Source organism: Aplidium turbinatum, chromosome 17, assembly GCF_918807975.1.
Source record: "Aplidium turbinatum chromosome 17, kaAplTurb1.1, whole genome shotgun sequence".
NCBI lineage: Eukaryota > Metazoa > Chordata > Ascidiacea > Aplousobranchia > Polyclinidae > Aplidium > Aplidium turbinatum.
This window is the reverse complement of record NC_137488.1, coordinates 20,789,703-20,933,881: the sequence shown is the minus strand read 5'-3', so window position 1 is coordinate 20,933,881 and position 144,179 is coordinate 20,789,703. Positions and strand designations below refer to the sequence as shown.

General features: G+C 38.3%; 6 protein-coding genes and 2 pseudogenes across 7 annotated transcripts in view; 4 read left to right on the top strand and 4 right to left on the bottom strand.

Annotated features, from left to right (window-relative positions):
- LOC145786702 (uncharacterized) overlaps window positions 1–1,899 on the bottom strand; it is a 5,312-nt gene extending 3,413 nt beyond the window's left edge. Inside the window, exons 1-4 of the mRNA XM_082598420.1 lie at window positions 1,688–1,899; window positions 1,320–1,410; window positions 698–773; window positions 431–565 (exon numbers count right to left, since the gene is read on the bottom strand). Coding sequence (XP_082454546.1) covers window positions 431–565; window positions 698–773; window positions 1,320–1,410; window positions 1,688–1,847 — 462 coding nt within the window. The 5' untranslated portion in view covers window positions 1,848–1,899. The remainder of the gene's footprint in view (window positions 1–430; window positions 566–697; window positions 774–1,319; window positions 1,411–1,687) is intronic.
- Window positions 1,900–17,127: 15,228 nt separating this feature from the next.
- On the bottom strand, window positions 17,128–32,697 carry LOC145786612 (uncharacterized). Of its 2 annotated transcripts, none has more exons than XM_082598299.1 (32): window positions 32,563–32,697; window positions 31,645–31,795; window positions 31,199–31,313; window positions 30,594–30,748; window positions 30,231–30,333; window positions 29,895–30,034; window positions 29,368–29,527; window positions 28,732–28,878; window positions 28,007–28,110; window positions 27,276–27,453; window positions 26,890–27,093; window positions 26,476–26,652; window positions 25,999–26,188; window positions 25,167–25,303; window positions 24,540–24,651; window positions 24,189–24,313; window positions 23,685–23,811; window positions 23,412–23,542; window positions 23,167–23,329; window positions 22,496–22,574; window positions 22,294–22,396; window positions 21,650–21,923; window positions 21,271–21,460; window positions 20,755–20,833; window positions 20,317–20,479; window positions 19,851–19,976; window positions 19,583–19,746; window positions 19,135–19,213; window positions 18,931–19,069; window positions 18,353–18,467; window positions 18,034–18,102; window positions 17,128–17,801 (listed from the first exon to the last, which is right to left on the bottom strand). In XM_082598299.1, exons 1-32 carry the CDS (start codon window positions 32,591–32,593, stop codon window positions 17,646–17,648), a joined length of 4,386 nt encoding a protein of 1,461 aa, XP_082454425.1. In that variant the 5' UTR covers window positions 32,594–32,697; the 3' UTR covers window positions 17,128–17,645. The 2 variants fall into 2 exon arrangements, with proteins under 2 accessions (XP_082454425.1, XP_082454426.1); XM_082598300.1 differs by having other exon boundaries at window positions 26,476–26,643.
- A 42,022-nt stretch (window positions 32,698–74,719) lies between these two features.
- LOC145786303 (zinc finger MYM-type protein 1-like) lies at window positions 74,720–110,184 on the bottom strand (annotated as a pseudogene).
- Window positions 110,185–114,110: 3,926 nt separating this feature from the next.
- LOC145786111 (uncharacterized) lies at window positions 114,111–115,948 on the top strand. The gene is made up of 2 exons (XM_082597758.1): window positions 114,111–114,605; window positions 115,623–115,948. Exons 1-2 carry the CDS (start codon window positions 114,164–114,166, stop codon window positions 115,856–115,858), a joined length of 678 nt encoding a protein of 225 aa, XP_082453884.1. The 5' UTR covers window positions 114,111–114,163; the 3' UTR covers window positions 115,859–115,948.
- Window positions 115,949–118,269: 2,321 nt separating this feature from the next.
- Window positions 118,270–119,257, bottom strand: LOC145786084 (uncharacterized). The gene is made up of 2 exons (XM_082597728.1): window positions 118,797–119,257; window positions 118,270–118,652 (listed from the first exon to the last, which is right to left on the bottom strand). The coding sequence occupies exons 1-2, from the start codon at window positions 119,224–119,226 to the stop codon at window positions 118,435–118,437; spliced, it is 648 nt and encodes a 215-aa protein (XP_082453854.1). The 5' UTR covers window positions 119,227–119,257; the 3' UTR covers window positions 118,270–118,434.
- Window positions 119,258–124,704: 5,447 nt separating this feature from the next.
- Window positions 124,705–125,716, top strand: LOC145786081 (uncharacterized). Its single transcript, XM_082597725.1, has 2 exons — window positions 124,705–125,091; window positions 125,330–125,716. Exons 1-2 carry the CDS (start codon window positions 124,728–124,730, stop codon window positions 125,578–125,580), a joined length of 615 nt encoding a protein of 204 aa, XP_082453851.1. The 5' UTR covers window positions 124,705–124,727; the 3' UTR covers window positions 125,581–125,716.
- A 3,661-nt stretch (window positions 125,717–129,377) lies between these two features.
- LOC145787040 (U6 spliceosomal RNA) lies at window positions 129,378–129,476 on the top strand (annotated as a pseudogene).
- Window positions 129,477–139,026: 9,550 nt separating this feature from the next.
- On the top strand, window positions 139,027–143,560 carry LOC145786138 (uncharacterized). Its single transcript, XM_082597792.1, has 2 exons — window positions 139,027–139,306; window positions 143,202–143,560. Exons 1-2 carry the CDS (start codon window positions 139,117–139,119, stop codon window positions 143,474–143,476), a joined length of 465 nt encoding a protein of 154 aa, XP_082453918.1. The 5' UTR covers window positions 139,027–139,116; the 3' UTR covers window positions 143,477–143,560.
- Window positions 143,561–144,179: the final 619 nt, after the last annotated feature.

Here is a 144,179-nt window from a genome sequence, read left to right as displayed (position 1 = left end):
TTAGGGTCTTATTTTAACGTTTAGCGACGTTAAAACGATGTAAAAGCGGCAATGATAATTAGGCTACGGTACCAGATAATTAAAAAAAAAAAATTAAAAAAATCGCGTAATAGGGAACTCGCCGAAAAGGGCTCTCGCCAAATAGGGCACTCGCCGATTCGGACTAGCCAAATTGGATTCGCCGAATCGTAGCAGACCCAGTTAGCACAAAACCAAAAAACAAACAGCAAAAAATAAAACAAAGATAAGCACACAGTCGTGTAGCAATAAATGACAGCTTAATGAAAAGTGTTGTGGATTGAATTTGCAGTTCCAATATTGCTACGGATGAGCTGTCATTTGCTTCACAAGCACGAAATTAATAGGTTGTAGACTTAAAAATACGCATTGCATCATGTACATACAGCTTGATTTGTAAATATAAACTCACCCAGCCATTTTGATTTTGAACAAATTCTTTGGTGTATTTCCGTAAACATCGCACTCCTACGTCGATCACTCTGTCTAACTTCGAAACACCTTGCGCGCAGTACATTTTATAAACTAAGTGGAGTAAGAGAGCGACCTAAAAACAAAACGTAAAGTACAGTAACACCATGATGCTCCAGAAGTACTAAAACCACCTTATGAACACACAATGATGACATTGTGTTTGTGACAAGCAGGCTACACATGCAACGATTTGCAGCATCCGAACCTGATTCCAACTCTCCACCGACAAACCGGCCAATAAATTCTCTGCAGCTTCTTCGAATGTCTGCTGAGTTAAGTCTCTGGAACAAAAAGGAACAATTAAGTGTATTTTTAGCGTTTGGCAGACCACAAATGTAAGGATCTGAAGAATCCAGAAGTCAGTAGTCGTTATAAACAGAGACCACAAACACAACTGTTACAATCAGTGATTCTATGCGGATGTCAAATGACAGAGACTTCCTATTATTTCGAATCGACTTCAAAAACGTAAATACTAAATTTAGTTAAAAACATCTTGCAACACTGACAATGGCCATGGGTATTTAGAGGTACGGTACCCAAAAAATTTAAGTATTAAGCACAAAGCAGTTTGTTTGAAAAAGATGCATGAAAGCTTATAAGCTTTATTAGCTGGAAAGTGGAAAGAGCTTTGTTTTTCATTGTCCAGATAACCTAAAATCTTTCAACATTAAGAGGAGTCAGTTTTGCAAAATATAAAGTAATAATCTGGCAACACCTAAAGTTAAACAATCATCTGAAAACACTAATCACATACTTCATTCCAAAAACTGTGGAGAAAATATCACTGGCTGCAAAGCAAAATATTAAAGCTAGCTCAAACATACTCGGTTTCAAGTGTTTTGGTCAAATCCACAATTGCAGACTTTTCAAGATTTAATGACAGCTTTGCCAAAGATTGTGCAGCGGTGATGTAATCTGAAAATAAATGCCCAGAGTTTTATTTTTACCTTCAAAATAATATCAAATAGCCAACAAAAGCATTATAAAATATTAAATGTCCTTATTCAAATAGAATCTATTTTATATATAATACATATTTTGTATTAATATATTCTATTTGAAAAAGAACCTTCTGATGACCTGAAAAATATGAATACATTGTACATACATAGCATAAATCTAACTACTTCATTATAAAAAATCATTAACAAAATTAATATTATAATGATGATGTAAAATGCTCAGTGCTCACGTTTTATCTCAAAATCAAATACTTCCATTTCGCTTTGTATTGTGTGGCATGATGACCTTGTAACTTCATCATCACTGGATTCTGCTTTGGTGCATTCAATTAAATAATTCAAACAAATCACACGACATTGATCGGAAAAAGATTCTTTCTGAGCAGCCATTTCCAAGTCAAAATTAATACGAAAAAATATGACTGTTTTGTTAAATACCCAACTCTCTAAATAAACATGTGAAATTATCATTGAAGTTAGGCAGTGGCTATTTGACCGGCTCCGGTCTTTGAATCTGAAACACTATTTGACCGGTCATGACGTCATTACATAAGTACTCTTTTCTTTTTCTCTCTCAAAGCATAAGACGTGAAGCGCCGATATAAAGCTCTAAATTCAACACGTTTTCTTCAACTCAGTCCGTGGCGCATACGTTGCGTCTCGGGTTGCCATTCTAGAGGGGATGAGTTCGATGCTATCCGGAAGCATTGACTTTTTTTTCATTTTTTTTTTATCTAAACTTTGAACCGAAGCGCATTTTTGTGATCAATTTTTAATTTGAGTAGCCTACAGCCCATTTTTTTATGTCTTTTCAAATGTGAGTAATAAAGTTAGAGTTTTTTTAATTTGCTGGAATTTGAGAATTTCTCTGGGTAATTTTCCGATCGTCATAAGTGACCGTGTTTGCTGAACGACCCTACATTTTTGCTCTCAAGTTAGTTATATTTTTTAAAGAAGTATTGTATAGGCTATAACTAACTTGAGAGCAAAAATGTAATTTTCTTTTAAAAAAAATGGACGATTGGAAAATTGGACCACTTATCACGATCGGAAAATTACCAAGAGAAATTCTCAAATTCCAGCAAATTAAAAAAACTCTAACTTTATTTCTCACATTTGAAAAGACATAAAAAAATGGGCTGTAGGCTACTCAAATTAAAAATTGATCACAAAAATGCGCTTCGGTTCAAAGTTTAAATAAAAAAAAATGAAAAAAAAGTCAATGCTTCCGGATAGTATCGAACTCATCCCCTCTAGAATGGCAACCCGAGACGCAACGTATGCGCCACGGACTTAGTTAAAGAGAGCGTGTTGAATTTAGAACTTTATATCGGCGCTTCACGTCTTTTGCTTTGAAAGAGAAAAAGAAAAAAGTACTTATGTAATGACGTCATGACCGGTCAAATAGTGTTTCAGATTCAAAGACCGGAGCCGGTCAAATAGCCACTGCCTTGAAGTTAATCAATGTCATACAACAGTGTTACTCAAACTATGAGTCCTGCAGAGACTATCTACTGTAAGCCTGCCAAAATGGGGGTGTTGTAAATTGATTTATAAATAAACTTTGTTTTTCTTCTATGAATTTGCTTTAACCCTAACATCGAGGGGATGACTGCATCATGCAAAATACGCATATGATTACGTCGTATATGCATTTCTTTGACTTTTCTATCAAAATCAAATATTGCTTTATTAGCAGTTTTGCTAGTCATTCAAGTCAGCACCTTTACTAAATCACGGCAATTGTGAACTATATGTAGGCCTACTGAAAGTTCACAATTCAAGGTTTCTGAACTATTTATTAAAAATTTGGAGTACATTTTTATCTGAGATCCTAGTGCTGTGACACCGCAATGTGAGCTGTGCTATGAAATGTTGTTGAATGAAGTTAAAGACACACATGACGAGTTGAAGACAAAGCATGCGGAAAATGAGCATATTTTTTCAAGCATCAAGAAGCGACATTAAAGCTAAGCCAGTTTGACTCAGTAACGAATCCAGCGCTTTTGCTTAGTGTTTAAGCAAGTTTGGTTACCTGTGCAATAGAAATATAGCAATGAAGTATAGCCTACCGTAGCGTACTAGAACTACGGTATGCAAGTATTCATTTTTTTCTGGGTCACACTAGAAATTATGGTAGCCTAATTATATAATTTTGCCAATATTACTTTAATTGCCAACAACGACTCTTGAAATGCATTTCTAGAAATTATTACATTGGTTCCGTTGCTTTTTATGTGTAATTCAACAACCTACCATACCGTACTAAAATGTGAATTATATATTATAGCCGAGATGCTATTTAAATGCGTCAATCTTTTTTCAATCTATTTTGTATCCGCAATTAGTAAATGGAAAGACATACTAATAGGTTTGATCAGCTGCGATTTCGTAGCCAAGCTGACTTCTTTGCTTTTCCAAATGTTTTCTTTTCAACCCAATGCAAAACTTTCACCACCTTCAGATTCACCACCGTCATTCTGGCAGAATAGTTTTTCCGCTTTCCGCCTAAAAAAGTCATCCGTGAATAAGTGCGAGGCATAAAATGCGACCTGACATACCTTCGAAAAACCTTAAATAAAACAATAACTTGCAACACGTGCCACTTAAATTTTACATGCATCGGATTCAGTATTAAATTACCTTTCCAGGGATGTGCATCAATAGGTGGGCATTTGGAAGGAACTCCCAGCAGAACGGTCCAAAGATGGAGGATATATTTACGATAAACATTAAAATAATACGATTTTTGCATAATAGACACCACTTCAAACATCTTCGAATAGAACTATAATCCGCAACACGTGCCACTTAAATTTTGCATGCATCGGATTCAGTATTAAATCACCTTTCCAGGGATGTGCATCAATAGGTGGGCATTTGAAAGGAAATCCCAGCAGAACACTCCAAAGATGGAGGATATATTTACGATAAACATTAAAATAATACGATTTTTGCATAATAGACACCACTTCAAACATCTTCGAATAGAACTATAATCCGCAACACGTGCCACTTAAATTTTACATGCATCGGATTCAGTATTAAATTACCTTTCCAGGGATGTGCACCAATAGGTGGGCATTTGGAAGGAACTCCCAGCAGAACGCTTCAAAGATGGAGGATATATTTACGATAAACATTAAAATAATACGATTTTTGCATAATAGACACCACTTCAAACATCTTCAAATAGAACTATAATCCGCAACACGTGCCACTTAAATTTTACATGCATCGGATTCAGTATTAAATTACCTTTCCAGGGATGTGCATCAATAGGTGGGCATTTGGAAGGAACTCCCAGCAGAACGCTCCAAAGATGGAGGATATATTTACGATAAACATTAAAATAATACGATTTTTGCATGATAGACACCACTTCAAACATCTTCAAATAGAACTATAATCCGCAACACGTGCCACTTAAATTTTACATGCATCGGATTCAGTATTAAATTACCTTTCCAGGGATGTGCATCAATAGGTGGGCATTTGGAAGGAACTCCCAGCAGAACGCTCCAAAGATGGAGGATATATTTACGATAAATATTAAAATAATACGATTTTTGCATGATAGATACCACTTCAAACATCTTCAAATAGAACTATAATCCGCAATACGTGCCACTTAAATTTTACATGCATCGGATTCAGTATTAAATTACCTTTCCAGGGATGTGCACCAATAGGTGGGCATTTAGAAGGAACTGCCAGCAGAACGCTTCAAAGATGGAGGATATATTTACGATAAACATTAAAATAATACGATTTTTGCATAATAGACACCACTTCAAACATCTTCGAATAGAACTATAATCCGCAACACGTGCCACTTAAATTTTAATGCATCGGATTCAGTATTAAATTACCTTTCCAGGGATGTGCACCAATAGGTGGGCATTTGGAAGGAACTCCCAGCAAAACGCTTCAAAGATGGAGGATATATTTACGATAAATATTAAAATATTATGATTTTTGCATAATTGACACCTCTTCAAACATCTTCGAATAGATGTATAATCCGCAACACGTGCAACGTAAATTTTACATGCATCGGATTCAGTATTAAATTACCTTTCCAGAGATGTGCACCAATAGGTGGGCATTTGGAAGGAACTCCCAGCAGAACGCTCCAAAGATGGAGGATATATTTACGATAAACATTAAAATAATACGATTTTTGAATAATAGACACCACTTCAAACATCTTCAAATAGAACTCTAATCCGCAACACGTACCACTTAAATTTTACATGCATCGGATTCAGTATTAAATTACCTTTCCAGGGATGTGCACCAATAGGTGGGCATTTGGAAGGAACTTCCAGCAGAACGCTTCAAAGATGGAGGAAATATTTACGATAAACATTAAAATAATATGATTTTTGCATAATAGACACCACTTCAAACATCTTCGAATAGAACTATAATCCGCAACACGTGCCACTTAAATTTTACATGCATCGGATTCAGTATTAAATTACCTTTCCAGGGATGTGCACCAATAGGTGGGCATTTGGAAGGAACTCCCAGCAGAACGCTTCAAAGATGCAAGATATATTTACGATAAACATTAAAATAATATGATTTTTGCATAATAGACACCACTTCAAACATTTTCGAATAAAACTATAATCCGCAACACGTGCCACTTAAATTTTACATGCATCGGATTCAGTATTAAATTACCTTTCCAGGGATGTGCACCAATAGGTGGGCATTTGGAAGGAACTCCCAGCAGAACGCTTCAAAGATGTAAGATATATTTAAAATAAACATTAAAATAATATGATTTTTGCATAACTGACACCTCTTGAAACATCTTCGAATAGATGTATAATCCGCAACACGTGCCACTTAAATTTTACATGCATCGGATTCAGTATTAAATTACCTTTCCAGGGATGTGCATCAATAAGTGGGCATTTGGAAGGAACTCCCAGCAGAACGCTTCAAAGATGGAGAATATATTTACGATAAACATTAAAATATTAAGATTTTTGCATAATTGACACCACTTCAAACATCTTCGAATAGAACTATAATCCGCAACACGTGCCACTTAAATTTTACATGCATCGGATTCAGTATTAAATTACCTTTCCAGGGATGTGCACCAATAGGTGGGCATTTAGAAGAAACTGCCAGCAGAACGCTTCAAAGATGGAAGATATATTTACGATAAACATTAAAATAATACGATTTTTGCATAATAGACACCACTTCAAACATCTTCGAATAGAACTATAATCCGCAACACGTGCCACTTAAATTTTACATGCATCGGATTCAGTATTAAATTACCTTTCCAGGGATGTGCACCAATAGGTGGGCATTTGGAAGGAACTCCCAGCAGAACGCTTCAAAGATGGAGGATATATTTACGATAAACATTAAAATAACACGATTTTTGCATAATAGACACCACTTCAAACATCTTCGAATAGAACTATAATCCGCAACACGTGCCACTTAAATTTTACATGCATCGGATTCAGTATTAAATTACCTTTCCAGGGATGTGCACCAATAGGTGGGCATTTGGAAGGAACTCCCAGCAGAACGCTTCAAAGATGGAGGATATATTTACGATAAACATTAAAATAATACGATTTTTGCATAATAGACACCACTTCAAACATCTTCAAATAGAACTAAAATCCGCAACACGTACCACTTAAATTTTACATGCATCGGATTCAGTATTAAATTACCTTTCCAGGGATGTGCACCAATAGGTGGGCATTTAGAAGGAACTCCCAGCAGAACGCTTCAAAGATGGAGGATATATTTACGATAAACATTAAAATAATACGATTTTTGCATAATAGACACCACTTCAAACATCTTCGAATAGAACTATAATCCGCAACACGTGCCACTTAAATTTTACATGCATCGGATTCAGTATTAAATTACCTTTCCAGGGATGTGCACCAATAGGTGGGCATTTGGAAGGAACTCCCAGCAGAACGCTCCAAAGATGGAGGATATATTTACGATAAACATTAAAATAATACGATTTTTGAATAATAGACACCACTTCAAACATCTTCGAATAGAACTATAATCCGCAACACGTGCAACGTAAATTTTACATGCATCGGATTCAGTATTAAATTACCTTTCCAGGGATGTGCACCAATAGGTGGGCATTTGGAAGGAACTCCCAGCAGAACGCTCCAAAGATGGAGGATATATTTACGATAAACATTAAAATAATACGATTTTTGAATAATAGACACCACTTCAAACATCTTCAAATAGAACTATAATCCGCAACACGTGCCACTTAAATTTTACATGCATCGGATTCAGTATTAAATTACCTTTCCAGGGATGTGCACCAATAGGTGGGCATTTGGAAGGAACTTCCAGCAGAACGCTTCAAACATGGAGGATATATTTACGATAAACATTAAAATAATATGATTTTTGCATAATAGACACCACTTCAAACATCTTCGAATAGAACTATAATCCGCAACACGTGCCACTTAAATTTTACATGCATCGGATTCAGTATTAAATTACCTTTCCAGGGATGTGCACCAATAGGTGGGCATTTGGAAGGAACTCTCAGCAGAACGCTTCAAAATGCAAGATATATTTACGATAAACATTAAAATAATATGATTTTTGCATAATAGACACCACTTCAAACATTTTCGAATAAAACTATAATCCGCAACACGTGCCACTTAAATTTTACATGCATCGGATTCAGTATTAAATTACCTTTCCAGGGATGTGCACCAATAGGTGGGCATTTGGAAGGAACTCCCAGCAGAACGCTTCAAAGATGTAAGATATATTTAAAATAAACATTAAAATAATATGATTTTTGCATAACTGACACCTCTTGAAACATCTTCGAATAGATGTATAATCCGCAACACGTGCCACTTAAATTTTACATGCATCGGATTCAGTATTAAATTACCTTTCCAGGGATGTGCATCAATAAGTGGGCATTTGGAAGGAACTCCCAGCAGAACGCTTCAAAGATGGAGAATATATTTACGATAAACATTAAAATATTAAGATTTTTGCATAATTAACACCACTTCAAACATCTTCGAATAGAACAATAATCCGCAACACGTGCCACTTAAATTTTACATGCATCGGATTCAGTATTAAATTACCTTTCCAGGGATGTGCACCAATAGGTGGGCATTTAGAAGGAACTGCCAGCAGAACGCTTCAAAGATGGAAGATATATTTACGATAAACATTAAAATAATACGATTTTTGCATAGTAGACACCACTTCAAACATCTTCGAATAGAACTATAATCCGCAACACGTGCCACTTAAATTTTACATGCATCGGATTCAGTATTAAATTACCTTTCCAGGGATGTGCACCAATAGGTGGGCATTTGGAAGGAACTCCCAGCAGAACGCTTCAAAGATGGAGGATATATTTACGATAAACATTAAAATAACACGATTTTTGCATAATAGACACCACTTCAAACATCTTCGAATAGAACTATAATCCGCAACACGTGCCACTTAAATTTTACATGCATCGGATTCAGTATTAAATTACCTTTCCAGGGATGTGCACCAATAGGTGGGCATTTGGAAGGAACTCCCAGCAGAACGCTTCAAAGATGGAGGATATATTTACGATAAACATTAAAATAATATGATTTTTGCATAATAGACACCACTTCAAACATCTTCGAATAGAACTATAATCCGCAACACGTGCCACTTAAATTTTACATGCATCGGATTCAGTATTAAATCACCTTTCCAGGGATGTGCACCAATAGGTGGGCATTTGGAAGGAACTCCCAGCAGAACGCTTCAAAGATGGAAGATATATTTACGATAAACATTAAAATAATATGATTTTTGCATAATAGACACCACTTCAAACATTTTCGAATAAAACTATAATCCGCAATACGTGCCACTTAAATTTTACATGCATCGGATTCAGTATTAAATTACCTTTCCAGGGATGTGCACCAATAGGTGGGCATTTGGAAGGAACTCCCAGCAGAACGCTTCAAAAATGTAAGATATATTTAAAATAAACATTAAAATAATATGATTTTTGCATAACTGACACCTCTTCAAACATCTTCGAATAGATGTATAATCCGCAACACGTGCCACTTAAGTTTTGCATGCATCGGATTCAGTATTAAATTACCTTTCCAGGGATGTGCACCAATAGGTGGGCATTTGGAAGGAACTCCCAGCATAACGCTCCAAAGATGGAGGATATATTTACGATAAACATTAAAATAAGACGATTTTTGCATAATAGACACCACTTCAAACATCTTCGAATAGAAATATAATCGGCAACACGTGCCACTTAAATTTTACATGCATCGGATTCAGTATTAAATTACCTTTCCAGGGATGTGCACCAATAAGTGGGCATTTAGAAGGAACTCCCAGCAGAACGCTTCAAAGATGGAGGATATATTTACGATAAACATTAAATAATATGATTTTTGCATAATTGACACCTCTTCAAACATCTTGAAATAAAACTTTAATCCGCAACACGTGCCACTTAAATTTTACATGCATCAGATTCAGTATTAAGTTACCTTTCCAGGGATGTGCACCAATAAGTGGGCATTTGGAAGGAACTCCCAGCAGAACGCTTCAAAGATGGAGGATATATTTACGATAAACATTAAATAATATGATTTTTGCATAATTAACACCTCTTCAAACATCTTGAAATAAAACTTTAATCCGCAACACGTGCCACTTAAATTTTACATGCATCGGATTTTAATGTTTATCGTAAATATATCCTCCATCTTTGAAGCGTTTTGCTGGGAGTTCCTTCCAAATGCCCACCTATTGGTACACATCCCTGGAAAGGTGATTTAATACTGAATCCGATCCATGCAAAATTTAAGTGGCACGTGTTGCGGATTATAGTTCTATTCGAAGATGTTTGAAGTGGTGTCTATTATGCAAAAATCGTATTATTTTAATGTTTATCGTAAATATTTCCTCCAGCATTTTTGAACCGTTCTGCTGGAAGTTCCTTCCAAATGCCCACCTATTGATGCACATCCCTGGAAAGGTAATTTAATACTGAATCCGATGCATGCAAAACTTAAGTGGCACGTGTTGCGGATTATACTTCGATTCGAAGATGTTTGAAGAGGTGTCAATTATGCAAAAGTCATATTATTTTAATGTTTATTGTAAATATATCTTCCATCTTTGAAGCGTTCTGCTGGGAGTTCCTTCCAAATGCCCACCTATTGGTGCACATCTCTGGAAAGGTAATTTAATACTGAATCCGATGCATGTAAAATTTAAGTGGCACGTGTTGCGGATTATACATCTATTCGAAGATGTTTGAAGTGGTGTCTATTATGCAAAAATCGTATTATATTAATGTTTATTGTAAATATATCCTCCATCTTTGAAGCGTTCTGCTGGGAGTTCCTTCCAAATGCCCACTTATTGGTGCACATCCCTGGTAAGGTGATTTAATACCAAATCCGATGCATGCAAAATTTAAGTGGCACGTGTTGCGGATTAAAGTTTTATTTCAAGATGTTTGAAGTGGTGTCAATTATGCAAAAATCTTAATATTTTAATGTTTATCGTAAATATATTCTCCATCTTTGAAGCGTTCTGCTGGGAGTTCCTTCCAAATGCCCACTTATTGATGCACATCCCTGGAAAGGTAATTTAATACTGAATCCGATGCATGTAAAATTTAAGTGGCACGTGTTGCGGATTATAGTTCTATTCGAAGATGTTTGAAGTGGTGTCTATTATGCAAAAATCTTATTATTTTAATGTTTATCATAAATATATCCTCCATCTTTGGAGCGTTCTGCTGGGAGTTCCTTCCAAATGCCCACCTATTGGTGCACATCTCTGGAAAGGTAATTTAATACTGAATCCGATGCATGTAAAATTTAAGTGGCACGTGTTGCGGATTAAAGTTCTATTTGAAGATGTTTGAAGTGGTGTCTATTATGCAAAAATCTTATTATTTTAATGTTTATCGTAAATATATCCTCCATCTTTAAAGCATTCTGCTGGGAGTTCCTTCCAAATGCCCACCTATTGGTGCACATCCCTGTAAAGGTAATTTAATACTGAATCCGATGCATGTAAAATTTAAGTGGTACGTGTTGCGGATTATAGTTTTATTCGAAGATGTTTGAAGTGGTGTCTACTATGCAAAAATCGTATTATTTTAATGTTTATTTTAAATATATCCTCCATCTTTGAAGCGTTCTGCTGAAAGTTCCTTCGAAATGCCCACCTATTGGTGCACATCCCTGGAAAGGTAATTTAATACTGAATCCGATGCATGCAAAATTTAAGTGGCACGTGTTGCGGATTAAAGTTATATTTCAAGATGTTTGAAGAGGTGTCAATTATGCAAAAATCATATTATTTTAATGTTTATCGTAAACATATCCTCCATCTTTGGAGCGTTCTGCTGGGAGTTCCTTCCAAATGCCCACCTATTGATGCACATCTCTGGAAAGGTAATTTAATACTGAATCCGATGCATGCAAAATTTAAGTGGCACGTGTTGCGAATTAAAGTGATATTTCAAGATGTTTGAAGTGGTGTCTATTATCCAAAAATCGTATTATTTTAATGTTTATCATAAATATATACTCCATCTTTGGAGCGTTCTGCTGGGAGTTCCTTCCAAATGCCCACCTATTGATGCACATCCCTGGAAAGGTAATTTAATACTGAATCCGATGCATGCAAAATTTAAGTGGTACGTATTGCGGATTATAGTTCTATTCGAAGATGTTTGAAGTGGTGTCTATTATGCAAAAATCGTATTATTTTAATGTTTATTTTAAATATATCTTACATCTTTGAAGCGTTCTGCTGGGAGTTCCTTTCAAATGCCCACCTATTGGTGCACATCCCTGGAAAGGGAATATAATACTGAATCCGATGCATGCAAAACTTAAGTGGCACGTGTTGCGGATTATAGTTCTATGTCAAGATGTTTGAAGAGGTGTCAATTATTCAAAAATCATATTATTTTAATGTTTATCGTAAATATATCCTCCATCTTTGAAGCGTTCTGCTGGGAGTTCCTTCCAAATGCCCACCTATTGGTGCACATCCCTGGAAAGGTGATTTAATACTGAATCCGATGCATGCAAAATTTAAGTGGCACGTGTTGCGGATTATAGTTCTATTCGAAGATGTTTGAAGTGGTGTCTATTATGCAAAAATCTTATTATTTTAATGTTTATCGTAAATATATCCTCCATCTTTGGAGCGTTCTGCTGGGAGTTCCTTCCAAATGCCCACCTATTGATGCACATCCCTGGAAAGGTAATTTAATACTGAATCCGATGCATGTAAAATTTAAGTGGCACGTGTTGCGAGTTATTGTTTTTTTTAAGGTATTTCGAAGGTATGTCAGGTCGCATTTTATGCCTCGCACTTATTCACGGATGACTTTTTTGGCGGAAAGCGGAAAAACTATTCTGCCAGAATGACGGTGGTTTCAGATTCCACTATTGTTCTTCAATCCTCATTCCTCACTATCGCTTTGCCGTTAAAATTTTTCCGCAAAACAATTGAAATGATCCGCTGAAACGGAAAGTCTAGAGGCAAAAGGATGGGATTTCGGTCAGCAATTTTTTTTATATTATTCACCATTTTGTTTCAATTGTACACCTCCAGTTGCTTTACGTGGCCTATGTAAAGCCGACTGTTTTTTTAAGCCATTCATTTGCTCACTTATACTCTTGGTTTGGGCAGGGCTGTTATGAGAATAGTTTGGGCCCGGTACGAGTGAGATTTTTATCCTCCAAATCAAGATACTTTTAAGGAAAACGCACTACATCTCATGAATACGCGATGACTTCTTCAAGTTCTTGTCTCCTTGGAAAAGTTTCGGGCCCGGGTCCAAAAGCAGGCCACCGGCTGGACTTTTCTGTCAACGCTACTGGGTTTGATGGCCGTGCGTAGCCTAATTTACTTTCATTTAGGCTACATCTTATCCACGTCTAAAACTTTTAGGGTTTTGCTTCCTTGTGCTTCTGTAGGCTAGGCTACTCTATTTTAAACATCATCATGAGTGTTGCATTCAGAATCAACCTTCATAGACCTCAAGCCTAGAAGAACTTCCAAGCAACTGCCCTTGGACCAACCGCTGCTCACTTTGTCTGCCCAGATAGCTCATTACTTTAAGTTCTCAGCTTTGCAAACCAACAAAATTACAACAAGATCAAATGGCATTGATTTTACTCTCGGCCGTCTCAAGGTGTGCACTTGAGCAACGCACTTTATGGACTAGACATTTAATGTTGTTTCTCTGGGCAAGGAACTTTACGATAATTGCCTCTACCCAGTGATCGATTTCGAGTAATGGGTACCGGTAGTACCAAATTTAAGTCATAAGTAGAGTAAACAACCGGAAACAGACATTGCAGTCGGCTGCAACGTGGGTCAGGTGTACGTCGGAAGGCGTACACCGATGCATAGCGCTCAAGTCCGCTTTCCCGCAATGCAGGATAAAGATAATAAAACAAACAAACAAAAAACAAACAGTCTTCCATTCAGCGGCACTTAGTAAAAAAAATACATCAAAGACAACAAGTGGAAACTTTACTTTGTTAATTTCAGTCACCATGCCGCTTCCGCAGTTCAAACTTGTAGACCTCTAGGCCTACAAATATGCACCGATACAGGGACTGGGAAACGGTCCCGAATGAGTTTAATGAGATTTTATGTGTCCGAATAGGTCTTACCTTAAGCTTGGTGTCATCTGATGATTCAAAATAGCAAATGTTTGAATGCAGTCTCTCTTTTAATGACCCAGATTTTTTGTTTACTCAAGTTTTGGATTAAGTCTTGTCCATTTGTAGGCTACTTAATTGCTCTTTGGCATATCCTATCTTCATTTGCTTTTCAGTGTTACCCTACAAATCAACAAGCCGAGGCAAGAAGCACTACCAGAATTTACGGTTCTAATCAGTGCTTCATGGACAAAAACACGCGAATTTTTAAATGCTTCAATGGACAGTTTAAAGTAGCCTAATGCACAATTAAATACAAAAGCGACGTATGAAATATTTGACCAAGTTGAAAATGCGCTCAGGTCATAAGCTACTATAGTAGTTTATTGTACAAACAAAAGAACTTTCTCCTCATCGAGACGTTGATGCTTGTGATCGTCCAGCGCAGTCTACAAGTTTCCAGTAACAAACTGAACAATGACATCAGCGACCATGCAAAAGCAAGTGAAAACAAGCAAAATTAAACCAGTGATATGGAATCCAAACAACATCAGAACTCCCGCTAGAGTCGCCATGGGAAGAGTCCATATCTTGTATGCCCGCCAAAGATAAACAAACGTGTGGTTGCCTGAACAAATAAAGATTAAGAGTGGAATGCACCAACACGCAATCAATCGATTTGGAAGTTTAGTTTGTGGACTACCAGGTCAGTGGCCGAGTGGTTTCGCTTTCAGCTCTGCTAGATTTGAGAACGGTTCCAGATCGGGTCGAAATAAGTCATCTATGGTCAAACCAAAGACTTTAAAAATAGTAGGCCTACTGATTGTGTTCTTTCTTGCATAACGCAGTGAGAATAATCGCGTAATAATTGGATGACATCGTAGGCCTAAACCGAATGGCAAAATTAAAAATGAGTCCTATCGACAAGCGGTGGGATGGCGCAACGGATAAGGCGTTGGTTTTCCAATTATGCAAACCTGGTTCGACTCCCGGCTTCAGCTGGTGGTTGAAAACACCGCTCACCTCTACCCAGGGTGTAATAAATTGGGTGGGCGTAGTTGCTGAAGTAAAGGCGGCCGAGAGAAAGGAACTGGCCACCCTACTCTCCTTAGTGCCGAAGGCTTAGTACAATGAGAACCTTATCTTCTCATACCCGACACTTGAATCAAGTATGGGACCCCCTTTACCTATCGATAAAAGACCTTAGCTGTTGTAGAGCGACAATAAATAAAACTATAACATTACGGTATGTTAGTTTGTAGCCTGATTTTTTCTTCGATTCATTTCAGTTGCAATTTTAGTTCAGTTTTCAATAGACTATAGGCATGTCTGCTGAACATATGAATCTAGTTTAGACTGTGTGGCGTGTGCCTTACATTCGCATTGACCAAACCCTTTGCTTCTTTGATAACCAAGACCAAGTCTAAAGAAAACGAACACTCGTTTACTTGCAATAAAACCTATAGCTAAATATATTCAATCACCATCTCCGCTTGCAGCTGATTGCGCATCAACATGAGATCTGTTTCCATGAGTCATGGATGTCAGCTAGCTCACCCAGTGTCGTCAAGTTGAGTTCGGTCCATGCCATCGCTTTGGTGGCCTGCCTCTTTCCGTAAATTTTCCATGCAGAATTTGCTGACTCCGTATTTTGATCTTTAAGTTAGTGTGACCAACCATTTCTAGAATATTTAATTTTATTATTGCTGCAATTGGTTGTAGCTTCGTTATAGTCAATATAGGTCTCCTTTTTTCATGTGGTCAAGTAGCCTTTTGTTAGTTATGCTTCTCATGGTGTGATTTTGGAACGTTGTGAGTTTTTCATTGATACGGTCGGAGATCCAATTTAAGTAAGTTAGCCTATTCTAGAATAGACTGTTACTTAAAGCACGACCAGTAAAACTTAGGCTACGTGTTGAATTTTTTTGGTTTTAATTAGTTGTAGATAGGCCTAGGTCTACTAATTTGCAGACTACCTAATTAAATATGTCACTTACAGTGATTCGGCCCCCTTTGAGAAGGAACATACTTTGCAGTGTTTCCATCGCTCTTTTTCAACTGTTGACATTTAGAAACAGATTGTTTCCTGTTCTCTTCTCGACCTTCCCCCTCCAGAAGTGGCTGGTGAAGTTTTGCATGATCTTCAAAATCCGAAGCATTTCCTGTTTTTGTTGATTTTAATGTTTGCATCACACAGAAGTCCTCGGTCATGTTGGTCCGTAACAAATCGAATTGCGATAATTTCTTTCGGTGAGAATTTGCACAAATCTACGAAAGACCAATGTCCGTTGCAAATCCAGACAATTTACTTCTTGAATACAAAAAATAATTTAAAAAACCTCACTTTGAAAAATTTCTCGCTTGTTGAAAGTTCGACCTGACCATCGAAACCTACAGACAATCTGTGAACTGCATCGCGAATAGAAAACAACATCGACAAGCACACTTGGTGACCTTGCATATGTTACTACGTCATAATAGCTAGATTGCAATCAATAACAAAAAATCGATGCGGCGAGTGTGGATGGACGCGATGCAACTCCGCACGCGTCACTTCCCATCAGTTACTTCAATACTAGGGGGACGAGGCTGGATTTTGTCCCAGCCAGTTTGGAGTTCCTTCGGTTTGGTTTTTGAATGTTTATCTTCGGACTGACAAAGCCTTGATAGGCTTTTCCTGGTTCATTTTCCGTCGGATGAGACAAGAGAGGGAGCAACTAATCACTGAGGTTTGATATCGCTTTAAAGATAAGCTAATTGTGAGCAAAAGCACGCACCACCACTCGGCTGTTAGAACAGGACCAGACCATGCCCACAACCCCGTCCAGACGAAGGCTGCCTCGTAGCTTCCCGCCTACCAACCACAAAAGGTCATCTTTCAATAGTTTACTTCACAAGGTAGATTTAAACGATCTGTCTTAGCCTGATGCTGCGAGTTTGCTGTGGCAATAGTAAGTTGCGCTAGCTTTCGGAACACAGTTCCCTAGTCATGTGCTATGATGAATAGTGTTGAAGTCAGTGAGTGGTTCTTAAGTGTGGTTCTTTTGTTTAGCTTGAGGCTGCTGGTTGTTGAGTTTCTGTGTTGTTAGGCGTTTTTTGTTGCAAAATTTGTTTTCAGTTGATTAGTAGATTAGATGACGTAGTTCTTCCCTTTCGGCACGGTTGTTGATTTTAGGATTTTGTCTGCTGATGAATATGGCCTCTTTGAAACGTAATTTTACCGCGTCATTTTCTCGGGCAATTATAGTAAATTCAAAGTCGGTGTGGCATTGTTGTTGATGATTGTAAAAGCGAAACTCAATCAATTGCATTTCAATAGTTTATTGGCAGGAGTTTGCAACGAAATGACGTCACAAACGAATCGATGAACAAGCCAGCGCGTGTTTGCCAGAACGAAGCTTTGTGTCGTCATAGAGGTTAATTTGCTCTCTGCCGCTGCGAGGTGTCATACAACGCCACGATATTGGAAATATTTTCGGTAATCTTCGTAAAAGTTTCGGAAAACATCGCGCACACCAGGTGGCAGTGTTGTCTTAAGCATCGCCACATCATTGTCCAAGGTGAGTGAAGCGATCGAGTAGAAAGCGGAATGGAGGATTTCCTGCAAAGAACAAAACTCGCATAGAGTCTTACTACGTCACTGCTAATAACATAGGTTGTGACGTCACATACAAGGATATTATCTACGTCACCGTTTAAAATATTTTTTTTGTATGTTTAAAAGATTTCCTACAAATTTCAAGTCCTAAAGGGTAACCTGTAAATGTGAACAATTCGAAACGATGTGTTGCTTTTGCACACCAAGCCAGCAATATAGCGGTACAAGCACTAACCTTCACTGACGGATGGAGGGTATCTTTGGTTAGTCCATGTGAGTAATCCGCGAGTAAGTATGCGGCAGTCTGCGAATATACAAACAGTAGGTATGCAACATGGAGATGTTCGCGCATGTATATGCAGAGCAGACAGCAGCAACCGCGAGATCAGTGAGATTCATTAAACGACAAGTAAAAAACACCGAGCCATAGCGCGATTGCAAATAATAGCACAACGGGATTGCAGCGGAATTAAAGAATTTGTAAAAAATTGTCGATTGAAGCGCAACCACGCGCGCGATGGTTCGGTTCATGAACATTGATGAGTATGACTCACATTCCTGAAGAAAGACTGATAGTTCGAGGCGAGGAAAGATGCAATTCTCCCGATGACGCGCGCGCAGTTGACGGCCGTCTCCAGCCTGTCGCGGTCCGAATCGATGTAGGATTGGCTGGAAATTAAAATGCTTTCAAGATCTTGTTTTGTTTTAAACAAACGAGGAAACACGTATATTTGTGCAACGAGACCTCATGCTAGGCCCCCATTGTGACCGCCACGTTACTGCCTGTCAATGTTGTCTCATACGACACAAAATACGCCATCTTGGCTTAGCCAATCCTTGAGATTATTGTGGAACCGGTGGGTTGTTGTGTGCTTAGGCTACCTGTTTTAAATGGGTTACCGGGCACTTAGGTGGTCTATATCTGGACCATTTTGACAATTGAGTTGTTTGCCGTTTCCATCGGTGGAGGTCGTTTGTTTCTGTGCAACTTACAATGGATCATAGCTTTCAGATAGCTGAGTTTGTTGATTAATTGTTATCGCGTTTTTCAACAATCAATAAGACATCGACACATCGGTTTGCCAACAGCGTTGATGTTGCGCAGTCATCGGATTCAACACCAACCGCTCACCTTCCGACGCGCATTGTGACGTCAGTCATCTTGCGGCACTGCGACATGATCAGTGGAATCCATCCGTTCATCGCCATCTTGTGGTGGGATATCACCGCAAAAAATACTTTTTCAAAAGCAGAAAATAGAAGTGAAAACCCTGGAAAGTAGCAGAGAAATTAGAAAGAGCTCCCGCCGATATGTGACGTCACCAGTCCCACTGACCTGGCTTGCCGAGGTAGCTGTGCAGGGGAACACGAACGAGGATGAGGAAGACGATGGACGCCTGCCGGGGTTTGATCAGCTGTGGATAAAGTGAACAATGTCAATGAGCGACAAGAGCGAGATTTCAAAACTATGACAACGGGACCGAAATGTAGGAACGGTACATTACGGGACGCGCAACTCCGTTGTTCCTTCAACATTAGAAGGGTCAATTGCCAATTACACATTTTTTTTACGCTTTGCTGCTGGCTTGTTTTCAACTAAAAACCTTAAATTACTTTAAAACCAACTTCACTCTTCTTATATAACCCATAAAAAGTAAAATATTTTGTAAATTAGAAATAAAAACGTAACCCTTCTAGTGTTGCGGAAAAGCCAAAAGCGGATGAAGTTTCGCATCCCTATGATCTACAATCCCTACCGAAATGACGTACAAGCGTGCACCTACCGCGCTCAGCTCGACTAGTTTTGACGTTGTTGTCAAAATATCCGCCAGCAAGCTCGCTTCTGATTGGTCGGTTGATGATGAAACGACATAATCAACTAGCTTAACAGCGCCCTCAAGCGAGCGGTGAAGGTACTGGACCTGGACGGCGATGAATTCGGCGTCGTCTGCGTCATAATGTGGTAAGTTGCAGATAATAGCCAGATAGTTGTAAGTTTTTCCAGAATGAAAAAAAATCATCCAACGTACCGTTTCCATGGCAACAACCTACCTTTCCCATCGTCAGGTCGGACGCTGCACAATTGTCTTCGTTTGACGTCATAGCATGACGCTAACATCCGGGCCACTTCCAGTTTCATCATGACGTCAGGATGTAGATTGATACGCATGAACAGCTCTGCAGGAACACAACGCGAAATGAGCATAGGGCGACCAACAGAACATTGAGACAACCCACGCATCGCAACACAAGTAGAAGATTTACACACAACATAATCTTTCGCGTCCGTCTATGGAACGATGGCAACTCAAGATACAGTTACCAAGGTGGAGAGTCGAACCTGCGCGCTTCAGACCTATGAAGAGCTACTGATGTCACTCATCCAGGGTATCAATGTGTCTCAAGAAAATAAATTTCAACACCAGCTCAAGTTCTGCATTTCACTTGTGAGGTGAAGGGGCACACACTGCAGAAAGCAACGGTTATCATTAGAGCATATGAAAACGAATGGCCTTACCTTGGCACTGGTCCACCGATGGTGCCAGGAGCAGGGAAGCCACCACGCATCTCTCCAGCAACATCCGACACAGACGATGCTTCTTTATCATCGCTGATGTGAAACCTTCAACCAAGATCATCAATACGTCGCTCCACGATGACGTCATACCAGTGCTTTTCCACTGCAACACGTCATCACAACGTCATTCACACTGCACGGTGCATACTTGCAATTATTTAAACAATCTTATCTGGTTCTTCCACCTAATCCGCTGCACAACCAAGCAGTGCAAGCCCCGGTAAGACGTTCGAAAGGACGCCGGTTCGACACCGCTCAAGAGCAAGCAGTTGTGTTTTAGGCACATAGTTGCATGGTTGGTGGCGGACAAGTTGATTGGCTCCCTTCCATCTCGTTGATTGGCTCCCTACAAACCTGGATGCGACACAAGTTGCTCACCTCCGTAGTTGCGTCATTAACCATCAGTTCCAGGTAAGTCAGTACCAGCTGCAGCTTCCTCATCGCGATCGCGGCATCGCTGAAAAGCAAATGGCGATTGTCACGTCACTGAGCTTTAACGAACGATCTTCTCTTTCAAGGTTGTTTCAATTAGTTCTTGTTAATCAACAAGTTGGATAGTTCCTATCGGCATACCACAAGTCAAGGCATACCATGTGCCTAACTGCCTATATCGAGTCTAATTGAACTTTCGAAAGACTTCCCTCCTTTATAGAAAAAAAAAAACATCAACTGATGATTCCAGGAACGTAAGAGAGAGTCATCCTCACACTGAAAAAGCGTTTCTAAAAGAGCAAGCGACGGAAGTTTTGTGGCAAAGCAGCTTGCACACTATTCCAATCACTGGGTATCGCAAATGGATATTTGTCCCTAGATTTGAAGCTAATTCCTCTGTTATTGCAACTGATGACCAGGTCCGAGCTACTCCTCATCAAAGATGAGAATCGGCTGACTCACCTTTCAGATTTCACTTCAACCACAAGTCGATTGACCCATTTACTGATATTAACATCTTCCATGAACGACCTCTGATGAGATCCTTTCTTTGAGCAGGAGGAGCTGTCCAGCGAGTGAGAGGCAAGAAGACAGAGCTTGGCAAGATCACAATCGGATGCTGCTTGATTGCTCCTCAAGTAATCCTTAGAAACTGAATGAAACAATTTCAAGTCTTTCAACTCAATAGTCATTGAATATATTGACTGATAACTTCCAACCCTGCTCGCACATCACAACCATCCTTGCGACAAGAGAGGAAGACAGAGGAATCGTGACCTCCTCGTCACCTGATCAACTATGAAAACATTACAAAATCTCATTTCAGGCCACAATGACTTACGTGACAACAATCCTTGCATTATGAGGTCACACTTCTGCAATACGGCAGCAGTGATGTCATCAATAATGACGCCTTTGCGCGGGGGGAGGATGACGTTTCTGAGGTGGAGATTGTCGGTGAAATACTGTTCTCTGACGTCATGCTGACGCAGGAACACGTAGCGGCTGACGTGTCCTCCTCCCCGGTGTCGGTGGACCAGAGTGAAAAGCGGCTCCATCAGGATGACGACAGAGAGGATCGAGGATTCGTCATCAGAGCTGATGGACTTGCGCACCTAAGCAAAATGATGTCATCAATGACCGGCTTGCGATCTCTCGTGGTCAACAAAGTAAGTTGGAATTGAAACAATAATTGTTTGCACGAAGAAGTCCCCACAGGCGTTAACATAAGTGGTGGTATTTGTACTTTCCTCATGAGCCACCCTTCGATGAAGCAACTACATTTCATCGGGAAATACAAGTAAAACTACAACCCTCCAACTTTGAATCCATGATTTCAGTGGCTTCGATAAATTCCTGCAACCCAGAAATTAAATTATTAACAACACCTGAGTCCACCAAGACGAATGAAGCCTCTTGCTCTGGCTAAACTACAATACAGTATGCTGTTTTGAATATTGACCTTTGAAGACCCTCCCCACTCACCAGGGTATTGAAGGAGTGTCGCGTTGGGTCGCGCGAGTGCAGCTCCAGCCTTATGAGATCATGCAGGACGCGGTGGGCGCGGCTCAGGCACTCGGAGGTAAACCTGACAAACAACATAAAGGAACAAGAAATAAATAATTGGCCTGACGCTCATCGGTCCAAATGACGTAAGAATTGGACAACTCAAAACTGCATGACGTACTTGTGGAGGTGTGACGTCACAAATGGCATAGCGACACGAAGCGGAAGTATTGAAGCAAAGTCTTCGCATTTTTTGGAACCTGTAACACAAAAATGTTTTTATTATTCATGTTATTATTATTTTACAAAAATTATGAACATAACATAATTTTTGTAAAAAGAAATAATACAAAATTATGTTCATTTAGTTTCGCAGCATTTAGCGAGGTCTCTGTTAGAAGCAGTTCTGTGACAACTTTCGCAGCTTTGTAACTGTTAAAGTTGTTGTTGTTTTAATTTATTTTCTTAGTAGATCTCATTGGCAAAGTAATTTTAAATTGTTATGTTTTCATTTACTTGAGTTTTTCTAGATACTAGAGAAGTCGCCTTTTCGGTGGCGAACGCTTTATCAATAAATTATACAAGTTTCCGAACTTGACTGATTTTGTTTACTTATTATAAAGAATCGCGGTGTGTGGTGCTGAGATGACAGTGACAAACTAACTCAGCGGGCAAGTTGCTCTTTTATAAACAAATTAATACGCGAATCAACCAACAATCACAAAAATAGTAAAAACGAAACAAAATAATCAGTCGGGATATAATCAAAACCAAACAGGAGATGATGCATAGACGTGGCCCATCGCGAGGTAACATCTGGTGAAAATCTATCAAAAAGTAAACTTTGCCCACCTATGATCTCATCGGCCACTGTGACGCAATCTTCAACGTCATCCAACGTCACGAGGGCACACACGACTAAAGCCAGCCAAGCGTGTTTTTCATGCATCGGAAAACATTGGTAAGGAATGTGACGTAATAATGCTATGATACGGTTGAATGCGTCTTTCATGACCTGGAAAAGATGTCATAGTGACGTAAAAAGGGTTTTTAAAGCTCGTTGACTTAAAAACAAGAATTTCCGAAGTCCTGCAAACCTGATGCTCGCATCGTTGTAAAAACATGGCTATGACGTCATCTCTGACGTTCACCTCATCGGTTGGTGACGTCAAACGTTTCTGAGCGAAGTTCAGAACTGCAGCAACTGCTGGACGATCGAGTTTCGATTCTGAAAAGTTCAAATACTAAATTTCAGTTGCACTTGCTCACATGACCAGAACCAAAAGTTGAACAGATGAACACAACAACGCAACGCTAGCTCGTTACAAGCAACATGGGCCAGTACAATATGCACTATGCAGCCTACTTACCTTTCAACGACCTTTCTGCTAACTCAATACAGCTCTCCAGCAATGACGTATGCAAGTGACGATTCTCAATGAAGCCGTGTGACGTCATCAAGTCACGAATGGGTGACACCATCGTGATGTCATCACCCTGAAAACAAAGGGCAAAATAATCTTGTGGTGAGGTGTCCCTGTGCCAGGTCGGCCGCGCCAACATGCTGTGTCCACTTTCTTTTGCTTCACAAACACAAGAATAATAGGCTCACACTGGGGGATTACCCGGCGACTTTGACTAAATGAGTGCGATCAACTTTATTAATAAATTAATCACCATGCGATGTGCTCAGTGTGGAATATTAGCAAGCTGCAAGTCAGCCACATATCTCTCCCAAATGACTACAAGCCTTTAACGCGATGAGAATATTAAACGAAAAGCTACAAAGTGGTATGGAAAATTAAGATAGGTAGTTGAAAAGTTCTTCCAAGATCCACTTCCAACCAAGTAAGCAATGCATCATATGAAGTCACCTTCGTCTGACAATCACAGTGGCAAGCTACTATCAGGTTGGACATCGCCTTCACAGGAGGAACCACCACAAAGATGGTGTGGAAGGAATTCTTCACCAGCCTCACGGTGGCGATGCTCAGTGTGTCTGCAGATGGAAAGCATAAGAGTTGACGGGCGCAGTTCATCGCAATATTGCCGCGTACCTTTAATGAGTCATCCGAACCACTGGAGGACACGCGAGGGCTTGGTTTTGTTGGCAACCGTTTGAACTGCCTCATAATGTCAAAAGTGATAGACAGGCGGCTTTTCATTTCCGATGTTTCGTCAGAGAGCACGATCGACACCTTTGATTGTAGCAGCATAGAACTCACCTTTGTCACGTATAGCTTCCTCTCTTCCATTCCACGTCGAGCCAGGGGTGGGGTGTACGAAGCCCAGCAGAAGTGTGACAGCATCCTTTAATTCATTTTCTGTAGCATTGTTCTACAGAGACAATGAAGAACGAATCAATGGTGAGTCATCAATTGATCGCTTTGCACTTTTCGCTCGAAGCTGATCACGTGATCTCAACTCAACATTGTTGGTTGTCAGTGCAGGAGCGTGTCTACCTCACGTTCTCAAGGACAATAGTTTGACGCCCACCGCGAGCAAGAGATGCATCTTGCACGACAATTATTGGCATTGCAGGAGAAGATTGGCTTCCTTACCTTCCCATCTATCTAACTCAAACCATCTACCACAGGCGGGACCCGCACGCGTTGCAAATCACAACAGAACAAACCACGACCTGACTCTACCAGAAGATACATCTCTTCTGGTGACGACACCGCACTGTTTGTGTACGTCACAATGCTCATTGAAGATGACGTGAATTGTGGAGCCGATCGGAAAGGTCGCGTTATTTGAAACAGCGCTACAGGCAGGAGTCGAACCAGCGACGTTCTGGATGGCGCTAATCATGTCGTTGGAGCAACTGAGTCATGTTGGGAGCCACTCACATCGGGTTGTTGCTGGAGACGGTAGGAGAGCCAATCTATCTTGAAGCACATCCACTTATTGAAGCTGAACAGCTGGCGAGGGTTTAACTTGTCAGGACCCACTTCAATATCGCGCAGGGAATCCATGCTCAGAAAGCCTAAAGCAACAAAAGTCGATGCGTTCAATTGTTCAATACAAGAGCAGCGGACACTTTCAAACTTCACAATCACAATGAACAACGGGACCTGGTGGGAGAACATTACCACGAGCTCAGTTACCAGCAAGATGGTCGTTAAATTAATGTCAGTTTCGTTGAGAACAGTTTGACAAAGCGAGTTTAGAATGAGGTAATGACGGGAAAAATGAGAAGAGGAAGACCAATGGATGGGAAGACACCGCGAAGGAAGACCTGACAAAATAAATTTGAAAATTGAAGTCGACAATGATAGAGATCAATGGAGGAGCCATGACAAGCCATGCCATGACATGCCATAGCATGGTCGATCTGTACTATATATCTATTGGTAGATCCTAATGTTTCGGGATAAAAACCAGGCCTCTTTGAAGCAAAATCGAGAGAGTTGATGCTAAATCTGAACGTTTGTAAAGGGAAACATGAACGTTACCGGGAATGGATTCTCGCAAAAATTGAATCCTATGTTGATCAGGAAACGAATAGTTCATATCTCTCCCCAGCAGCATAGATGAGCCCGAAAAACACATCACACTGGAAAGTCACGTTTACTGACGTTTTATGACATGTGGCTAGCTTGAGCGCATGATGACTGAGGGCTAGGCAATAGGCATGGTACTACAGACTTACACGTCATATCCAGAAACGCGATGACGTACCTGTGATACCATCGGGGGTGTTCGCGTCACCATATCGCGTCATCAGCGCATGGACTCTCCCGACAGCAACAACTAATTCCAAGTATTGAGCAATTACGTCACTGTGGTGAACAACAATGCCGGTCCGAATGTCAAAAATCAAAGTTCGAAGGTCACCCAGAAGCTGACTGAATCTCTTCCGCACCGGCAACTGTGGAAGGAAATACAATATTCGGAACTGTGAGAAGCAGAACATTGAAGTTTGTGATCAAAATGAAGGTAAATATTCTGGCAAAAAAATCACACAGAGATAACTATTTTGAATCAAATCCAAAAACACTTCACAATCTAGGACCCAGTCAATACAGCACTCGATAAGAATGAAGTTGCAAGTTCACACAAGAATAACCTCAATGTAACTCTCTCACTCACGAGCCTCTCACTCTTGAGTTGCGATCTACCCCCAGACTTCTGCACGATTTGCAACCACCGACTCACCTGCAGCTGAAGTTGCATCACATCCGCCACTGACAGGAGGCGGGCCAGGACCACTAGGTAGCACCGGAGGATGGTGGGGTCGTACTTGGTCCGCTTCGATGCGCCACCTTGTGGAATCTTGCGCTTATCACCAACGCTCGGGGATTCCCCAGTCGAGCAATTCTCTTCCTGTAGCGACTGAGTGACGTCATAAAGAAAACAAACATCAACAAGTTCAACAACATTACGATGTTGCCAGGTGCAACCTGCTATCAGACTATCTTCAAACGCAGCTAAGGATTTCAACGTTTTCACCCATTATTGCGTCAAGAAAATCACCTATTGTTACGTACTTTCAATGACATACGATTCTAACAAGGAAGTAAATCGCCAAACTTCGGACAAACTTATTGAGGAAAATTCAAACCATCTCACCTCCTTCCATGGGATGACTGAGGACGACACCTCACGGAGAACCGCATCCCAGATGTCCAACACGACATTTCCTGGTGGCAGCATTGAGCACTGTGATGATAGAGCGTCACCTAACGCCGTACTCATGGATATGCAACTCGTGACGTCACCGAGCACGTTGTGATGACGTAACCTCTGGGAAAATGTGTCGAGCACCAGGAGAGGCTGAAACAATAAGCAGTCGCTGCAGCATGATGATGTCATCACGAGATAGAAAGGGGCACGGAAACAGGCATGTCCAAAAGCGTTGCTGGTAACCACTTTGCCCACCACGAGAGCTTGTTCATCATCAGCAAACAAATCACCCGACGATGAAGCTACTCAGTTAACATGAACACAATACCTACCCTTCGCATTTTGTTGAAAACTTCAAACAGCTGGCTCAACATCTCTTCCATCCACGTCACTGTGACGTCATCATCAGCGGACAGTAACTTGTCCATGACGCAAGACAGTTTGGCGTCGACAGCATCGCAGTCTATCTCAGCTATCGTGCCGAGGCATCTCCCCCAGTGAGGACCGGGCCTGGAAACAGACAAGGTCAAGTGGTTACCCTGACGTCATCAGTTGATGACGAAGCTTCATTATCATCAGGGAGTGTAATGCAAAATCTTTCATTTATAAGCGTTAGCAGGGTGTTTAGAGACGCAATTTGTACAGATACATCTCGAATTGTCCAATTCGTACCCGAAAACCAAGGTCGGGTCTGTGAGCTGTGTCGGTATTTCGCAACTTTTAAAAGGTGCATTGCTCAACTACTAAGACTTAACTCTAAACCTGTTTTTAGATATAAATCAACTTTATCGCTTTCCAATCATACGATTCTGGTTTGGCTCCCGGCTTAAGCAGGTTGTTAATAAACACCGGTCACCGTTGTCGCCCAGGGTGTAATCAAATGGGTGGATTGGGTGGGCCACGGGTGTGCTTATAAAATAAAAGGCGACCGAGAAAAAGAACTGGCCAGTGGCCACCCTACTTTCGTTCGATAGCCTACTAGCGTGATCAGAACTTTATCTTCTCATTCCCTGATGCTAGGTATCAAGCATGCAACCACTTTTATGTTTACATATCCACCCACTTCAACTGAAGAAGTTGTTGAACCAGGTCGTTGTAACAATTGTGCTGCAATCCCGCGAAGTCTTCATCCACCTTCGGTTGATACAAGTTGGCTTCCAAGTTCAACTGCACAGAACAAATCGCGTTAACATTGCCATGCGAAGATAAGAAGCAAGCAGAAGACTCGGAGGTAGCTCGCCATATGTAAAGAATCAAGAATACAAAATAAGAAGCTTGCACCGTCTGCCAGAGAAACTACTTGACCGTGTTCATCTGGTCAAGTTACATTACGGGAATTTCAAATTATTACGTCAGACCCAACTGTGCATTCGCCCCAGACATTGCTGCGATAAACATTATTCCCAGTGACAATTTGTCTTCAAAGTCAGCGCACGACATAAGCTACGGTGTTACGCTCTCTTTGACATCGCTTAACTTTGAGCAAAGTATCAAAGCCTAGGCAGGATATGGAACCAAGGCAACAATTTCGCACAAAATTACGAAATTTTATCTTAATACAAATAATTCTTATAAAGAGCAAAGCAAACAAATCAATACTTTTTTTCTAAAGTCTAAACATTAAAATCAATTGGCCAGGCTATCACTCACAACAGTATTCCAACAAAATTTATGTTGCAGAAATGCATAAAGAACAAACGTCCGATTGAATTGCTACACCTCCCCCTTCCACGGAGACAACATGCACGGTGGCAAGCCATCCATGTTTTCACCATAACAAAGCAATACCTTGAGCAAGGAATCCAGTGTTTCCAGGTGCCTCTCCTCTCTCTTGACGTCCAGTAGGTTGACGACATTAGTGAAGAAGGTGAATGACTTCCTCCCAGCAGCGGCACGGACGCACATTCTGTATAATGACGTCACACCGGCAGCCATCTGTGGAGGTGAAGTGTGTCAACCTGGTCTTGCATTGACAGAAACAATTTAACAGGTGACACAAATTTAACCCACCATCATCGGTTGTAATCTCACTAAAGGGGTTGGGGGTGACCGATTCTTTCCTTGCAGTGAAGGTCATTATTTTTTTCCATTCAAGTTAAGCAAAATAGAAATCACTAGAAATATACCGCGAGTTTACAAACAAAAATGGCATTACACGACGATGTGAGGCCGCATTCAACAAAATGCTTCTCTGTGAAAAATCTCAAATGAACAAGGCGAGTGGAGATTTTTGAATACGTATTACGTTGGTCATTGGATAATTATTTATATTCGTTTTGTCGCAGTCTGGCTAATGCTCAGTTGGTGGAGATGGGAAAGCAAGGAAGACAATATTTATGTCACTTGCACAAAGTCTAGAACACTAATAACAATATTACAGTAACCTGCAACCACATTGCAAAGCTTATTCAAACAAGGCCATACCTCTCTGACGGGCTTCAAACTGGAGACTTTCCGCCAGAAATGGTAAGATTGGTCGTTCAGCTTCTTGGTATTGATTTGATCGGTTTCTTCAGAGGTCTCTTCCAGTCGCCATTCTTCAAACTCACTCGTCATAATCCTCGTGAAGTAAATCAGAGAATCCCTACAACAATAAGCTCGATTCACATCCGCGAGTTAGCAGCTGGATACCTCAAAAGGGGGAGTGGTAAAAATGCTTCAGAAGACAAAACAATCGTTTATAAGTTCACACGTGTTAGTCGCATGATCACAAAACTATGTTGAAAAAAATCCCTTTAGAAGCAACCTTATCATCACTGCACTGATGAGACCCATCGTCCCCATCAATGTACTGATGAGACCCAGGGTCATCACTGCACTGATGAGACTCAGGGCGTGGTGACAGAACTACACTTTTGTTTTCGAAAGTTTTAAATGGTTTACTTGGGGAGTTGGGGGTCACTTTATAGCTACTACCTTATAAATAACCAACTAGTTTAGTGGAAGCTTACTTTGCAAACAAGCTTTGCTCCAAAACATCTTCCACAAGAAGAGCAACTGTAGGATCTAAAGAAGAATTGGAATCGACAGCTAATTTTCTATGAAGTTTGAGCAAAGGGATGAGACAGTGCTCCACCATGTTGTAGAAGCCCTAAAATATGGTAGTGAATGAAATGGTTTCATTTCATAGAATTGCAATTATAGTTAGTTGAAGAACTGAGCAAAAAAAAGGTGATAAAGTACTTAAAATAATATTTCAGACGTCTCTGTTTAAATGAAACAGACAGCTTTCCGAATCCACAGCCATACTGTCCACAAACAACGCTGGTAATCATCACAATTCTTACTCTTTTAATGTTTTGTTCTTGAAGAACCGAATGAACCCTTCTCATCAACGAAGTCACAAACTCCACTATGTCCTTATGCAGCGGAGAGGACACATCAGATAATCTGTAGACAACTTAGATATTAACTCACGATAATGCTCAATTACTAAATCTGATGTATATAGACGTTGTTTCTACCACATCTCGCTACACAGCTTAACTTCAGGCAAAGAGTTGTGCCTGAGATAATATAAAATTTAAACTCCTCACCAAGCAAAATATAAATCTGATACAAGGAACAAATGAATTGGTGTTTTGAAATAAATTATGACTAATTTAACAGAAAAGTTTGTGTTTGCTATGAAATTGACAATCTCATCTCACCTATCAAGAGCAAGGAGCCAGGATCCTAAAAGCCTTGTGACCGTTTGAAACTTTAACTTGTATTGGCTCTTCACATTCTTGCGAAAAACTAAAACCTTCGCAACGTCCAAAAGAGGGAGCAATTCCGTACTTCGCTGAAGAGTATCAACGTAAACCTGAGAATTCATACAAAACAAAGTTGAATGCTTTCTTACAATTGTTCCAGCATTGTTTGAGCTGTTCCAGAAATTGAGAAAGAGAAGGCGGGAAAGGTTTCAGACCATGGGTTCATTTGTCAGCTATGAAGAGGATCATGAAATTTCTGAAAAAATTTAAAATTTGTTCTACACTTCCACACTTCACTGGCAAAGCAAAACAGAAGTGGCATACAACAGCTTGCTCAGCCAACATACTCACATAGACAACAACGGATGTCAAAGATTAAACAGTGACTGAGATTTCAGCCATAAGTTTGCAATACAATACATGTACGGAAACATTTCATTTAAAATTGAAAGATTTGAAGGTTGTTTCAAAAGCCAAGAAATTGGCAAGAAAGTAAAACATAAGAATGAGAGGCATTTAATTTTATGTTTATCAACAGATTTTGCATGTCACCCATGAACCTCAACAGGGGGATCCACTTCAATTGTGTTGGTAGTTCCTTGGAGGAAGTTGTTGAGAGACTGGCTAGTGAGAAACTCAGAGAGTGTTTGCCACAAACTGCTTGTTTCTTCAGCCCTGAAACAATATATTAATACATGATAATAATAATAACAATGGCAGAGAAATAGATCTAGTAAAAAAACATAACGGGAATTCAACACGGAAAACAAAACTGTGTGCACAAAACAAGATATAATACAATTTATGTCAAATAGTCTCACTGTGAGATATTCCAGCAACAGGTCGGCTACAACAGAATGTCCTGATAGTGATATATCCCCCTTTTTCATAGCCCAGCATCCAGCCGCATAGCACATTACTCTGTGATATATCACTCTTATTTTAAAATCAAACATAGCATGAAATGCTGCTTGTGGGCTAGTGCAGCAAATATCAAACATCTTACGACAATGTTGCTTTGGACTTCAGAATGGAGACAATCGATGACAATATCGTCTCTTCCTTGTTGCTCTGACGTGAGAACTTCCACAAACCTCTCGCTATTTGAATCCGGTCACAAACAGGAAGGGAGTCAGATGCAAGAGAGATGAATGCCCCTGAAAAGAGTACGACCATGCAGTATTGCACACATAAAGCTTTAAAACAACTGAATATGGCTACAAGAAGATGACAACCAACCAACCAAACTTCTAAATACAGCAAACCTAATCCTCTAGGAACAAAAATGTATTCAACTTAGACTTAACTTATTAAAAACCTACAAGTTTACTGTTGCCATAATAATACATATCACAACATCACACATCAACAGCTATATGTAATGCCAGAAACATAATATAATGATACTAATCAAATATAACCATGACCAAAATGAGCTAGAAAAAGTACTTTTATTCTTTAAAGAATTAAAAGCAAAGTAGAATTAGCCGATTAGCTAAAGTAATAAAAAAAAGGTAATTTTGATTGCACAAAAAAAAATAATTATGCATCATCATCTCAGGATATTTCAGCTGATATATAGTATTGCTGCGTATAGGATAGGGTTTCGCAATCAGGTTCATGCATACACATACACAATCGTCGAGTATGCGCTATGTAGTCGTACAATTGCATGGTTCATGCAAAGTTTTGTTGCTAGATCCTTTATTTGATAATATAAAATCAACCGACCACTGGTGGTAACAAGCTATGTATGTGATCTCATCACACAACCATAATATGCTTAAGCATGCCTACTTAGCACCTTGCTTGAACAACATTAAAACTATAGGCTATTATAATAAAGTGACTAAACCTATAAGTAAAACAAGATGAATAAATCAGATGAATGAATCAATACTGTGCATAAGATACGGTATGCTACCTGGTGGTATATATGGCCCATGATGATCCATTTTGTATTTGTGGCCTAAGATGTTCCAATTCTAAAAATTTCTGGCATAGAAAACTATCCCTACAACGTCACATTAAGCAAATTTGAAAAATAACAAACAATCTGGAACATAAATTATGATACTACCGTGAAATTTGTTTATCTTTGAAATAACTTTTGCAAAGAAACCTAATTAACAGGGCTCCTTCTTGTGGTACCACCGTACCATGCCAGTAGCCAGCCTTCAAATCAGGGGTCTCATTCTTGTTCAGCTTTCATACATGTTGATTGCAAAACGTGTCTTCCAAAAACTGTATATACATCACAGGTTGAAACATCTACTGATATGTACAAGTATGTGAAACCTTCAAGATGAAGCTATAGGAAATCTTATCTTAGTACCCTATGAGGATAAAGACTAATCAAGAAAGTTTGGTTTTGAACAATTCAAGAGAGAATAATTTTAAAATAGGAAGTGGCTATTTTTCCACACTTAATTCCATGGTTACAATCAGGTGTTGCCAGAGTTAGGATTAAAGTTAGGAAGGGTTAAGGTAAGGGTTAGAGTTAGGAACAAGATTAGGGTTTTGATCTTTGCCCAAGACCAAACAAAAATTTCCAAAATACAAGTTTTGTTTTCAACAGCTTTAAATTTTTCTCAAATTAGGGCAGAATTCCTTATCTGGCAACACTATTGAGGCTACTATTACACTATATAGAGCAGGGGTGGGCAAAGTTGTTCAAAGAAAGAGCCGATTGCGGATAAACCCTAAACACCGGCGAGCCGCAAAATCAGTTGACACAAAATAGCATAACAGCAATTAAACACAATGATTGAATTGTTTATCCATATCAGTTTTGTACTTGACTCGCTAATATCTGAAAATTTGGACGATAAGTTGTTAATGCTGTGCGAATTAATTCTTCCAAGTGTTTATTTGTCAAGATTGCAGGATATTTTGATTTTACAAAGTTATAAAATCTTATAAAAATGAATAAGTAAATTCTGGTGCTACTACTAAGCTTCAACTAATAGTACTAATCGCTGCTTAGCGACTTCCCAATTGTTGTTGACTGAACGCAAAATGAACCAGGAGCACAATGTTGCTTTTGCAACGTCAAAATTCTATTGTTTAACAGTGGCTACAGTAAAAAAGAGACTGCTTTGTTGATCTGTGCATCAAATTAGATTTTGAAGAACGTGAAAGTAACAAATTTTAATTTTTACTAACCGATTTTCGAGCCTCTATCAATGTGGCGCCCATGGCTCGAGCTATGACTGCCATAACTTAGGTACGCCACTGCTTGGTTGAATTCACATATGATAACATATTTATAAAGTATACAATCCTAATTTTTTTGTAATATTACGATTCAATACAAGAGCCACAAAATTTATGTTGACGAGCCGCATGCGGCTCGAGAGCCACAGTTTGCCCACCGTTGATATAGAGTGAATACAGCCACAGCCTTTAAAATAATATAGTCTACCAGCCTTGGTACAGTAGAATACAACAGCACCATACAATTCAGATACAACAAGCAGTGAACTTCTCTCTGTCAATCCCGACGACTGGCCTGTAACGTCAGTGGTTTAAAGCCTTTGCAATTATGCAAAACTGCCAGGATTAAGCTTTAAAGACTTTTTTAGCCTGCAGATAAACATTCTCTCAAATCAATTTATGCTGAGTAAGAAACTCACTATGTGCAACAGCATATTTTTTAAGTATCAGTTAATTCGCAGGCTTATTGATTGGTAAAGAACCGTCCTCTGAACACAGACTCCACAGCAAACCAAACCAGAGACAGGAATCCAGGATGAATAACAAACAGGGGTAGAGTCAGAGAAATTTTGACATGGCAGGACTCCGGAGTTGGTCAGTAATAAACCGGAAAGTTGGAGTCATATATTTTTGAGTTTCCTACAGCTACCGCAAAATGACTTCGGACCCTTTTACCAAAATTTACGCCAGGTTTGTAGCAGTGCGTTTTACATCATGTCATACCACTAACAATAAGCATTGTGACTAACAATAGGAAGATTGTGAAAAATGTGAAGAAGGTTATAATAATGCAAAATGACAAATTATTACCGTAAGAAAGGTCGATAGCTTTTTATTAAAAAATTTCATTGACATACAAAATGCTTGTTTTTCTTGAAAATTTAGAAAGGTCTGAAGTCATTTTGCGGTAGCTGTAAAACTCAGCACATTGCAGTTGAGCAAGTGACAACTGAGCAAGCTGGTTAATGATGAACCGAACCTAAGCAAGTAAAACTGACCATGCCGATACCTGGCATGTAAAAAGTCAGCCAAATCAGTTAAGCAAATCCGATGCAAGTTTCATTTGCTGTGTTGGACAGTGGCTGAAATGTTCTTGCTGAGTTATCCCATGCGGAGTGGTCCCACTAATATTTTCACCTGACTCCACAGTCCACACACCAGGGTTGCCAGATACTCAAGCTATAGTAAGGCCAAATCCATTATAAAATAAGGCCAAAAAAAGGCCAAATTTTTTATTTACTTCTAAGGCTAAATAAACGCTAACAACTTAATTGAAATAATTTTTTGAAAATGCCATTTTACGATTAAATATGACAGATAATAATTTAGCACTGTCAGAGCATAATGACCGGTTCGTTTGCATAATTTGATTAATGAAAAATTACTGTAGTAGAAACCACTATTACTTCAATTCATGAACAGTGCTATTCGGAACATCTAGCTAAGCAATAAGCATGAATTTGTCTTATTGAGTATATGTACCAGGGATGTCTACAACTACAGGATTGAAAACTATTTTCAGGGCTATATATGACTACAGAAGAATTGGTAAAATAAAACACTGTTTGTATCAACTAAAGAATGTATAAAATTCAATAACAATATAAAATATAGCCTTCACTCACATCAAAACTTATTTGCTGGGTTTTTTTTTTGGTCATTTATCGGTCATTGACCGATTTTTTAGCAAAATGTCCGAAAAAAATGTAGTCAATTCGGTCAAAATGTCCGAAAAAATATATAGTCAATTGACTATTAATGACCAAAAATGACTAAAAATGATCGAAATAAATAAAAAATGACCGAATTTTTTCAAGTCATTTCGAACAAATGACCGAAAAGTCTCAGCAAAAAAAACCCAGCTTTATTTGATGTATAGAAGTTTAAAACCACGAATCTAAAAAATCAAAAATAAACGAATGCAAAGATTTCCTGTCGTTCTGTAGCATTTTGCGTATTGCAAACCGGATCAGAAGTAAACGTGGAGTGTTCAAAAATCAGTGAAATGTGTTGTCGTAGGCTTTTATAATAAACTTATTCACAGACCAACCCAGTACGAAATCAATACGTTTAAGATGTCATAAGAACTAAAACTAATACTCGGTTTTAAAATTATTTAGCAGCAAACAAAATACGACAAAATTGCACAAATGGAATGCAAACACATCACATTAACAAACAAGGCAAGTGTATACTTTACGGTTTACGGCAGGTGCAACTTAATAGAACCACCCTGTCCACCGCTAACACATTCTCTACTCTCTACCAATGTCTCTACTCACTAATTAAAATTAAAACGAATATAGGTCAGGCTCTAAGTGATGATAAGTGATACTTTTATATTACAATTGAAATTGAATTTCCTTACAATAATACTCTCTAAACCGGTCAAAACTTGCAGCCATAAAAAGGGCCAAATAAGGCCAGTTTGCATCAATTTTTGTAGGCCAACTGCAATTTAAAAAGGCCAGTTTTCTGGAATTTGGCCTAAAAAAAGGCCATCTGGCAACCCTGCCACACACCACACTACAGCCCTGATAAATAGTCACGCTTGGCTGATTCGCACGCAAGATCTGAGTGATGTTGCCAATTGAAAAACAAAAACTCTTGTTAGTTCGCAGTTATGATTGATTGTGGAAACGTTGGTCCTCTGAATGAGAAAGCTTCGTTGAGAGCTCAATTCTGGCAGTGTCGGATACGTGTAGAGGTTTTGGACCATTGGTGCAGGCTAAGTCACAGAAATTGAAAAGGTAAAATTGCTTTTTGAAGTACTGTTGTCAGTGAGTGAGGCATGTCATTTACTTTCTCTCTTTGGGTGTCATAGCTGAATAGGTTGTCCGCCCCGTTAGCTCAGTGGTAACGAGCCCGGGTCAAGATCACGTGGCGCAAGTTCGACTCTCGGGGTGTGCGCTTGAGCAACGCACCTTAAGGACTGCTCTTTATTCAGCGGCACCTAGTGAGTGGAATAATTCCCCGGCAACAAGACTTCAACAATCTGAAAACTTCACTCTGCCAATCTCGGTAACCGGCCATGCGTCAAAAGCAAGGATATCTAAAGAAGGGTATACGAAGGCTTTTAATACGTCTGACAACAGAAGGGTTTCTGTTTATCGTAAATAATTTCTGTTTATCGTAAAATGACAATTGGCACGGGTAGTAGTTTAATAACTCTAGTTATGATAACTATAACTTGCATTGAGCTATTAGCATCAGGCCTAGATACTCACTGCATGCTTGTATGGTTATATACTTGTTAATTCAACTACCCGTATACTAGGGTTGCCATACCGTCCGGAAAATTCCGGACATGTCCGGAATTTAGGGTTAAATTTTGCGTCCGGGAGGAATTTAAAAAAATGCTCAAATGTCCGGAATTTTATGATGGGCGTTTTGGGGGAATTAAAATTGCCGGAATAATCCTGTAAGTTAGGGATGTCCTAGAAAATTCGCTCAGCCAGCTCATTTTACTGCATCTGCAATCGTACTGTGCACACTGCCAATCTAGAACATTGTTGTTTCGTACCGTGTGCATTTTTTTTACTTCGAGGTTGTACGGAATTATGGTGTAACAGAGCGTTTTCCTTATCAATGATGTTTACCACTTAGAAGTTAGTGTTACCATTTTAGTCTTTTTAAAACCAAATCTGGTTTATTTTGCAACCGTTTAGTTTATTTTTTTTTGTATTCAATACAAGAGACTTCTCTCTCATAACAAGACTCGCTGGCTCTCCTTGTTTCCTGGAATTTCAAGATTGTTAGAAATGCTTTCACCTCTGAAGTCCTACTTTTTGTCACAAGAACATCCGCCAATAGTTATTCACAGTGCTGTATTCGTAAAAAAAGCACAAGGCATACTGTCAGATTTGCCAAAATGATAAATATTACACAACTTGCAAAATACTAATCTTTATTCTATTTCTACCATAACATGAATTATTAACATCAAAATTGTTTATTTTTCTATAAATACATTCCAAACAGTCTACATCTTTAACCTCTTTACAAATTTGAGATCTAGTATTCTTAGCTTCTTCTTGTCGCATCCACGCTTAGATCTGGTGGTTGAAGATTTAGATTAAGTGGACGGGAAGACAAGGAAGCCAATCTTCGTGTCCACCTGCATGCCTTAAAATGTCCTGCCAAAGACACAGCCGCATGCTCGTAAGCGGTATCGAACCGGCGCCTTTCGAGTGCCGCTCCAGGGTTCTCACCACTCGGCAATGCAGCCGGCTATGCAGTCAGCTCGGCTATATATCTATAGCTGATCGGTGGTTTAGCAGCCAGGATCTTACATATTTTTTAGCGGTAAATTGATAGCCACAGGTAGTCCATTGCAATTAATAAACATCAAACAGCTCACATTATTATTAATGGTCCTCAAAGGGTTAAGTAGTTAGTTAGTTAGTTAGTAGTTGTCAAGAATTAAGGATAGCATACGCACTCTCTTTGGAAAACCAGAGGGTATACTAATAGTTTATCGAAAAAGCAGAGAGTATACTGCGTATACCGCCGTATACCCTCGAATACAGCACTGGTTATTAAACGGTTCTTTGAGAATGAAATGAGCGAGTTATACCTTTGGCATATGCACTCACTAATGTCCGTGTTTCATGGACGTATTCAAGTAGTTGAGAGAGAAAACAATTCCGTTGCAGAAGTGCTAGAAAATTTGGAGCTGGTTCATAAGGTGCTTGTGGAAAGGAAGAATGAAAACTTTATGTCCTTGAAAGTTAAAAGGCTTTTAGTTGAAAAACGAGAAGAGGGATATGAAGATGAATGTAACAATTTTCTTTCCGAAGTTGCAAACCTCTATGAGAGATGCTTGGAGTACCTGTGCAAATGGATGAAACCAATGGAAGAGTTTGCTTGTTTCAAATGGATGACCTTGACCGAGATACCAAGTTGGAAGGATGTAGAGCCTTGCCTGGAATATCTGATTTGTAAAGGGGTTGATGTGGACGATGCAAAGTGCTTTGACCAAATCTGTAACTTGAAGCAGTTTGTGGAAAGTTACCTACAGGACGAAGAATTTATTAAATTGCCAACGCAGAAGAAATGGTGCAAATATTTCGATCAGTCTACGAACATCACATGCCACTCAGAAATTTTAAGGATTGTAGCCTACAGTTTTTCTTTGCTGTTACATCCCACAATGCCAATGTAGAGAGACTCTTTTCACTGATGCAAAGTCAGTGAACTAAAAAAAGAAACAAGTTGAGCGTTGCGACTATGAAAGGCATATTAACTCTTCAATATAATTTCAAAGATATGTGCGGCAGTGAATTTTTCTCATTTTTAAAATCACACAAGGCCCTATTGAAGAGAATTAGATCTTCAGAAAAATATGCATGGTCAGAAGAGTAGATTTGTAGTGACTTGACTTACAAGCGTGTCTTTAATTTGTTTTAAGCATGTAATTGCTGTTCTTCCTTTTTCGGCACAACCTAATTCTCATTATTATTTTTCACTCTGAAGTTGAGATTTTTTTCAGTGACGGTCCATAGCTATATTTAGAGAGTGCTTACCCTGCCTGCTGGTGTGAGATTCTGCTCGTGACAGAAGACAATACTTTTCATTTCGGTAGCTGGCGCTTTAGCATGAGTATCGTACAACGTTTGCAGCTTTAGCATTTCGGTAGCGCATATATATGGTCTCATGAAAATAGTCATGCACTGTCCGGAATTTTGCTTTTTCAAATATGGTAACCCTACCGTATACCGTACTTGCTTTACATCTAGCCTACTGCAAAAACTTTGTTAAGAAAAACAGCTTAGCCTAGTATTGGTAACTTTTCAACCGTTTTTCCAAACCAGTATTCTTTCAATAGGCTATGCTCTGTATGTATGTAGGCTAGGCTAGGGCTACCATACGTCCTCTTTTAAGAGGATTTGTCCTCTTTTTTCAAGAAAACTGAATTGTCCTCCGAGGACACTAAAAAATGCTCAAATGTCCTCTTTTTCGACAGTTTGGGTTTTCATGCTTATATTTTCAACGGGATTACATTGCTTGATGACATTTCAGCGACGGCTTGTAGTCTATTGTTTTCTAAACATTTTGCATACCATGAACATGAAGGCTAACATGCTGATAAGAAATTGGAGCATTTTATGGAACTGTTGTTAAATGTTCATTGCCTGGTTCACTGTAAGATATTAAACGACATTTTAAAGGCCATGTTCATTGCTCACAGTTTTCACAAAAAATTATTCCACCTACATACGTTTTATAATAGATAGGCTACAACGCTTGTAGACGTTGTTGATTACCAACACAGTTTGGTTCGTTTGTTACTTGAAACAAATGTCTAAAAGTTGCATTGTGTATAGCCTAACCTACAGCAAAATAAATCGTGGCATGTATAGGCCTACAACTTTGCAAGGAAAGGAACAGCTTTTTAGTTCACGCCGATTTTAGCTTCTTAATGGTTACATGTGCAGCCTACTGTTTTAGTCAGATTTCTTGCAAATAATTCAACAATTTTGTCTGACCATTCCTTGTAGAAAAAAGTTAAGGCTTGACCTGGAGGTCGTGCCTGATTTGTCACATTTTGCAGATTTTTACGATCATTGCTGATGATGATGATGGCGTATGAGCGATCTTTCCAGGCTAGATTGGAGGGCAGGAAATCTTCAGCCACTCGGCAGTCTCGTCGTCCAGGATTCTCAGACCATGCGCACCGTGTGGAGGCCGGTGGGTTAGGCAGTGGTGGATGACATGGTCTGCGGTCTGTTCCGTGGCACCACACTCGCATTCTGATGAAGGGGCCAGGCCAGGGCCGGATTAAGGGTTTATGGGGCCCTGGGCTGAGCTGAAAGTGGGGGCCCTTATCAAGTGACCTTTTTCGCTAAAAATTAATGGTGGAGTGGGGCTACGCCACGGGCCCAGTTGCATGTAGGCTATCTGTGGCACCGAGCCCCAAACAGCGGACCAGTGGCGTAGCCAGAAAAAAATTTTGGGCGGGCCAATATTTGATGAATTGAAGAGAACAACAAAGTGTTTGATTTAAAGCCATCGCCACTTGATGTGCAGTGGCGTATCCTGGTGAGTTGAAGCAATAAAAGTGGTAGGGGGGTTAAAGCGTGCCAAAGGTACGCGTATTGTAGGGGGGTCCGGGGGCATGCTCCCTCGGAAAATTTTTGAAAAATTACACTCAAATAGTGGATTATAGCGCTTTCTGAAAACACTTTTAGGGTAATGTAACTTATGAAATTTACTAGCAGATAAACAGCTATCAACTTATTAAAGATAGCTCTTAGCCTACACACGAGCGGGCAAAAACTGCGGCTAAAATTAAAGAACACTAAAAACCCAGATACACAAAAACTCAATAGCTACACAAAAACCAAACAGAGTAAGTCATTTTGAAATTGCTTCCACAAATTAGTTCAAAGAAACGTAAATCGCGTAAATTTTGCGCGATTTACGATTTGCAAAATTTATTGGTGTCTTTCTGTGTGTTTAAAACAAGTCCTTGGCGGTGTTAATAGCCAGATGTCTTGGAAAACGATATAAATTTCCACAAACTTTATTACATTTTCAACAAAGGGCTCAACTTCGGAATCCAAACTTGGAAAATTGGGGGAGGGGGGCATGGCCCCTTTCGCCCCCCTGGCTACGCCTATGCAGCGGATCACCTTCTTGTTTGCCCTCGGCTTGCCACCCGGTGCAGTAGGTGGGACCTGTCAGTGTATAACTCCGTTGCGGAAGAATGTGTCAATCTGTGATGTATCAACGAACTTTAGAAGACTCGATAGAAGAAGACGAACTGCATCATATCTAACTGACCATCTTGTATCAGATAATGTCTTCAAAACAGGCAAACCATCTAGGAATTTTCGATGAACTTGCCAACGATGAGTAGACGAGACGAGCCATGAATAAAGGCTTTGCAACAATTCAAAAAGCTCAGCGGCAGAACGGCATGTTTCTACAGGACATTTAGGCTACCGATTAAATTAAGTGAATGTGCTGTGCAAGGGCATAATGAGCTACACTACATTTCTCGCGCAGAAGAGCTTGAAGACCGTTATACTTGCCACTCATATTGGCAGCATTATCATAACTTTGCCCCGTAATTCGTACCATTTTCGGATATGAAAGTATCAAATAAATATGTTTTTGTTAAAAAAAAAACGAAGAAAAATTGAATAACTGGGGCTGGGCAGTAGGCAGGGGTGCTGCAGCACCGTAGCACACATGGGTGAGCCGCCCTTGCTTGTTTGAGATACGAATTAAAGCAGTAGCCTAATCTCCAGCTGTGAAACTAAAAAAATTAGTAGATTGTTTTCTTTGAGGTGGGGGCCCCCAAAAGTGGAGACCCTGGGCTTCAGCCCAGTCCGCCCCCCCCTTAATCCGGCACTGAGCCAGGCCCCACTTGTGCATGTCCGAACGAAAGCGGCCGACGCCAGTTTGCAGGCGGTTAAGCCTGACCCACGCAAGCCTTGCGAGGGACATTCCTGGTGGACGGGGATCGGCGTTGGGTATGAAGTCACGGAGCGTGGAGGTGTGATTTTGCCACTCCGTGTTCCACATGTGGTTCGTCCAGTGTGCCGCACTTAAACTAAGTTCTTCTGCGTTCTTAAGGAGTTGTTGTGCGGCAGGCACAAAGGGGCGTCTTGATTTCAAGCGCTGCTTTATAGGTGGTGGTCTCTTGAGCTGTTGCTGTGTGACTGAAACTGTCTAAAAATTAGGTATTTTTTTTCACTTTTTGTTGACTCTTATACATATAAAATCATTTGTTGTTTTAAGGAAGCAATAGAAATGAGAAAAAAAAAGGTTAAACGTTCAGTCAATCTGTTTTCTTGTTTTGTCTATTTTTTGTAACTTTGCTGCGTAGGCGGATGATTTAAAAACATGTAAAAAACTCTTCAAGCGTAAAATTCTACTAGCTGGCGAAACGTGTCCTCTTTTTAGGCGATGAAAATATGGTAGGCCTATCTATATGTAGCCTAACATTTACTAACTGTCATCTGTAGCTGACTGTACCAGTTGCACAACAAAACTTTCTGCAATTGTGAAAAGAACCGCATGTTCCACGCGTTACAAACTACCGCCCTGGTAGTGTCATAAGAATAAGGCAATCGCTGTGAGCCTTCGCATCCCCTTCTTTAGATATTCCTGGTCAAAAGCCTCTACAAATATGCGAAACTACCAGGAATAACCAATCAAGGCTTTGTTAGTTCGAGGATAAAGATTCAAAACTAACCAGCCACTATTATACAGCCCTTACAGCCCTTACAACCAACTATTATACAGCCCTCGATCATGCTCGATGTAGCCTACAACAGTACAAGGATGTTCAAGTGAGATCGATCTCGTGCGCCTTGACAAAGTTTAATGGCTTCTTTAATACACGTTGAATATCATTCAGATTTCTAAATCTTTCAACTTCTCTTGGCCGTGTCCAGGATATTCCATTCAATTCATTTTATTTTTATGTTTTCAACATATATCTTCGAGTGAATAATAAAATAACAGTAACCTCTCAAGTAGCCTATATGTAGCCAGCAGTGATGTACGCGCATATAAAAAATATTGACGCCGTCAGCGCAAACGCAAATCACTCGAAACAAACAAGTTTTATTTTGAATTTCCACGAAGAAACACAAGCATCTGAAAGTGTTCATCTGACATTTTGCTGCGTTTTGGCTTCAATAAGGCCTATGTCTTTGCCCATTGAAAACATTCTTTCAACTGCAGCGCTGGAAGGTATTGGCGTGTTGTAGCGAAAAAAGACATTAAAAAGTATGCGTTGACGCTATATGCGTTAAACAACCCCAAAAACTTTACGGCGTAGCCTCAAGCGACAACTATCCAAAAAAATGTGGCCGTAAGCGTTAGCGTAAACAAAAAGTCTACGCCGCAAGTCTACGGCGTAGAATTTGCGCGTATACGTACATCTCTGCATGCAGCTCCACACAAAGTGAAATTTACATGACTTTTGACTCTTTTTTTATTTCCTTAAAAATAATGTCTAAAAAGACATTATTAAAGTAACTACGGGCAGTAGCCAGTGTTTCTTTAGCGTAGCAAAATGAAAGTAGAAAGTCGTCTTGAAGTTTTGAGATGATAATTTCTAAAGATAATTTTAATAAGCCAATGAGAATTGATTTAATTTTAATTTCGGACTCCAGCGAAACGTAGTTTAACCGCCAATTAGAAAATGTGATTTTTAACAAAAGTAGGTAGGCTAGGCCTAATCAATAATTGAAATTTGTAAAAAAATAAAAACTTCAGAAAAAGACAGAAATTTTTCATTGAGCTAGGACATAACGATCATACATATATTGATTTCCATTAAGAATTATTGCTTTGCTTTATTAATTATTGCTTTTGCTTTATTTGCTTTTTTTGCTTTATTTGCTTTATTAAGAAGTTATTGCTTTAGCCATTCGACTCTCATCAACCTTGGTTTGTTTTTGCGCATTGTCATCATTATTTTGTCATAGTAGTTAGGTTCGTGTAGTTTAGTTTAAATATAGTTTAAATTTGCCTATAAATATTCTACGCAGCCAGTTAATATTTACGCAGTATTCTACCAGCTAGTTTTGGCAGTTAGTCTTGGTCAGTATCTTAGGCTACTGCAGATTCATTTATTTATTTATTTAGTGACAGTTTTTAGGTTTTGCTTTCTTATGTTTGTTTTTTAGGCACTAAAGATGCTCTAAAGTTAGAGCGAAATGCATATGCCAATAGGGCTCTGCTGATTTTCCATGTATTTTGTAATAAAGAATGACATAACGATCATCTGAGATGGATCCAAAATACAAAAAATTGGATACTAGTGGCACAAATAAGTATTACAATTCATAGAAAATGAAGGGGTGTGCCAGCAAACACCTTTAGCATTGGCCCATAATAAGGTAGGTTTCATGATAGCCAACATGAAGCGGTTTCCGTAAAATTCATTCCAGGCCACGGAACTAGAGTTGAGCATTGAGTGGAGCCGGAGTTGGCCGATTTTCAGAAAATGGAGAGAATTCGGAGTTGATTTTCACAAAGTTTCTGAGTGGAAGGTATTCGGAGTTTGGTTCAGAAACTTTGCATTTTAATTTTTTTGTTTGTTTTATTATTTTTATCCTGCATTGCAGGAAAGCGGACTTGAGCGCTTTGCATCAGTGTAGGCTACCCCTTTCTATGTACACCTGACCCACGCTGCAGCCGACTGCAATGTCTGTTTCCGGTTGTCTACTCTACTTATGACTTAAATTTGGTAGGCTACTACCATGGCGATCGCCATGGGTACTAGGCTACCCATTACTCGAAATCGATCACTGGGTAGAGGCAATTATCGTAAAGTTTCTTGCCCAGAGAAACAACAGCAAGTGCGGGTGGCTGGAGTCGAACATGCAGGCTCTCGACTGCGAGCCCAACGCGCTAACCACTCGTGGCGTATATAATTCTGTTGGTGGAAAAAAAGTCCTACGGTTTTCGACCAATCGGTAATGCTTTTATAAGCGTGCGCCACTAAAAACATTTTCGTGCTAGGTAGGCTAGCCTACGCATTACGCAAGTTGGAAAAAATTCTAGCAACCTTGAACTATCGATCTCGTGTTGTGGGCTACGCATTGGCTAGGATCACATGTAGGCCTATGCTGTTATCTAGTTTTGATGGCTGCCATGTCATCTGATTGTTTTTATCGTTCTGAATACTTTCAGTTCTAACTTGTAACACTACCGTACTATTGTCTGTAAACTTGTAACATTAGAAAGCAAACTTATAAGTTAACAGTAGATAGCCTATTTAGTGAGATTTTGTGCATTTGCAGTTTGTGTATTATTTCGTTGTTTTTCATTGTTATTTCGTTGTTGTTGTTCGTTATTTGTGCATTTGCAGTTTGTGTATTATTTCGTTGTTTGGAATATGGACAGCTTTGTCTGATGCAAATAAATATTATTATTACGGTAACCTATCACTTGATTTTGGAGCAGATTCGGACTCTAAGAAGATGAAATCTTTTGGAGTTGGATGGGAGTTTGGTTTTTATTGAATAGGAATTTCAAAAATCACACTCCGCTCAAGACTGCAGGGAACCCAATTTTGTATTCTTAACAGAGGCCGACAGACCACACAATTAAGCCTTAGCTTGAGAAAAGTTACTATCTTTTCTTAAACACAAACGTGAATATAATATGTTTGTATTTAATATGCGTGAATTTAACATATTATGTTAAATCTGATTACGTTACTCGGCTTCGGATGCCCATATGGCGCAACAAGACAAATTCTCTGCCGAAGCTATATCATTTTTTAAATAGGCCTTGACAAACTAGCTCTGATGGCAATCAAGGGTCAGCAAAATAAAGCACATCCATGCCCAAATTCCGCCGCGTGGTATCGACCTTTTGTCACATCCACTGGCTGAGTGATGATAGCTCTGGTTAGAGTTAGATGTTCGTTGGTGCAACACCGCTCAAGAGCATGTGGGTGTGTCTTTGGCAAGACATCAAACGGTATGCCGTGGAATGCGAAGTAGCTATGCCCTAGCCCTTTTCTAATGATTGGTAGGCTACGCTGCTCTACGACTCAAGAAAGAAATGTCTACGGCTATTAGGACAATGACCAGGTGAACTGAACTCACATAAGCAATTCAATCAGTCGATGTTTTATTTTCTCATAAAGTAATCATAGCATAACCATACTAAATATTAAACTGAGGGGTGGTAGAAGCATTCTTTTACTTAGATGACATGGTCAATGCAGGTACCGATCCCAGCTCCACCATTAGAGTGTAGACAGCCTGGGCTAAATTTAAACAACCATTGACCATACTCACCGACAAAGATATCCCCTTTTTCAGTAAAGGCAGGGCCTACAACAGCAGCTGTGTCAGGAATGTGATGTTGTTTGCAAGCGAATGCTGGGCTGTGATCCTGTGATTGATTGACAAATGAGGCACTTGGTAAAATCAAACAAAATGACAACACAACGCAATCATCTACCACATCAGACCGATAGTGATACTGTAACTGTACACCTGCTCAGACACACTACTTGCTCGGCTTGCTAAAGATTGAGGATGTCCTTTCCTTTAACCGTCTCTGCTGGTTTGGACATGTTGAAAGGAGCAGCAAGTGAATAAATCATTGTCGAGATGTGCCAGTCCCTAACACAAAGAAGCCTGGGCGTTCCAAGAAGGCGCGGGCTGATGCAATAAATGATGACAGGAAGCGGTGGCAGATGACCGACAGTAGCCCCCTAGATCTATGATATCTAGCTCTAGACTAGATCGTGATAAGGGGGGGACTGAGTATGAGTCTTGCCAGACCCTGACTGCAGGAATGAGGCTTAAATAGGAAGATAGACAAGAAAAAAGTTGTTGAACGGCCACAAACTTAGCTTCTACCTCAGAGGCTGCTGCTGCTCAGATTGTATTGTAGAGAAAACTTTTATTTCGTCTGTTGCGAGAGTAGTAGCCTACTGTACGGTATAAATTATAAACCATACGAAAAAAATAGCACCATAACAAACTAGATTCCACCACAGACATTAATGAATCATATTACACCAAGAGACAAAGTATTGCACAGGTACGACGAAAAAATACAAACAAAACATTAGAAAAGTGTGCACCATAATTTAACAACGTAAGGTGGCCTGGTGTAAAACATAAAGGTCTAAATGAGAGATACAAAATTAAATGAAAAGCAAATTTAGATGGCTTGTCATAATTTCTGCATAACATTAAAACCAAGTTATGATGAAATTCTTTTATTTCAACATAACAATCGTAATGACGAAAAGCGACATTTTTTCAAGTACATGGTGATGAAAATATTGAAAACTTTACAATGAAGGTTTTAACTTCAACAACTACTTCGGGCATTTTGTCAGGAAAGAGCCTGACTACAAAATTTACCCAAAGTTTTGGAAAGGCCATACCCAGGACAGATGCTGCAAATAACTTGAAAATTAACTACAAAATCTCTTAAGAGTACTAACATGGATGCATATCACAGAGCCAAGTTATGCCGAGACGGAGAACGTTGTCAACAATCGACTGAAAGAATATAAACCACATGAAAAAGTTACAGCAAACAACAAGTCACAGAAAACCAAAAGAAAAGTCTAAGAAAAAAATACACAAGAAAATTAACTAAAAAAAGTTTATTATTAAACGTGATCACATGCGCTCTGCCCTCAATCATCAAGATAAACAAACTGTGCTAAAATGGTCAAAACTATTCACAAAATATTGAAAAAACATGTTTTAACATAAGATCTTCATCAAATACTGTAGTACATTGACCCATTATATTAGGAATTACCAATAAAATCTTACGAAAACAAGCACGATGCAATGGGAACGGATTGGCCAATCAACGTCATCGGAAGTTACATGGTGTTTATAAAATTCCTTCTAATAAAGCTGCTGGCTGCATGCACGAGGAACTTGGTGGCAAGCACGAACTTGCCTATGAACCAACTCTCTCGGTCATAAAATAAACATCAAATGTTTATCTAGCCGCAGCAAAGCAACAAATAAAACACACGTTTCATTTCTGAAAGATTATGTCAATAAATCATGCAGTAAGCTTGCATAAATATAATGCGGAGTGCCAAGCCCAATATACGATAAAGCAGCAACACAAAATAATCAAACTTAACAAATATTGAACAGCACCCGTCTCATACAAACACGAGTGGATCCGGGAGGGCACTTGATCACGTGCTCCTCCCAAACCGAGTCAAAACATGTAATTTTTAACTGATGACATTTGGCAGGCACGGTTTCAGCAGTCGATATAAGGGGTGAAAATATTTTGTGCCCCTCAAAAACTTAGAAAATAATGCAATATTGTGGAATAAACACGTTGCTCACTCAACTAGTTACGGTAACAAATTAAAATGCCGCAAGACTTGGTTATCTATTACTAAAATTTATTGTTTTTTTAATAAGGTGTAACTGACCGAATGTGTTTGTTTATGAAGCAGCGAAGAACGAGATTAACTGCGAGATGCCATGAATATTCAAACTATTTTAACTGTTAAATTTTCTCTTCAGACTTGTCCACTTAGTGCAAACTGTTATAGATAGGCCCAAAGTTGCCTATAATTAAATATTCATCTCAAGTTAAATATCGCTGTGTGACTGTGCGTCCGAACCGTCTTCGAAAACAAAAGAGTGTAACTCACCTCCTGTGTTGGTCATGAAGCTGTAAGAAACGAGGTTAATTGCGGGAAACCAGACAAACACATTGAGTTTGCCAGACCTTCCTGATTACTAAGATTTCTCAGCAGACGTGTCCATTGTCCATTACGATTAAAACGCTACAAATTGATTAGTGCCTAACTAGTGAAGGCATATTTGTAATTTCGTGTTTTTTTTTTTGTTAAAAGCAAAAACTCACTTGTTTTTGAAAGAAAACATGATAAGCTTAAAAAAAATTAGGGTGGCATTTTTTCTGAACATTTTTGAGCCACGAAATCCAAGAGGGCGTCCAAAATGGGGCACAACAATAATTATGCAATGTTTTCGCAAGTATATAGGCTACAATTACAAATAAAATGTCTGAATATATATATGTTTTCTGAGCCAGGAAATCTAATGGGATTATCGAATTTAGGTTACATATGACATACAAGTGCCAAATTTTAAAATGTTATTCAAAATACCCCCTGCGCACCCGAAACGTATGCTAAGCTACCTACGTAATTTTGTAATTTTGCACAAAAAACTGTATTAACTTAAATGCATGCATTTTCACAAAGAATACGCAACTAGAAAGCCAATGAACTGATATAAATACAATAAAACTTGAATTAATGTTCGATCCTTCAAGTCGTATTACACGCGAAAGATGTAAGGAAGTCTTAGGCCTTCTGATTAAATGGCAGTTATCGTTAACAACCGACATCTACGGAATTTATAATATTTACTGAATGTCAAAGAAAGCAATTCATCTTCAAATTTTCAGTCTTCATTTATTACTGGTTGGACAGTTTTGTTTTTACAGCTGAGACCACAGCCACAGACTTCTGTACATGGAATATTGTTCTTGTGGCAGCTGCACCTTCCTTCGCATCTACGTTTCCTTCGCATCCAAGTCTTTGGTTGTGCCAGCAAATCTCCCAGTCATATCGGAACCAGTCAGAGCATGAAAACCTAGAAGTGCAGAAGCACACTTTGGTCCCAAGTTGTTGTATCTGTTTCGCACACAAATGTCCCTCTTTAATCTGCCCTTTCCTGTAAGGAAAGTTTTAGACCCGGGACCCGGGTAAGTGTGGATACATGTAGATGAGCAACAACAAGATGTCCGAGTCTGGGGAACTGACAACCAGTTCTGTTTCATTGGGAACAGCTAGAGTGCGCAGAACAATCAAAGTGTTTGCCTCTTCTTGGCTGTGAGTCAGGAGAGAGTCTGGAATATTAACATTGCCCTTGGTTTGTGTTTCCGATGTCACCAGTAGTTTTTTCAGTCTGTTGTTGCAGCTCTTGCTGTGATGTACAACCTTTTCAGCTAAATACTCGGTCAGTTCTCCTTTGGTGCAGATATCTGAGAGAAAGTCCTTCAGGGAAATATTCTGGATTAAAGTGTTGTCTTTCACGTGGTAATATGTTGACTTTCCCTTGGTCCTCTTTGTCCGCATCTGTTGCTTGAGTGATGTTTCGATGTACCGGTCAAACACCAACCTGATCTCGTCATGCTATGTACCCATGTTACAAATTATCTGAAGAAAGGCTTCGGAAAAGTCCTGGCATGTTTTCACTTGTTCCGTTTTGGTAGCTGCGTTTACCATAGCCCTCCCATCAATGATGATCACTTGGTGAGTTGTCAGTTCATCTGGTAGGTCCACAGTGGTATATTCAACTGCTGTGTCTGTCATCTTTAAAGGTACTTGGAATGAATGGTTATCAGACCGCTGAGTAACAGTTACCTCATTCTTGTCAACTTGTACCCATTGTCTGTTACTACCGGTATCCAGCAGCTTCTCAAGATGACTGAGTATTGATGCCTTATCATATGCCAGCAGGAGGGATCCATCTGAAGCAAACAGGGATCGGGGCACCACACCAAGCTCACACGTTCCGATGCATTCCTTGAGGTCCATCTCCGGTCGACTTCTTGATATTACAATGAAACGCTGCAACAGTCCTCGCTCTTCTTTAATTTTAATTACCTTGTCTCCCATGCTGATTTTTGCAATTGCATTGGCACTTTCGAATATAGACAGTTTCTTTCTGGTCATTTTGTCCCACAGGGAAAGTTTTCCTTCTGCAAGACGTTCACTCGTTCAGGGACGAAATTTTCGAAAATCTTTTGCCCAATCTCATCACGCCGAAGGATGTCGTTGGTAGCAGTTTTATTCATAACTGCTTTGGTGAACAAATTGTAAATTTCATCTTCGTCAGAGGATTCAAATGGGTTTCTATGCTCGTGAAGTACTACGCTGAGTTTGATAGCATTTTGCGTTATTCGGAAGAGTTTTCCTCCTGTGAGCTCATGCTGTTGCGTTCTCTTTGCATTGCTACCAGAGTAGTACTTTTTCTCAAAGTCATGCTGCAAATTTGAGAGTTTGGGTGCGATGAGAAAGTATTTGTCTAGTGACTTTTGATTCTGTGCAATTCCAACTATGCCGCCAATAACCTTGAGTTCACGATTTTTTTGCTCAATTCCGTGGTCTGCACATATTGATGTGAATCCAGCAACACCTTTGGTTACGCAGAAATTCCCTTTCATGAACTCTGCCAAGATCTCTGGGTGCTCCTTTTCTGCTTGCTGCATTGTAGAAATGTAAGTGGCAAAAGGCGTGCATAATTTAAATGATCATGGGCAATAGTGGTTTATTTGTGCATCACATGTTATCATTAGACACCCTGGCTACTCGCAGACTGTTTGCTTCACAGATCATCGCCAGAAACTATTTCTACATAAAAAGCAGCCACTATGAGTTCTTCAATTTATTAAAAAATTTTAACAGGCTGTTTCGCCCTTTACTCCAGTATCACTTCTTTGTTATTTTTATCCAGCAGCCTGAGTAAACCTGTAAAAACCGTTATACAGCTTGGGTTCTCTCTGGTAGCCTACTGTCATTCATCTATGACGTCACAAATTATAAAAAACAGCTGATTAAAATGATTCAATAAGCTTGCTGTATGTGCGTCACAAAGTAACTTTGTTACAAAGTATTTACGTCATAAAGTACTTTTGTAAATTTTTTACTGTTAATGAATGGGGCCAAAATTTCATTTTGGCCATTTTGATAGGGGATGTCAGGTCATTAGAGTGCACAGAAAAAATGCCACCCTAATTTTTTTTCATCTTTATTGTATCATCTGACAAAATCAAGAAAGTTTTTGCTTTAAACAAAAAAAAAAAACACGAAACCTTTTTTCATGACAAATGTGTCCACACTAAACCTTCATCTTTATTTTGTTAAAGGCAAAAACAAATTTTAGATTTTTGTTTGAGTAAAAAATTAAAATTGCTAACCATGACAAATGTAAGTACTACAGTATTCAAAAAACCATCAATTTTAGTAAAAAATAACCAAGTTATGCGGCATCCTTGCAGCTTAGGGATGGCGTCATTCGTGTTCACATCATTTGGACCGTGGCATAAAGTCGTGTATCCGAAGTAAAATGTTCCTTGTACAGTAAAGGGGGAGGTGGGCCGCCCCAAAGAATTTTTAAAATTTCACTGCAAGACCGCACAACTCGTAACAAACCTTCAACAAACAAGTTATTGAAATTCTTCTGTCGTGGCAAAAGAAAAATTATTTTAATCGTAACTTCAGTTTCACATGTATTCAGTCGCCATCTTCACCTGAAGCAGATTGCGCATCAAAATGAGTTACCTGCCTCCATGAGTCACGGTTTTAAACTAGCTAGCCCAATGTCGCCTAATTGAGTCGGTCCATGCCTGGATGTCATGCCATCGTCTTGGGTTGTGATGCTATTAATTGACATTTAATTCCATGTGATTACATGAGCCGTACTGCTTCCATGCTATCTCAAGGCAGGCTGGAAAAGAGCGATTGATTTGTGTCAATTTTAGAACATTGGGACAAGTAGGCCTAGTAAGCTTAGGTGTAACAAAGTGAACCAGATGAAGCTTCAGAACAACTTACGACAGCGCCTGCAACTAAGTTTCTGACTTTGTTTTCTTTCGTTTCTTAATTTCCTCTGAATTTGTGATATAAGACATGCCTTCTTTGCTTTTATTCATCTTCAGCAAGCAGCGACCAATGTCAAGAAGTGTGCAAGCCACACGTCCATCGGTTTCCTCATCCTCTGACACCCGCTTCTTAATTCTAAGGGATTTTTTAAAAGAAACCAAGGCTTCTTCATATTTCTTCGTGTAGAAAAAGCAGCGACCAATCTCGTCAAGGGTAGTAGCCACACGGTCATCCGTTTCTACATTTAATGAAATTTGTTTCATAATTTTGACAGAACTTTGAAAATTATTTAACGCTTCCTGATAATTACCCTTTTTTTTAAAACAGTTACCAATTTCATGAAGATTAATAGCAACAGTTTTATCAGTTTTTGCGTCAATTGACACTCGTTTTGCAATTTCAAGTGATTGTTGAAAATAGTTCAAAGCTTCTTCATATTTTTCTGCATTTGACAAACAGCAACCGATACCATGAAAAGCGATAGCCACACTTTTGTCCGACTTTTCATCTATTGACACACGCTTCTTGATTTCAAGTGATCTTTGAAGATAACCCATGGCTTTTTCGTATGAACCCATTTTCAAGGAACAGAGACCAATACTTTGCAACGTGATGGCCACAGATTTATTTGCATTTTCATCTATTGGCACTCGTTTTATGATTTCCAATGATTTTTCAAACTTAATCATGGCTTCTTGATATTTATTTGTATCCAACAAACAACGACCAATCTCATGAAGAGTACGAGCTACACTTTCATCAGTTTTCTCATTTACTGACACACGTTTTGAAATTTCCAATGACATTTTGAAATAACTCATGGCTTCCTTGTACCTTTGAGTAACTAACAAACAGCGACCTATCTCATGAAGGGTGCGAGCTACACTTTCGTCAGCATCCTCATCTACTGACACTCGTTTTATGATTTCCAGTGAATTTTCAAACTTAATCATGGCTTCTTGGCATTTATTTGTATCCAACAAACAACGACCAATCTCATGAAGGGTACGAGCTACACTTTCATCAGTGTCTACATTAATTGATTTGCGTGTCTTGATTTCCAGTGATTTCTGCAGATTATACATGGCTTCATTGTACTTATTAGTATTTAACAAGCAACGACCAATCTCGTGAAGAGTACCAGCCACATTCTCATCAGTTTCCTCATCTTTTGATACTCGTTTTGTAATTTTCAATGATCTTTTAAAATACTTTAAGGATTCTACATATGTATTCGTATTTAATAAGCAGCGACCAATCTCGCGTAAGGTGCAAGCCACACTTTGATCAGTGTCTTCATCTTTTGAGATTCGTTTTGTAATTTCCAATGAATCTTGAAAATATTTCATGGCTTCTTTGTACCTGTGTGTGTTCAATAAACAGCGACCAATCTCGTAATAGATCTTGGCAACTAGTTCACTGTTTTCTTTTCTTTCTCGGTATGTTTTTTTGTTTAACAAATCGTTAAATTTTTCAATTGCTTTACTATATTGATGAGCATCAAAATGAGCACAAGCTATGATTTCAATCGCTCGAGCTTCAGCGGCATCTATTGCATCATCTCTTGCAGATAATTTTTCAATTGATTTTAGGTATTTGTTGCCATAATCCACTGCTTCGTTGTAATGCTTCATGCGATACAAAATTTCGCTAATTTCTAAATACATGTCAAACTGAATGTTGTTTTCCAGCTCAGTGGTTGTAATTTCTGTTCTTTCAGTAGTTTCATTCAATTTTTTCATAATTTCTTCTAAGGAACGAAGACTTTCTTCAAAGTTCATCAGTCGTGCATCATTGGATGGATCATTAACAAAAAGCTTCATGAGATGTATGGCTGGAGATTCTAAATTAAGAAATTTGCAAATTTGTACATTAAGCAAAGTTAAACTTGGGTAAAAGTGCAGCTTTTTCAATTGGAACTGTTTACAAATATGACACTGCAAAGAGTAGGCAACTTGGAAAAAATTAATACAGCTTTTTTCACCTACAGCATCAACCAAAGAAACAGAACTTTCACCTGGATCTTTGCTCAATTTACTGTTTTCTATAACATCGACTTGTCCTTTGTTCTTCATGTAAACTCGTAGTCGTGTCTCACAGGCGACAGACACTGACGCTGATAGCTTGTGCCTTGCGTATTCGCTAATAATTTTTTGTTCATAAAGTATATCAACAATATCAAAGCAGGAATTGTTTGAAATCCTGTGTAGTCTCTTTAGAGCTGACAAAAATAATGTGATACTTCGATAAACTACTTTCTTGTGGTTGACATCATCTTGATTTGAAAATGTTAAAAGAGATGGTTTTGTTGCAAAATTTTCTAAATCCTCTTTGATTTGTTTGATTACTTCCTCTTTCAAGGCTTCATACGAACTTGTATCCAGTTTTTTTTGCACTCCATCAACAAAATCATCATATATTTCCTTCTTACCAGCAACAAAAACAGTCTCAGTAAGAATATGACTGAGATGATAACCATTCTTTTTCGATTCTTCTGTGTTTAAATAATGTAACATTTTACTCACCGGTTTAATAAGCTCAGTCTTCCATTGTTTATTCTTAGTGAATTGTTGGCGACCAAGAGGCGACTTGCAAGCATGCGGCATCATGCCATCAAAACTAACTCCTCTGGTAGTAAATGCATCAAAGAACCAATACACACCTTCTTTAGATTTATCTTTTAAACTTTCAATATTTACACTTGGCAATATAGTTTCTTGTAAGTTAATTAAAATAACTTGGAAAATGACAGCATACCAACGAAAATATTCCAACACGTCTTCATAATTAGTAAAACTTTGGCAACCTTCTTGTAAAACAATGACATTTTCAAAATCTGAATATGGAGTAATTTCCTTCCTGGCCAACGATCCCATCCCTACGAGAGCATACTGACAAGGTGGCTTTCCCATCACAGATTCACAATATTCACTGATGTCTTTCATGATCCAGGTGTATTCATTACTTATCATATCCTGAATTGTTTTTACAGATTCAATTTTTTCAACTTCTAGTTCATATAAAGTTTCGTCTTCAACTGTTTTTGAAATTTTCTTTATTTCAAGCAAAGACCTTTCCACCGATTTTCTCATTTTCAACAAATGTTTCTTTGTATCTTTTGCTTTTTCAATCAAATCTGAATCTTTCTTTTCTGCATTAGCTTCATGAACAATATGTGAGCACAGATTTTGTAAGTCACTTTTTACTTGAGCAACATTGTCGGGTTCACGTGTGATGGAAGCATTAAGTAAAGCGGCACTTTGAATCAGGCTTATTTTGTCTGGAGTTCGCTTTTGATAAAGGAGCCCCATTGCATGTAAGATTTTTGCAGATTTTGAAATGTCTTTTTCTTTTCCATTGTCATAACAAACAACTCTAAGAGCTTCAGAAAGATTGTTTTCTTCGCTTTCTGTCATTATCTTTAAACTAGCAGCACAGTATCAAAAGGTTTATATAAATATTAATCTAAGAACTTTTTAAATACAAATAATGAATTTAATACAGTTTTGGTAAAGATATCACTTTCTTCAACCACAGACATATACAACCAAGCAACCACACGGCTATTAACATATCATACCGGTAATTCATTAAAATTGAACATCAACTATAAGCTACAAACTATAAGTTTTCGACCATACACAATTAACTATAAGTTTTTGACCATACACACGTTAGCCCTTATCAAGTATATAACAAAAAAATAACTGCTTATAACTACAATGAAAATGAATATACACTATACAGTCAACCCCGCTTAAACGCCCACCCGCTTATTCGGACCATTTTGCACTGGTTCCAAATCCATTTTTCTGTACAATTTTCCCCGCTTAAACGGACCACCCTAAAATAGGTCTTTATGGTTAACGTTTTTTACTTTTTGTACATTTTTCTGCGAGGTGACGCGTCAAGAGTTGTTGATGGGCAACGTGCTACATTCTCGCTAAGCCATTTTAAAGTGAAGTAGGCTACAGACAGTGATGTACGCGCATACAAAAAATATTGACGCCGTCAGCGCAAACGCAAACGTTCGAAAAACTATATGCCGCATGCGTCAACGCAACTTGTAAAAAAAGTTGGCGGCGTCAGCGTTAGCGCATACTCTAGCGCAAACTCATTTTGTTTGCTAGGTGCCAAACATTCACAGTTCACACGGTATAAACCACTCGAAACAACACACTTTTCAAGCCACTTCACGATTTCTCGTTATAAGAAATTATCTTTTTGGCCGGAAGGCACATCTGGCATTGAAAATATAAGTTTTTGCCTTTCGAAGAAGAGAGCTTAAAATACTTTTCCATGTCGGGCCCAATGGATTGTATTATCATGCTCCATTTCACTTGGAGATTAGTATTACCGTAAGTTATTCCCCGAATACAATAGTGTAGTGTAAGAATCTGTACCATATGCCTATCAAGAAAATTCGGTGCTGGTTTAGGATCGGCCGCCTTGGTTAGTGACGTCACAAAAATCTGTGACGTCATGCAAAAAAACGCAACTACTTTTAGGAAGGGTGCAAAAACGCGGAATAGAAGTAAAAGCGGAATGCCTATTGATTTTTAAATATTTGTAGGCATTATTATTGATCTAGCGCTAACTTAAACTGTTACTATTTTGTACCAATTCTCAGCAATTCATTTTTACAATAAAAATACTTGCTTTATTAACGTACCAACTTTCACGTTTATATGTCATCTACAAAACGAGCAATGTTATCTACAAAACGAGCAATCGTGGTTCAGTATAAGCCGCCCACAGTTTGCTGTGATCGATGAATACTGCCTCCACCAAATATGCTGTAGCTTTCTCATTTCTGCTCGGATTTTAACAATTTTACTATCGTTGGATGGCATTATGCTTCATCTACCCGAATGGATTAATTGCCAATCTAAAGTAGGCACTATATTTATGTAGCGCTAACTTAAACTTTACTATTTTGTACCAATTCTCAGCAATTCAATTTTTACAATAAAAATACCAAACCAACAGAAATTAAAAGAGTATGTCTTGTTTTATTAACCTAACAACTTTCACGTTTATATGTTATCTACAAAACGAGAAATCGTTGTTCAAACGTAACCGCTCGACGAAGCTTTTTTCCAATGGATTTTTCAAGGCGATTCGATCGTGGTTCAGTATAAGCCGCCCACAGTTTGCTGTGGTCGATGAATACTGCCTGCACCAAATATGCTGTAGCTTTCTCATTTCTGCTCGGATTCTAACAATTTTACTATCGTTGGATGGCATTATGCTTCATCTACTCGAATGGATTAATTGCCAATCTAAAGTAGGCATTACATTTATGTAGCGCTAACTTAAACTTTACTATTTTGTACCAATTCTCAGCAATTCATTTATTACAATAAAAATACCAAACCAACACAAATTAAAAGAGTATGTCTTGGTTTATTCAAATGTTAACTTTCACATTTATATCTAATCCATAAAACGAGCAATCGTTGTTCAAACGTAACCGCTCGACGAAGCTTTTTACCAAAACAATGCAAACACAAAGCGATCAGTTTCCAGTGTTCATTACAAGCCACCCACAGTTTGCTGTGATCAGTGAATACTGCCTCCACCAAATGTGCTGTAGCTTTCTCATTTCTGCTCGGATTTGAGAAATTTTACCATCGTTGGAATGCACGATACTGCATCTATCCAAATTCATTGGTTGCAAGTTTAAAGTATGCACTATATTGATCTAGCGCTAACTTAAACTTTACTATTTTGTACCAATTCTCAGCAATTCATTTTTTACAATAAAAATACCAAACCAACACAAATTAAAAGAGTATGTCTTGGTTTATTCAAATGTTAACTTTCACATTTATATCTAATCCACAAAACGAGCAATCGTTGTTCAAACGTAACCGCTCGACGAAGCTTTTTTCCAATGCATTTTTCAAGACGATTCGATCGTGGTCCAGTATAAGCCGCCCACAGTTTGATGTGATCGGTGAATAGTGCCTCCACCAAACATGCTGTAGCTTTCTCATTTCTGCTCGGATTCTAACAATTTTACTATCGTTGGATGGCATTATGCTTCATCTATACGAATCAGTTAATCCTAATTCACAAATAAACACTGGAGCCATTAACTGATGGTTTAAACTTTACTATTTTGTACCAATTCTCAGCAATTCATTTTTTACAATAAAAATACCAAACCAACACAAATTAAAAGAGTATGTCTTGGTTTATTCAAATGTTAACTTTCACATTTATATCTAATCCACAAAACGAGCAATCGTTGTTCAAACGTAACCGCTCGACGAAGCTTTTTACCAAAACAATGCAAACACAAAGCGATCAGTTTCGAGTGTTCATTACAAGCCGCCCACAGTTTGATGCGATCGGTGAATAGTGCCTCCACCAAATATGCTGTAGCTTTCTCATTTCTGCTCGGATTTTAACAATTTTACTATCGTTGGATGGCATTATGCTTCATCTACCCGAATGGATTAATTGCCAATCTACAGTAGGCATTATATTTATGTGGCGCTAACTTAAACTTTACTATTTTGTACCAATTCTCAGCAATTCATTTATTACAATAAAAATACCAAACCAACACAAATTAAAAGAGTATGTCTTGGTTTATTCAAATGTTAACTTTCACATTTATATCTAATCCATAAAACGAGCAATCGTTGTTCAAACGTAACCGCTCGACGAAGCTTTTTACCAAAACAATGCAAACACAAAGCGATCAGTTTCCAGTGTTCATTACAAGCCACCCACAGTTTGCTGTGATCAGTGAATACTGCCTCCACCAAATGTGCTGTAGCTTTCTCATTTCTGCTCGGATTTGAGAAATTTTACCATCGTTGGAATGCACGATACTGCATCTATCCAAATTCATTGGTTGCAAGTTTAAAGTATGCACTATATTGATCTAGCGCTAACTTAAACTTTACTATTTTGTACCAATTCTCAGCAATTCATTTTTTACAATAAAAATACCAAACCAACACAAATTAAAAGAGTATGTCTTGGTTTATTCAAATGTTAACTTTCACATTTATATCTAATCCACAAAACGAGCAATCGTTGTTCAAACGTAACCGCTCGACGAAGCTTTTTTCCAATGCATTTTTCAAGACGATTCGATCGTGGTCCAGTATAAGCCGCCCACAGTTTGATGTGATCGGTGAATAGTGCCTCCACCAAACATGCTGTAGCTTTCTCATTTCTGCTCGGATTCTAACAATTTTACTATCGTTGGATGGCATTATGCTTCATCTATACGAATCAGTTAATCCTAATTCACAAATAAACACTGGAGCCATTAACTGATGGTTTAAACTTTACTATTTTGTACCAATTCTCAGCAATTCATTTTTTACAATAAAAATACCAAACCAACACAAATTAAAAGAGTATGTCTTGGTTTATTCAAATGTTAACTTTCACATTTATATCTAATCCACAAAACGAGCAATCGTTGTTCAAACGTAACCGCTCGACGAAGCTTTTTACCAAAACAATGCAAACACAAAGCGATCAGTTTCGAGTGTTCATTACAAGCCGCCCACAGTTTGATGCGATCGGTGAATAGTGCCTCCACCAAATATGCTGTAGCTTTCTCATTTCTGCTCGGATTTTAACAATTTTACTATCGTTGGATGGCATTATGCTTCATCTACCCGAATGGATTAATTGCCAATCTACAGTAGGCATTATATTTATGTGGCGCTAACTTAAACTTTACTATTTTGTACCAATTCTCAGCAATTCATTTATTACAATAAAAATACCAAACTAACACAAATTAAAAGAGTATGTCTTGGTTTATTCAAATTTTAACTTTCACATTTATATCTAATCCACAAAACGAGCAATCGTTGTTCAAACGTAACCGCTCGACGAAGCTTTTTACCAAAACAATGCAAACACAAAGCGATCAGTTTCCAGTGTTCATTACAAGCCGCCCACAGTTTGCTGTGATCAGTGAATACTGCCTCCACCAAATGTGCTGTAGCTTTCTCATTTCTGCTCGGATTTGAGAAATTTTACCATCGTTGGAATGCACGATACTGCATCTATCCAAATTCATTGGTTGCAAGTTTAAAGTATGCATTATATTGATCTAGCGCTAACTTAAACTTTACTATTTTGTACCAATTCTCAGCAATTCATTTTTTACAATAAAAATACCAAACCAACACAAATTAAAAGAGTATGTCTTGGTTTATTCAAATGTTAACTTTCACATTTATATCTAATCCACAAAACGAGCAATCGTTGTTCAAACGTAACCGCTCGACGAAGCTTTTTTCCAATGCATTTTTCAAGACGATTCGATCGTGGTCCAGTATAAGCCGCCCACAGTTTGATGTGATCGGTGAATAGTGCCTCCACCAAACATGCTGTAGCTTTCTCATTTCTGCTCGGATTCTAACAATTTTACTATCGTTGGATGGCATTATGCTTCATCTATACGAATCAGTTAATCCTAATTCACAAATAAACACTGGAGCCATTAACTGATGGTTTAAACTTTACTATTTTGTACCAATTCTCAGCAATTCATTTTTTACAATAAAAATACCAAACCAACACAAATTAAAAGAGTATGTCTTGGTTTATTCAAATGTTAATTTTCACATTTATATCTAATCCACAAAACGAGCAATCGTTGTTCAAACGTAACCGCTCGACGAAGCTTTTTACCAAAACAATGCAAACACAAAGCGATCAGTTTCCAGTGTTCATTACAAGCCGCCCACAGTTTGCTGTGATCAGTGAATACTGCCTCCACCAAATGTGCTGTAGCTTTCTCATTTCTGCTCGGATTTGAGAAATTTTACCATCGTTGGAATGCACGATACTGCATCTATCCAAATTTATTAGTTGCAAGTTTAAAGTATGCATTATATTGATCTAGCGCTAACTTAAACTTTACTATTTTGTACCAATTCTCAGCAATTCATTTTTTACAATAAAAATACCAAACCAACACAAATTAAAAGAGTATGTCTTGGTTTATTCATATGTTAACTTTCACATTTATATCTAATCTACAAAACGAGCAATCGTTGTTCAAACGTAACCGCTCGACGAAGCTTTTTACCAAAACAATGCAAACACAAAGCGATCAGTTTCGAGTGTTCATTACAAGCCGCCCACAGTTTGATGCGATCGGTGAATAGTGCCTCCACCAAATATGCTGTAGCTTTCTCATTTCTGCTCGGATTTTAACAATTTTACTATCGTTGGATGGCATTATGTTTCATCTACCCGAATGGATTAATTGCCAATCTACAGTAGGCATTATATTTATGTAGCGCTAACTTAAACTTTACTATTTTGTACCAATTCTCAGCAATTCAATTTTTACAATAAAAATACTAAACCAACACAAATTAAAAGAGTATGTCTTGTTTTATTACCCTAACAACTTTCACGTTTATATGTTATCTACAAAACGAGCAATCGTTGTTCAAACGTAACCGCTCGACGAAGCTTTTTTCCAATGCATTTTTCAAGGCGATTCGATCGTGGTTCAGTATAAGCCGCCCACAGTTTCATGTGATCGATGAACACTGCCTCCACCAAATATGCTGTAGCTTTCTCATTTCTGCTCAGATTTTAACAATAATAGTTGGTCAAGCAAAAATAGTAGGCTACACATTTAGCCAAACGCAGCAGCACCACTTTTCAAGATTAAACAATAGAAACCCGTTAATGATGCAGAAATCAGTAGTCTTAACAGCATCAAATTTTACGTCTTGAAGCAGTTTAACATCGCCTGTCTTAATACGAGAAGTAGAATGGGGTGACTTTGGTCCAGTTATGAGACACCGCTTACTTTAGTTTTACAATGGTTCTGGGAGAAAACTTTAATTAACCCATATTGAGGGCTATCAAGAGCCCTTACATGTTACCAAGTTTGAAGTCATTTGGTCCATGCGTAGAGTTAGAAAAAAAACAAAAAACTATAAGTGGTTTTCACTCCAGTGTTTTAAAAAAACTATAAGCAGTAATCTTTTTTCAAGACATGCTCATTGCCAACCCCAAAAAGGGGTGTCACTGGCCCCTTTCAGAGTTTTTAAAATACTTTCAACAATCAGCACTCGTGATTACGTATCAAATATCAAGTTAATCGAACGAAAATGTACCACTAATATATGGCCTAGCACCTGGTTTCCGTTTGTATTTCCTATAGGCATGTCAATTTTTGAAATATTAATCTGCACTCCATCAAGCCAAAATTGATGAAAATGGATCACTAACACAACTAAAATCCTGTAATAAACGACAAAAAGTGGATTAACATCATACAAAAGTGGCCAAAGTCACACCATATTTTCTACATGTCAAGGGGTGACTATAGCCACCTAGGTGAAAGAAGCAAATGCTCAGCAGCCAAATTACATAATTAATACTGAACCTAGAGCTAAGACCTACGTTCTGTCAATGCTTGGCATACCCAGTATGGTCAGACACTGGCGTGCCAGGTAAAAGTTTGCAAAGTTATTTTTTGGTGTTATTTGGCGGCCATATTGGATCCTCCAGAGTGAACAACTGAATTCACATTTTTCCTAAAAAATTCTGAAAACACACAAAAGAGGATATTTACAAACCTATGCAAATGACCAAAATATTGCAGAAATATTTTAAGTTGCTCAAGTTAACCAGTAACCTTTTTTTTGTTTGGTATAAAGTCGCCCTTGATGGCCAATGTCAACCCATTTTACGGAATGATTTGTTCTTGATGAGAAACATCTGAAGTAGCATCTATCTATGATCGAAAAATGTTTGGAACTGCCTATTTCATCCAAAAATTTGTTAATTTTTTAAGTTGGTACACTATTGTTTTTGTGGCAAAAATGGGACCCCCTCAAACTTAAATAAACGAAAAACTACTCGTTTTTCCTTTACAGTGCTTTGCTAGGGGAGAAAGTTGCCCGACTTCCCTCCCCCTCTCGGAGCACCTGCTCGGTGCCCATGAGATTCGCGGGCCCCTAATCAAGGCACTTCTAACAAAAACGCGCTTTGTATAAATATACGACTTAGTTTCTTCAATTTCCAGGACCTCTCGGAAGGGTTGCGGGACCCTCAAATCATCTCAAAGCAAGACATACTCTTTTAATTTGTGTTGGTTTGGTATTTTTATTGTAAAAAATGAATTGCTGAGAATTGGTCAAAATAGTAAAGTTTAAACCATCAGTTAATGGCTCCAGTGTTTATTTGTGAATTAGGGTTAACTGATTCGTATAGATGAAGCATAATGCCATCCAACGATAGTAAAATTGTTAGAATCCGAGCAGAAATGAGAAAGCTACAGCAAATTTGGTGGAGGCACTATTCACCGATCACATCAAACTGTGGGCGGCTTATACTGGACCACGATCGAATCGCCTTGAAAAATGCATTGGAAAAAAGCTTCGTCGAGCGGTTACGTTTGAACAACGATTGCTCGTTTTGTGGATTAGATATAAATGTGAAAGTTAACATATGAATAAACCAAGACATACTCTTTTAATTTGTGTTGGTTTGGTATTTTTATTGTGAAAAATGAATTGCTGAGAATTGGTACAAAATAGTAAAGTTTAAGTTAGCGCTAGATCAATATAATGCATACTTTAAACTTGCAACCAATGAATTTGGATAGATGCAGTATCGTGCATTCCAACGATGGTAAAATTTCTCAAATCCGAGCAGAAATGAGAAAGCTACAGCACATTTGGTGGAAGCAGTATTCACTGATCACAGCAAACTGTGGGCGGCTTGTAATGAACACTGGAAACTGATCGCTTTGTGTTTGCATTGTTTTGGTAAAAAGCTTCGTCGAGCGGTTACGTTTGAACAACGATTGCTCGTTTTGTGGATTAGATATAAATGTGAAAGTTAAAATATGAATAAACCAAGACATACTCTTTTAATTTGTGTTGGTTTGGTATTTTTATTGTAAAAAATGAATTGCTGAGAGTTGGTACAAAATAGTAAAGTTTAAGTTAGCGCTAGATCAATATAATGCATACCTTAAACTTGCAACCAATGAATTTGGATAGATGCAGTATCGTGCATTCCAACGATGGTAAAATTTCTCAAATCCGAGCAGAAATGAGAAAGCTACAGCACATTTGGTGGAGGCAGTATTCACTGATCACAGCAAACTGTGGGTGGCTTGTAATGAACACTGGAAACTGATCGCTTTGTGTTTGCATTGTTTTGGTAAAAAGCTTCGTCGAGCGGTTACGTTTGAACAACGATTGCTCGTTTTGTGGATTAGATATAAATGTGAAAGTTAACATTTGAATAAACCAAGACATACTCTTTTAATTTGTGTTAGTTTGGTATTTTTATTGTAATAAATGAATTGCTGAGAATTGGCACAAAATAGTAAAGTTTAAGTTAGCGCTACATAAATGTAATGCTTACTTTAGATTGGCAATTAATCCATTCGAGTAGATGAAGCATAATGCCATCCAACGATAGTAAAATTGTTAGAATCCGAGCAGAAATGAGAAAGCTACAGCATGTTTGGTGGAGGCAGTATTCATCGACCACAGCAAACTGTGGGCGGCTTATACTGAACCACGATCGAATCGCCTTGAAAAATGCATTGGAAAAAAGCTTCGTCGAGCGGTTACGTTTGAACAACGATTTCTCGTTTTGTGGATAACATATAAACGTGAAAGTTGTTAGGTTAATAAAACAAGACATACTCTTTTAATTTGTGTTGGTTTGGTATTTTTATTGTAAAAATTGAATTGCTGAGAATTGTTACAAAATAATAAAGTTTAATTTAGCGCTACATAAATGTAGTGCCTACTTTAGATTGGCAATTAATCCATTCGGGTAGATGAAGCATAATGCCATCCAACGATAGTAAAATTGTTAAAATCCGAGCAGAAATGAGAAAACTACAGCATATTTGGTGGAGGCACTATTCACCGATCGCATCAAACTGTGGGCGGCTTGTAATGAACACTCGAAACTGATCGCTTTGTGTTTGCATTGTTTTGGTAAAAAGCTTCGTCGAGCGGTTACGTTTGAACAACGATTGCTCGTTTTGTGGATTAGATATAAATGTGAAAGTTAACATATGAATAAACCAAGACATACTCTTTTAATTTGTGTTGGTTTGGTATTTTTATTGTAAAAAATGAATTGCTGAGAATTGGTACAAAATAGTAAAGTTTAAGTTAGCGCTAGATCAATATAATGCCTACTTTAAACTTGCAACTAATGAATTCGGATAGATGCAGTATCGTGCTTTCCAACGATGGTAAAATTTCTCAAATCCGAGCAGAAATGAGAAAGCTACAGCATGTTTGGTGGAGGCAGTATTCATCGATCACAGCAAACTGTGGGCGGCTTATACTGAACCACGATCGAATCGCCTTGAAAAATGCATTGGAAAAAAGCTTCGTCGAGCGGTTACGTTTGAACAACGATTGTTCGTTTTGTAGATAACATATAAACGTGAAAGTTGTTAGGTTAATAAAACAAGACATACTCTTTTAATTTGTGTTAGTTTGGTATTTTTATTGTTAAAATTGAATTGCTGAGAATTGTTACAAAATAGTAAAGTTTAAGTTAGCGCTACATAAATATAGTGCCTACTTTAGATTGGAAATTAATCCATTCGGGTAGATGAAGCAGAAATGAGAAAGCTACAGCATGTTTGGTGGAGGCAGTATTCATCGATCACAGCAAACTGTGGGCGGCTTATACTGAACCACGATTGCTCGTTTTGTAGATAACATATAAACGTGAAAGTTGTTACGTTAATAAAGCAAGTATTTTTATTGTAAAAATGAATTGCTGAGAATTGGTACAAAATAGTAACAGTTTAAGTTAGCGCTAGATCAATAATAATGCCTACAAATATTTAAAAATCAATAGGCATTCCGCTTTTACTTCTATTCCGCGTTTTTGCACCCTTCCTAAAAGTAGTTGCGTTTTTTTGCATGACGTCACAGATTTTTGTGACGTCACTAACCAAGGCGGCCGATCCTAAACCAGCACCGAAAATTCTAGTATTATATATACTAACTGTCGCTCCTAGTAATATACTAACTGTCGCTCCCTAAAAATCCATTATAAAAAACACTATTTTTAAAATGATTCCGTTTGAATAAGACTATGTTGCTCGTAATGCCATAATTCTCTCAGTAAGCTTTATGCTTTTTTCTGATAAGATTTTTAAAAAGTGGGTTAATGGAAGACAAAACTGCCAGACACAAGCAAGTTTAGATTCTGAACTGCACAACTCTTTGTTATTAGTATTCAGGGATAGTTAGCATTAGGCTACTAGTGTTATTAGCAGTAGGCTACTCAAAAGCCTCTCACAATTGGCCCCTGGATGCATGTTTTGCTAAACTGCTCATCAAGTTACAAAACATATATAATTACATACTTACGCAACAGAATGTATAAATTGTCAAGTAAAAATTACCTTAGCTTGATAGCCTACTGTATGTAGGCCTACACATTACTACGCTACAATCGCTACATAGCCTACAACAAGAATAACCAGCAAAGGCAAAGTAATGTGCTACATATAACATACAGACACAGAGTACAACATCATGCAAGCAATCACTGTCGGAAACCAAATATTTGAGTTTGTTTAGATACATAGGCTGTACTGCTCATTGCCTGAGAAGTTTCTGATTTGCCCCAAAATGCAAGACTTAACTAATATAAATTAAAGTGCTCACAATTGCTTATAAACGCCTTCAACACTGCTTGACTAAAAAAACTTCACACTACGAAGCCAAGTCATTGTTTACATTTTACATGGAGCGACATTACCAACCTACCTACTTGCTTGCTTACATTACATTCCTGTTCTGACCCGTAATTTACTAAGTAATTTCTCAGTAGGCCTAAGTTGTTTTAACTACCGGTAATGCTTTCTTTTTTTCTGCAAGACTTCAGTCTCCACGTGGGACTTTAGCGTCAAAGGCGATATAGCCTACAAACAAACTCCAGCTGACTGAACAATAGATGACACTGTGACACAACACTAGAACAATGGGCAATTGCAAGACGTCAACATTTCGCAGTTTGACAAAAAAAATTGCAAACAACAACTAAGACATTAAAAAGTATGCGTTGACGCTATGCGCTAAAAAACCGCGAAAACTTTACGGCGCATCCTCAAGCGCAAACAATCCAAAAAAATGTGGCCGCAAGCGTTAGCGCAAACAAAAAGTATACGCCGCAAGTATGCGGCGTAGAATTTGCGGCGCATACGTACATCTCTGGCTACAGACAGATAAACAAACGCTTGTTGTCACGTCATAAGGTCAATTGTCATCTATCAGAATTGCAGTAATTGTGATGCAGCACCGAATACTGTACCGTACAGAAGAATTTCCAGTGACTACTGTACAGTACTGTATTTTGTTTTGATTGTTGATGGTGTTTTGGTTCTGTTTATAGCCGCAATTGTAAAATACTTAAACTATTTTTAAAAACGATGAAAAAAATAAAGAAATTCGTTCTCCCCGTTTAATGGGACCACCCGCTTAATCGGACCAATTTGGCTTGGTCCCGATGTGGTCCGATTAAGCGGGGTTAACTGTATATATAACTGATCTAAACACTGAATTGAACAACGAAATGCATAAAATGAAACGGCAGAGCAAAGGAGAACGAAGTGCGTTTAAATTATGCGAGGCAAAGACGCATCAAGAAAAGACGTTGAATATATAAATAAGAAGCGCCTGAGGCAAACAACTGTGTATTGAGGCGAGAATTGTCTTTGCCTCGCGTAATTTAAACGCCATGTGATGTGCCTTTCTCCTTTGCTTTGCCGTTTCATTTTATGCATTTCGTTGTTCAATTCAGTGTTTACATCAGTTATTCATTTTCATTGTAGTTATAAGCAGGTATTTTTTTGTTACTTGATAAGGGCTAACGTGTGTATGGTCGAAAACGTTTGTAGTTTATGTTCAATTTTAACGGATTATGTTAAATGCCGTGTGGTTGCAATGATGAATTTAGTACCAAATAGTCTAAAAAACTTAATATGTTAATTTCATGAGAAAATATTCAGAATAAAAAAATTGGGTGCAAGTATAGAATCCGCCACCCCGGTCAAAATGACGTCACAAAACGGACGCAACTATTATTGGGAGGGTGAAAAAAAGGAAGGTAAAAAGCGGCGGAATGGAGGTGATAAGGCGGAATGGACATGGATTTTTTGAAAACCAAAGTCGAGTGTTGAATATAGCTACCTAGAATGACATAAAATTTACCAAATTGCATCAATTCAACTAAAAATTTACCCAATTAAACTTCAAAAATAAAAACATGAAACGTTTGCAAATAAATGTGTTGTAGATAAGGTTAAGTTGGGCTGGGCGGTTAAGTTTGAACGACGATTGCTCGTTTGGTAGATAAGATATAAACCTGAAACTTTTCATGTGAATAAAGCAAGACATACTCTTTCAATTTTTAAAAGATTAATGATTTTATTATAAAAGTTAAATTGCTGAGAATCGGTACAAATTGGTAAAGTTTAAGTTATCTCAAGATAAATCTAGTACTTACTTTGTGCTTGCATTTAATTGATTCGGGTAGATATATAATCGTACTTTCCAACGATGGCAAAATTGTTAAAATCCGAGCAGAAACGAGAAAACTGCAGCAAGCTTAGTAGAAGCATTATTTACCGATCACAGCAAACAGGGGGTGGCGTACATAGGCGCCGACTTTTATTTTTGCACGGGGTGGCGGATAGCACAAAATGGCAACCTAAAAACTTTCAAACTGCATGTTTTTGTTTGATTTTTACTAAGCGTGTTTCGTAGATGCAATCGTCTTTTCACACCTGATTTGTAGCTCGATAATTTACAAAGCAACTTTAAAACAAAGTCTAAATTATCTCGGACGAACTCTCATAAGCAAACAGATAACTTTATTTGAATCTCAACATGTACTCAGACTTAAACATAAACTAGCAACGTAAACGCCCACATAACTGCGCACTAAAACGATTGAACTTATTATTGGAACTCGAGTTTTGAAATGACGCAACGTTGTCAGGAAAGTGTATTTAACAGCAGCCAATCAAGAGATCATGGAAAAGGCGTAAGGCAAAATGCGAAACACAAGGCAGGCCTCGAAATATCCGGCGGTCATGGCGGACATGACCTCCGGAATGACCACGAATGTCTGCCGAAGCCGGCTCATTGGTCGGTCATAAATGACCGCCGCAAAATTCTGGACAAAAATAGAGCTGATGCAGCAAAAATATATTTTAAATTTGAATTGTAACAATTGTTTGTTTAAAGCGAACAAATACGGAGCTGAAGCAATAATAGTAGGGATGTGCCGATTACAGAATTTTTGCCGATGCCGATTCTTAAATATTTGCCGATTCCGATTCTTTGGTTAAATGATTAAAGCTGCTTTTAGTTGGCGCTCTACAAGTGGTTGCGATTTTGATACAAGTTGCTGCCTTTGAAATGTCTAAAAGCGTTCACTTTGTCGCCTGCTCTGGACAGCGTGATTTTTTTACGGTAGTTCTTTGCTTCTTGCGCGCTACAAAGTGGTGATAGACACGTTTTATTTGTTGCGGAAATCAGTGAAAAGAGAAAAATCGCCATTGCTCACAGAGTGCAAAATCAACGTAGCTTAATGCAGTGTGCAAAATATTATCTTGTGCGGTTTGCAGTATTTTTCTCGCAGAATTCAAGAAGGTGCCTGAAACAAGAAGATAAAAAGACTAGAGTGTAAAAGAAAATGAACGCAGCGGTATTGAATATACAAAAACCTTTAAAAAAGTAACACACCAGCCTTGCATTCAAAGTGCATCAATAGGCGAAAAAAGAAAAACATCTTGTGAAGAAATTAGTATTGTTTTCGAACGCAGAGTTGCAGCCAATCTTGTTGCTTAGCAAACACGTGAAGATTACCGGGTAGCTGGTTTGATTACGTTTGCGCAATCACACGATCGTTTGTTGAACGCATTAAGCGTAATAGGCCAATACTTGGAAGTTACTTCTCTCTGCTTAGTAAATTAACATCAAGCAACTTTCAGTGACTACGAATTTTACAACGATTAAACAATAATTACAAAGAACATTTCCGCTTTTTAATATTCAAAATTAAAGGCACGTAAATTAAAATGCAATATCATCAACTTTTCTCCAGTTGCTGGAGTAAGTCTGTTCCGTTGAGGCGTAAAAATATTGCCACCTGTGCTAAAAATTCGTTCGCTTTCGATCGACGATGGTGGTGACGAAAGCAATTTATTTGCAATTTTGCTCAGCTCAGGAAACATAGTATTATTTGCTTTCCACCAAATCATTTCTCTTCTTGCTGCGCTAAAAATGTCTGCATTAAGGTATATTCTACAGAACAAAGAAAACTCCCTAATTTTGACGAATGCCGACTAGACCTGGGACAGCATTTGGCTGTAACATAGTCCGTTTCATGGGTTGAACAAACAATCAAGTGATTATTGCGCAAACGAGGTAATCTTTTTTCACGTGTTTACTAAGTGACAAGATTAATTCACTGCAATTCAGCGTCTGAAAAGATATAACTTGCAACTTCACACGTTGTTTTCCATTGACGCCCTTTGTTTTTTTTTTAAAAGCGTTTTGAATCTTTCAGACAGTTGTTCTCATTTTCTTTGCAGTTTATACCCCCTCGCTTTTTCTCTTAACTTGCTTTTAGCGCCTCGCATACTGCAAGCTAATAACTATTACGTAATAATCCATTTCTCCTTTAACTTTTAACCGTTGTGTAATCATTCAACATTTATGTTTTATCTGGTCTGAATTTCTCTTTGAACGTTTTTCGTCATTTCAAAGAAAGAAAGTATTTTGATCTCGTGCCTACTAAACAAGAGTTTACAAAATGGCGGACAATCGTCATAATTTAAAGTTTTAGACTACCGCTCTCCGAATGCTAGTTGACGCTGATGCGGTTGTTCAAAGAAGCCGTTCTTTGATCGGTATTTCCACGCGCTCGCGCTACTTTTGATTAGGAAACTTTGATAAAGAATCGGCAATTTTTTCCGATGCCGATTCTCCAAAAATTGCCGATACCGATTAATCGGCACATCCTTAAATAATAGTACAGGCAATTGCTTTAAAGATCACATTAAAGTGGCCTGGTTAACGAGCTGATGTCAAAAGTAGCCATTTTTACATCATTTCAATGCCTTGCAATGTTGCCTTGAAATAAAGTTGTCTGAACTTTTCGGCAGGATATATTGTATTATAATTTTAACAATGAGGATTATTGCGTTACATTGATCGTTTGTTAAAACGATACGTCACAGAGAAGCAAGTCTCAGCCGGGTTCCGCACGTGCTTAGGGGAATGTGGCGACCTTATTTACGCTGATTTCAATTGTGTTTATTGCGTCATTACACGACTGTTAATTTTAACTCCCCTCGTCAGTGCCCCGTTTCTGCTAATGCCATCGCTTCCCAGCTAGTGCAGAACGGGGTGTACAAGACAAAGGACCGTAAGGCATCCCGCCTTGTTGCCAAGGAAGTATCTGCCCTATGGCAAGTGGAAACACCACCAGAAGAAACAATCTCTGGAGACTTCACTCCAGAGGAATTCTCCACCGCCCTCCGCCTAGTGAAACCACACAAGTCTCCAGGGCCCGATAAGATCTGCCCTGAGCTTGTGCTCCATGCTGGCCATGCCCTAAAGTCCTGGTTACGTAGATTCCTCTCTTCCTGCCTGCACCACCACACAATCCCAAAAATCTGGAGAAGAGCTTTAGTAGTTGCGATCCCTAAGCCTCACAAGCCACCAGAGGACCCAAGGAGTTATCGTCCGATATCCCTCCTCTGTGTTCCTTTCAAGATCCTCGAAAGACTGATCTATGCCCGCGTCAACCCAATCATCGACCCGCTCCTTCCAAAAGAGCAAGCTGGGTTTCGGCACGGAAAATCCACTGTAGATCAGGTCACACTGTTGACCCAAGACATCGAGGACTGCTTTGAGGCAAAAAAGAAGGCCGGCGCTGTCTTTCTAGATCTCACAGCTGCCTATGATACTGTATGGCATCGCGGCCTTACTTACAAGCTGCTTCGCCTGCTTCCTGACCGACATATGGTCCATATGATTATGGAACTCGTCAGGAATCGAAGCTTCACCCTCACCACCGGCAACCCACGGCGAAGCAGACTGAGACGCCTGAAAAACGGCGTCCCACAGGGATCGGTCCTGGCTCCCCTTCTTTTCAACATCTACACCCACGACCTGCCAACCACGGTCTCCGCAAAATACGCTTATGCGGACGATCTGGCAATTCTCTACTCCACAAAGTCGTGGGAAAATCTAGAAGACACCTTGAGCCAGGACATGCAAACCATCTCAGCTTATCTCCAGAACTGGCGACTGAAACTCAGCGAAACCAAAACTGTGGCGGCAGCTTTCCACCTACACAATCGGGAAGCTGATCGTGAGCTACATGTCCACAACAACGGAAAACCTCTGTCCTTCTGCCCCGAGCCAAGGTATCTTGGGGTGACACTAGACAGATCGCTCACATACCGCCACCATTTGGTGTCACTGCGCAAGAAACTGACATCCCGCGCTGCATTACTGAAGCGCCTGGCAGGCTCTAGCTGGGGGGCGAGGGCTGACACTTTGCGAATAGCAGCCTTAGCCCTTGTCTACTCTTCAGCAGAGTACTGTGCACCTGTCTGGTGCCGCAGTGCTCACTGCCACAACATCGACACTGCCATAAACAGCGCCCTGCGCACAGTGACCGGATGCCTGCGTCCCACACCATTGGACAATCTCCCCATTCTCGCTGGCATCCAACCTGCTGAGCTTCGTCGCGAAGAAGCCACTCTGTCCCTCGGTCGACGGGCACTGGAGCCTAACCATCTTCTCCACCACAAGATCTCTGCCTTCCCAAACGGGCACCCCCGCCGACTGAAATCAAGACACCCATTCGTGCCAGCCGCTCGGCTTCTGATCAACGAAGCTGATGAACAAGACATCTCTGCGGCTACTTGGGCGGACCATAAATGGAATTCTGAATGGAAGTCAAGCACCACCAGACTCCATTCATTCATCCCCGACGCCGACACACGCCCCATCGGCCTGACACTACAGAGACAGGCATGGGTGCGCCTCAACCGTCTCCGTACGGGCGTCGGGCTTTTCCACTCAACCATGCACCAATGGGGAATGGCTTCTTCCTCCTCCTGTGAATGTGGTGCCGAGGAACAGACCGCAGACCACATCATCAATGACTGTACCATCTTCAAACCACCTAACGGAGTGGAAGGTCTGCGCGTCATGGATGATGAAACTAAAGACTGGCTGCTCTCTAGCAGCCTTCCAGTGTAGTCCGGGAACATCGTGAATCTGGGGTGGTAAAAGGATAGACCCTCGGCCCCAGAAGCTCAGACGACGACGACGACGACACGACTGTCATTAACGCACTGATTTATTTGCAAGCAAACTGCTCCAGTACACTTCAGGGTCGGTTAATTAAGCCATCAACCATTGCAGAGTTATTCTGTTGTAGAAAATCTTCTTCTACAAACACGACTGATGTGGTGTGATTTTGTGCAAAATCTACATGCAAAAAATATGTCCGGTTGAGATATTAAATGTCCGCTGAAAGGGCCAGTCTGGTAGGACATGCTTGACCGCCGGAAAAAAGTACAAATTTCGAGGCCTGCAAGGTACAAACTTAAAAGGCAAGTTCTCAAACGAATTAAAAGTTTAAAGGCACGTTTCCAATGTTACAGTATGTCGTGAATTTTATTGTTACGTTGCTGCTCTGACACTTAACATTTGACAAAAGTATTTTTGCGAACAGCAGCTCTGTCAATCCAATTGTTAATCAACTGGTCAAGTTGTAACCGTGAAGCTTCAGCTTAATAAACATTTAAAATTAGGACGTGGTTCAATCGCTGTTGCGTCATGGTAGATCGCAAGTAGGTTTTTATGCGCCTGAGTGCACTAAACGATCGCTCCGCCTCGCAGGTGGTGGAAGGCAACGATAACTATATTTTCACAATGCAGACCACGTTTGGAAGCATTAATGAAATTGTTTCATTGCTTGCAAATAGATCAAGCAGTTGCGACATAGTTGAAACAAAAATCTGTTTTTGCTGTTGAAAACTTTCCAGCTGTTGCCATTCCAGACGCAGAAGCGTTGGGTTTATGTCATCTTTATATGTGGCAGCGACATTTTCAAAAGCAGCTCTGTTCTCTTCCGATGCTTGATCCTTGGCAAGCAGAACTGTTTCCATGTCATTGATCGTTTTCATGTCCTGCTGTGAATAACGTGACAAAAGTGAGGAACACTGTTTAAATACGTCTAAATAAATGCTTTGGTAGTAAGCATCTACGGTAGCAAAAAACGGTTGCTGTTGCTGGTCATCGAAAGATCTTGCAGTACGTCTACCACGGCCACGCGGCAAAGATGGCAACTGCAAACCCATATCAACAGCTGATTTTTTACATGCGTCGATCAACGCAGATCACTTTCTGTTGTTGCATTCCAAGAAACTGTTGATGATACGGCTTCCAATAATTCACGTACCTTTCCGACATTGATGCCGCGTTTCTGAACAGCGATATGTACAGGGCTTAAAATAAGCAAAAGCTTTTGCAGGACACGCAAGGAAAAGTAAACGTCAAAATTCTCCATGGGTAAAACATGGCCAGTGGCATTGTTTCGAGTGACAGCATCCATGCCATCTTCTTTCGATGCTGAGTCAAGCCAATCTAGTATGACCTCCTCATACTGGTCAAGAAAAGCATTTACGGCTGGGAGCTGCATTACCCAGCGTGTGGTACAGAGAGGGCGCAATGAAGGCGAGGAAGAAGATTCATTTATCTTCATGAAATCATTAAATTTCGCTAGTCTTTTCGGAGATGCTTTTATAAAATTAACAACAGCACCTAACACTGATATTGCATGCAGTCCTTGTTTAGTGAATTTGAAGCAATCTTGTGCGATCAGATTTACTTGATGACCTGCGCAATGCAAATAAAGCATAGCTGGGCGAGTTTCTTTAAAGCGAGCTTGCACACCTGAAAGTCTTCCTGCCATGGCAGCAGCTCCATCATACCCTTGACCTCGACAGAGGGAAAGGTCAAGGCCAAGAGAAGTCAATCCATCAGATATTAGCTTATGAAGAGTCGCCGCATCAGTGCATGGACACTCGATTAAACCGAGAAGTGATTCATGAACTTTCCATTTTTCATCTGTATACCGAACACATAAACAAAGTTGTTCTTTAGTAGTAACATCGGTTGTTTCATCGGCCATGATACAATAATACTTTGCTTGTTTGACATTAGCAGTTTCATTACGAAGCACGTTGTGAGCAAGCATTTCCAAAATTTCGTTGCATATTTCATGGCTTAACCATTTGTACCGTTGACGGTTAAGCCACTCCGCTACATTTGAATTGTATTCTCCCAGGAGTTTCATTAATTCGCAAAAATTTGAGCGATTGTCAGTGTGACCACGAACAGCAATGCCTTGCCGACCAAGAAACAAAAGACAATTGAATACTGCTTTGATAGTATCACGATTTTGTTGCATTTTTTTACATGTCTTTTCGGATAAAGCAATTGTAGCAAGGAGACCTTGCTCAGAGACTAATTTCGCTTGTGTGCTATCCTTGTGAATACCACTATCCCTATGTTTTTTGATACTTTGTTTTCCTTTCTTCCAGTTGCCATACCCGGTTTCTATCCAAACTTTTACAGAGTTCTGAATTAATGGAGTTAACGACGCCACATTTATTTTGTTGTGCGAAGTTGCCCGTTTGCAAATCGGACAGAATGCTCTATCTTTGCATCTATCGTATTCTAGCCACGGGAATTCGCTCTCCCACGATTTTTGATAGCTTCTCCCTTCAACAGCGATTATCCTGCTCGTGCTCGGTTCTTCCACCTCCCTGATCGTGCTAACACCTTTTGGCAGTGGCACACTTTCGTTTCGTTCAAGCGTTTGGTCACTTTCATGCTGGCTGAAATCCTGACTAGACGCAACAAAAAATGACTCAATGGAGGGCTGCAATTTTGAACGCTTTTTCGGTGGCATCTTTAAGCTGAATAAAACTGGAATGTCGGCGAAAACTTTTACTGGACGACTTTTCGTAATTTTTTCTATGATGTAACAAGCAACTCCTATGTTAGGCCAATAAATTCCGGCATCAGACTTTTACAAGACGACTTTTTCGTAATTTTTTCTATGATGTAACAAGCAACTCCTATGTCAGACCAATAAATTCCCGCCTCACAGTTTGTCACGCATTGACACGCAATATTACTGCATTAAGTAGATAACAAAGTAGAAATTAAAGCATGAAGTAAGGCACCTGCAGCTAATAAGGCCCGCTAATTTTCAAACCTCAATATTTTTCTAAATACTGCATAATTTTGAACGAAACTTGGAATGAGGATACTTTGGGTCTATCTAAACAACATATCTATGAAGCAAGTTTCTAAGTTAAAGGGGTTGTAAAATATTAAGAAAATAAAAAAAATCTCAAGCGGGCCTTATTAGATACACGTGTTGTGAATAAGGCCCGGTTTGAATTAGCACCAAAAGTGATGGAAAAGGTATATTTTCACAATAACAACACCACAAAACAAATTCTAATCGACAACACAGGCACATAACTAATAATTAAATACACAGAGACAACTGTTCCCTCCCCCGCCCCATGCTCCATTTTTTTAAAAAGCGACATGGTGTTTTTAAATATGGTAGGGATACTAAAGTATTTTGATTCTGAAATTATGATATTTCCATTGCAATAACAAATTGGATTAATGGTGTAACAAAAATTGTTTAGGTCACTCAAGTCTTTAACCCTCACTTTCTTAACCAGGGGTGAACAACGTTACCCCAGGGGCCAATGGGCCTCATTATCAAAATTAGTCTAGTCTGATCATCATTATCAGTCTTGCTTTAATTAGAACAAAAGTTCAAATTTATTGGTTTTACTGCATCAGCATGCACATATCTTTCACATAAAATGTAAAAAAACGGAAGTCAAAGCGGTTTGTTAACTGCAGAACAGTCTAAAATATGTGAAAATTAATAAAACCACTCAATTTCAGCCCCCCCAAACTTCAACTTTCCGTAACTCAAAAAGTTCTCAACTTTGGGCTGTGAAACTTTACCAGTTAGTTTCAATTCACCATAGCACCAATCAGAGCTTCCAATTTTGTTTAAAAGATTTGTAACAACGGAGATCCAGGGGGTGGGCCTTATTACTGGCCGGGCCTTATTAGCTGCAGGTGCCTTAGATGACAGTACACTCCAATTAAAATCGGAAAATAATTCAAAATGCAAAATCTTGAGTAATTGAAAAAGGTTGCTTTCATTATTGGAAATTGGCAGGGGGTGTAGCTTTCCTCGAATAGAATTATGTAAACGTCTAAATTTTCAGAACGTTAAAACTGCTACTTTACTAAGCGCACTTTTTAAATAAAACTCAAAAAGTTTCAAAAATTGCATTTTTTTAATGAAATTTGAAAATAGACATTCATTTACGAGGTGCAGCTATCAATCATCGAGATAATTTTATTTCCAAGTATATATATTATAGCTGTCATAATTTATAGCGATATTATGAGAAGTTTAGGCTTGCAGGTTTTGATTTTAATATTATGTAACCATCTATTTAAAATATAATTTTTATGCGTGTTGATAACATCGGAGTTTGCTTTATTTGTTCATTTTACGTATTTTTCAAATTTTCTTTTTTACATGTGCTAGCTGAAGATGCTATTACTATAGCGAAATCGATTCTTATTTAATAAATAACACTAAGAGGTTAGATTGTTGTGCAAATGCCAGCATTTGATGAATGCAAAATAGCAGTACCAATTTTCAAAAAAGATTTTTGAGGGAGGCAATGGAAAGATCGTATTTTATTGATTAATAAATCCCATTGTAAACCTAACAAATGTAACAATGACTTATGACAAGTAACAAATAAAACGATCGCAACAACAACAAGGAAAAAACTCGTAGACACGTGTTGCGTAATCTTCACGTAGCTTGCTTGATGTTACGCGAGTATCATGCTTGTGACAAAAACAATCATTTTCTTCGCAATACTGTATTGGTTCACCTCTTGCTTTACGTTGACTTGAAGCGAAAACCAATGATCAAAAAAAGATTTAAACGTCCGTTGAAATTACATTTATTTGCAGTAAGTAATGTAATCTAAACGGGGTGGCGGCCACCCCGCCACAACGGTTACGGGGTGGCCACGCCACCCCGTAACCCCGTAAGTCGGCGCCAGTGGTGGCGTATACTGAATAAGGATCGATTCGCCTTTACAATGCATTGGAAAAAAGTGTCGTCGAGCGGCTACGTTTGAACGACGATTGCCCGTTATCTACAACACATTTAGTTGCAAACGTTTCATGTTTTTATTTTTGAAGTTTAATTGGGTAAATTTTTAGTTGAATTGATGCAATTTGGTAAATTTTATGTCATTCTAGGTAGGTATATTCAACACTCGACTTTGGTTTAATGTTTTTATTGTAAAAACACAGTAAAACTGTAAAAAAATCCATGTCCATTCCGCCTTATCACCTCCATTCCGCCGCTTTTTACCTTCCTTTTTTTCACCCTTCCAATAATAGTTGCGTCCGTTTTGTGACGTCATTTTGACCGGGGTGGCGGATTCTATACTTGCACCGAGTTTTACTATGTCACGTTTCATAATAAATTCTTGAAACGTTGAATACTGCTCATTAATTATGACACAAAGAACAGAAAGGCATTTGGTTTGTTGGTACCGAATGTCACAATTGTCAACTTTCAATGTAACTTTATACTCGGGTGACATTATGGGTTTCTGCCATCATTGTGTTGATGTTTTATCAGAGTTGGTTCATTCAAAACTTTTAATGTTTTGTTTTACCAGAAATTTTTTCACCATGTTTTTGAGGTCAAAAAGTAATTATGAGTTATACATATACAATTTTTGGTGCAAGTATAGAATCCGCCACCCTGGTTAACATGACGTCACAAAACGGACGCAACTATTATTAGGAGGGTGAAAAAAAGGAAGGTGAAAAGTGGCGGAATGGAGGTGATAAAGCGGAATGGATATGGATTTTTTGACAATTTTACTGTGTTTTCACAATAAAAACATTAAACCAACGTCGAGTGTTGAATATTACTACCTAGAATGACATAAAATTTACCAAATTGCATCAATTCAAGTAAAAATTTACCCATTAAACTTTAAAAATAAAAATATGAAACGTTTGCAACTAAATGTGTTGTAGCTATCTAATTTGTGCTCGCATTTTAATTTTTACAATAAAATAACCAATCTAACGCAACTGCAAAGAGTATGTCTTGCTTTATGCACGTGGAAAGTTTCAGGTTTATATCTTATCTACAAAACGGGCAATCGTTGTTCAAACGTAGCCGCTCGCCGACACTTTTTTCCAATGCGTTGTAAAGGCGAATCGATCCTTATTCAGTATAAGCCACCCCCTGTTTGCAGTGATCAGTAAATAGTGCTTCCAGTAAACTTGCGATAGTTTTCTCGTTTCTGCTCGGATTTTAACAATTTTGCCATCGTTGGAAAGCACGATTACATATCTACCCGAATCAATTAAACAGTAGCACAAAGTAAGTACTAGATATATCTTGTGATAACTTAAACTTTACCAATTTGTAACAATTCTCAGCTACTTAATTTTTACAATAAAATTATTAAATCTTTGCAAACTAAAAGAATATGTCTTACTTTATGCACGTGGAAAGTTTCAGGTTTGTATCTTATCTACAAAACTGGCAATCGTTGTTCAAACGTAGCCGCTCGCCGACACTTTTTTCCAATGCGTTGTAAGGCGAATCGATCCTTATTCAGTATAAGCCACCCCCTGTTTGCAGTGATCGGTAAATAGTGCTTCCACTAAACTTGCGACAGTTTTCTCGTTTCTGCTTGGAGTTTCACAATTTTGCCATCGTTGGAAAGCACGATTACATATCTACCCGAATCAATTAAACAGTAGCACAAAGTAAGTACTAGATATATCTTATGATAACTTCAACTTCACCAATTTGTAACAATTCTCAGCTACTTAATTTTCAAAATAAAATTATTAAATCTTTGCAAACTAAAAGAATATGTCTTGCTTTATCCACGTGGAAAGTTTCAGATTTATATCTTATCTATAAAACGGGCAATCGTCGTTCAAACGTAGCCGCTCGGCGACACTTTTTTCCAATGCGTTGTAAAGGCGAATCGATCCTTATTCAGTATACGCCACCCCCTGTTTGCAGTGATCGGTAAATAGTGCTTCAACTAAACTTGCTGTAGTTTTCTTGTTTCTGCTCGGATTTTAACAATTTTGCCATCGTTGGAAAGCACGATTATATATCTAACCGAATCAACTAAACAGTAGCACAAAGTAAGTACTAAATTTATCTTGTGATAACTTAAATTTCACCAACTTGTACCGATTCTCAGCAATTTAACTTTATTAATAAAATCATTAATTTTTTACAAATTGAAAGAGTATGTCTTGCTTTAATCACATGAAAAGTTTCAGGTTTATATCTTATCTACCAAACGAGCAATCGTCGTTCAAACTTAACCGCCCAGCGAAGCTTTTTTTCAATGCATTGTAAAGGCGAATCGATCCTTATTCAGTATACGCCACCCCCTGTTTGCTGTGATCGGTAAATAGTGCTTCCACTAAACTTGCTGTAGTTTTCTCGTTTCTGCTCGCATTTTAACACTTTTGCCATGGTTGTAAAGCACGATCATACATCTACACGAATCAATTGGCTACAAACCCAAAACAAGTACCATCTTTTTCTTGTGATAACTTAAACTTTACCAACTTGTACAGATTCTCAGCAATTTACTTTATACAACAAAATTATTAAACTTTCGCAAATTAAAAGAGTATGTCTTGCTTTATACACATGAAAAGTTTCAAGTTTATATCTTATCTACAAAACTGGCAATCGTCGTTCAAACGTAGCCGCACGTCGACACTTTTTTTCAATGCATTGTAAAGGCGAATCGATCCTTATTCAGTATACGCCACCCCCTGTTTGCAGTGATCGGTAAATAGTGCTTCAAGTAAACTTGCTGTAGTTTTCTTGTTTCTGCTCGGATTTTAACAATTTTGCCATCGTTGGAAAGCACGATCATACATCTACACGAATCAATTAAACAGTAGCTCAAAATAAGTGTTACCTTTATCTTGTGATAACTTAAATTTCACCAATTTGTAACGATTCTCTGCAACTTAATTTTTGCAATAAAATCATTAAATTTTTGTAAACTAAAAGAATATGTCTTGCTTTATGCACCTGGAAATGTTCAAGTTTATATCTTATCTATAAAATTGGCAATCGTCGTTTGAACGTAGACGCTCGGCGACACTTTTTCCAATGCATTGTAAAGGCGAATCGATCCTTATTCAGTATACGCCACCCCCTGTTTGCAGTGATCGGTAAATAGTGCTTCAACTAAACTTGCAGTAGTTTTCTCGTTTCTGCTCGGATTTTAACAATTTTGCCATCGTTGAAAAGCACGATTACATATCTACCCGAATCAATTAAACAATAGCACAAAGTAAGTACTAGATTTATCTTGTGATAACTTAAACTTCACCAATTTGTACCGATTCTCAGCAATTTAATTTTTACAATAAAATCATTATTTTTTTACAAATTGAAAGAGTATGTCTTGCTTTATTCACCTGAAAAGTTTCAGGTTTATATCTTATCTACCGAACGAGCAATCGTTGTTCAAACTTAACCGCCCAGCGAAGCTTTTTTTCAATGCATTGCAAAGGCGAATCGATCCTTATTCAGTAATACGCCACCCCCTGTTTGCTGTGATCGGTAAATAGTGCTTCAACTAAACTTGCTGCAGTTTTCTTGTTTCTGCTCGGATTTTAACAATTTTGCCATCGTTGGAAAGCACGATTATACATCTACACGAATCCATTAGCTACAAATCCAGAACAAGTACTAGATTTATCTTGTAATAACTTAAACTTCACCAACTTGTACCGATTCTCAGCAATTTACTTTATACAATAAAATCATTAATTTTTTGCAAATTGAAAGAGTATGTCTTGTTTAATGCACTTGAAAAGTTTCAGGTTTATATCGTATCTACCAAACGAGCAATCGTTGTTCAAACTTAACCGCCAAGCAAAGCTTTTTTTCAATGCATTGTAAAGGCGAATCGATCCTTATTCAGTATACGCCACCCCCTGTTTGCTGTGATCGGTAAATAGTGCTTCAACTAAACTTGCTGCAGTTTTCTTGTTTCTGCTCGGATTTTAACAATTTTGCCATCGTTGGAAAGCACAATCATATATCTACCGGAATCAATTAAACAGTAGCAAAAAATAAGTACTAGATCTATCTTGTGATAACTTAAACTTTACCAACTTGTACCGATTCGCAGCAATTTACTTTATAGAATAAACCTATTAAACTTTTGCAAGTTAAAAGAGTATGTCTTGCTTAATGCACCTAGAAAGTTTCAGGTTTGTATCTTATCTACAAAACAAGCAATCGTCGTTCAAACGTAGCCGCTCGTCGACACTTTTGTCCAAAGCATTGTAAAGGCGAATCGATCCTTATTCAGTGTACGCCACCCCCTGTTTTGCTGTGATCGGTAAATAGTGCTTCCACTAAACTTGCTGTAGTTTTCTCGTTTCTGCTCGGATTTTAACAATTTTGCCATCGTTGGAAGGTACGAATATATATCTACCCGAATCAATTAAACAGTAGCACAAAGTAAGTACTAGATCTATCTTGTGATAACTTAAACTTCACCAACTTGTACCGATTCTTAGCAGCTTAATTTTTACAATAAAATCATTAATTTTTTACAAATGGAAAGAGTATGTCTTCCTTTATGCACCTCAAAAGTTTGAGATTTATATCTCATTCACCAAACGAGCAATCGTCGTTCAAACGTAACCGCCCAGCGAAGCTTTTTTCCAATGCATTGTAAAGGCGAATCGATCCTTATTCAGTATACGCCACCCCATGTTTGCAGTGATCGGTAAGTAGTGCTTCCACTAAACTTGCTGTAGTTTTCTCGTTTCTGCTCGGATTTTAACAATTTTGCCATCGTTAGAAAGCACGATTAAATATCTACCCGAATCAATTATATGCAAGCACAAAGTAAGTACTAACTTAATCTTGTGATAACTTAAACTTCACCAATTTGCACCGACTCTCAGCAATTTAATTTTTACAATAAAATCATTAATGTTTTGCAAATTAAAAGAGTATGTCTTGCTTTATGCACCTAGAAAGTTTCAGGTTTATATCTCATCTACCAAACGAGCAATCGTCGTTCAAACTTAACCGCCCAGCGAAGTTTTTTTCAATGCATTGCAATGGCGAATCGATCCTTATTCATTATACGCCACCCCCTGTTTGCAGTGATCGGTAAATAGTGCTTCCACTAAACTTGCTGTAGTTTTCTCGTTTCTGCTCGGATTTTAACAATTTTGCCATCGTTGGAAAGCACAATTAAATATCTACCCGAATCAATTAAATGCAAGCACAAAATAAGTACTAACTTTATCTTGTGATAACTTAAACTTCACCAAGTTGCACATATTTTCAGCAACTTAATTTTTACAATAAAATCATTAATGTTTTGTAAATAAAAAGAGTATGTCTTGCTTTATGCACCTCAAAAGTTTCAGGTTTATATCTCATCTACCAAACGAGCAATCGTTGTTCAAACTTAACCGCCTAGCGAAGTTTTTTTCAATGCATTGCAAAGGCGAATCGATCCTTATTCATTATACGCCACCCCCTGTTTGCAGTGATCGGTAAATAGTGCTTCAACTAAACTTGCTGTAGTTTTCTCGTTTCTGCTCGGACTTCAACAATTTTGCCATTGTTGGAAAGTACGATTATATATCTACCCGAATCAATTAAATGCAAGCACAAAGTAAGTACTAGATTAATCTTGTAATAACTTAAACTTCACCAATTTGTACCGACTCTCAGCAATTTACTTTATTTAATAAATCATTAATCTTTTGCAAAATTGAAAGAATATGTCTTGCTTAATGCACCTGAAAAGTTTCAGGTTTATATCTCATCTACCAAACGAGCAATCGTCGTTCAAACTTAACCGCCCAGCGAAGCTTTTTTTCAATGCATTGCAAAGGCGAATCGATCCTTATTCAGTATACGCCACCCCCTGTTTGCTGTGATCGGTAAATAGTGCTTCAACTAAACTTGCTGCAGTTTTCTTGTTTCTGCTCGGATTTTAACAATTTTGCCATCGTTGGAAAGCACAATCATATATCTACCGGAATCAATTAAACAGTAGCAAAAAATAAGTACTAGATCTATCTTGTGATAACTTAAACTTTACCAACTTGTACCGATTCGCAGCAATTTACTTTATAGAATAAACCTATTAAACTTTTGCAAGTTAAAAGAGTATGTCTTGCTTAATGCACCTAGAAAGTTTCTGGTTTGTATCTTATCTACAAAACAAGCAATCGTCGTTCAAACATAGCCGCTCGTCGACACTTTTGTCCAAAGCATTGTAAAGGCGAATCGATCCTTATTCAGTATACGCCACCACCTGGTTTGCTGTGATCGGTAAATAGTGCTTCAAGTAAACTTGCTGGAGTTTTCTCGTTTCTGCTCGGATTTTAACAATTTTGCCATTGTTGGAAGGTACGATCATATATCTACCGGAATCAATTAATCAGTAGCAAAAAATAAGTACTAGATCTATCTTGTGATAACTTAAACTTCACCAACTTGTACCGATTCGCAGCAATTTACTTTATAGAATAAACCTATTAAACTTTTGCAAGTTAAAAGAGTATGTCTTCCTTAATGCACCTAGAAAGTTTCAGGTTTGTATCTTATCTACAAAACTGGCAATCGTCGTTCAAACGTAGCCGCTCGTCGCCACTTTTGTCCAATGCATTGTAAAGGCGAATCGATCCTTATTCAGTATACGCCACCACCTGGTTTGATGTGATCGGTAAATAGTGCTTCAAGTAAACTTGCTGGAGTTTTCTCGTTTCTGCTCGGATTTTAACAATTTTGCCATTGTTGGAAGGTACGATCATATATCTACCGGAATCAATTAAACAGTAGCAAAAAATAAGTACTAGATCTATCTTGTGATAACTTAAACTTCACCAACTTGTACCGATTCGCAGCAATTTACTTTATAGAATAAACCTATTAAACTTTTGCAAGTTAAAAGAGTATGTCTTCCTTAATGCACCTAGAAAGTTTCAGGTTTGTATCTTATCTACAAAACTGGCAATCGTCGTTCAAACGTAGCCGCTCGTCGCCACTTTTGTCCAATGCATTGTAAAGGCGAATCGATCCTTATTCAGTAGCTATACGCCACCCCCTGTTTTGCAGTGATCGGTAAATAGTGCTTCAAGTAAACTTGCTGTAGTTTTCTCGTTTCTGCTCGGATTTTAACAATTTTGCCATTGTTGGAAGGTACGAATATATATCTACCCGAATCAATTAAACAATGGCACAAAGTAAGTACTAGATCTATCTTGTGATAACTTAAACTTCACCAACTTGTACCGATTCTTAGCAGCTTAATTTTTACAATAAAATCATTAATTTTTTACAAATGGAAAGAGTATGTCTTCCTTTATGCACCTCAAAAGTTTCCGATTTATATCTCATTCACCAAACGAGCAATCGTCGTTCAAACGTAACCGCCCAGCGAAGCTTTTTTCCAATGCATTGTAAAGGCGAATCGATCCTTATTCAGTATACGCCACCCCCTGTTTGCAGTGATCGGTAAGTAGTGCTTCCACTAAACTTGCTGTAGTTTTCTCGTTTCTGCTCGGATTTTAACAATTTTGCCATCGTTAGAAAGCACGATTAATTATCTACCCGAATCAATTATATGCAAGCACAAAGTAAGTACTAACTTTATCTTGTGATAACTTAAACTTCACCAATTTGCACCGATTCTCAGCAATTTAATTTTTACAATAAAATCATTAATCCTTTGCAAATTTAAAGAGTATGTCTTGCTTTATGCACCTAGAAAGTTTCAGGTTTATATCTCATCTACCAAACGAGCAATCGTCGTTCAAACTTAACCGCCCAGCGAAGTTTTTTTCAATGCATTTTAAAGGCGAATCGATCCTTATTCAGTATAAGCCACCCCCTGTTTGCAGTGGTCGGTAAATAGTGCTTCCACTAAACTTGCTGTAGTTTTCTCGTTTCTGCTCGGATTTTAACAATTTTGCCATCGTTGGAAAGCACGATTAAATATCTACCTGAATCAATTAAATGCAAGCACAAAATAAATACCTACTTTATGTTTAAGTTATCTACTTTATGGGATAACTTAAACTTCACCAATTTGCACATATTTTCAGCAACTTAATTTTTACAATAAAATCATTAATGTTTTGTAAATAAAAAGAGTATGTCTTGCTTTATGCACCTGAAAAGTTTCAGGTTTATATCTTATCTACCAAACGAGCAATCGTTGTTCAAACTTAACCGCCTAGCGAAGTTTTTTTCAATGCATTGCAAAGGCGAATCGATCCTTATTCAGTATACGCCACCCCCTGTTTGCAGTGATGTCACACGCGTGCTAAAGGGGGGTTGCAACCCCCAACCCCCCCTTGGCTGCAGAACTGGTAGGAAGGCTATGAACTACCCTCCAAACCTTCCCAATTCAAAGGGTTTAAATTGTGTTGCGTGTTCTTTGAACTGGACGAATGACAAAAACGGCTAGCATCTTGTTCTTTTCCTAGATGTGAGATGTATCAGTGTTGTCCAAATACCAACAACGATTGCTCGCTTTATAGATAAGACATGAACCTGAACTTTTCAGTTGCATAAAGCAAGACCCACACTTTCAATTTGCTAAGGTGTAATGATTTTATTGCAAAAATAAATTGCTGAGAATCGATACAAATTGGTAAAGCTTAAGTTATCACAAGAAAAAGATGGTACTTGTTTTGGATTTGTAGCCAATTGATTCGTGTAGATGTATGATCTTCCTTTCCAACGATGGCAAAATTGTTAAAATCCGAGCAGAAACGAGAAAACTACAGCAAGTTTAATGTATGCACTATTTACCGATCACAGCAAACAGGGGGTGGCGTAAACTGAATAAGGATCGATTCGCCTTTAAAATGCATTGAAAAAAAGCTTCGCTGGGCGGTTAAGTTTGAACGACGATTGCTCGTTTGATAGATAAGATATAAACCTGAAACTTTTCAGGTGCATAAAGGAAGACATACTCTTTCTATTTGCAACGGATTAATGATTTTATTGTAGAAATTAAATTGCTGAGAATCGGTACAAATTGGTGAAGTTTAAATTATCACAAGATAGATTTAGTACTTATTTTGTGCTTGTGTTTAATTGATTCGTGTAGATGTATGATCGTGCTTTCCAACGATGGCAAAATTGTTAAAATCCGAGCAGAAATAAGAAAGCTACAACACTTTCAGTGGAAGCACTATTTACCGATCACTGCAAACAGGGGGTGGCGGATACTGAATGAGGATCGATTCGCCTTTACAATGCATTGGAAAAAAGCTTCGCTGGGCGGTTAAGTTTGAACGACGATTGCTCGTTTGGTAGATGAGATATAAACCTGAAACTTTTCAGGTGCATTAAGCAAGACATATTCTTTCAATTTTGCAAAAGATTAATGATTTATTAAATAAAGTAAATTGCTGAGAGTCGGTACAAATTGGTGAAGTTTAAGTTATTACAAGATTAATCTAGTACTTACTTTGTGCTTGCATTTAATTGATTCGGGTAGATATATAATCGTACTTTCCAACAATGGCAAAATTGTTGAAGTCCGAGCAGAAACGAGAAAACTACAGCAAGTTTAGTTGAAGCACTATTTACCGATCACAGCAAACAGGGGGTGGCGTATAATGAATAAGGATCGATTCGCCTTTGCAATGCATTGAAAAAAACTTCGCTAGGCGGTTAAGTTTGAACAACGATTGCTCGTTTGGTAGATGAGATATAAACCTGAAACTTTTGAGGTGCATAAAGCAAGACATACTCTTTCCATTTACAAAACATTAATGATTTTATTGTAAAAATTAAGTTGCTGAAAATATGTGCAACTTGGTGAAGTTTAAGTTATCACAAGATAAAGTTAGTACTTATTTTGTGCTTGCATTTAATTGATTCGGGTAGATATTTAATCGTGCTTTCCAACGATGGCAAAATTGTTAAAATCCGAGCAGAAACGAGAAAACTACAGTAAGTTTAGTGGAAGCACTATTTACCGATCACTGCAAACAGGGGGTGGCGTATAATGAATAAGGATCGATTCGCCATTGCAATGCATTGAAAAAAACTTCGCTGGGCGGTTAAGTTTGAACGACGATTGCTCGTTTGGTAGATACGATATAAACCTGAAACTTTCTAGGTGCATAAAGAAAGACATACTCTTTTAATTTGCAAAACATTAATGATTTTATTGTAAAAATTAAATTGCTGAGAATCGGTGCAAATTGGTGAAGTTTAAGTTATCACAAGATTAAGTTAGTACTTACTTTGTGCTTGCATATAATTGATTCGGGTAGATATTTACTCGTGCTTTCTAACAATGGCAAAATTGTTAAAATCCGAGCAGAAACGAGAAAACTACAGCAAGTTTAGTGGAAGCACTATTTACCGATCACAGCAAACATGGGGTGGCGTATACTGAATAAGGATCGATTCGCCTTTACAATGCATTGGAAAAAAGCTTCGCTGGGCGGTTACGTTTGAACGACGATTGCTCGTTTGGTGAATGAGATATAAATCTCAAACTTTTGAGGTGCATAAAGGAAGACATACTCTTTCCATTTGTAAAAAATTAATGATTTTATTGTAAAAATTAAGCTGCTAAGAATTGGTACAAGTTGGTGAAGTTTAAGTTATTACAAGATAAATCTAGTACTTGTTCTGGATTTGTAGCTAATGGATTCGTGTAGATGTATGATCGTGCTTTCCAACGATGGCAAAATTGTTAAAATCCGAGCAGAAACAAGAAAACTGCAGCAAATTTAGTTGAAGCACTATTTACCGATCACAGCAAACAGGGGGTGGCGTATACTGAATAAGGATCGATTCGCCTTTGCAATGCATTGAAAAAAAGCTTCGCTGGGCGGTTAAGTTTGAACAACGATTGCTCGTTCGGTAGATAAGATATAAACCTGAAACTTTTCAGGTGAATAAAGCAAGACATACTCTTTCAATTTGTAAAAAGTAATGATTTTATTGTAAAAATTAAATTGCTGAGAATCGGTACAAATTGGTGAAGTTTAAGTTATCACAAGATAAATCTAGTACTTACTTTGTGCTATTGTTTAATTGATTCGGGTAGATATGTAATCGTGCTTTCCAACGATGGCAAAATTGTTAAAATCCGAGCAGAAACGAGAAAACTACTGCAAGTTTAGTTGAAGCACTATTTACCGATCACTGCAAACAGGGGGTGGCGTATACTGAATAAGGATCGATTCGCCTTTACAATGCATTGGAAAAAGTGTCGCCGAGCGTCTACGTTCAAACGACGATTGCCAATTTTATAGATAAGATATAAACTTGAACATTTCCAGGTGCATAAAGCAAGACATATTCTTTTAGTTTACAAAAATTTAATGATTTTATTGCAAAAATTAAGTTGCAGAGAATCGTTACAAATTGGTAAAATTTAAGTTATCACAAGATAAAGGTAACACTTATTTTGAGCTACTGTTTAATTGATTCGTGTAGATGTATGATCGTGCTTTCCAACGATGGCAAAATTGTTAAAATCCGAGCAGAAACAAGAAAACTACAGCAAGTTTACTTGAAGCACTATTTACCGATCACTGCAAACAGGGGGTGGCGTATACTGAATAAGGATCGATTCGCCTTTACAATGCATTGAAAAAAAGTGTCGACGTGCGGCTACGTTTGAACGACGATTGCCAGTTTTGTAGATAAGATATAAACTTGAAACTTTTCATATAAAGCAAGACATACTCTTTTAATTTGCGAAAGTTTAATAATTTTGTTGTATAAAGTAAATTGCTGAGAATCTGTACAAGTTGGTAAAGTTTAAGTTATCACAAGAAAAAGATGGTACTTGTTTTGGGTTTGTAGCCAATTGATTCGTGTAGATGTATGATCGTGCTTTACAACCATGGCAAAAGTGTTAAAATGCGAGCAGAAACGAGAAAACTACAGCAAGTTTAGTGGAAGCACTATTTACCGATCACAGCAAACAGGGGGTGGCGTATACTGAATAAGGATCGATTCGCCTTTACAATGCATTGAAAAAAAGCTTCGCTGGGCGGTTAAGTTTGAACGACGATTGCTCGTTTGGTAGATAAGATATAAACCTGAAACTTCTCATGTGATTAAAGCAAGACATACTCTTTCAATTTGTAAAAAATTAATGATTTTATTAATAAAGTTAAATTGCTGAGAATCGGTACAAGTTGGTGAAATTTAAATTATCACAAGATAAATTTAGTACTTACTTTGTGCTACTGTTTAGTTGATTCGGTTAGATATATAATCGTGCTTTCCAACGATGGCAAAATTGTTAAAATCCGAGCAGAAACAAGAAAACTACAGCAAGTTTAGTTGAAGCACTATTTACCGATCACTGCAAACAGGGGGTGGCGTATACTGAATAAGGATCGATTCGCCTTTACAACGCATTGGAAAAAAGTGTCGCCGAGCGGCTACGTTTGAACGACGATTGCCCGTTTTATAGATAAGATATAAATCTGAAACTTTCCACGTGGATAAAGCAAGACATATTCTTTTAGTTTGCAAAGATTTAATAATTTTATTTTGAAAATTAAGTAGCTGAGAATTGTTACAAATTGGTGAAGTTGAAGTTATCATAAGATATATCTAGTACTTACTTTGTGCTACTGTTTAATTGATTCGGGTAGATATGTAATCGTGCTTTCCAACGATGGCAAAATTGTGAAACTCCAAGCAGAAACGAGAAAACTGTCGCAAGTTTAGTGGAAGCACTATTTACCGATCACTGCAAACAGGGGGTGGCTTATACTGAATAAGGATCGATTCGCCTTACAACGCATTGGAAAAAAGTGTCGGCGAGCGGCTACGTTTGAACAACGATTGCCAGTTTTGTAGATAAGATACAAACCTGAAACTTTCCACGTGCATAAAGTAAGACATATTCTTTTAGTTTGCAAAGATTTAATAATTTTATTGTAAAAATTAAGTAGCTGAGAATTGTTACAAATTGGTAAAGTTTAAGTTATCACAAGATATATCTAGTACTTACTTTGTGCTACTGTTTAATTGATTCGGGTAGATATGTAATCGTGCTTTCCAACGATGGCAAAATTGTTAAAATCCGAGCAGAAACGAGAAAACTATCGCAAGTTTACTGGAAGCACTATTTACTGATCACTGCAAACAGGGGGTGGCTTATACTGAATAAGGATCGATTCGCCTTTACAACGCATTGGAAAAAAGTGTCAGCGAGCGGCTACGTTTGAACAACGATTGCCCGTTTTGTAGATAAGATATAAACCTGAAACTTTCCACGTGCATAAAGCAAGACATACTCTTTGCAGTTGCGTTAGATTGGTTATTTTATTGTAAAAATTAAAATGCGAGCACAAATTAGATAGCTACAACACATTTAGTTGCAAACGTTTCATATTTTTATTTTTAAAGTTTAATGGGTAAATTTTTACTTGAATTGATGCAATTTGGTAAATTTTATGTCATTCTAGGTAGTAATATTCAACACTCGACGTTGGTTTAATGTTTTTATTGTGAAAACACAGTAAAATTGTCAAAAAATCCATATCCATTCCGCTTTATCACCTCCATTCCGCCACTTTTCACCTTCCTTTTTTTCACCCTCCTAATAATAGTTGCGTCCGTTTTGTGACGTCATGTTAACCAGGGTGGCGGATTCTATACTTGCACCCAAAATTACTAAAAACTCAAAACTTTTTTATGCTTTAGCAATAAGCAGTTAGCCTCAGATTAGTTTTCATTTAGTTTGAGAAGTTCTGCACATGAAGCTATTGCAATGATGTAGCTGGCAACCTGATAGCTCAGCTGGTTAGCGCATGACTTCTGGAACGAAGAAGCTTCAAGATCAAGCGACGCTGGTTCGACTCTTGGGGTGTGCACTTGAGCAACGCACAACAAGGACTACCGGTACTCTCCATTTAAAGTGCCTCTGACAGGAAAATAAATTTGCGAAATTTACCTAAGATACCAAAAAGGTGACACTAAAAAACTTCCCTGACCAGAAAATTGTAAAAAATATCAACAGGCTACTAAGTTACACGCTTGCAAACTTTCGTTGACATCGGCGAATCTGACACTCATTCTTTTGCGAAAATAAAAACGGCAACATCGCCGTGACGTCACCGTAAGCTGGAAGGATACAATCTGTGGTGACTGGTGACCAAGGATGCCAGACCTTGGTTTTTCCACCTAGATCTGGGTTTTTTTGACCACATCTGGGTTTTAAGTTTTTTTATTTCAAATTTAGGTAAATCTAGGTTTTTTTGGTTTTTAACTTTGTACAGAGCTTGCACGGTATTAAGGCACTGGGATCTTCGATAAATGGTCCACACTGCAACACAAAAATGATAAGGTAGCCTACTGGTAATGTTTTTTTGCATCAGCTACTGCAGTCAGTGAGGTAGCCTACAGGATGCTAAAGAAATGATCCAACTTTATGAAAATGTGGATGACTAAAAATTGGAGTAGTACAACTATTTGTGTTACTGAACATTTACTTATTGTGAATTTGAGTTATTCTTTTCAACATTATGTTCAAATGAAAAAGGCTAAGCAGGGTTTATTGCTAAGTAGGCTACCAAGTTATCGTAGTTGTACACCAAGCAGTAAGCAGGCATGATGATTCTCCTCAGCCGCAGTCTACAACTCACACAGCAAAAAGTTTAGTTCAAAAGTCAAAACTAACCTTATTGGTTTTGTCTAGTCAGTTTTAGAAATTTTGGTTAAACACGCACTGAACCTTGCTAGCTAGACGCTTTACCATAAAGGTAATTTTGAACCAAAATCTTTGCTGTGAGCCCATATAGGCCTACCAAGCTCTTGTTTTTGTATATAGTTATATTACATATATATTAACTACCATACCAACATAAGCATGTATATTGGATAATTAAATCAAATATAGTTATTAATTACTATATTTGATTTAATTTGCTCTGCTTTGCTTTTTTGCTTAGCATTGAGCACTTTTTTGTAGTATTGATAGTTTTCATTGTTTTTTTTATTGTGTAATTATATATATATAGGCTACGTGTTACTATTTGTAGCTTTCTGAGGCTTCTGTGTAATGATTTAAAAATGGTGCTGGAAGCGCACGCAGGTTTTTTTAACCGCTTTACTACATATTTTCTGGACCTGGGTTTTTTTTGCCTCATCTGGGTTTTTTTTAGCACACAATCTAAGTTTATTGGAAATTTGTCGCTGGCATCCTTGCTGGTGACTTGGTTAGGTATAGTACGGCTACTGCAAAACGTGAATGTGTTGGGCTCTGTTGGTCTAAAGCATGTGCAAATTAAGAATTACCGAAATAGAAAAGTGAACTTACTATTACTACCAGGTTTTGATCAAAAAGGTTGAGTTTATTTTTTATCAAACAGCATCTCAATTCAATTGAAATTGCAGTTTCATAGGGCTACAATTTTGATACTTTTTTATTTGTTCTAATCTGGCTATAGCCATTTGCAGTGTAACAACAGTATCTCACAAACAGTAGGCTACCTTTAATTTATGGTTGAGGCAATGTCTAAAAATTGTTGTTCATGTGTATTGCTGTATTTAAAAATATCTATCCAGAATTTCCTTGCCAACTGAAAGTATTAAATGCAATAATTCTCATTGTTCAGATGCTTCTCATGTTGCCTCAATAGACTCTTTCTATAATATATATTATAACTGATGGTCTCAAAGCAGCTTCTGATAAAATCTTTGTTGATGTAAAGAAGAAATGTAACATATTTTCTGTTCCTGGTTGGAATAATCGTGTTAAGCAAGCTCATGCTACTGCCAGAGAAAGTTACCGTACATCATGTAGGTAAAAAATGGGAAACAGTGAAATGGTTACCTATATGAGTTGATGCAGAGCAAACAAAAGGAGTTTAAAAAAGTCTTTCACCGTTGTTTGTAATCATGCCCTTGAACAACATAAAGCAAATGTGCTTGCCTCAGCACTCAACTTGGACAGCTCACATAAGTCATTTTGGCAGAAAGTAAAAAGTCTACTTGCAAAAAGAGTTCTCTTCCTGTAAATGTTGGTGGAGCAAAAAGTCCTGAAGCAATTACTGAGATGTGAAAACATCATTACAGCTCCTTGCTAAATTCTAGCAAAACCAACACTGAAAAAGAATTTGTTAACTCATGTATATATTTCTTCTAGGGATAAATATTACAACTTTTGTTGCAACATGGACACAATTGGTTCCTTGCTTGTCAAACTGACATTAAACCGCGCTGCTGGTGCTGACAAAATTTCAGCTGAACATATTGTTTATGTTGATTATTCGTTTTTATATTAGTGTACCTTGCTTTTTAATATGTGTCTTAGTCATGGCACTGTACCAAATTCTTGCTTGAAAACTGTCTTAGTCCCGATTGTAAAGAATTTGAATGGCGACATTCAAGATTCAGGTAACTATAGACTTATTGCTCTAGCCACAGTAATCTCAAAACTGTTTGAATGTTTTATTTGAATCATCTATTGCCTTTCTTGAATACCAGTGACAATCAATTTGGGTTTAAGTCTGGTCATAGTACTGACATGAAAGTTTTTTATTAAAACAACTAGTGTCCTCTTATATCAGTCATGACACTCCTGTATATTCTGTCTTTTTGGATGCTTCAAAAGCCTTCGACAAAGTCAATCATCATTTATTGTTTAAAACGCTTATCACACGTAACGTGCCTACTGCCTATCTAGTTTGTTCGCTTATTGGAATACTGGTGACCTTTGTGTCTTTATAGTAAAAAAACCATGCAAGTGAGGTGGGAAGGTCACCTGTGCCAATCATTTAGGCTACTGTGTCCAACGGAGTCTGACCAGGTGGGGTGTTCAGCCCCTATCTTTTTGCCGTATATATTTATCAGCTTTCTTATCTCAATAAAACAAAAGTTGGTTGCTATGTTGGCAACTCTTGTCTAAGTCATATTATGTTTCCTGATGACATTTGCTGCATCTCGCCTAGTTTGTGTGGCTTTAAAAATTTGTTAGATGTTTGCCACAAGTATGCCGTTGAACATGAAATTACTTTCAATTCTAAAAAGTCATTTGGTATGTTATTCTCCCCAAAAAACTTTTATCTTTTACGTGCTCCTCTGCTACATCTAGGTAAATCTGAAATTGTGTTCACAGACTCTGTAAAATACCTGGGTGTATTTATTGATAGTTCTCAGATGAAAATTATGTTTCAAGGCAAGTACGCTCTCAGTATTGTGCTGCAAATAATGCAAAATCTCAATTTTTCTAAATGCTCACCCACTGTAAAAAACAGTTTTTTTTCGTTCTTATTGTATGTCGTTTTACTTATCCAAGTTGTGGAACAAGTTTAGATCTTCTAGTACAGGGGTTCTTAAACTTTTTGAGCCGCGCCCCCCTTTGACGTGCCATCCAAACTTGCGCCCCACCAAACTAAAAAATTAGCAAACATTAATGTGTAATGACTACAGGAATTTATATTTAGCTTTCATCAATGTGAGGGATGTAATTGTTTTTCGGAAACCAAAAGTTTAATTCGAGGCTTTGTAGCTGATAATGCACACCTCAGATCTGCTTCACAATCAATAAGTTTGTTTCGATGATTTGTTTTTATGTTCAAAAGTGTAGAAAAGCCACTTTCGCACAGATAAGTGGACGAAAACGGAAGAACTGTGCGTATCGCCACGCTACCCACTCCCTTGTATATGTGCAAATATTTAACCCAAAAATCAGTTAGTGGCATTGCTTCATAATCGTCTTTTGCAGTGGAGTTACACTTTATTTTCAAGAATTCCTCTTGCAAACCGTCGGGGAGAATGTCCTCGTTAACACGAAAGGGATTTCTTGTCATCTTCCATTCTGGAAGGTCGGTGTCACCCAAGTCTGGGAATAGCGTTCGAATTCTTGTTTCAAAAGCTGAAGGTGAGCCTCCACTTCAGCCTTAAGCTCACCTTCCAGTTCAAGTTGCTTTTTGTCAAGTGCAGTATTTAGGTTGGGAAATGAAGCTGCATTTCCTGTTTGTATTCGGCGGTGCCACAACCCCAGCTTTGCCACAAATGCTCGAATGAAATCATAGCTATTAATCCGGTTAGTATTTCTGCCCTGCAAGAGCAGATTTAAGTTATTGAGGGCCTCGAAAATGTCCACGAGGTATGCCAACTTCAGCTGAAACTTCTCTGATGAAAATGGCAGAAGGAGATCTTGCTTCCCATGAGCTTCCAAAAATAGCATCAGTTCATCTCTCATTTCATACACGCGGGCTAACATATTACCTTTCGATAACCAACGAACAGATGTATGGAAGAGGAGAGTCTCATGGTTCGAATCCATATCCTTGCACAGATTGGTAAACAGTCTCGTATTGACGGCACTGGTTTTGACAAAGTTGACGGCTCGTATGATTACTGCAAGCTTATCTTTCATTGCAGCTGGTAGAGTCCTGGAGGCCAGAGCCTCACGGTGAATCACGCAGTGAGATCCAATGGCATTGGGACTTTTTTGCTTTATCCTGGCAATAAATCCACTTAGTCACATAGTTTGACATCGCTCGCGCCCCCCTTGTGAACCTTTCGCGCCCCCCAAAGGGGGCGCGCCCCCCAGTTTAAGAACCGCTGTTCTAGTATAAAACAATTACGTGTTGCTTACAATGACTCTTTCAGAATATTGCACAATTTGCCTCGTTAGGTCAGTGCCCGTGAATATCAAGTAATGAATAATGTAACTACGTTTGATGCTTTATTGAGGAAAAAACATGTTTTCGTTTATTAACCGATTGCATACACTCCTTAAATCGCTTTATATCAGACATGATGTCATCTGATTGTTTTTATCGTTCTGAATGCTTTCAATTCTTCCAACGCTCATTGTATGTAAATTTGTAATAGTAGATAGCCTATTTAGTGAGCTTTTAAACCGACGGCATCCAAGGTGGCTCTCTGTGATCTTTGTGCATTTTCAGCTTGTGTATTACAGTATTTCGTTGTTTTGTTTTCGATGTGGACAGCTTTGTCTGACGCAAATAAATAATAAATAAATATGTGACAGTGTCAGTGACAAAGATCGTGTGCTTTCTTTTCACGCTTTCCCACAAAACAAGGTGCTGAGAAGAAAATGGTCGAAGTTTTCTTCAAGTGTTTGAAAGTAGGATGGGCCATACAAAACTAGTCATATATGTTCTCTTCACTTCACTAAAGATGATTTTGTTAATACCACTCATGTAAAAATAGGCTTGAGCAAACTTTACATTTTGAAGAAATCTTCCATAGGCTACCATCTATAAAAGCAAAGATGCAACCTGTTGCTGATGATGATTTCAGCACTTCTAAACAACAACTTTTACAAAAACGTACCACCCTTGTACAGGTAAACTAGGCTTTTACATGTATAGACTCTGCTATGTACGTACTGAGGGCACATCATGAGAGAGAGAGAACTTTTATTTATTTTTGAATAGTGATGATGAATTAAATATGAATGATGATTCGTACAATTTCTTCATTTTCCACTTCAAGTATATTTTAGGTTTTGTAGGAACGTATCCAGTACAGTTTTATTAAACTGTAAAAAACAACAGATCTTTGAAAAAAGCAACCGCTTGTACCAACTCCGACTAAACTGTGATCCAGCAATTACATCTAGGAAACGTATGTTTCATCCGTCGCTAAGAACGCCGACTTAGGATGACGTAATACCACCAAAGTCGTCCCAGAGCAGTGAAATATGGAGTTTCGCTTGTGGTGGCGCTGCGGAGCCGTCGTTTGATGTAAATTACGCCCTAACCAGTCGAGCTACGAGGTTAAGGTTAAAAAGTCCGCTAAATATGATTCTGCGCAAGGAAATGCTTTAAAAAGTTACTATACTTGGATCCAACCTGTCAGGGGCACTTTAAGCGGTATCTAATGGATGGAATAATTTTTTGGCATCAAACCTTCAAGAATTGGAAACTTGACTCTGTCAATCTAGGTGACCGGCCTACGTCAGTGATTCAAAGCCTCTACAAGTATGCGAAACTGTCAGGATTAAGTTCTGCAAGAAGCTTTCCAAGTCTGAGGATAAAGATTCAATCAATCAACATTTTGCTTCAAAGCAGTTCATTTGATGATTAGGTTCTTCCACAGCTTCATATGCATTTTCTATAAGCTATATATCGATGGTCGAAAACAAAAAAGTTGTAAGTGCATTTTTACACTTTGGAGTAAAGGGCCAAAAAACACCTTTATTTTCTTTTTTTGAATTTTGTTAAAGCTTTTACTTTGAGCATTAATATCGGATAATTATAGTAGTAAAATAGTAGTAGATAGCCTTAAGTGCATAGGTTTTGAAAATGCAAAAAAGGGAATTTCTCAAAATGTCACAATTACGACTTTTTTGTTTTTCGACCGTCGATATGTATTTCAACTGTGGCAGAATTTGAAAAATTTGCCAACTGGATAAGTTTTTGTTTTGCAAAAGAGAATGTGGTCGAGTTTGCCAATGAAAGTTGCATGCAATATTTACAGCACAACTGTTTGGGTAGTTCACTAAGTCAAATTTCTGCTTTCGTGTAGGCTACCGGTAGTTCTAGAAAGTGATTGATTTTTCACTCCAAACAACTAGGTGTGGTACTATAAGTGTACAAATAAAACACCCAAATTTTAAAAATAAGTTCCTTCTGATGATCCTGTTAAGGTTTTTAGCAAACTAATACTGTAACTACACTGCGCTTTGCTGTCAATGTCATTGAGAAGTTTGTTCTGCCTTTTTTGTGTTTCCCAGACTCAGAGCAAAAACTCAGGAACATTGGCTGGCTGCTTAAATACTCCAAGTGGTAGATTTTCCATTCGACATAAAAGCAAAGCCAATCAGGATGGCAAAACACTGAAATTTTTACGCTCTGGCTGGAACACTTTGTAATGTATGCAAATCCATCAGAAGATAATCATGTATATAATATATTGTTACTTTTAGATAATTGCTTATCACACGTCGATATTTCTGTATTCCACTTTCTGCAAAAGAACATTTCATTACCCTCTTGAGCTTTTTCCCTCATTGCTCTCACTGTCTCAAACGCTTCAGCCTCTGGATATCTCTGTATTTGGATTTTGGAGTTTTGACCTAATTAAACAAAATATGCTAACCAAAAAACGGATTAGTGACAATCCATGTTATCCCTCTAATTAGAGTGCTCTGCGTTGTTCTGAACGTCGGGGGTCACCAGGACGGGGTAGGGTCGCTAGTCCTCACACCCTGTGGTAGGCGTTGCCTTACATGCAAATGCGATAGTGGGAGCTCCCGATGTTGGGGTGCTCAGTGAAGGCAAGTTGACCCTTGTGTTCTACCAGAAACAACTTATAGGTTTGTGATACCAAAAAAAGCAAAGTTCTGAAAGCGGATTAAGCAGCTGCTGTTTCGTGCCACACAGGGTTCTAACATCAGAACGATCAGCCAGTTTCGTTTTAACTCCAATGACTCAGGGTTGTCAGACAGCTTTTGAGAAAAAGAGACAAACAATGTCGAAAAAAGGGCCAAACTGGGTAAAAAAGAGCCAAATTGTTCAATAATGTTAATAACGTTGCTAATAAAACATAATAACGTTAATAACGTCAATAACGTTACAACATTACAACAACACAATCTACAACAGAGGTGACGAACCTGTGGCCCGCGGGTCGCATGCGGCCCGTCAAAGAATTTTGTGCGGCCCGCAAAATAATTTGACAATCGTTCATGCATAAAACTACAGAGTGATGACACGCTAAAAGAGATGTATGCGAACAAGCCGTTGCTTAAATTTTATCGTGTATGTTAATCAAAGGAAAAGTTTCCAAACTCGCGAGTTCCCATTTTCAAATAGTCATTTGATTTCGGTAGCACGCACCTATGCAAACAGTTCTTTTCTAAAATGCATTTTACAAAAAGTCGTTATAGGTCGAGGCTGACAGATGAAAATCTTAGTATGCAGTTGAGAGTTGCCACGTCGTCTGTTCGACCTAATATTGAACGCTTAGTCAAGCAAAAAACTTTCCAAAAATCCCACTAAGCAAAATTCAATGCCTCAATGTTATTTTGTTAATATTTTATGCTTCAATGCTGCATTAGATAGCTTCAGCTGTATGATTCGCATGGGCTTTTGTTTTGTTGTTCGAAAAAGAAATTTCATTAACTGATTTGTTGTTTCGGAGCATAATGGTCGAAACATTTAGTCAACTCGAGCAAAAAGGATAGAGCCAAAAAGAGAAGAAAGCATACTCATATGAAAGCAAACGCTTTGAAAATTAAACTGCAGTCATTGTCAGTGCAGGTGTTGCTCTATCCTTCTTGCTCAAGTTGATTTGTTTTTATTTTTTACTGCTGTGTGTTTCGATTCTGCGTAAGGTAATTTCAACTGTGTGGGTTTTGTCACTTTCATCTGCCGTTTGTTACTTTTCATGAATAATATCTTGAGTCGCTTTTAAAAGATTTCATAGTAGGTTACAATTAAAAAGTTGTGTGGCCCGATAACACATGTGTAACTGACAAAGTGGCCCGCGACCGCAAAAAGGTTCGTCAGTCGTCACCCCTGATCTAGACTAGAAGAACAATTCCAAATCTTAATCTTCTGCAGTGTTTCCACTCGAATCTTTGGCATTGGCATAAACATTGTCAGCTAAACACTGTCTAAAAAATCGTAATACAGTAACACTTTTCAGTCTCAATTTCCGAAAAGACATTTATTTAAATAGCTAGTTTGATAGTATGTGCCAACTGCATCCAAAAAGAGCCAAATATTGAAAGCAAGAGGCCAAACAATTTTTTTGGAGGCCAACTACTTCTAAAAAGGGCCAAATTTCACAAATTTGGCCCCAAAAGGGCCAATTTGGCAAGCCTGCAATGACTTGGATCGCTATTACAGTGTTTTTTTGTTTTTTTTTGCATTTCGCATATTTTTTCATTCTGTTCAGCCAGTATTAAATCCATTCTTTGTTGATTTATGTCATATTTTAATAATGACACATATGTGCAGAAAATTTGTGATGACACGCTATGGAGTAGGGCATGTTGTCAGAGCCCACCCACAAGCATTGAGCAATGAGCATGCATTTACGCAAAAATAAAATAATTTGGAAAAAATTTAGGTGTAGGCCTAGTTGAAAGAGGTCGAATGATAGCCTACCTCTTTCAATTGCACCATAGCACTTCGATACCATTGTCACAGAACGAGATAGGGGGAGATCCTCCAACAGTGCCCAGTGTGCTACAGTGCTCAACCTCCGTTTTTGGCGGCAATGCTTTCTGATTTAACGCTTTAACGAATTTGATGATGATAATGGCGTATGAGCGATCTTTCCAGGCTAGATTGGAGGGCAGGAAGTCTTCAGCCACTCAGCAGTCTCGTCGTCCAGGATTCTCAGACCATGCGCACCGTGTGGAGGCCGGTGGGTTAGGCAGTGGTGGATGACATGGTCTGCGGTCTGTTCCGTGGCACCACACTCGCATTCTGATGAAGGAGCCAGGCCCCACTTGTGCATGTCCGAACGAAAGCGGCCGACGCCAGTTCGCAGGCGGTTAAGCCTGACCCACGCAAGCCTTGCGAGGGACATCCCTGGTGGACGGGGATCGGCGTCGGGTATGAAGTCACGGAGCGTGGAGGTGTGATTTTGCCACTCCGTGTTCCACATGTGGTTCGTCCAGTGTGCCGCACTTAAACCAAGTTCTTCTGCGTTCTTAAGGAGTTGTTGTGCGGCAGGCACAAAGGGGCGTCTTGATTTCAACCGCTGCTTTATAGGTGGTGGTCTCTTGAGTGTTGCATGGAGGAGATGGTCGGGGTCCAAAGCGCGGCGAGCGAGAGAAATCGTGGCTCCTTTACGGCGTAGCTCAGCGGGTTGGATGCCTGCTAGGATGGGTAGGCAGTCCGTTAGAGTGGGACGCAGGCATCCAGTCACAATACGCAGTGCGTCGTTGATGGCGGTATCAATCTGGTGGGTGTGAGAACTACGACACCAGACCGGCGCACAGTACTCAGCGGTGGAATGAACAAGGGCTAGGGTAGCTGTACGAAGAGTTTTAGCACCAGCTCCCCAGCCGGAACCCGCCAATCGCCTCAAAAGTGCGACGCGTGTAGACAGTTTTTTGCGCAGTGACTTCAAGTGCCGGCGGTACGTGAGTGACCTGTCCAGGGTTATGCCGAGGTATGTAGGTTCGGCACAGTAGGGCAGGCGTTACCATCAATCTTGATGTTTATTTCACGCTGTGCCTCCCGGTTGTTAAGGTGGAAGGCCGCCGACACTGTCTTTGACTTGCTGAGCTGTAGCTTCCATTTCGAATTTGAGGTATTGCCACGTGACCAACGATACCCCAGTCACAACTTGAAGGCTTAGCTAAAGACAGGCAGCTAGCTGCAAAAGGATGTCAAATTTGAAGGAAATTATTATTATTTTACGTAAAAAGGAAAACTGTGTTCATTAACTCTTCATTAAATATATCAGATGTTTAGCAATGCCATAGTGAATAGGTAGCCCATAGTCTAATATGTTACGTTTTGGCTAGACATAACTGCAGCAATTAGGAAGTTACAGCTTGTTTTGTTCAAAATGGTGTCGGTGCCAAAAGTGCCCACCAACGGTAGTTCCAACAATGCTCAGGGTGGGCACTGTTGGAACCTTGCAGAACAAATTGGTCAACTGACAACTCGGTATGATTGATGGTCCGTATTAGCTTGATCAAAACTACATTATCAAACGTTTTACGGTTTTCCATTTTCAGTTTTCTCCCTTGACTACGCGTATGTGCATACATGTAACTTAATTGCCCATTGATCTGCAGAGTGATCTTAATTAGAAAAATGGTCAAAAATTCTCCGGAAATCATGAAAAGAGCTTGCAAAGAAGTCCGTACCAATAGGAAGTCTATCGATTTTGTTTCCAAAGAATTCTGCATTCCTCGTGGACACTGGGGCGTTATTTAGAAAAGTGCACCACCAATGAGTTAGAAACTTTAGCACTGAAAAACTTTCAATCTAACTAGGCCTATAATAGCCTACTGTTAACCAGTGTTGTACGTTGACGCCGTCAATTTGACGGCCTCATTTGACAAGTTAGACGCTTTTGACAAGTGACGCTTAGCGCTTGACGCTTAAAATCGGCAAAATAGTTGACGGCGCTATCACTTCCGTCAACTGAAAAATAAATTGACGGCGCTAGCCTCAGCGTCAACAAAAAGTTGACGCCGAGGCTAGCGCCGTCAATTTATTTTTCAGTTGACGGAAGTGATAGCGCCGTCAACTATTTTGCCGATTTTAAGCGTCAAGCGCTAAGCGTCATTTTTTGTTTTCATGGAAAATCTCGTTTCATAATAAGAGTTTCACAATGTATTCTGGCCAGCGCGACTCATCCGAATTACTGGCTTTTGCGTTGGTTGGAATGGCTCCCTGGAATACATGCGGAAGAAGTTCGCCAAATGGTGATCACCCATGTATTGAGAACGAGGGATCAGAGACAGAAAGCGAAAAATCCATGAATGGCATCGCGAACGTTGAATATATTTTATTTCAAGAGCTCTATACCCCTGAAAAGAGCGATGTTGGTGCAGTGGACCTCGTTAAAAGATTTATACATCCTAAACTATCACTGCACGCTTGGAACAGTGATACCTTTCCGACTAAACGTTTTCAACTTGTTTTTGAAATACAACACACCAATACCAACCAGCGCTGCTGTGGAACGCATGTTTTCACTTGGAAAGGACAATATGCGCAGGGGCGCCGGAAGCGGGGGGAGCAGGGGGAGCGGGAGCAGGGGGAGCGAATGCCCCCCTGCCCTCAAATTTCTGTAGATGGAGAGGGAAGAGGGGGCAATGGTGCCCTTTTAAGGTCATGTAAGCTCCTGCACACTTTGCAATATAACAATTTGTGCTATTCGCTTTCAGCCAAATTATAATGTTCTATTTTTGACTCAAAATAATATTCACGACACAAAATTCTCCATCACAGTAAGTTATATTAAATCATTATAAAATAGCATGATGCCCTTCCGTGCCATTGTTCTTTGTATAGCGGACACTTGTATCATTACTCGATAATGAGCTAATAGATGAGCATTATCGCTATATCTTATCTTAAAACTTACAAAAAAAATTGGCCTTTCAGCAACAAAAGTGCCCTTTTTTCATACTCCTGCCCATCCAGACAAAATCGCTCCGGCGCCCCTGAATATGCGTCCCAAACGCAGCAGATTGTTAGACAAACGTTTTGAAATGCTTCTTTTTCTGCAAGGAAATAACTGATAGGCTGAGCAGCTAATTACAATACAGTCTCAAAACATAATACCTGCTCTTTATTTATAGCTATTGTTAGCCTGAACTTGGTTGAAATATTTCCGTTTTATGAAACGCTGGCAAAAAATAGCGCTAGAAATTAGCGCTGACGCTGACGCCGTCAATTTCTTTAAGAGCTTACGCAGTCCTTTACGCCGTAAAGTTTTTAGGGAATTCGCGCTGACGCTGACGCCGTCAAATTATTTCAATGGCGCGTACAACACTGCTGTTAACAGAATATTCTCCGACAAGGAAGAGAGGGAGCTTTGTGAATATCTTCAAGATGCAGCAAAGCATCACTTTGGCTACACGACCAAGACAACTAGAATATTGGCATTCGAACTTGCTGTAAAATACTATAAATAAATACCGAAATGTTGGAACGAAAATAAAACTTCTGGAAAGAAATGGTTCCGGCTTTTCATGCTAGTCAGTAGGCCTAGTTGGTAGACTGCCCACAAAAAGAAAGATCGGTTTCGACAATATTAGAATTGCTAGAGTGTTCTTCAATGTGTTTACAGGAAGTGGGCACTGTGGGAACCCTACATGGGCAATGTTTGGCGCTCGTGTCCTACAGTGCCCACTTTTTTTGAGCATTTTTATAGCTATTGCCATTATGCAAATAGCCCACTGCTTATCGTAGAATTTACACTAAACTATCAATAAATAGCAAAAAGATAGTAGGCTACTAAGACACAGCGTAGAAAAATCAATATTATTGACAAGCTTTTGAGGAAAAATTTCAAATATTCAGAAAAACTGGGCACTGTTGGGCTATCTCCCTATGCTGATTTGTAAAAATTGTGATAACACGCTCCGGTTTGTCCTGTAATAAGAATAAGTTTTCGATTTCCTATTTCCAGTGTTGTATTCGTAAAAAAGCACAGGGTAGGCTATACTGTCAGATTTTCCAAAATGATAAATAATACACAACTTGCAAAATATTAATCTTCATTCTACCATAACATGAACTATAAACATCAAAATTGGACGAGAGGTACAAAATTGTTTATTTTTCTATGGTGATAGGCTACATTCCAAACAGCCTGTAGAGAGGATTTGCATCTTTATTCTCATTACAAATTTGGGATCTAGTATCCATAGCTGATCGGTGGTTTAGCAGCCAGGATCTTACATATATTTTTACGGTAAGTTGAGCCACAGGTGGTCCATTGCAATTAATAAATATCAAACAGCTCACATTATTATCAATGAGCAAAGATGCTCTTAAACCTGTGATAATATTGTTCATTAAACTGAAACCACGTTCACATTCTGCTGTTGAACAAGGTAAAGTTGAAATAGCTTTCAATAAAGGCTTCAAATTATTGGCCAAATTTGTTCACTAAAGTCTCTTAATCTATGAATTGACGGTATTTCATCAACATCAAAGCGTCTACAAATTCTTCTCACCTCTGCTTCTCCATGACGCAAATTTCCTTCTATCATTTTTCAGGTTGCAAGTTAACAATATCAACCATAGACGCAGCTGACCATTGTCAGTATCGGCATTAGCGCGAAGTCTCATTTGCATTCTGCTAACAATGCTTTGAATGAATTGATTCTTGTTAACTGGTAACTTACCATTTTAGAATTCTGTATCAGAGGAATATTTCTGAACATTAAATTATCCTTCGCTGCTAAAGAGAACTGTGTTTTTTCTCCAGACTTTCCTTGAAACTCTCAATAATTCGTATTGTCCTTTTTAAACCAAAGGGTATAGCCTACTATTGTTGTTCGAATAAGCAGAGAGTAAGCCTATAGGCTACTGCGTATACCGTCGTATACCCTCGAATACAGCACTGCCTATTTCCATGCTTTGCATTTTGCACAAGTTTTGCCCAAGCGGTGAAATGGCACAGAGGATATGGTGCTTGCTTTCATATCATGCAATGCTGGTTCGACTCCAGATTTAACTTTGCTGTTGAAAAACTCTCCTCATCTCTATTCAGGGTTCCAATGACTTTAGAAAATAGAAAAAGTTTTGGATCTTTTATGTCCATGCATTGGATTTTTATGACCATGATTTGGATCTCTTAGGCCAATAGCCTACTAAGTTTATGTATCATAGCGGCAACTGGTGGGTGGAGTAATTCCCGGCAACAACACTTCAACAATCGGAAACTTCACTCTGTCAATTTTGAAAACCAGCTCTGCGTCAAAAGCATCAACAACAGGGGTCTCAAACTACCTCGAGGGCCAAATGAACTCGTGCAAATTAACCTGAGAAGCGCAATACACAATAAGAAGTCAAAAAACAAAATAGACTAACACAATTAAAACACAATAAAAATGGTAATAAGATTTGGACAGGACAAATATAAAATTTAGATAAAACAAAGATAAATATTGTTATTATTCTTATGAAGTATTATCAATGCAGTAGGCTATAGCTAAATCAGGCAAGCTAATTCAAATAATTAGTTATGCCCCTGCAATGGCTGGTCGAAATCAACAATGTAAAAAAAACACTAAAAGGAAAGCGATGAATGCAGTGGGACGATGTGTGGAGTGTGGGCGACGTTGGAATGCTATAGGCTACAACGTAATGTCATCTTGCAAATCCATGAGTTACCATCAAATTCGACTCTAGGGGTGTGCGTTTGATGGATGGAACAATTCACCGGCAACAAGACTTCAACAATCGAAAACCTCACTCTTTCAATCTCTGACACCGGGCCTGCGTCAGTGATTCAAAGCCTCTGGAAGTATGGGAAACTGCCCGGATTAAGCTCTGCAAGAAGCTTTCCCAGTCCGAGGATAAAGATTCAATCAATCAAATCTTGAGCTACTCGTAGGCTAATGATAAACAGCTAAACTTGTCACTTGGAGCAGCTTGTCACAGAAAGCGATGGCTTTTACTTTTCGCTTCAGCGATTATTGCAGCCAGAGAACAAGACTCCGCTTTTGGAAAAAAATCCAGATAGCAACATCCGTCACTTTACATGGATTCAACGTCTACAGACGTTAAATTAATATAAAAATGAGGGCGTTTGCTGTCTGGAAACAGAAAAATTTCACACTGGGATACCTGCAACATGTTAGATACGAAACTTGTAACCGAAACTTTGCCGCGCTTTTCCTCACGAAATTATCGTGGATGCGGCACGCGTAGGTGATGTTGTAAAACAATCATTAAATGCGATGAGCAACAAATATCGAAATACTGATGTGCCCTTGAGATCAAATCTGTCTAAATGTTAAAGGAGGATGATTGAGGTTCCGCGCGTTTAATGCCTGTAAACGTTATATTTATATGACAAACATTCTTTGCGAAAAAGTATTTTATTAAGCAACTTTCATAAAAACAACATCTTTGAAAAGCATTTTTTATTTCTGTAACTTCTCGTAGTTACACAAACTGCATCTTACGTTGTAAAAACAAGTCAAAACATTTCTTTGCATAACAGAAGTGAAATAAACAATATAATTTTATAAATTCCGTCCAACCCACAAATTGTAGGCCACACAAATCAATCGTTTTTGCATTTACATTGATTCAACGTATGGAAGTTGAATCAATGCAGAATACGGTTGATTTGCTGTCTGAGAACGTGAATAAAAACAAATTTGTTTCAGACATCAGTTCTGGATACTACTTCATAAAGTACTTGTTTCACTCTCATATCGCTCATAACGCTGGAAGGTTTGATCACCCGAACAATAGTTATCCAACAGGTAACTCCCATATCGCGACACCAACACACGTAACAATATCAACAAGGTTGCTGCTCCGATTAAAATCAACCCAATCTCCTGCTCAAAGGGGATTAGTTTTGTAGCGATGAGAACACCAAAAAGGAATCCCAAAGCAACAACAATGTCAAACAGAGTTGTCTTCTTTTTCCATTTTCCTAAAACAAGAACCAGATTACCAGAACGTTCTCTCGCAACACCAACATTTACTGCGTAATGCTTAGAATTAGAATGATATTTTGAATTATAACTTATATCTTAATGTAAAAAGTAACAAGTAGCCCATTAAAGGCAACGAATTATTTCAACATATTATGGTTTAAACTTTCGATTAGAACGGAATTTGTGACACAAAGTTATTTATTCACAAACAATAACTGTCGAACATATCGACCATGAACACTTTTATTGAAGGCGATACAAGGAAAACTATGTAGCCTAACTTGCGTTTATCAGCAACAGTTGTTCTTACCTAACCAGAGAAGCAGCGTTCGTAGAGAACTCTCTTTGGTTTGCGAGATGCAAATCTGCACGATTTCTGGATGTTTGGTCCAACGGATAACAGATACAGGGTGACGGGAGTAACTTTTACCCCAGATGACGGTGGGGATCTCCCGCGGTCGTTTTGTAGAATCACGTTTGTGAACTTCACTTTTGCTGACGTCATAGCTTTGGACGTCACTTTCATGAACGTCCCGTGACGTTGAAGGTTCGCTTGGATCACGTGACTTTTGAGGTAACAATTGCAGCTCCCTGACGTCTGTAATGCTGATTTGCTTTTCTGCGCTGGAAGGTTTTTTAAGGAATTCCTTTTGTAAGCGACGTTTCTTGGGTGACGCTGTTTCAACATCAACTTTCGTCTCTGATTTGTTGTCCAATGGGAGCTCTGTTTCATGAACTTCGCTTGTAGTTTCACATTTCGGAGAATCAGCGGCTGCAGACGCTTGTTTGAATAAAGACTTTGCAGAAACGGAAATCTTCACGGAGTCTTCTATTTTCTCTGAAGACTCTGCTTCGTTCAGTTTCTTATGTTCCATTGTGACGCCACAAGACACTGATGAGGTATAAAAGTTTATTGTAAAAATCCCTAAACAAAAAGTAAAGAACTCGTAATTAAAGTTTTTTTAATATTTTATTTTTAACCATTACATGCCAAACCTATCATCATCATCATAATTCTCTATCATGTGCGGTCTCCAAGACGAAAGATACCTGTCAATTGCTTCCAAACGCACGTTATTCCGCTACATTTTTGTTTCTCCTTTTTCGCATAAGTCTAAACCATGAGTTTGAGGTAAAACCTAGCATTGTGCGCGAACGGGCTACTTCTTCTTTTCTTTGTTCTAAGTTTTGACTGTATTAAATATATGGAAACAAATGTGCACATTTTGTTTATTCTCTTCCTTTTCTCAAAAACTCCATCGATAAGCAAACAAACGACCAACTTTACTTCAACCAAACTAAAAACTAATGAATTTTTTGCTCAACGTAGTCAAAAAATGAATCGTGTAACTTACAAAAAATGTGAGATCATCTGAAGGCAAGCGCAAGACTAATTTAGTTTCTCGCGCGGGCTTGCGGTGATCGAAGCCAAACGTCACAGCATAAATTTCAATAATGGTAGAAGCGACAAAACGCAACAGTTATGACGTGTTTGAGACCGAAAGAGAATAATCAGTTTGAAATTTGGCGTGCGGTCGTAACTCGTAACATTTCAACTTTTAAAATTTATAGGAATTAGGAATGAAAAACAAAAATAGACCGTTGCTATATTGATCGGCTTGGTATGTTTTAAAAATTACTGATGGTCTTGAAAGGAACACTTTTGATGTGTTAGCTTTTCATGAAGAGAAAGGTAAGCACAGAAAATCACGTAAAGAAAACCACTGGTGAAGGCATTTCAGAACTCATCAAGCCTGACAAGACGGTGGCAAACAATGGACAGTTATAGTCAAAACAAAATATAAACAGACAGTATATCCCATCTGTTTTTTCGAAAAGACCTGGTACTTTTCAAGTAGGCCTAGGCCTAAGCCAAGTACAGTAGGCTACCTAAGTAGGACTAAATTTTTTTCCCACGAGATTTCTGTCTCGTTGATTCTAGTCACTCTAAAAGAAAGATTTTCCGAAAGTGTTTGAGAGATTGGTTGGTTCAGATTGCGAAATAACTACTTACCAATGAAATTTTGCAATGATAATAAAATATAAGCTTTCCCTAACTCTACTTTTTTTGAAAAGCTCTTGTGCACCGCAAAAATTAATTGAAAGAAAAAAAAAGTTTGACATCGACGGGCGTCGAACTCTCGTTCTCACGATCACTAGGCAGAGGATGAAACCACTGAACCAACCGTGCCAACAAAAAAATGTTGCATTCACACGGTTTTAATACAAACTTTTACCAAAATATGTAAATGAGACAGAAATCTCGTGGGGAAAAAAATTTTGCGACCGGGCCTGCGTCAGTGATTCAAAGCCTCTACAAGTATGCGAAATTGCCAGGATTAAGCTGTGCAAGAAGCTTTCCCAGTCCGAGGATAAAAATTCAATCAATCAATCAATCAATCAATGATCCGTTTATAGTCGAAAACACTTCCTGAAGTAACATAATTATCATCAGGCATCAGGCTAAAACAGGTCGTTAAAATCTACATTGTGAAGCAAGCAACGATCATGCTACTACGAGCGAAACTCAATCAAGTAATAAAAGTTCCAAGCGTATTAATCAAAACGACTTAACCCAAAATGTTTAGCTTCGTTGTTATAAATGTGGTAAACACTCACATTTAGCCACATTATTAACCCTACATATTATGCTAGTTGAGAATGTTTAACCTACTGGGAACACAAGCAATTTACTTCCTCTTTGCAACACATGCGCCGCGTGGCACAGTTCAAATGTTTGCAAATCTTAAAAGCTTCCTGCCAAATTTCAAATCAACTGTTCATACCAGTATCTAACTCTTGCAATTCTTGGCTATAATCGCTTTTGTGTATAGCCTACAGTTAAGATAAAATGCACCAGCCTAAGTTACAATCGTGTTGAAAAAAAGGTCTACAATCCTTGTTTGAACATTGCAAACTTTTTGCATATAAAAAAATCTCAACAATTTGTCAAAACGTCGCATTTCAACAGAAGTTAACTTCTGTGTTGTGAAAGTTTCAGTAGCACCAGCACACCGCCTTGAGGAACACCACAGAGAAATGCAAAGTTGTTTCAACCAATGTTGAAACAAGGTCTTAATCATGTTGAAATTAGGAAAATAACTTGCTGTTAATCAACAAAAAGCAAAATCACCGCTGGACATGAGCAGTAGCAACAGGCAATTTTCCAACTGGATTTTGGCAAGATTGCAACTCCAACCAGCTCAGTGGCCGAGTGGTTTCCGCTCTGGCGCTGGTAGATCTGAGATCGATTCCAGGTCAGATCAAACTGAACACTTTAAAAACGATATCGATTGTGTTCTTTCTTGAATGACGCAGTGAGGATAAGTCAGGTAAGCAAGCCTTAACATCGCAAATCCGCTATAAAAAGAGCCCTGTCGCAACAATAAATACAACCCTCACATTATTATTATCATTGCAAAACCAGTTCCATTTTTGTAATCATTTAAAACATAAGATTTGAAAATGTATAACTCTTTCAAAGTCTTCTCATACGCTACTCAATTTTGGAAATTTTGAATACGGTTCATGTCACACTACTAAGTCAACTGTACAACAAAATTACCTTCCAAAAATTGTAGTAACTCAGTAAGCGATTTTTCATATTTTGTTGCTCATGAGAATACTTAAATAATGGAGTAAGTTACATGAACATTAAACAGGTGTTAAGTAATGTAGCAACTGTACGTAAGCAATTCGGTCCAACAAATCGAGATGTCGTCACCAATTGGTGACAATTGAACGTGACAACGATCTTGTGTCGTCCAACAGTTCAACATAATCTCATCACATCAAAATGCAATATTACAGCCCCCGCTTGTTAATCAGTCCGGGCAATTTTGGGCTTTTTAACCTGGTTGGCCTATTGAGCTAGGGACGATTTTCTGCCACTCCTATACATTCATTAATTCCGGACCGGACCAAATTAGGTTTAGCTAGCCGGTGGGCCTATTAACTGTGGGATTAATAAATAGGCACTACTATACAATCTGCATTACAATAACGGTATAGTTTTATTTATTTTTACTCAACTGTAGTGAAGATGTTTCAAAAATTAAGCGACGTATTCAATCTTCGTATCATTGTTGTTGATATTTTCACAACGATAGCGCAATTGATTGATTGAATCTTTTTCCTCGGACTAGTTTATTTATTGTCGCTCAACGATGTCTAAAGTATTTTAGCTGCAGCACCATTTTGCTGCAGCACCATTTAGCTGCAGTACCGTTTTAAAAATCTTTGTTGTCATCCCTACCTGGAACCGAACCCAGACCTTCTAGCACTAGAGCCGAAAGCAATAATTACTCAGCCGCTGACCTGGTGCCAACCAAAGACCTCGAGTAGTCTTGCGTCAGAAATGCCAAGCACGTTGCTTCGAGGCTATCAAAAAGTCTTACAGATAATTGAACCTTTTCTTTTCTTAGCAACACTTGTCGTTATTTTAACGTTTTTAAACATTTTGTTTGTATAAAATTACCTGAGCTTTATTATATTTTTTTGGGTATCCCTCAAGGCGATATCTTGGTGCCAATAAAACTTCCACAACGATGTCCACATGAATTCCTGGCTGTTGAGTTTAGTGCACATGTTGAAAAAAAGTTGAAAAAGGCTTCGATTGAAAGAATTTAGAGCCAGCCTTCAGTGTTAATATCATATTTGAAGTGAATGATCTTTTTCTTGGTTCTAGCCTATTGCAAAATTGTTTAGCCTACACAAACAACTAACATGATGTTATCTGGGTGTAGGCTAGCGTTTAATAAAGTTTAAAGTCAATTTTTATGATTTACTTGTTAGGTTTAAATTTACTCATATTAATTATTTTATTGCAAGCAGTGTTGCACTGGTGGTGTCATAATGGAGCTAAAGAAACTAACGAAGACAAAGCTTTTATCAGAACAAAACACGTTGGATCCAGTCAAACCTGAAAACTGTAAGAAAGCAACAAGCACTCTCAGCATTTCCCCCAAAGGTTGTCTTCTCTCGAAAGAATCTTTTAACAGAACCGGACAAAATCAATACCACCCTTTGGAAATGGTTCCAGAAGATCCAAGTGAAGTAAATGCTTCCAGAGGTTCTATGGAAAGCGACTCGCAACAACAAATGAATGAAGCACCGGTCGCAACTGAAACGACTTCGCAACAAGGAGATTCTGTTTCTGACTCCGGTGATCAGGCAGCGCTCCCCGAAGAAGACTCGCAACCGAGCTCAAACGCGATGCCACTTCTACGATGGTTTTCACGCTGCCCCCAATATTTACAGACGACTTGTTGCTCTGAAACTACTCTAGCAAGTCTAGGTCAGTGCTTTTTTTAATTTTTTACAGGAAAATTACTACGACAATTATTATGGTAGTCAATGGTTTACATGAGTCATGCTTCGTTTAGTAAAAATTACTATGTATTATTATGTCACTGTGATGTAATATATTTTGAAATGACTATTTTCTTGTCATTTTCAAGCAATGACTCTAAACATGGTATGGCTCGTAGCTTCTTTGTGGTTACATGAAATGTCTCTGTACCTTTTGCTGCATTATCTGACAGAAATAATTAGAAATGTAATGATATACTTATAACATGGATGTGCTGAATGCATGCATTGAAAGATGTATAATATTGTAAGATAGTTTTTGGTTTTGTTTTGAATCTTTATCCTCAGACTGCGAAAGCCTTTGATAAATTAATTATTTTGACAGTTTCGCATACTTGTAGAGGCTTTGAATCACTGACGCAGGGCCTGTCACCGAGATTGACAGAGTGAAGTTCCTTGTTGAAGTGTTGTTTGTGAGCTATTCCACTCATTAGGTGCCAATGAATGGATAGCCGTCCTTACAATGCGTTGCTCAAGTGCACACCCCGAGAGTCGAACCAGCGCCGCTTGATCTTCAGGTTTCTTCGTGTACAAAGTCGAGCGTTCAACCACTGATCTATCGCGGTGGACATAATCGATATTCACAGCACAATAACTTTTACTAACATTACTAGTTGTTGCTGATCCAATTAACGTTCATGTTAGAGCGTTGGGCCGTTGGCTTGTATTGAATGTCTGATGCCTTAATGGTTTGTGCCTCCAGGGGAGGTTAGCTTTAGTTCAGAATCCCTAATCGTGTCAGGGAGTAATTAACTGGTTATCAGGTTTATAAATGAAAAAGTAGTTGCAACATTTAACTTGGCAAGCTGAAAAGTTAACTAAAGACTACACGGCAAACCTTGCGGAAATATGATGCTTTTCCAAGAAACCATGTAACACAATATTAGATCCCATGCTGTTTCTAAACTACAAACACCTATGATTTTCACTTTTTATTTTACAGCCCATTGTCTAAGGAGGTGGAAGGCACCTGAATTGCATCCTTGTGATATTCTAGCCCTGGTAGCTTTCATTGTTGGCATCCTGATGTTTCTGGATGTGATATCTGGAGTCGAAGATTTCTATGCCCAGATCTTTGTTTCATTTTCAGTTCTTATTTTCATTGTGCGAGTGATTATTGTGCTTTGCGCCTGGTATCTGAGACGGAACTACGGTGCAAACTCCAGGAGCTCATCGTAGGCTAATAGAAAGAAGAGCGGAACTGTAAATTGACACTTTCTAGCTGCAACCATTCATGACCATCACTTTATTGTTTTAAGCTGTTTTTTAAGCAATTTGTGGAACTGTAGTAGTGTTTCGTTTGTTGAATAAACTGCGTGGTGAACAAGTAGACCTAGTTTTATTTATGTATAGAGTTGTTTGCTTCATTCGCTCTTGGGAAGTTTTTACTTGTTGTTGATGCGTGTTTTTGCTAGTAAACTGTTTTTAAAGTGTTTTCTGAGAGTGGTCAAGACGGGAGCTTCTAACCTAACAGTTTCGTATTTTTTTTTTTTTTATCGAAGTGACAAACAAACACGAAGTTGGTTTGGTTTTGAATCTTTACCTCGGACTGACAAAGCCTTGATTGTTTATTCCTGGTAGTTTTGCATACTTGTTGAGGCTCTTGACGCAATGCCGGCTACCAAGATTGGCAGAGTAAAGTTTCCGATTGTTGAAGTGTTGTTGCCGGGGAATTATTCCATTCACTAGGCGCCGCTGAATGAAGAGCAGTCTTTGAAATGTGTTGCTCGAGCGCACACCCCGACAGTCGAACAAGCGACGCGCGATCTTGAGCTGGGCGCGTAACCACTGAGCTATTAGGGTGGACAATACATTGGAACTGAACATAGGATTAAGGCATGGCGATCTTTACAACTTACACAGGCCATGACAACGTGCAGCTTAAAATTTGACTGAAGGCCGATCTGGTAGTAAGTTAGTAGTTAATAAATATAGTCTTTATGCATATTTTGAGTTGCTTTGCGCTATTGTTACAATTTCAATAGCGGACTAGATTTTATCACTTGTTCTGAGAATCCAAACAGCGTCTGGCAACACTGATAATTGGGAAAGATTTGTCATTATTTTAACGTGAAAATAGAAATTTTGCAGTGATTTTAGGTTCAGTGATCACACTTTGGCAATTTGGATTCTCAAAACTATCATTTCAAACAAATATAAAGTAAATTTAGCTTGGATTTCAAAATCAAAACTACCTCGGCCTTCAGTAAGATTTCCAGTTCGCACGCTGTCAAGGCCTGTGTATATAGATCGCTATGGGCTGAGGATAGTATATGATAAATTTGTTGACTATATTCATGATGAGTTCACCATGATCACCACCGTATTAACCATAATCAGCAACACAGTCCTACTCGAACGACATCACTCTTTTTAATTTAGTCTGCCCCGTTAGTTCAGTGATGAAACACCCGACAAATATTTTCGGTAACAACATTTCTAATAAGAAGCAACATTTTGTTCTAATTTAAAAAGTTCATTATTTAAAAATATTTTGAAATGTTCTTTTATCACGCTGTGCTGGTTCAACTCTCGTGGTGTGCGCTTGAGCAGCGCATTTCAGGACTGCTCACCATTCAACCGCACCTAGTGGATGGAATAACTTCCCGGCAACAACACTTCAACAATCGGAAATTTCACTTTGTCAATCTCGGCAACCGGCCCTGCGTCAGTGGTTCAAAGCCTCGACAAATATGCAAAACTGCCAGGATTGATCTATCAGCACTCTCTCATCTAGCTCTCTTATACATCATACTGTAATTTTTGTAAAGCGACATTAATTCTATTTTAATTACAATTTTGTTAGATCGTGTTCACGCATCAATTGCTCAAGGATTATTTCTATTGCTCCCTTATGACCACACAAAAGCATGTTGAAACCGCATCATTTGGCACGCACTGCTTCTCTGGCAACAGTTGCAATGCAATAGTTTATGTGATGAATATGTAAAAAAAATTGAATTGTTTTATTGATTCACGGACGTTTCGCGCATCTTCAGAACGAATATCCAACATCTGCAGACGTTTACTCAATGCAATTAAGAACTGGCACGGCATACTGATTAGATACTGAACCACTGTAGTTGGGCTAAATTAGTTGGCAATGAACATAAACCTTTTCCATTAGTGTGCCAATCGTTTTTTGAGATTGCATGGAAATAAAATCATAACCCACGAAACACTGTAGCACCACCACTTAAGCCGCCTATTACGCAGCACCAAAGTGCAATGTCTGTAACTGTGCCTTGGTGTGACAGGGCTGTGGCTAAATGTAAAGCTTTGTTGTCAGATTGCTATATCACACCTCGTGTGGTCTTCCACCAGGAAGATGTTTCTGGTTTGCTTGTGGTCATAAAACTTCCTGGTGCAGAGTGCAGTCGTCGTCAGCAATGTAGCTACAAAACTGCATCCACTAAAACGGGAAACGTTTTAATTCGCCCTAACCTCCCTACAATTTTACTGCACAAACTCTAAGCTGCGGCATTACTTATGTCTGGGATTCATAGTACATCCCTGACCTATGCTAAGATATGAAGGCCATTGTGCGAGATAATTGCTTTTATTAAAACAGAGAAAACACAAGTCATGGTAAAACACTCGATAACCAAACGGGCAGGTAGCGACAATATTTAGAAGATAAATTCGTTGCTCGTTATAAAATCACAAATAAACAATTGGATCAAACAGTTCCTAGTCGTCTTCGGATTTGTGGCTCATCTGATATCTTCGACTTCCATGACAAGGCCACACATGTTCTAGCACTTATCAAGAGCCTTAGCAATCAAGCGGATGACGCAATAGATCACACCAAAGGCAATCAAAACCCAACCTAAAATGTAAAGGCCAATGCTCATCTTAACCTTACTAGTCACCAAGACAATCCCACAAAAGATCTCTGCTATAGCTGCGTAGTCAAAAACATGCATCCTCCATGCCACATACAAAGCTTCCGCAACGCACCGTTTCCCTTGACCTGAAAAACACAAAAAAGTTGGTGCCCTATAGAAAACTGACCCAAGATAATCTCACCAAATTATTGGTAGAGAATAATGGGAAGTTTAAATTTATTTTTTAAACGTTGTGCAATTTCTGTTCACTTTAATATAATTATACAAACCTAAGTGGAAACAAATCCAAACCCAAGACATCCGTCGTCGATAGGTGATTTCAGACCTAGTCGGATGAATTAACTGAATCCGGTCAGTTCTTCTATCCCATGCGACAGCTGCACCGGGCAAGCTTAAACGTCGGAGAGAGGGCTGTGGCCTAAATGTGATTACATTCTCAGATGCTAACGGCATCGGCATCTTTGGTCGAGTATACTCTTGAGGTGGTATCTGCAAGAAATTGGTTTGGTTTGATGTACTCTGAACCTCTTCTGGAGATACCGATTGTAAGTACAACCCACAAGCTGATGAAGACGACGACGGAGCTTCAGTCAAAATCTTGGGAATCCGAGCGTCCGAGGGGCCTACTTGACTGGCTCTCGAGAAAGTCCGGTTTTCTGACGATTCTTCAGAGATGGTTTCCAATGTCCATTGTTCCATTATCTTTTTTGCATTTAAAAATACAGTAGTCGAAAAATAAGACCTGGAAAATAAATACAGTTCACAATCTACGGAATGTCTGTGTCCATGTTGCTGCTTGCTAACATTCAAGCAAGTGGTATTGAAAATTTGAAGTAAACGAAAAAGCAAGAGCTAGTTAGCACGCTGATTTTAAAGCAGACGCTCCTTATAAGAAAGCGACAGCAAGAAAATTCGGGCAGGCTCCTTACAAATGTTCTCTGTGATATCACAAATAAAACTCTATTTTACGGCATAAAGCTCAAAGGAAGACATAGCAACCATGAATGTAACAACAAATTTCAAAAATCACCCAAAATACGGTTCAAAAAAACGAAGAAACTGATATTTAGCTAATCGGTGTTATCATAGACCCTGTGTTTAACTTATATGGAACCGCCACGAATGCTTTAGGTTTGTTATACTCCCCATTCGGCATTCGAAACATTTCCATCACATCCTCTCAAATATAATTTCATTGGTCATTGGCCGTAAACTATGTAGGCTAACAAGTCAGTGGCAACTACTTAGTTGTATTTTCAGATTGCATTTTAATATTAATATTTATAATCTATCTACATAGTACCAAAACAAAACGTAGTGCAAGATGTATTTCTAAACTTTGGAGCTTTTTGGATTTACATTTAACTACTTCACTCAATGGATGTAACATAATTGACTGATTTCTTATTTTTATTGATAAATTTAAGCAACTAAAAAGTCTTCACAAACTCAAATCGTCAGCTTTTTCTTTTGAAGAACCAACAGCAAAGTTGTTGCATCGCAGTTCTTAAAATCCACTCTGTGCTGTCTTTCCCTAATTTAGCAAAACTGCAAAAGTTTCCAAACACAACTGGCCACTTCAAATGGCAGATTTCATTTTTGTACCTTCACCGTTGTAGACGTTGCATTGGCACCAGCATATCGCCCTGAGGAACACCAAAGAAATACATGATTGGTTTAAATCACACGTTAAAGTTTTTCACTAAACCAATGTTTAAATACATTAAAAGAACATTACATATAAAAAGATTGAGTGTTGATTACAAGAAAGGTTTGCAACCTGCGGTTGGTTTTATCAAGAATAGCAAAACAATTTTAAAGCAAAGTTAAAAGAAAATTATCTTAATCAAATTATTTCCAGCTCAGTAGCCTAGTAAGTTGATTATCTTTCACAATTTCTGACCAGCTCACTGGCCGAGTGGTTATCATTATGCTCTGATGCTGGTAGACCAGTGATCGACTCCAGGTCAGGTCATAAACAAAATTTTAAAAGCGTTACCGATTGTATTTTTTTTAAGGATAATTCATGTAATATTGTAATGGGCATCGTAAACCTGATATAAAATTAAACATGAGCCCTGTCGCTGAAAGGCCTGAGTAGTTCTGAAGCGACAATAAATAAAGCACAACATTATTATTATCTGGTTTCTTGTAAACCTCGGTTCGATCCTCGCTTAGGCCGCACCAAACCTTTTTCATATTGTTGAAGTTTCATTTAACCGATTGCTTTTGTCTTTGCGCGACCCAGTCAAGATATGTCATGGGGACAATTATGCTCGAGCGTTGATGATGTGGCATAAACAATGAATATGCGACAGATCATATTACCATTATCCTCCACAATACTTGTAGCTGATAATTACCACTTTTTTATGTGAAACACTGGAATATCTTTTACCTTTTTGCGTCCGAGAATCATTTAGTATGAGCCAATTCTTTTACTGTAGTCTATGGTCACTTTTCGTTTGTCGGTTGCTAAGTAGGGAAACTTGGGGGAAATGTGCAATGGGGTAAGATGAGCAACCGCTGTTTTTAGAAAAACGTGTGGGTAGAATTTATTTTTTCTGTGTCCGGAATATATCACTAGGCACTTCAGCTAACTCATTTGTTATGTTCGGTGAGAATCGCATGCAATTATATTGTTTATATCTAAAAACCTAGCTTTTTTTCTGTTGCATAAAACTGAATAATTTTATTGTTACACCGTGTAAATCTAACCTGTTTTTTGTTTTGTTTTAGTAGGTATACAAGGGGATGGTAATCAATAAAGAAGCTATAGTTTCATGAGCAAAATGGTTGGAACGCCTGGTTAATATAATCGAAAAATAAAGAGCCCAAAATGATATTATACATTATTATACATTATGATGTTATGCATTTATAGCACTGAAGATGAAGACAGTATAGTTTTCGAAACGTTTGCTTGCTGAACATGAGTTTGGTATCTACATATTGGGCTCTTTATTTTTTGATTAGGTTAGTTTCATTTAAAAAAAAAACTTACAAAAAAGGTCTAAACTTTTTGGAAAGTATCGTCAGGAATCGGATGTGAAGTTGCTTTTTCAAACCTGATGTTAAATGCTGCGAATAGATGAATTAAACTATTTAAAATGTAAAAAACTTCAAAAAGAGCCAAAATGCCAAACCTAAAATAGCCTGCCAACTTAAAACGCCAAATTGTGGAATTAAGATTGATGGGCGATTATCTCCAAAATCAGTCATAAATTTCTTGGCCCTTTGGATTCTTCAAGAGTCAAAGTATCGATTCCTAAAAAATGTGAATCAAAGTCGGATGTTTCTGATCCGAATTCACAACCATGTGTACAGCGCAACATAAAAACCGTAAATAAACTAAGGCAAAATGAAGCAGAAGCCCTAAAGTAAAACCGTTGATGGTTACAATGTTATGTAAGTTACTGCATTGTCTATCAACTCTTCTTTCTTGGACAATGTGAGAGAGTATATTCTTGTTGAATAACATAAGTGAAATTATCACTTTCCCTACCCTACATTGAAAAAGTTTGTAGCCTAAAATCAATGCTTCCACGCCTCACATTTGACCAGGGTTAGTGGTTCGAAAACACCATGCAAAACATTTTAGAAGTAGTCGGGGATTTTGGGAAGAAGGAAAAATATGATGCTGACACACTACCAAAGGTTTTGGCTGATTTTATTTATGGTTGCACAATCAAAATACAAAATACACCAGTCTCATAAGTAAACACTTTTAACTATCTGGGTTCTAATAGTCACCTCGAATGGTCGATGCTGGGGCGATGTCAAATCGAAAATTGCACAATCCAAACAATCTTTCATCAAAGTGGCCAAATTAGTGAAATCAAACAATTTCTCTGAACAGTAGAATAAGAATTTTACAGATTACGTTTGGTCAGTTTCACTGATGGCTGTGAATCATGATCATGTCCGTTAACAGAAAAAAGATTAACAGTGCTAAAATTTTGTTCATATGGAGAATGATGGAAATTAACTGGATTCATAAGATCACCATTGAAGAAGTATGGAGACGCTGTGGGTGTAGCTCTAGCGTCCTCATTAGAACTGTTATAAAAATGCAAATGACATTCATCGGGCACGTCTATCGTAAGCGCGGAATTGAGCACTCGGTAATGATGGAGCGGGCTTCCTAGTCAGAGGCACCAGGGCTTCACGTTTGGAAAGTTTCAAGAATCTTTCAACATGGACTAACCAGGACTTTGTAAATTAAATCAGAACAATGGACGATCGATCGTTGTGGAAAATCACTGTGATCGACACCTTATTCAGACATAGCCCATGATGATTATAATTGTTGCTCAACAACGACTGAACATACTTGAGTGATTGCACATCTTCAACTATTGAATTCTTGTTTTTTCAGTGTTCATGACAACTAAATCTCACCACTTTTCGTACAAAACAACACAGTGCCAATTACCACTGAGCTGAAAATAATTTTATTGAAATAGTTTTCTTTCAACTCTGCTTGAAGATATTTGCGCTGCATTGCTGGAACCAACTGCAGGTTGTGAAAACCTTTCTTGCTTTGGACGATTAGGCTAATGATATCGTGCATGGTTATTTCTGCGTATGTAAACGTTGATTTAATAAAAAGTTCCAACTTGTGATTTAAACTAAATCATTTGTTTCTTTTGGGATTTTCAAAGGGCTGAGTGACATCTGTTTTAATGTTGATTAAACGTTTTAAAACATAATTTGAATGATGTTTGTGTTGATTTGAAGCAATCATAGAATTTTTTGTGGTGCTCCTTGAGGCGATATGTTGGTGCCACCTAGCTTTCTACCACGCTGAAGGTTCCAAAATGAAAAACTTAACTTAAACTGACTGGCATTTTTTTTCTGAATACATTTGTCTTGGAACGAAACTACAGAACACCAGCACAGAGTAGAATTTGTTAAATCTACTGAATTTCCTCAAAGGTAGGCGTTGACAGATTAAAGTTGTAAATTTAACTTCTCAGCTTACTTTGTACCTTGCTTCTTCGGACAAAAATGTGTTTATAGAACTTTAAAAAACAGTAAAACAAGATTCACTCGAAACATACAAAACTATCTTCAGCATACAAAAACGTCGCACCAAAATTGGCGCATGTTTGGTTCCTTTTACCATTCACACCAGACATTGTAATTCCTGGTGTGAATGGTAAATGGAATCAAACATGCGCCAATTTTCATGCGAAGTTTTTCTAGCTGAATACAGTTTTGTATGTTTGGTGTGAATCTCGCCTGAGCTGCTAACGTACAGTAGGTGGTAAAAATAACGATGTTACAACGTTTTAATAAATAGTTAATGTTCTATTGAGATGATAGATTTAAAATCCAACTAGAAAACATGTTCAATAACATGATGCGTTCTAAATGCCCAGTGAATAGCCTCATTCAATTTTTAGAAAACATGTTCGTTTGCTACACTAACCTTGAAGAGCAGATTAATGGTGCTTTTAAACGTTCATTTGATATATTGAGTTTTTGATAGACGTTCATCGAAAGCAGATCTGTGTATTGGCAAGGTACATCTGCATGAAGGTGAACATAATAAATGGCTTTGTCTTGATCTTATTTTATCTGTATTTTCATTAACCAATAATTAACTTAAGTGTCCTCTCGCAAGACTTGCGTGGGTCCGGCTTAACCGCCTACGAACCGGCGTCGGTCGCTTTCGTTCAGACATGTGCAGATGGGGCCTGGCTCCCTCACCGGGATGCGAGTGTGGCGCCACAGACCAAACAGTAGATCATGTCGTCCATGACTGCCCAATCCATCAACCACCACATGGAACGCTTGGACTGAAGGCCCTGGATGACGAAACTGTCGAGTGGCTGATGTCATCATGCCCAAACATATAGTCCGGAAGAACAGCTCATACGACGAAGAAGAACTTAAGTGTGTTGGAGAATAATCAGCAAACGAAGCCTTGCTGTTGTCTTTTTTCAATGAGAGCCCAACAATCCATGTTATGCCGGATATCCCATTTTCTTAACCTTTAATTAAACCACTATGTGTTGTGTCCCAATCCGTTTGCTCCGTCAGCTATTCTTACCAAAAAACCTCTTCACTATAAGACTATGATAAATTATTCAATATATTATGCCGATGCTATTTTGTTTCAGATATTTATTTTAACTTGATTATATTGAAATTCATATTGTGGTGTAACAATGGAACAAGATAAAATAAAAGCGATGTCTGAAGAAGCTTTGTCAAAAGATTCGACATCGAATCAACTCGGCCCCAGAGTTGAAACTAAAGTTGCTTCTTCCGCTAAAACTATCATTTCTCTTCCAAAAGCTTGGTCTGAGAGATATCTTTTGCAACGACCTACTGCTCAAAATGCATCGAGCTTTCAAGTCCATACCATGCAGAACCGCCCAAGTGTCGTGCAATATTCAGGAAAACCTTCAGCTGCTGGAAATGTGCTCACAAAAAGACCATCAAAAGAGATCGAAGATGAAAGCGAGCCTGACTCAGCTGTTGGGATGTCGGAACAGGTTTCTAAGAACGTGGTTCAACAACCCAACAGTCTGAGTTGGATTCTTTCAAAATTAGGTTTGTACAATCATTTGTATGTTTAAAACCTTTCCAATGAATTCCACAAGTTTAGCCACGATTTGGTTCCATTTTGTCGATGTACAGACATTGCTTCATTTTGGAATCAGCTGCTCAAATGTAAGAATGGTTAAGCTAGCACTGTGACCTGCAAAAATATTGTTACAGATGATGTGATGTGGAGAGATGACTTAAGGGAAGGTCTCCTTTAGTTCATTATGAATGTTTTTATCTGCAGGTCGAATGAAGCAAGTTTTGTCAAACCTGCGCAAGAGAAACTACGTCATCATAGTTTTCGACCTCGTGGTTGGCATTTTGGTCCTTACGAAAGCAGTTACCAATGACTTTCCTCCAAAGGAATGGACTTACATCATGGTGGTTGGATTATACTTTCTTCTCCTCTTGATTTTGTATCTTTGTGCAACTTTTGTTTTTGCAACTCTTAAACCACTGAAACCCAGTAGTTTAGCTCATAAACCTGTGACGTAATTTTTCAACGAATTATTAAAGACGTTGCAGCAGGATCGAATATTATGAACTTGTAACAAAACTATGCGCAATCTTTGTATTTTCCCACCTGTGAGATATCACTTTGATTTAAATTATGTTCCAATTAAACCACTCAACTTGCTCAACGTTTTTATTATCTTGTTGATGGGAAGCTGGAATGGGCTAACAGGCCTAGCTTCACTCCTTTTAAGCAAATCAGCAGCAGATATTGTTTACCAAGGGATGGAATTTGAGTCGCATGGCTTATCTTTTGTTCAATGCAAGAAGATTAGATTTTGTCCAACAAACAATCGCAGCTTGAGCCTTCACATTCTGAACCAAAATACTTCAGATGATTCTTTTGAGAGGTCATCGCATTTTCCAAATTAGGATGTGCACACGTAAGGCTCACGATTTGCTCGAGGGTTGCCAATAAAGTCCAGACTCAATGAAAACAACAACGCGACGCCATCATCGCCAGAGTGAGATCTCGACTTTGTACGATAAGCGTTTTATGCTCCACGAAAGTGTATCGACGATTCGACGGTCGTCTGCGCACTTAATAGATTGTTTCGTGGTATCGTGGAGGATTTGAAGTGGTATGAATAGCATTAAAACTTTGAACTATTAAGGACATTGTCCACGTTCCGCTAACTTACTTCCCAGCCGCGTACAGTGTTTGTGACAACACAAAAGCCACTTTCATTGTATTTATTTTCTTAAAGCCATATAGTGACAAACAATGCTCCTTTTGATTATGTCAGGAATACGTCATAATGAAAATCAATAATTTTGTTAAATTTCATAATGCACAATTGGCTGTAGCCTATATAACAATTGTTATTTTTTTAAATGATATTAATTTTTTTTTGTAGCTTTGTGTCTTTATTAGCAACGAAATGGTTCTTCAAAGTATATATGCATAACAAGCTACACATTTGCAAAGTATATAGATATAACACACTGCACATCGGTCACAGAACTGCATCCGCTGAGTAGCTTTGCTTGCACAAAATTGAAGCCATGTTGTATCCGCTCGTCTATTGCAACCACTCGCTGATTGCTAAGTCGCATCTTTCGTTTTGTGCATGTCGTTTGCAGGAAGGGGTTGGAGAGCTATAGGTTGGCTTGACATAACTGGTGATGCAAGCTTTCGGATGTAGTGTTTTGCGTTTACGTCGTTATTTTTTACAGTATCCGTATTTAATAAAAAGAAGATATCTTCGAATACACTGTTTCTCGGCAGCCGATTGTAACAAGAATTAAATAGCGATATACACCGTGTTTCGCCCAATACATTGACATGAGGTTTCCAAACAATTGAATCAAACAGTTCCTAGTCGTCTTTGAATTTGTGGCTCATCTGATATCTTCGACTTCCATAACAAGGCTACACATGTTCTAGCACTAGCACACTATCAAGAGCCCTAGCAATCAAGTGGATGACGCAATAGATCACGCCTAAGATAATCAAAACCCAACTAATAATGTAAAGGCCACTGCTCATTGCTCAACCCAATCCTATTTGTCTTTGCGTAATCCAGTCAAGATAAGTCACGGGGACAATTATGATCGAACGTTGATGATGTGACATAAACAATGAATATGCGACAGATCATATTACCATTATCCTCTACAGTAGTTGTAGCTGATAAATGATAATTATCACTTTTTTAATATGAAACACTGAAATCGCTTTTGTCTTTTTACTTTATTGCGTGCGAGTATCATTTAGTACGAGCCAATTATTCTACTGTAGACTATGGTTACTTTGTGTTTGTCGGTTGCTAAGTAGGAGAGACTGGGGGAAAATGTGCAATGGGGTAAGATGAGCAACCAGTGCCAACCACTGTTTTCGGAAAAAACGAGTGGGTGGAATTTCTTTTTTCTGTGTTCTGAATGTATCACCCATTATACAACTTCAGTCAATTCATTTGTTTTGTTCGGTGAGAATCACATTTTACAATGACACGCTATTATATTGTTTATGACAAAAAATCGCAACTTTTTTTTTTCTATTTCAAAAAACTGAAGAATAGGCTATTATGGTTACACTATATAAATTTAACCTGTTTTTTGTTTGGTTTGGTAGCTATAAGCCTACATTCCTACAAGGTGGTTTTATTTAAAAAGTTTAGATTAGTCAGTCCATTAAAACTTAGTGAAAACTTTTTGGGAAGCATCATCAGGATTCAGTTGAGATGTGGCCTTTTCAAATCTGATGTTTTATAAATGCTGCGAAAGGATAAAACTGGTTGTTTTTGAAATTCTATTTGAAATGCCAAAAAAATACCTACAAAAACAAATGTTACGTTATTGAAATAGTAAAATGAAACAATGATAAAACACAGGGCAAAATACCTTAAGGCCTTAATTTGACATAACCTCATGTTTTTAGATAGGTTTTTATTGACAACAAGCTTGTGTCTTGGTGAGATACACATGCATGCAGGTGGACGTTTTGAATGGTTCTTTCGCTTTCTCCACATCATCTAGATCTTCATTGAACAGTTAAACTGTACCGATGTACCGAGGATTAAGCAAACGAAGCCCTTCTTGTCGCTTTTTTTTAATCCAAAGCTCAACAATCCATATTAGGGAGAATAAACCCCATTAGCTTAATCTTATTTAGCCACCATGCAGTATGTTGAGTCCTAATTCGTTAATTTCCTGCTAGGCCTGTTTCTTTAGTTTATACGGTATGATGATCCAAGCCATTGCGTTAGTTTTGTTTGGCTGTACTTCAGCAGAGAAACTTCTTCACCAAGACTATGATAGGTTTGCCAAATTACTCGATAGATTATGCTGATACCATGTCCTGTCAGTCATTTTGTTTTAGATTAGTTGTATTTACATTGATATTGTGTTGTAACAATGAAACAAAGGAAAGTATAATTGCTGTCTGCAGAAGTTTCGTTGGAAAGTTTGACATCGAAGCAACTCGGCCTAAGAACTGAAAATAAAGTTCCTTCTTCGCTCAAGCTGCACTGCTCGTCCAAAAGCCTGGTCCGGGGGGAATCCTTTGGAACGACCTGCTGCTCCAAATACAGTAAATCTTCGAGTTCTGAACCTCATCACATGCAGAACCTTCCAGGTGCCTCACAATATCTACAGCAGGGGTCACCAACCTTTTTTGCATGCGGGCCACTTTAGCACTAAGGAGAGCTGTGGCGGGCCGCACTAATAAAATTTTAGGTAGGTTGACTCTTATGCTACAAAAGAACGCATTTCGTACCCAGTATCGAGCGTTACATGCTGTTCATATGTATGTTAGAATACCGCAGCAACAAAATTAATCGAACAACGCTACTACCAGGCCAAAGCTCCTTTTACAACACTTTTGACTTCTTTAACAATGCCTAATAAACGAGGTCACTTGCTTTGCGCACTTATAGCGAGGCGAGCGAATATTCATCGTCAAGCAAGATTGGTGTTGTCACTTTGCTTCACAAAAGATATCTTGCAATTAAAATTTCAGTAAACATGGAACTGTTTGACACATCGCAACACAAGCAACAATAGTGACCTGCAAACATATCAGCGAAAAATAGGCTCCAATAACAGGGAGAAAGAAACCAGGCACCATGAAACAAACGCTTGTGGAAATCACCGATCGTAATCGTAATTCATGAACAGGCTTCCCTCTAAAAAAGCAATGAGTTGGTTTTTCATCCTTTTTGTGAGAGTCTATAAAACCGTCTTTCTTTTATTATAGACAATTGTCACTCGCGGTGCTTATCAGCGTGGCAAGAATTTGTTGATTAACAACATTTTGCAGTAGGCTAGTTGCTTCGACAGTAGCCTACATATACTGAAATTGGAACGATACAGAGAAGATTAGCATATGGTCCCTGCGCAAGGATGACACGCAAAATCGTAAAGCGTTCCATATTTCTTTAAAAAAACAAAAACATTTTGCAGTAGCCTACTAAGCTAAATATTTTCATAATACAATCAGAAAAAGTCTTTAAATTTATATATAATATTTTGCCAATTTATTACAAATTGAGTTGGCACACCGACCTATTTTGCCAACAAAAACTTGCATAAAGAGAACACTGCTCGTGAAACACAATAACGGTGAAACGTACACTAGTGTTTACATGACATTTGCAAACTTAAAATAAGCAACCCTATGCTCACAGAAATTCGTAAACAGACGTTTTAATCAACCAGTGGGACAGTGTGGCTGGACATCGCATTGGAATAAGTTTAAGCAACCCCCACCTAGAACTATAATCTGATTGGTTGGTCGGTGGAATCGTATGCAAAGCGAAAATATGTTTCCTAGAAAGTATTTTTTGTCTTCATGCTCTTTAACTTTTCAAGAAAAGTATTTTTGGTTGTACTTGTACGCTAATACCTTCCGCGGGCCGCAGCGATACAGCGTGGCGGGCCGCATGCGGCCCGCGGGCCGCCATTTGGTGACCCCTGATCTACAGGAATCTTCAGCTGCTTCAAGAGTGCCTGCGAAGTTGAGAGGCCTTACAATATCCGGAGTTGGCTTCGATATAAATGAGGTTTGTTCCATCAGTTGATTTCTGTTTGAAGCTCTCAAATGAATTACACAAATCTACCTACGATTTTGTCAAACCCAGATCAACGTAGGCTACGTACGATAGATCAACGTACGAAGACTTCATTTTCGAATTAGTGGCATAGTTTAAGAATGCTTGAGGTAGCACTGTAACCTACTGAGATAGTGTTACTGATGATGATGATGTGGAGTGGTGAGAGGACCTGAGGGCAGGCGTCCTTAGCGTCACAATAAATATTTTTATTTTCAGATCGAATAAGGCGAGTCGCCTTGAAAAATCGGGGCAAGATAAATTGAGTTTTATTCGATATTGCAGCTCCAATTGTTTTTATAAGTGGGATCTCCCGCAGAACATCTACGAATGGGTTGAGTTTTTTGCGCAGTGTTGACTGGATTGTATTTGCTTCTTCGCTTGATTGCAAACCGTTGTACAGATTTTGTTTTTTCGACATGGCTATCGTCATAGCACATGGCAAGGAAACTGTATTTCGAAAGCTAGAGCAAACCGCTACTACCACAGCGAACTCGCAGCATCTGGCTAAAACAGGTCGTTAGTACCTACCTTTGTGAAATACGTCAAAATGACGAAGCAACACCTTCGGGCTGATTGACCAGCAAAGTGATAATTTTGTAAAATTCATGTTGTACAATTGGAAGGAAGTGATGTTTGGTGACTTTATATAAGCTTTGCTGTTGCTTTTGAAAGGGTTTCGACTTTCGAAACACTTCCACACAGTCCTTATTAATCACGAAAAGATACTTTTGCAAAGTACTGTGTATGTCCACAAGATGCTACCCCAAAGCATATACTGCATACATGGCAAACTGCACATCTGCAAAGTATATATGCATGACATGCTGCACATCTGCAAAGCATATATGCATGCCATGCTGCACATCCGCAAAGTATATATGCATGACATACTGCACATCTGCAAAGTATATATGTATGACATACTGCACATCTACAAAGTATATATGCATGAAATACTGTAGTTCTGCAAAGTATGTATGCATGACATACTGCACATCTGCAAAGTATATATGCATGACATACTGCACATCTGCAAAGTATATACGCATGAAATACTGCACATCTGCAAAGTATATATGCATGATATACTGCACATCTGAAAAGTATATATGTATGACATACTACACATCTGCAAAGTATGTATGTATGACATACTACACATCAGCAAAGTGCAGTATATACGCATGAAATACTGTAGATCTGCAAAGTATATATGCATGACATACTGTAGATCTGCAAAGTATATATGCATGAAATACTGCACATCTGCAAAGTATATATGTATGACATACTGCACATCTGCAAAGTATAGCCTATATGCATGAAATACTGTAGATCTGCAAAGTATATATGCATGACATACTGCACATTTGCAAAGTATATACGCATGAAATACTTTAGATCTGCAAAGTATATATACATGACATACTGCACATCTGCAAAGTATATATGCATTCCATCCTACACATCACCAAAAGCATAACATCCCACCAGTAGAATGCGGAGATTGGGACAAAATGATGCCCAAACGACACTAACCAAAGGTTTGGAATAGTTTGGTTTATTTTTTGTTTCTCTACAACCTTTGAAAATGTTTAAGTGACTTTATAGGTCTTCAAGAACAACTCACCACAACTAAACCTCTGTGCATTACGTGAGCAACAACACGGCGCCAATTTTAATGGTACTACGTAAACTCGGATTGAATTGAATCTTAACACAAAAATAGTCGAAAGATTAGTGATAATAATGTTATGGTTTTATTTAATGCCGGTCCACAAGAGCTAAGATTTTTTAGCGACAAGGCTCATTTTTAATTTTTATATCAGATTTACAAACGTCATCATTATTACCGGATTTATTCTCACGGCGTTATGCAAGAAAGAACACAATCGTTTTGTTTTTAAAAAGTGTTCAGTTTGATCTGACCTGGAATCGATCTCAGATCTACCAGCACCAGAGCCGAAGGCGAAACCACTCGGCCAATAAGCTGTTAGGCAAAAGATTTGTTTGGTAACGAGCTGGAATTAATTTGATTTCAATGATATTTTTTACAACTTTGCTTGAAGATACTTATGCTGTCTTGCTGGAACCAATTGTAAGTTGTGAGAATCTTTCTTGTATTGGACGATTAATGATCTCGTGCATGGTTGTTTCAATGTATTCAAACATTGATTTAACGAAAATACCCAACTTTAGTTTTAAACCAACCATTTGTTTCTTTTGTGTCACTCAAAGTGCTCAGTGACACCTATTTATAATGTTGATTAAACATTTTTAAACATAGTTAGAATGATGGTTGTTGTGATTTGAAGCATTTTTACATTTTTTGGTGTCCCTCAAGGCAATATGTCGGTGCCATTAGAACTTCTACCACGCTAAAGGTTTAAAAAAGAAGAGTTTTATTTAAAGTCACTTGTATTGTTTTGAAGTACTTTTGTATTGGTGCAATACCATGTAACGCAAGCACAGAGTACAATTTGCTAAGTCTGCTGAGTTCCTCAAAAGTATAAGCGACATTTAAGTTCTCAGGTTACATAGTATGCTACCTTAGTTCTTACAAAATGTGTTTATGAAAATTAAAAAAGCAAGGTGCTGAAGTACGATAGGTGGTAAAAATAACCATATTAGTCTAAAACATGGAACTGATAAGTGGTTAATATTTTATTGATTATGAACTTTTAAATTTAATTAAACTTATGTTTTGCTGCATTTACGTTGAAGAACAGATTTAAGGTAACCTACCTTCGGAGATTCATTGAATATGTCCTCGGGAGTTGGGATAGATTTTCAATGAATCACACTTGTCTTAGATACACTTGGATGAAGGTAGACATGCTGCATGTTTTTTTGTTTTTATCTTCATCGTCTTATTCTGATCTTCATTGACCAATAACCTTGGATGTGCAGAGGAATTCTAAACAAACGAAACCCTGCATATTAACTTTTTAATCCAGAGCTCAACAAGCCATATGCCATAAGCGATATCCCATTTTCTTAACCTTGTAATTAAGCCACTATGTGTTTCCCAAATCGTTTGCTGCATCGTCTATTTCATCAGTTTTTTAAACTTTATGTAAATACATAGACCTACCATTGCATTTTTATTTGCTTTTGGTGTAGCAGAAGAAACCTGTTCACCAGAACTATGATCAACTTTAAAATAATCTATAAGCTATGCCGATGCTATTTCCTTTCAGATATTTTGTTTTAAGTTATATTTCAGTTCATATGTTTGTGTAACAATGGAACAAAAGAAATTAAAGTCGCTGTGTGAAAAAATTTTGTCGAGCGATTCGACATCGACTCAACCAAGCCCAAAGATTAAAACTAAAGTTGCTACATCCGTTCAAGCCGTTACTGCTCGTCCGAAATCCTGGTCTGAGGGATACTTCTTGCTACAACCTACTCATCCAGATGCATCGAGCTTTGAAGCCCATAGCATGCCAAACCTTCCAGGTGATGTGCATTATTCAGGAAAATCTTCAGCTGCTGGAAATGTGCTCATAAAAAGATCATCGAAGGACATCCCAGAAGACAGCAAGCCTGGCTCAGCTGTTGAGATGGCTGAAAGGGGCTTTGAGAGAACAATACAACAACCCAACAGACAGAGTTGGTTTCGTTCAAAATTAGGTTTGTACAGTCATTTTTTCATGGTTCAAGCTCTAGAATATATTGCACAAATTAAGCCACAATTTGGTTCTATCCGTCAATGTGCTTGCTTTCGTATAGCTAGCACCGCAACCTACAGATATAATGTTACAGATGATGTGATGTGGAGAGGTGACCTAAGGGAAGGTGTTCTGTAGTTCATTATGAATGTTTTTATTTTCAGGTCGAATGAAGCAAGTTTTGTCAAACCTGCGCAGCAAGATAGGATTTGTGTTGTTTTTGGACATTGTAGCCCTAGCCTTAATTGTGGCTGGGATTTTGATTTACACGGAATTAATTTCCACAGACTCTCCTCGAAGAGGTAGTTTGTACATTGGGAATAGGTGTTGTTTATTTTTTTTTACCGCTGTTGATTGTACAGATTTGCATGGTTTTGTTCCTTCAACTGAACTACCGAAAATTCAATTGTTAAACCCACACGACCCTGATATCGTGGTTGTCCAACGCATTGTCAACGATTTTGCATCAGGGTCTAAGAAAATGAACTAACAAGATTATTTTGCATAGTCTCGACATTGTGCCCACATGTGGGAAATCCCTTTCTTTTATGTTGTGTTATTGTTTTCAATAAAACTCTTCAACTTGCTCAACGTTTCTGTTTTCTTGCTTGGAAATTAGAAGTGGATCAACAAGCCAAGTTTTTTTCAAAATCTACAAAAGCAGGGCTGATTGTTTGTCCGGGGATATATTTTGAGTTGGTAGCTCATTCTACACAGCGCCTGCTACATATTTTCACAAAGTTGCTCAAATACTCAAATTCCTTGCTGGGACCAGACCAGAGGATGTGGTTGTTTGATAATACCAAGCAACCACATCTTCAACCTTTACAATCAAAACCAGGCAACTTTAAATTTAGATGTTTCACTTGAGAGATCCTTTAAATAGGAATAACTGCATTTGCGTGTTCAAAAGACAATACTTTTAGCTTGAAGGCTTTTGCTTCAGAAGTAAATAAGAAATTTTTCATATTCTTTTTTGAGAAGCAAACAATGACAATAGAAAAACGGGGGTCAACGAGGGTCAACAAAGGTCAACGGGTCAACGGGTATCAACAGGCAAAACCTTTCTCAATCAATTAAAACAAAACGCCAGAATGTAGAAACGCAAACTGTCGACTTTGAGGAGAGACGAAAAAGTTTTGAAGGTCTATATCGTCAATAGTGTTTAGATTCATCCAATTTGTTTAAACCTCTTTCTTGAAATTTTACTTACATCGCAAACTGGTTATTAACGAACTTGCGTACAGGCCGTTGTAACGTTATATCTACAGGGTCATCAGTAATTAACGTTACAACTGCAAACAACTGTATTTAACATCAATATTTAGCGTTACAATGTTAAGAAATTGAATACTTTTCAATTTTATATTTTTTAGGGCTAAATTTTATAGGCCATGTATGAAAATTTGAATAAAACAATAGCTAACGTAGAGCTCTTCAAATCGGGCAAGTCAAGGAGTGATATTTGCAAGGACTTAAAAATTAACACAATGTTGGTCTGGAGAACTCTCAAAAGGCACAAATAAACTGGAAATGTCAAAAATCGACTTCGCCAAGATCGCCCTCGAAGCGCCAGAACTTCAAAGTTGATGAAAGCAACCAGAGAAAAGGTGCGAAGAAATCCCAAGAGATCCATTGAAAAACTGGCAAAGGAGGCAAACGTGGCCTATGGAATCATGTTCACAGTTCTCAAGAAGGATTTGAAGATGAGCCCATTCAAACACATGAATAAACAGTTGCTAAATGCCAATACCATTGAGAAACGTCTCTCCAGAGCCAAACTTCTGTTCTCACCCATTGAAGGAGGCATTCTGCCAAACCTTGTGTTCTGCGATGAGAAGAAATTTGATGTCTAGCATCATTTTAACAGTCAAAATGATCCTGTTTGGTCAAAAGATGGTGACGTGGAACACCGGTTAGTCACTCGGAGACAAGGAACGGCATCAGTGATGGTGTGGGCCGCAGTCAACGAAGCAGGAAGGAGTCCATTGATTTTTGTGAACCAAGGAGTGAAATTGAACCAAGAAAACTACCGAAATGATATTCTTGAGAGTTCATTGTTGCCTTGGGCAAAGAAAATTTTTAAAAAACGTAATTGGTCAGTCCAACAAGATTTGCCACTTCACATGGAGCGAAGAGAACGCAAAACTGGCTTTCAGCCAATTTGCCGTTCTCCATTTTCAAGGAAGAATGGCCATCTTCATCACCGGACCTGAACCCTTTAGAATCTAGCCTTTGACATCTCGTCCTACATGAAGAGCAAGATTTCAATAAAACACCACCAAAGTTTGGAAGCGCTGAAGGCTAATCTGAAAAAATAATGGACCAAAATACCTCAAAGAGTTATTCATTACTCTTGCAGGTCCTTTTCGAAACATCTCCGACTTGTTATCGACGCAAATGGCGGATACATTGAGTAAAACTTGTTTTTCCTAAATATGTATTTATTTGACAATTATATGATATGTTTATTACTCAAAAATTACAATTTTGTAGCCTACAAGAAAATTTGTACTTTCATATGGTAGTAGCCAAGTCCCGCTTATTAAGCCGCGGTTAATAAGTCCACCCTCTTATTAAGCCCAATTTGGTCCATTCCGGAATGACTGAAAGTATTGGAGTGGCAGAGGATCGTCCCTCGCTTAATAAGCCCAAAACTGTCCGGTCCAGATGTGGGCTTAATACGAGGACTCGAGGAGACGACCGTATTGAAATTGATATTAAATTGCAAAGTATTTTGAGCAGAGTTATATGCTTTCGAAAGGTTTGGGTAGCGAAGAATTAAAAGCATTGCTTTTTGGATCGCGCCAACAAGTATTTGCGGACCCCTGGCCTAGATGTTGGTTATGAAAGTGCGTATTTTAACTGTATACTCGTATGAACTTAACATAAGTTCATCATCATCATCTGATATCTCCAAGCCGAAGGTTTGCTGTCAATTATTGTTTACACAAATCACAATCTTCTGCTCTCTGCTTACATAAGTTACTGCGCTAATGCGCTATAAATGTGATGCCTTTATACAATATGCAATAACAATATGGGGTTTCAGTTTTAAGACACATGTCGACAAACTCCAAACATTCCAAAACAAAGCAATAGAAATAGTCGCGGGAGGTCGATGGTGGGATCACGTGACTCCATATTGTACAACTAAATGTCCTTAAAATAAAAGATTTGTTCAAACTCGAAACTTCAAAATTAATGCACAAATATGAAAACAATTCACTACCATGTACTTTTTCTAATTATTTTAAAAAAGCAAAAAATGTTCATTCTCGCAATACCAGAAATGCAATTGACAAGGATAATTTTTATGTTCCTCAATATTCATCTTCAAAACTTCAACGTAGTTTCAAGTATACAGGAGTGGAAATTTGGAATTCAATCCCATTGGAAATAAGAAAAAAATCACTTAATTCATTTAAAAATTTTATAAAAATTTACTACTATCATTTTACCAATGATGATGGCTTCAGGACTATGTAGAACTTTTATTAGATGATGTATTTTGTGTTCATTCAAGCAATTATACCGTAAATTTATGTTTTAGATTCTTTTGCCATCGCTTCATTGATGTTTAATTTGTTACTGTTTCTTTTGTTGAGGGTGGCTGCTCGACTAGAAGACCTTCCAGGTCACTTCGCAGCCACCCGTTGCAGTATCCACACTTAATACATTCTACGTTATCGTTTGTTTTATCCAATTTTGTTGAATATGTGTGTTTATACTCGCAACAAATAAAATGTCAATCAATCAATGCCCGATGTTAATGGCTTTATTATGGAAATTTGCAACCGGTTTATGGTTGGCAGACTGCAATCTAAATTCTGCATTGTCTGCCAATAAGCTGGTTAAGCGAAAGATTTGTTTGCCACCGAACTGAAATTAATTTGATTTCAATAATTGTTTTACAACTATGCTTGAAGATACTTATGCTGCCTTGCTAAAACCAACTGCAGGTTGTAAAAACCTTTCTTGTATTGGACGATTAATGATCTGGTGTATGGTTGTTTCTATGTATTCAAACATTGACTTAATGAAAATATTCAACTTGTGATTTAAACCAACTATTTGTTTCTTTTGTGTTACGCAAAGTGCTGAATGACACCTATTTGTAAGGTTGATTAAACGTTTTTAAACATTGCTTGAATGATGGTTGTTGTGATTTGAAGCAATCTTTGAATTTTTTTCTTAGTGTCCCTCAAGGCGATATGTTGGTGCCACTGAAACTTCTACGACGCTAAAAGTTTAAAAACGAAGAATTTTATTTAAAGTCACTGGTGCATTTTTGTATTGGTGCAAAATCATATAACGCAAGCATAGAATAGAATTTGTTAAGTCTGCTGAGTCCTCAAAGTTAAAAGCGACAGTTTGAGATTGTGAATTTAAGTTCTCAGCTTACGTAATAGCCTGCTTTAGTTCTTCTGACAAATTTGTTTATGGAATTAAAAAAGAACAGCAAGGTACAAAAGTGCAATAGGTGGTAAAAAACATACTAGCCTACAACGTAGAGCTAATAAATGGTTAATATTCCATTGAGATGACAAACTTTTCAATCTAACTAAAAACATATTTTTGCTACATTTACTTTGTGCAGATTTAAGGTAGCCTACTTTCGGGGGTTCATTTGAATTGTCTTCGGTGGTTGGGATAGATTTACATTACAGGTTAACCTTTGCCTTGGTTAGATACATTTGCAAGGAGGTAGACATATTGCATTGCTTTTTGATCTTTTTAATCTTATTGCGATCTTCATTGACCAGTAATAAGCTTGGATGTGCAGAGGAATTCTAAGCAAACGAAGCCTTGCCTATCAACTTAATCCGGAGCCCAACAATCCATATTATGCCGGATATCCCATTTTCTTAACCTTGTAATTAAGCCACTATGCGTTTCCCAAATCGTTTGCTGCATCGTCTATTTTATTAGATTATTGCACTTTATGCAAATACATAGGCCTACCATTGCGTTTTATTTGCCTGTGGTGTAGTATAACAAATTCTCCAAGACTTATGATAAATCGTTATGCCGATGCAATTTCCTTTTAGATATTTTGTTTTAAGTTATATTTCAGTTCATATTTTTGTGTAACAATGGAACTAAAGAAATTAAAGTCGCTGTGTGAAGAAGCTTTATCGGAAGATTCGACATCGACTCAACCAAGCCCAAAGATTAAAACTAAAGTTGCTACATCCGTTCAAGCCGTTACTGCTCGTCCGAAATCCTGGTCTGAGGGATGCTTCTTGCAACAACCTACTCACCCAGATGCATCGAGCTTTGGAGCCCATAGCATGTCAAACCTTCCAGGTGATGTGCAATATTCAGGAAAATCTTCAGCTGCTGGAAATGTGCTCATAAAAAGATCATCGAAGGACATCCCAGAAGACAGCGAGCCTGGCTCAGCTGTTGAGATGGCTGAAAGGGGCTTTGAGAGGACATTACAACAACCCGATCGAAAGAGTTGGTTTCGTTCAAAATTAGGTTTGTACAATGATTTTTTCATGATTCAAGCTCTATAATATATTGCACAAATTTAGCTACGATGATATCCATCGATGTGCAGATGTTGCTCAATTTTCGAATTAGTTGCACAAATTTAAGGATGGTTGAGCTGGTGCTGTAATCCAGTGGTTCTCAACCGTTTTTGTCTCATGGCCCTTAAGAACAGATTCCCATAATTTACTCTCTTTTGCTGACACCCTAATAAGGTCATTTGTTTAACTGTATTAAGACTGGGGCTGGCATAATTTGCCCACGCCAATTTCAAACGATTGTATTTTAATGGGCATACGTGTTAATAAGCTGAAATTTCTTGACTTTTCTTAAATATTACTTGGCTAAACGTACTTAAAGTTTCGTGGCTGTACCTGATTCGGTTTGGGAGATATTCTACTGTTTTTAGCATGTACTTTGAAATATTTCATTGATTTGCTCCTTGAGTGAGAGCAGATTGCGCCCGGTTGGTTTCTTTTATAAAAAGAGTGACAGATCAACGATTGTTTATTCGAAGACGCCAAGCCGCCATGCCGAGTAGCCTAATGAGATTATCGCGCTTGTAATTGGGTTAGTTGTGAAGAACTGCATGATATCAATCACCGATTTGCGTCTGGCGTAAATTGCTCACAGTTGCTTCTGTCTGTGACTGAAACAAAACCATTTATTTTACGCTGATTGAACATCATTGCACCTTAAATCAACGCAAAAAGTGTGGCATTACCACCTGGGAATAGAGTAGTTTACATGGACAAAATCGGATAGTCGAAATTGATGATATTTTTGATAGTAAAATTGTTTCACTTCGCAATCGTTCAACTTCAAAAGTCGAATATTTATTAGTCGATTTTTGATCGTTTTATCCACAATTTATACAGTATCGGCAACCATTTTTATTTAGTAATTTTCTAGCTGACAAAACTACCCAGTTATTTTGTCGATCTAACGATTAGCGACAGTAATTATGTGTAAAAACATGAAGATCGGCTGACGAATATCATCAGTGACTAAGCATTGCGGCATTGTCAAGCTGTGAGCAAATATAATTTATTATCAATTTCAATGAAACGTAGCAAAATCCTCCATTATTACGTTGATTCAACGTTGCCAGGCGTTAAATCAACGCAAAAATAGTGAAATTGTTAGCTGTGTAAGAATATGTTTTTTGCAGCTTGTAGCCAAAATCTGTCTACATCTCAAGCAACAGTTGCTTTTGATCTTCGCATCTTTCCAAACACACTTAAGTCAAATAAACAATTTTCACGTCTAAGCACCGTGGTCAAACGTTGAGTCGATATAATAATGTCGCACTTTTGCCGGCTGGATAATTACAGAGTAAATAGATTCTCGGCAGTTGATGAGCCGTTATGGTTGTTAGTGCAAAACAGACAAAACGCAAAGTGTGACACGGGTTTACCGTGACGTCATTATCTCAAGCAGAGCAAGATAAAGCCTTGTTTCTTATAATTTACATCTGACTTTGGCGATTTGATGCCTGTCTAATAAATCTATTATAGCTACACATGATTCGAAGACACGTTTAAATTTTTTGGAAAGTCAGATAAATTTTCTTTCACTTGGTAAAATATCTAACTGACAGCATGCATAACAAAGGCGTAATAAACGTTCAAAAACCGCGAGCGTTTTATGCCCCCCCAACTCAAAAATCCCTTGAGAACCCAGTCTGAATACGGTTAAACCGTGTTGCACATAATTCTCTCAGTGAACTCCAGCGTCAGTCCTTTGTCACTTTACCCTATCTTGAATTCGTTTCAAAGACGCGCAAAAAGCACGAAACGTGGCCGTTTGAGCCCGCCTTAATTATTGGCTTATAACTCAGCCGCTAAATATTGCACATTTGAGAAAAGTGGCATGCACACAGTCAAATGCTTTTATTTTACATTGTAACTTGTTTTCAAACCAAATGCTTAGTTTGTGCATTCTGAAAACATATGTTGCTAAAAAGCTGTAAAAACGCGCATTTTTCTGGCATTTTGTCATTTCATGTCCGATTTTGTTCGTTCGAATTTTAATTTACATTCAAAAAAATACTTTGAAGCAAATTATTTTTTTTCGATTGATTCAACGTTTGCAGATTGATTTTCTGGTTGAAAAAAACTAGTTTATCACATTCTTTCCCAGCCAGCAAAATTGGTTCAACGTCTGCAGACGTCAAATCATTGTTGAAAGTGGTTGATTTACTGGCTGGGTTAGAAGTATAAGTAACACGATTTCCAGTCAGCTGTTTTGTCAGGCGTTTCATGGAGTGTAGCTTTCATTTCAACCCGCCAAAATGTTTTAGAATCAGAAAAAAAATTTTTTTTCATACTTTTCAATGTAGCTAAACGTTGAAACGAGATAAAAGCCAACTTTTACTGCCTGGGCAGCTGCTTTTTGCTAAATCGAGACAATTTAAGAATAGTTAATTTTACTTGAAGATTCAAAATAAAATGTTCCACAATTCTGGATCAACACACATCGAATGATTGTGAAGTTATGAAAAATTCAGTTTACAAGCATTTTCTGACAAACACATGTCATTGATGGCATATTATTACATAGTTTCAACATGTGCTTTGTGCACAAAGGCACATTGCATTTGGAGCAACGATGAGAAACTTTGCCGAGTTTATTTATTTTTTTGGAATATTTTCTGATGTCATCTACACATATGGCACAACGCTTATTGGATAGCTGTGACTGATGATTTGGTTGTGGTTAGCCATTATTGCTGTCAAATGCACTGTTTTTCTGTTCAGAAGTAGCAAAGTACAAAATATGAAAGTAGCGGATCATTCCTAGTTGCCAAAGTTTGTTTTTCATGTTTTGAACACGTCGAATCTTCGTAAAAACTGGTCTACTTTACCAGCCGAGATCGTGCACTGAAACTGCCTGGAGACGAAACGATAAATTGTACTATGAGTGCCACTGCGTTTAGTTCTTAGTTTTAATGTGTGATTGATGATTTGACTCGCGGTTGACTGCGGCCACTGTGTACATAATGGCAACAGCGATATGAGTCATTTCGACGCCAATTGCCAAAGCATAGGAATTACAAAATTCCTGAACAAGCTGTGACAAAATGGTTATTGTGAACCACATAATGTTCCAAAAATAACCAAATCAGGTTTAAACGGTGTTCAAACAATAAAAATTAAAAGTCAAGAAATATCAACGTTTTAAGAAAATTCCTTCTATAAAATTTCACTACTAATGAATGGCGTGGCCATTTGGTCCCGCCTGATAACAGGTTGAGTAAAATAATATCTGAGTTCAAACTACTTGTTCGATTTGAAGAACTAAAACCTGAGTGGCAATCAAAAGGCCTAGCAGATCTAGAAATGTTAATGAGGGCAGCACCAAATATTTAAAGAATAAAATTTGCTAAGTTGACGTAAAACATGAAAAGTTTAGGATCGGAAAAAAGAATTATTGTAGTAAGGGTATGGGGGTTTGCTCCTACGTAGTTGCCAAGTTTCACTTTGTTTACTTTTGTGCATTAAGATGAGGCACATTTTGTTCAAATGAATACTCTTTTTCTCGAAGTATGAGTGTTTTGACTTCAACTTGAAATTGCGTTTTAAATGCTTTTTCTTTCATTGCTACAGAAATTTCAAACATATTATTTGAAGGTTTTCTCAGGGATTCGTGGGTTTTCTACTGAAACTATGAGTTCCCAATCTTACCCGTTGAGTTCAATAAAATAGAATTGAGTGAGCGGAAAATTTTTGCATAAATTTACATGTTTTTTCTTCAGATTTTGAAGGGTACGGGTCCGTGCACGTGTCCCCCCCCTTCTGGACCGGTTGCAAGTGAATGTGCATAGTTTGAATGTAATTGTAAGTTTGAAAGATTGTGCTTCAGTATAAATGTTTTTATTCAGGTCAAATGAAGAAAACGTACTCCAAACAACGCCGAAAGATAAAGTACCTTGTCTTAGTTTTGGACCTCTTGGCCCTAGCTGGACTAATATTTGGCCTATTGACCCTCATGGGGGCATTTCAAGATGACTTTCCTCAAAGGGGTTGGATTTACCTTTCAGCAGCTAGTTCATGGGGGCTTTTTCGCTTGTGTTATCCTTTTGTACAATTTGTGCGTTTGGAATTCCTAAGCCACACAAGACCAAATAGCCCCATAGCGCATCCCACAAATTCGTGACATCATAGTTCAAAGGATTATCAACGATGTTGCAGCAGGGTCAAAGACGATGATAATGTGACTGGATTAGTTTGTGTATTCTCCATATTGTGCCCACCTGTGGGATGTCGTTTCGTTAAGTCGTGTTCTAGTGTCTCTAATAAAAACCAACTCGCACAACATTTTTATTTTGTTAATGGGAAGCTGGGATGGACCGACAGGCCGAGTTCTATGGTAGCCACTTTAACAAGACTATTGCAACCTGTAAAGCACGAACCAATCAGAAGCTGCGTTGTCTGTGACTTTTGGCAAAGTGAAGTTTATTTGGTTCTTTCCACAGCACATAAACATCACTGACAAGGTTGGTGTAAAAAGTCTTACACTTGCCTGACATCTAGCGGTGAATTTTACAGCAGTTTAAAGATTTTTTTCAGATGTCCAAACGAAAACGAAACATAAAAAAACGCAATATTTTTCTAGTTTGTCAGAAATTTTAGTTATTTCAAGCGTTTTCATGAAAAAAAATACACAAAATTTGTAAATATATTTCAAAAGAATGTTTGATACTGTATGTCATAAACGGCTCTTACGGAAGCTTGGCCATTGTAGTGTCGGTGGAGTTGCAAACGATCTTGTTTCGTCTTACTTGAGTGGCGGTAAACCAGATGTTGCGATTAATCATGATACTTCCACCCAGAAATCTATCCAGTATGGTGTTCCTCAA

Coding starts and splice junctions, on each gene's coding strand:
- LOC145786612 (XM_082598299.1), bottom strand. CDS start 32,593: ATGGATCATCATGGGCCATATATACCACCAG. Junction 21,461..21,649: donor AATGCAAGGATTGTTGTCAC/GTAAGTCATTGT, acceptor TGTTTCATTCAG/TTTCTAAGGATTACTTGAGG. Junction 20,834..21,270: donor GTTGAAGTGAAATCTGAAAG/GTGAGTCAGCCG, acceptor TTTGCTTTTCAG/CGATGCCGCGATCGCGATGA.
- LOC145786111 (XM_082597758.1), top strand. CDS start 114,164: ATGGAGCTAAAGAAACTAACGAAGACAAAGCTTTTATCAGAACAAAAC. Junction 114,606..115,622: donor AACTACTCTAGCAAGTCTAG/GTCAGTGCTTTT, acceptor TTTATTTTACAG/CCCATTGTCTAAGGAGGTGG.
- LOC145786084 (XM_082597728.1), bottom strand. CDS start 119,226: ATGGAACAATGGACATTGGAAACCATCTCTGAAGAATCGTCAGAAAAC. Junction 118,653..118,796: donor TTGGATTTGTTTCCACTTAG/GTTTGTATAATT, acceptor TGTGTTTTTCAG/GTCAAGGGAAACGGTGCGTT.
- LOC145786081 (XM_082597725.1), top strand. CDS start 124,728: ATGTCTGAAGAAGCTTTGTCAAAAGATTCGACATCGAATCAACTCGGC. Junction 125,092..125,329: donor TTGGATTCTTTCAAAATTAG/GTTTGTACAATC, acceptor TTTTATCTGCAG/GTCGAATGAAGCAAGTTTTG.
- LOC145786138 (XM_082597792.1), top strand. CDS start 139,117: ATGTCAAACCTTCCAGGTGATGTGCAATATTCAGGAAAATCTTCAGCT. Junction 139,307..143,201: donor TTGGTTTCGTTCAAAATTAG/GTTTGTACAATG, acceptor GTTTTTATTCAG/GTCAAATGAAGAAAACGTAC.